Here is a 144179-nt window from a genome sequence, read left to right on the forward strand (position 1 = left end):
ATTGGGGTATCTTGGAGAATTTAGTACATTAGGGCTAGGTCCCTCTCGGATACAAAGTCAAAGCGGCCGGTCTTAGGAAAGAGGGTCCTAGATATAATACTCAAAAGGAGCCGCATTTCAACGGATAGCTGACTAGCGGACACCTCATCTAGTGGGGACTGGGGTGGACTCCCTAATATGGCCGTAAGGGCCTCAGTCCTATCGGCCGGGTGTGTGGGAAATACCCCTACTTGGGGAAGATGAAGGATTTGTGCAATGAAATCCTCTGAAATGAATAAAGGGACACCCGCTACGGTTCCCTGTATCCCCCCATGACCCCTAACACTGTCCCGTAAAACTCCCTAACTAGCCCTAGGTATGTAGGGAGATCTAGGGAGCAAAACAACTCTAATCCTTGGGCCCTCAACCTATGCCCTATAGTGAAGCCTTCCCGGGAGAGATAATCGAAGTTGACATATCTCCCGGTGGAGACCGCCTTTCCGGCGCACGGACGCGAGGGAACCGGCCTCGGCGGGGAACGAACCGGAGGTTGTGGCCTCACAGGATCATTCCGAGCCTTGGACCGTCGCTCGACGCCGCTCGCGGATTGGGGCCTCTTTCGGCTCGGGACAACTACCTTACGAGGCATAGTAGACCTAGAGAGGGGGAAAAACCCTAATGGTCGGAAGAAGCTCGACGGAAAAACCCTAATGGAGGTCGGAGACGAGGTCGGAGACGGCTCTAGGGTTTGTGAACAGTGGAGGCAGTGAATAGAAGTGTCGATTAAACGCTTCGATTAGGGTTAAAACATCGTATTCCCGACCGCGAGTCGACTCGACCTCGAGTCGACTCCAAAATATGCGCGAGTCGACTCCCCATATGTTGCCATCGACCTCGAGTTGACTCCCATCTGTGTGCGAGTCGACTCCCCCTCATGAGCCGACTCTGAAACGTATCCGAGTCGACTCGAACTCTGGCACGCACCTAAAAATCATGCTATTTTCGTGCCAAACAAGGGATAATCACTAAGTTTATGATCTGATTTGATAATCATCGATGAGAGACTCTATATTTAACACAACCTAATCATCAAAATCAATGAACTAGAAGAGAACATCACTAGGATGGATCAATCACTCCTAATCCTCTCCTAAGCACACTAAATCTCTCTTCACTCAAGGGTTTTGTAAAGATGTCAGCTAGTTGATCATCAGTGCAAATAAATTGAAGTGTAACATCACCATTCATTACATGATCTCTTATGAAGTGATGTCTTATTTCAATATGTTTGGTTCTTGAGTGCTGAATTAGATTCTTAGTTAAGTTAATAGCACTCGTATTGTCACAATTAATGGGAATTTTATCTTGTTTAATTCCATAATCTTCCAGTTGTTGTTTGATCCACATGATTTGAGCACAACAACTTCCGGCAGCAATATATTCAGCTTCAGCAGTAGATAATGCAACCGAGTTTTATTTCTTGCTAAACCATGAGATTAAATTTTCTCCTAAGAATTGACATGACCCGCTGGTACTTCTTCTATCAAGTTTACAACCAGCAAAGTCTGAATCTGTGTATCCTATTAAGTTCAGGCTAGATTCTTTAGAATACCATAAACCTATATTTTTTGTTCCTGTTAGGTATTTAAAGATTCTCTTGACTGCAATTAAATGAGATTCCTTAGGATTAGACTGATATCTAGCACACATGCATACACTAAACATGATATCAGGTCTACTTGCAGTGAGATACAATAAAGATCCTATCATACCTCTATACATCTTTTGATCTACAGATTTACCTGATTCATCTTGGTCTAGTTTGCATGATGAGCTCATGGGTGTGCTGATTGACTTGTTTCCCTCCATATCAAACTTCTTAAGCATCTCCTTGATGTATTTAGCTTGATTGATGAAGATCCCTTCTTCAGATTGTTTGATTTGAAGCCCAAGGAAATAGTTCAGCTCTCCCATCATGCTCATTTCAAACTCACTCTGCATCAAGTCAGCAAATTCTTCGCAGAGGCGATTGTTAGTAGCCCCAAAAATAATATCATCAACATAAATCTGCACTACTAACATTTCTTTGTTTTTCTTCTTTAAAAACAGTATTGTATCTACATTTTCCCTAGAGAACTCATGATCTAGTAGAAATTTGCTAAGTCTTTCATACCATGCTCTAGGTGCTTGTTTCAAACCATAAAGTGCTTTGTTCAATTTATACACATGATTAGGGTATTGATGATTTTCAAAACCAGGAGGTTGTTCTGCATACACCTCCTCATTAATATACCCATTCAAAAATTCACTTTTTACATCCATTTGAAATAGTTTGAAATTCTTAGAGCATGCAAATGCTAGTAACAATCTAATAGCCTCAAGTCTAGCTACAGGAGTACAGGTTTCATCAAAGTCTATACCTTCTTCTTGATTATAGCCCTTTGCTACTAGTCTAGCCTTGTTTCTAATTACAATTCCATTTTCATCAAGTTTATTTTTATATATCCATTTGGTACCTATAATTGAATATTCAGAGGGTCGTTCAACTAGGTTCCAAACCTTGTTTCTAGTAAATTGGTTTAGTTCTTCTTGCATTGCATTTATCCAATTTACATCTTTTTCAGCTTCTTCTATGTGTTTAGGTTCAAAATGTGAGACAAATGCTAGATGATTATTTAAGTTTCTAAGAGATGCTCTAGTCCTAACAGGTTGAGATGGGTCATCTAGAATTAATTCCTTAGGATGTCCATGAGCATACCTCCAAGCCTTAGTCAGCCCATGATCCACAATAGCCTCTTGGCTTGATGATGCATTTCCAATTAATTTTTGTTCATCTTCTTGTAATGTCATCTCATCAATCTTTTCTTCAAGAATTTCAGCATCATCATCAAGATCAACTCTCTTGCTAGAAGAGATATCACTAGAATCATCAAAAACAACATGTATAGATTCTTCAATAACAAGGGTTCTTTTATTAAAAACTCTATAGGCTTTACTAGTTGTAGAATACCCCAAAAATATACCCTCATCAGATTTAGAATCAAATTTACCTAGGTTATCCTTCTCATTATTATGAACAAAATACCTACATCCAAAAACATGAAAATAGTTTACTTTGGGCTTTCTATTTTTCCAAAGTTCATAAGGTGTTTTCTTTATAATGGGTCTCAATAAAACTCTATTTAATATGTGACATGAGGTATTAATGGCTTCTCCCCAAAAGTACTTAGGGAGGTTACTTTCACATAGCATGGTTCTAGCCATTTCCTCTAGGGTTCTATTTTCCTTTCTACTACTCCATTTTGTTGTGGTGTCCTAGGTGCAGAAAAATTATGAGTTATTTCCTTTTTACTACAAAATTCATCAAATAGATGATTTTCAAATTCCGTTCCATGGTCACTTCTAATAGCTATGACTGAAGTATCTCTAGCATTAGTTACTTCCTTATGAAATTTCTTAAATACTGAAAATGCTTGATCTTTATGAGCTAAGAACATGACCCAAGTATATCTAGAAAAATCATCTACAATAACAAGACCATATTTATTTCCACCTAGACTTGTGGTTCTAGTTGGTCCGAATAGATCCATGTGTAGTAGTTCTAGAGGTCTAGAGGTAGAGACACAATTTATGGATTTAAAGGAGTTCCTTGATTGTTTGCCATATTGACAAGCTTCACATATTTTATTCTTCTCAAACTTTAGTTTTGGCAGACCTATCACGGAATCTCTTTTAACTAGTTTTGATATTGTGTCCATACTTGCATGACCTAACTTACGGTGCCATAACCAACTAGCATCATTATCCTTAGTTTCATTAACAACTAAACATGGGTTATGTTTGGCAAGATCCTCAAGGTCTACTACATACACATTTCCACGTCTTATTTCTTTAAAAACTAAACTATTGTCATTTGAGTTGGTTATGATGCATAAAGATGGTTTGAACAAAACATCAAAATCTCTATCACACAATTGACTAATGCTAAGTAGATTATGCTTAAGACCATCAACATATCGAACATTATCAATAAAGGTTGAAGGGGTGATTTGTACTTTACCTATATCAATGATGTTACCTTGGTTATTGTCTTCAAATGTCACAGCACCTCCCTTCTTAGGCTCAAGGGTGAAGAATTGGTCTTTGTCACCCGTCATGTGTCTTGAGCAGCCACTATCCAAGTACCAACAATTTTTGTCGACCTTGGCTGCAAGACACTCCTACACAAGCAAATCATACAATTTTAGGTACCCAAGTTTTCTTGGGTCCTTCATGGTTAGTAATGTTGGTTCCTTTTGGAACCTAAACCCTTTTAATTTTTCTTTTAGTTTTTCCTTTTCTATAATCACACACATTTGCTTTATGTCCTAATGTTCCACAGCAAAAACATGTTAATTTCTTAGTTTTGCTTTCCCCTGCTTTAACAAAGAAATTACTAAGGAGCTTTTGCTTATTTTTAGGTTTATACCCTAAACCAGCTCTATTGAACACAGCTCGTTAACTATTAAGTATCATTTCTAATTTTTCTGAACTATATGTAAATTTTTCTACAAAAGGCTTGTACTTTTCAAGTTCTAGTGCTAATTTTTGTTTTTCTGTTTTTAGTCCATTTAGGTCTTTTGTGAGACTCTCTTTTAAGATTTGTTTATTGTTTTTAAGTTCTAATATTTCTTTGGTCAGCCTTTCGTTATCTTTAATTAAGATATTAGTCTTTTGAATTAAAATTTGGTTGCTTGTCTTAAGTTCTGAATTTTCTTTAATGATAACATCTTTATCCTTAACTAATGTATCATACTTACGGAGGTGAGTTTGGTTAGTTAGTTTCAGTTCTTTGTTTTTAAGGTTTATTGTCTTATACTCGTCCATTAATTCATTGAAAGCATCATACAATTCATCGAAGGTAAAGTCTAAATGTGTTTCGGAAGTTACCTCATAGTCATTAGCCATAAAACATAGGTTGGCCTTTTCTTCTCGTTCCTCATCCGATGATGATGATGATGTATCGGAGTCCGATAGGGTGGAGACGAGGACTTTCTTCTTCTTGTACTTGCTCCCCTTCTTCAGCAAAGGACACTCAGCTATGAAATGCCCCGGCTTCTTACACTCATAACATCCGATCCCCTCATTTTCTCTTTCCTTACCTTTATCCTTGTGATAGGAACTTGAGGGGCCTTTCCTTTGATGAGAGGACTTCTTCCGGTTGATGAATCTACGGAATTTTCTTACAAGGAGAGCCTCATCATCATCTCCCTCATTGTCTTCCTCTTCACTGCTACTGCTGCAAGACAAATATTTGTTAGTAGAAACAGATTTTAGTGCTATTACCTTTTTCTTGTGAGAGGACTCTTCTTCATTGTGTTGTTTCATCGTTAGCTCATGCGTCATGAGGGATCCAAGTAGCTCCTCGAGTGGCAGCTTGTTTAAGTCCTTGGCTTCTTGGATTGCCGTCACCTTGGCTTCCCATGACCTTGGTAGACAACGAAGAATCTTCCTGACAAGCTCACTGTTAGTATAATTTTTGCCAAGGCTTTTTAGGCCATTGACAATGTCAGTAAATCTAGTGAACATGCAAGTGATTGTTTCATTAGAATCCATCTTAAATAGTTCATACTTATGAACTAATATATTTATTTTAGATTCTTTTACTTGATTTGTGCCCTCGTGGGTCACTTCAAGTCTATCCCAAATCTCTTTTGCAGAAATGCAAGTAGAGACTCTATTGAATTCATTTCTATCTAATGCACAATAAAGCACATTCATTGCTTTGGCATTTAGTTGTGCCTTCCTTATGTCATTGTCATCCCAATCCTTTTCAAGTTTGGGTACAGTGACACCCTCTACATAAATGGATGGGATGTATGGTCCATTTAGTATGGTGGTCCACATCTCATAGTCTTGGGCTTGGATAAATATTCTCATCCTAGCCTTCCAATATGAGTAGTCGGATCCATTAAAGAATGGAGGTCTATGGGTGGACTGGCCCTCAATGTGAGAAGATCCAAATGGGGTTGTCATTTTGATCTTTTACTCCTTGGGTAAAAGAGTTCCGGCTCTGATACCACTTGTTGCCCAGATAGACAACCCAAGAGGGGGGGTGAATTGGGTTTTAAAATAATTATTGCAATTAAAAGGTTTGTGGATAACTAATTAATACTTTTTGCAAGTTGATTAATTAGATGCTATGTGCAGTGAATGAAATGAAGGTAAGAGACAACAAAGCAATCACAAACACAAGGAATTTATAGTGGTTCGGAGCTAACCCTTGCTCCTACGTCCACTCCCCAAGCCTCACTTAGGAATTCACTATAACCCCTCGGATTACAGCCGGTTGTTTTACAAGCTCACAACCTAACTTGTTGTTTTACGAGATCACAACGAACTCGGTCGGTTTTTCCAGGCTCACCGACTAGAACCACCCGATTGTTTTCTCGGGATCACAATCAAACCCTTATATGTTGGTTTCAACCTAGGCTCACCAACAAACCTTTACACCCTTGATTCAATCTCCTGATTGAATCAAGTAAGGAACAAACGGTTTGAACAAAGACAAACAGAAAAATAAAGCTTCTAAACAAGCAGATATACAACAATATAAATAAGAGAGAAGTTAAGAGCCCTCAAACAAATTTATGAAGATGTAAGGGAGGGCTTCTGGAACTCGGGGTCTCCTCTTGAATGTCTTGAAGACTTGAAGACTGAAGGAGACTTCTTTAATGCTGGGAAGAGTTGGTTGAATGGAGTTAATGGCCCTCTTCCTTCTTTTTCTTTGAAATCCTTTGGTAGATGAAGATTTCTTGTTTTCTTTGAATGGAATGTCGCTTCTCTACCTTGCTACAGTTCTCTGTGGCTATTTAAGCCATTCCCCACGAAAACTAGCCGTTAGACACAATATTCTAGCCGTTCTGCACATTCTGCACATCCTGACAATGTTTCCGTTGGGATCGGAGTCGACTCGCGCGATCTGGAGTCGACTCGGCTGCAGCAGGAGTCGACTCATGCTTTTCTGGAGTCGGCTCGGCAACTGTTCCGGATTTGAATTAAAGTGCTCTTCTCGACTGGGAGTCGACTCGACTTAACCCAGAGTCGACTCCCCAAAGTCTGGAGCTGACCTGGCACTTTTGGAGTCGACTCATTCCAAGGAATCCATAGATGTATTCTTCAACTTTGCTCACTCGAGTCGACTCGAAAATTCTAGGAGTCGACTCGGCGCTCAGAGTCCGAACTCTCGATCTTCTGTCTTTTGACTCGTGCCGTCCTGGAGTCGACTCGAACTGTTTCGGAGTCGACTCGGCTCTCAGTATCCGAAAAACAATCTTCTATCTTTTTGGGGTAGCGCTGCCTTGGAGTCGACTCGAACTGTCTTGGAGTCGACTCGCCTCTCAGAGACGAAAATACTGTCTTCTGTCTTTTTGGGGTAGCGCTGCCTTGGAGTCGACTCGGACTTTGCAGGAGTCGACTCGGCTCTCAGTGTCCGAAAGTTGCTCTCTGACTTTTGCCTTGTATCACACTGGGAGTCGACTCTCGCTTCCTTTGGAGTCGACCTGCCAACCATCGGAGTCGACTCGAGTTCCTCAGGAGTCGACTCGGTTCTCAGGGTCCAAAATAACTTCTCTGTCTTTCTGTCTGTAACTCCCTGAAGTCGACTCGTACTTCCCTGGAGTCGACTCGGCAGTATCGGAGTCGACTCGCGCTCTTCAGGAGTCGACTCATTGACAGGTTTTGAGTTGGATCTTTCTGTTCGTCTGTCTGTTCTCAGTCGGAGTCGACTCGTAATGTACAGGAGTCGACTCGAGCCTGTGCCAGTGCTTCTGATACGCTTGGAGTCGACTCGTAATCTTCCGGAGTCGACTCGAGTCTCAGACTTTGGTTCAAATTGACTTCTTAACTTATCCAAAATGTCTTGAACCAAATCTAGAGACACTTAACCATAAATTTACAGGAATTTCACTGAAACACTAGATTGAATTCATTAGTAAACATAAGATATACTCAAATGCTTTGAGCTCATCAAAATCAAATAGGGTTATAATCAATCACTCCACACAGTGTCGCCAAATTAGAGCGGCTGACATAGTCCCTAAGGGACTCTTTCTCCTTTTACTTGATGTCAAGCAACTCGGTTGAGCCATGGGCCTTTGGCTGGAGATGAAGTGTGCCGCAAAAAGGCGGGCAAGCTATTCGAAAGAGTGAACAAATTTGGGTCGAAGCTCTGAGAACTAGAACCGAGCCACCTTGCAGAGAGTTGCAGGGAAGACTTTTCAAAAGCACGACATTGGTGGCCCCATGCAGCTTCATAAGAGCTTTGAAGCTCTCCAGGTGATCTAGAGGATCCGAGATGCCATCGTATCTCTCTATACCTAAGGCATCTTGAACTGAGGTGGGATCGATTTCTCCATGATTTGTCTGGTGAATGGGGGCTCCAAAGAGAAGTTGAGGTTATTGTTCATCCTCGGAGCCTGTCCCCTAAGGGCCTAAGTCTATCGGCCCATCTCCTCGATTCTTCTATCAAGGTCAGCATCCCGCTGGGGCGGAGGTGAGTGGCTTGTAGCGGAGTCCTTGCTAGAATGGGAGTTTGGAGTGCACTGTTTTCCATCTTGACCAGGAGTGCTCCGCCGAGTGTGTCAACTTTGGTGAGACCGCTCCGAGTCTCGGCCTCGAGAGCGGTGGATGACCAAGCACATGCGGTGGACAAGTTTCGGTCGTGTCGCTACCTGCTGCAGGCCCTAGACTGCTGCGGCCAATGCCTGCACCTATTGAATGAGCAAGTTGAACTGCTCATTACCTATAGACATGGTGGGCTGCTCCAGCGGAGTGGGTTCCAGGCTCCGCAACGACCCTCGGGAGGTGAGAGCACGGTATTACAAAGCATGCGATGCGTCACGGGCTCCTCGTGACCTCATGTTGGTAATTTCTTCCTTCAATCGGTATTGACGTAATTGGGCTGCTGGACCTTCTTTTTACCGCCAATTAGTTGCCTTAGAATCCGGACCGAGGTTGGAGCTCAACTCGAAATGACCTTAGGGTCGGTCGAAACCAAGCTAGATAAAGTGGCCGAGGTGTGCTGGAGGTGGTCTCCCCCGGATTGGGCTGTAAGAACTCCGCTTGCTGGAGAATTTCTAGTGAGAGGCCCTTTGATGCCTAAGTCAAAATAGAGAAGCAATAGTATGGAAGGAAAAAGTATCGTATTGTGTTGTGTTATTCTTGCATGTCATACTTGAGGTCCCCCATACTACTCTTTATATAGGAGAGTTAGTTTTGTCATTACCTGGGTCAGCGTGCCCCAGTGGTCAAGTGGCGGCCAGTAGTATGGCCTCGGCGTGAGCGGCGTACAATACTGACCATGCGCCGAATGCAAAACTGTTACAACAGTCGGTCGCTGTCACAACGGCCAATTGCTAGAACTGTCAGTCTCTGTCGACATGTATCGATCGGCTCCTTGGTCGGAGGTAAAGTTGCTCACCTCGGTCAGTTGGCTCCTCGGCTAGGACCGAAGTCGCCTACCTCGGTTTGTACCGAGGTTGTGGAGGTTGGTCTGATTCGAAGTCGAGGTGTCTAATATTGTTTTTATCATTTTTATTTTTTAAGATGCTTTAATATTGCTTAATAAACTAATGTAAGAAAATTTAATTGAACAAATAATGACAAGTTTTTACTCGAGACAGGTTTGCTAACTTGCACGATGAAGACAACTCCTACAGTCAAACTTAAATTGCAGCAGCCAAGTTTGCAGTGAGAGTATGTAATTGATACGTTTTATTTGGATATATGTAATAGAGGATGTTTGTAATTATTGTTGTAACAGCAGAAAGTTTAGTTATTGTTCAGTGGTTCGGAAAGAAATTACCATCCTTTCCTCGCTGTTTTGTCAAACGCCTATGAGGCAAAAGTGTAACCCATGTTTTGCATACCCAAAACAAATGATCAAAGATCTTCATCAAGGCAGGCCCCTAGACCATTTTGCCGCGTCCAGGTAAATTGGCAGACTTCTTCCTCTCTTCTTCATTAAGGACCAACCTGAATACCTGGGAAGAAAAAGGATTGCCAAATAGTTGATCGGAGTCTGTGGACTGGCTGAATCGGTGGAACAAATTGGTTAATTAGAGCTCCAGGATGGTTGATCAAAGCACTAGAATGGTCGATCGAAGCACCGAGGGTGTTGGTTGAAACGCCGAAGTGGTCAATTGAAGTGCCAAGATGGGTCTCAAAGTGATCGAGTGGCTGATCACAATGTCAGAATGACCAATGGGAGCATGGAAAGTCGGGCAAGATAACTTGGTTCAGGAGAGTGAAGAAGGAGCTGTAAATTGGAATGGGATCATGAGTACAGGTTCATTTCATGAGATGCTACATCTTGTCCTGCAATCGTTTTTGGCTGCGAGTCAAAATGTTGCATCCGAGCCTACTCTCTAACTCAGGTTGCTGAATCTCAATGAGGCGGCTGCATGTGGATCGGCAGATGAGTTGAGATACAACCAAAACGAATCAAAACCCACAGCAATGCAAGTCTGGCAAAATCATGTGAAAAGGCTTTGGATCATACCTTGAACTGAAACATGCTAGAAAAGCCCAATGGTTTCACAACATGTGAGAAAGCAACAAAGGGATCCCTTTGTGGCATGAGTACAAGAATCAGGAGTACACGAATTTCTAATAGCTACTAGAAACTCCGTATCACACAGCTAAAGAAACGAAGTCCTTTCGTCACAAGCATGCAAGATATTAGCTCTATTTTTACTCCATAAATGATATTATTTTCTAACAAACGATTGGTGCATAATTGCTGATTTATCTTCTCTTTCGTTTCTGTAAATTTGAAATAAACTTATGAGAAAGCATGAATGGTGTAAACATAACAGAAATGGAAACAATATAGCGTTTTCATTTAACTATTGTACTTTTTGCTGATATATATTAGTGAAACTACAATAACGACAGTAATAGGTACAGGGAGTAGACAAGCGATTTGAGGAGTTTACCATCCTTGATTCAAAAATATGTATAAAGGGAGCACTAAATATGTTTTTATAAATAAAAGTAGCGAAAAAACATATATATGATTGACACTGCCGATGCAAAATTGCTTTATAAGGCACTTTCATTTCTTGCTGATTGCAGCAATCAATATCGCCATCATTCTATGACTACTTAGAAACTTAATGTGTTGATTACATAGGTAATATCAATCCTTCGTTGGCTTTGGAGGGCATGACTTGTGCAGATGGACTGGCCTGACCATTTGGAGCTCAGAGACCTTATGCTGTTTGATTATTGCAGTACAATCAAAATCTGCCTCATGAACCTGAGATCGTAGAGATTAGAAATGTTCATAAACAAATTGAGGCATGTTCTCTGCAATGAAAATAGTTCAATGGGCAGAACATTCAGCATTCCTGATACCACACATAAGATCCAATGAAGAGCAAGGAGGCTAAAATTTTTCAAAGATAAAGAATCAACTACCTCCAGGTTCATATTGATAGTATTTAGAGCACATGGAATGCATACATCTGTTTTAAGAGAAATAAGCGTTTGATGTCTGATGAAATTTTTGGAATTCATTAATGCATGCATAAATTGATAAAGAAACCTGTTTTTTGTGCATGCGTGTGTGCGCACTTTATCTTCTGGTACATCCAACTTCCCATTTCTTCAATCTCTTTCAAACCCTAGAGAGAATCGAGAAGGGTAGATCTGCTAAAGAGGGGAATGATCATACCGAACCTTGGGAGCCTTTGTGAACCTCAAACTTTCATTTAAACACAACCAAGGAATGCTGAATGACTATGCTTAGAAATATTTTCAATGGTGATGTAGACGCACTTCTGATTTGACTACATGTATATTTAGAGTACTTTCACCGGATAGTTTGAGTGTGTGCAAACAGGAGAAAATGTATCTTTATCATCTCTCATATCAATCTAACATTAGATAAAACTGGAAGTGTTTTACAATGCTAGGATGACCAGTCACACAAATGACACAGGAGACTTCTGTAGTTACATATAGCAGAGCAAATGGTTACAAAGTAACATAAAATATGTTAGCTTGCAGACATAATCCGAGTAGTCGGGTACTTACCATAGTTTTGGTGCTTCTTTGAGAAGTCATAAATGGCTTTCACAACTGCACCATATTTCATGGATCTCAATGATCCCATATGTCTGAAAAGTAGCAAAAGAAACTTCAGTTCAGTAGATTAAAATGCGAAAAAAAAACTAAAAGGATAATAAAAGAAACAGGACACAAGCATTAACCCCCCAACATTCATTCCACAAATATGTGCTCATCCATGTGGTCGTGCACAACACCAATTCCTCAAGAAGTAGACTATTTTTTATATTAACTTTAGAATTATATTATACTCTAATATATACGGAAACAGACAACAATATGGAACCATACTGGGATCTTTAATATTGAATGATAAAACTAGTTAGTTAATAGGAAAATGAATATCAGAATGGCAGCATGAGCTTTACTTCGTGAATATTTCCCATGATTAATAATCAATGTCACTTGATTTTGCCTCAAAAGCACATAAACATAGCATAGAATTGCATCTTTCTACTGGTGCAAGAAATGAAGATATCATATGCAAACATCAGCATCAATCAGAAAACTCATAGCATTCACATCAATGCATATCCAGACATGCTTAGGTTGATGTATATACCCTAATCTTCATACAATACAGTATGCCGCCACAATGACTTTGTCAAAGACCAGCCATGAGTTCATGAAGCTTATGTCAATCCTTGAACCAATATCATGCAAAGTCAGAAGAAGCTTTGCAGAGGTTTGGGCAATCTAAATTTGTAAGAAAAGCCCAGAAAATTGGTTACATCAAGTGGGTACACATAAATCTATTCTAATACTAAACCCGAACTCCCAACTGTTCCACCTTTCCCAAGGCTCTGGTTGTGTGGTTGTCCATCTCCCATCTTGGTCATAGAATCACCCAAGTTCAGGTCCATAAGCAGTGACAATCACCCTATGAAGACTCACTTTAACTGCGGCTCCGGTGGGTTCCCTTAACCAAGCCACTACATATGAGTCCCCGGCTTATTCATCAACAGGCACGTAGTCATAGATCACATTGGCTCATTCTTCAACAGGCATGCAATCAGAGATCAGATTCTCCTCCTACTGCTTGGGAGCTTATAGAAGGGTAGATGCCTTTGGGGTCCTTTCCAGTCAAGAATTGAGGCCTCAAAATCACTAGCCAATATGCTTTTCTCTCATGCCTTTCTTCATTCATGGTTCGATATTCTAGTGTCCTAGGCGTAGAGGAATCACATCAATCCATCCCGTACTTAGTGGACTATCATAGCTATTTTCATCTTAAATAAGTATAACCTCACTTATTTGAATTCCTAATTCAAGGGAGAGAAGAAATGCACAACCCAAAAATCAGAGTAATGAAATTACATGAATAAGTGATCACATGTCACACTCCGGTACATATGCATGTATGTGTTACATACATAATTTGGTATGTTTATTATATTGAAACTCCTAAACTTACATGGAAAACAAATTCAAATTATTAGATAAAACGGATTTTTGCAACATATAGAACCTGCCGGTCGTTAGATTGGGACTCAAAAATAATTGAGTAATATACGCAATCTAGTGATTACAAAATTGGATATCTATTTCCCCCTTGTTTTAGCTAGACCCATGCCCATGCATCTACATACAAAGAATATCAATTGATCTATAAGGGACAATTTCTGAAACATAATGTCAGATCTTAGATACCTGGACGAGAGTGGGTACGAGTAGATTTTAGTACAAGAGCAAGGAGGCAAAGCTCTTTAAAAAGTTTAAAAGCATGGAACCACCTATATAAATTATTATAAACATCTATATTTATATTACAATGAAAACTCCCATAAGGTTTCTCCCCTAAACTTAAAAATTGATTCTGAAAGTTTCCCTTTGTTTAGTAAACAAGTCTCTTGGTTGCATCTGCATTTTAGGGAGGCAAGTATCATTTACAAGTACAGCAGTCGAAGGTATGCATAAATGTACCACTCAGGAAGTAGGGTAAAAAAAGACTCTAAAATCAGATAGGATCACATCAATATTTCATATTTCTCTCCACTGGATCACATGCTCAATATATTATAGATTTCTACAAATATAGTTATTTCATTGAGCAAAAATATATGAACCATGACTTCAAAAATATAAAACAACATTAGTACAATGGTCATCAGACTAAGAATGACTTCGAAAAATTGCAGTGCATGCTTGTGAGTGACTAGAAGTTAGAAGCATTTGGAAATTTCAGATTATAAGGTTTAGATTACCTAAATGAAATAAAGGACATCAACATTCAACATATATTCATTTCTAACCCAAAATTTCCTTGGTCAAGAATTTGCCACCAACTCCTTGGATAGAAGTCACTGATCCAGAATGATCACCAAACTCGATGTGGAACACTTTAGCCACTATGAGTATTCAAGAGGATCACTAGACTCGAAGTGGAATACTTTGACTACTACGAGCCGGGTTGGACAGGGTTCGGAAGTGAGATCCGCCACATCAGGAAGCTAAATCGCAATCCAAACTTCAGAAGGCCATAATTTGGTCATACGATACCCAATTGAGATGATCTTCTTTTTTTTTTTAAATTGAGTATCTTTTCGAAATTTACAACTTTGAGCCAACCTCCTAGGAGATTGAATCGGGCCGAAATTTTATCGTTTAGGCTCCAAAACGGATTGGTCAAACCAAAATTTTCTTTTCAAGTAAGGTTTTGACCGAGCGTAGCTCTTTATCCGAGAAGAATCAGATAGAGTTGATGTAGAAGTCGAGATCTACCTCCTAAAAAAATTTCGCTTTTTTTTGAATATTTTTATTAATTATATTTATTTTAGGATATCTAGTCCTATTCGAACTAGGAGAGAAATCCAACCCAAATTGTAAAACGAAGGACCCCATTAGTATTATAAATAGGAGCTATGTACCTTAATTTAAGAAGTGGAAGAATCAATGGCAAAAAAAAAAGAAGTTAAATCCCTACTTTCGAGATTCCTCCTTTTTCTAGTTTTCTTTTGAGAGATCCGAGTTGACCAGATTAAAAAAAAAAAAAAATCTTCTTTCTCTTCGATTGAATCAAGTTGGTATCAGAGCTATGCTCTTACCTAGTGAAATTCCAACTTGATCTGATCAGATCAAGTAGGTATCAGAGCATCGGTCCTCTACATCTATGGAGGCTTTAATGCATGGTCCAAATGCGCGAGTAGTACAAGTAGTCAGGAAAAGGGCTATTCGTGCTTGAAGTAAATTGAAAGACAAAAGCAAATATGATTGCTACTTCTACCTCGACGAATGATGAGATGATGGAACGTCTCACACAACTAGAGGAGAAAATAGCCTAACTCACTGAGATCATGTCTCGATTGGCAATGCCTTCAACACAAGCACTAACTCTATCTTCAAGCAAAACCAAGTGGTTTAGCCGCGAGACAGGGAAGCAAGCATTTCTCCATCTTCAGTTCTGATTTAGCAGGAGCTAAGTTTTCTAAACAAGGAGAGCTCTAATTCATAAGGATCACCAAACTCGATGTGGACTAATTTGACCACTATGAAAATTCAGAAGCATCCCCAAAACTGATGTAGAATACTTGGCCACTACGAGTATTCTGGAGGATCGCCAGACTCGATGTGGAACACTTTGGCCTTTACAAGTATTCAGAAGGATCATCAGACTCAATGTAGAACACTTTAATCACTACGAGCAGGGCTGGATAGAATTAAGGAGCGAGATCTACCACATCGGAAAGTCGAGTCGCAGACCAAATTTAAAAGCGCATATTTGGTTGTACAATGCCCGATTGAGATCTTTTTTTTTAAATTGGATATCTTTTCGAGATCTACAACTTTAGGCTAGAAGGTTGAATCGGGCCGAAATTCCATCGTTTAGTCTCCGAAGCAGACTGATCAAATCGAAAGTTTTATTTTCGGATAAGACTTTGGCCGGACGTAGCTCTATTCGAGAAGAATTAGGCGGAGCGATAGAAAGTAGAGTTGATGTAGAAGTCGAGATCTTCCTTCTCAAAAATTTTAGTTTTTTTCTAGAATACTTTTATTAATCATATTTATTTTAGAATATCTAGTCCTATTCGAACTAGAAGAGGAATCCAACCAAAATTGTAAAAGGGAAGACCTTACTAGTATTATAAATAGAAGCTATGTACCTCAGTTTAAGAGGTGGAAGGATCAATGAAACAAAAGAAAACTTAAAGCCCTACTTTCGAGATTCCTCCATCTTCTTCTAGTTTTTTTTCGAGAGATTCGAGTTGAATGAGTTGAAAGAAATCTTCCTTCTCCCCGTCAGATCAGTCACAATTAATACATGCTAGTACAACATTCTTAAACTTTGATGCATCATATTTGATCCATAAATCAATATATATATAGATTGGCAAAGGCTTGTTATTTTATGCTAATATTCCTGGCGTCTAGCTCATGCAATGCACATTGGAAGAAGAATGAATGGCTGGCCCACCATCTAATTTTTGTTTGTTCTCCCTTAAGCCTTAAGACTAACTACATTTATTGAAAAAGCTCATAATTTGCTTGATGAATTTATCCTTCCTCCTTTAAAGGCAGAGAACTAAAACAAATGGGGTGTAATTCTGAAAGAAGAGAATGCACATAAAATGATATATAGATGGGCAGAAAACAGACTCACAGGCTCAGGGACCGAGGTCAGAGGCTTATGGCCGACTTGGTGATAATAGAAGAGAACATAATCCCATTAGTTTCAGTCCTTCAACATCTTGTTCATCATTTCCACACATGTCTGTGCGCACAAATGTACATACAGAGAAGATCATTTATCTTGTTCTGTAGCTTAAGGAGTTTGACTCTCATAAACAGATTTGTGGAATCCTATACCTGTGCTCACACATTATTGCTTAATAATTTTCTTTCACAAATAACACTGAAGGTAGAGTGGATGAAATCACAGCCATGGGCAAAAGAGTTCTATAACTCTTAGAAAGTCAAAAGCTTTTAAGAAAGGAACTGAAGGCAACATTGTTCTTGGTGGAAGCATCTACAAAGAATCCCATCAAATTTAAATTTTAACAGTATGGCACCTTATAGATATTCCATGCCATGACCTAATACCTTGCTGCAGATGTCACACATGCAACATCAGGCCAATGATTTTCAGTAATAGAGAAAAAGAAAGTTTTTGCTGGGTGAGCAGCAACCAAACAAAGTCTGGACACAACAAGATTGCAACCATTTTTCCTAGGTAATATAGGTTTACACGAGTGCAAAAGTATTGCTATGCACAAGAAGGTGATTGACTAATTTCATGTCTCTACGCATGTGATAAATGGAAAGTGGAACAACATACAAGAGGACAATTTGGATGTAATTTTCTATGAGAATCCTAATTCCTGTCGGTAGCCAACAGAAGCGATATATTGTAAGGAGCAAGCTTACCCCAAACTAAAATAGGGGTACTAATAAACTTCACCACAACTGTAATACTACTATTTGTTGAAAGCTGGAAGAGGCATGCATAATGCCTCACCTCATGCAATAGTTCTCCTCTAGAACAAATTCCAAATCCCAAAGTCAATCAAAATTTCACAGTCTTCACTAACATTAATTGTTCAATTAGTTGCCATCAGTGGAAAAAAGAGTTTGTCAAAGGCTGCATCAGCAAGCCATATACCTTCCAAAAACTTAACTATTCTATTCCATTTGCCAAACAAGTTTCTCTACATAAAAAAATCCCCTCCTCCACATAAGAAACTTACCAAATATAAAGATGTGCACACATAAGACAGAGAGAGAGAGAGAGAGAGAGAGAGAGAGAGTTAATCCAAAATTTACAGACTTTGGAAGTTTGAGGTATCATATGTTCATTATAGGAGATAGGTTATGAGGTCAGGTCAATTTTAAGTTTTAACAGCTATTAATTATTCTGGTCCTAGGTTCCTGAATTAGAAGCATATGATATCATACTAGACTGCCTCAATGGTAGCATAAGCTACTCTAATCGTTGGTTCCAATGACTTAAAAACTAAAGCAGGTTTGATTAGCATTTCACAAATATGCACTGACGAATCAGTAAATTAAAGCAGAGTATATCAAGCCCTTAAGACCATAACCAACAATAGATGAGTCAAAGCAGCCAACACCATTGGACTTTGATTTAATAAAATGCAGCCAATAAAAAATATTAGAGACCAAAAAAGAAATGATTTTTTGAAAGAGAAAAAGAAGTGAGGACAAAATTTTAGAAACCTTATATAGTTGTCAAAACTAGAGCAACAAAAAACATGCTTGGAGAACAAAACTTGTTTTACTTTTGGAGCAAAAAATTGAAAGTCAACTAAGAGTTATATATTGATTCGTTATTCAATATACAACCAGAACAGATATTACTTGGCATAATCTGGATAAAAATAAGTAATAAGTGGCAGAAGATATAAATGTTGGACTTATATATTAAAATAGAAAAATAAATAACCATAAACATAACCATCATGCCTTATCCCCACCAGCTGGTGTTAGCTTTATTGATTCATAATTACCTAATTCCTGTATGACAAGTGAATTCTGAAATGACAGAAAGTGAACTGGTTCACAGTGCAGTTTGGTAATAATGGGAAAAGAAGAAAGAAGAAAGAATTATTACAAAAAAGAATATTTAATTAATTCACAAATATAAAACTCTCTCATTGTCTTTCTCTTCTTTTATTCATTTCTCGTACCTTGATAAGTTCAGGCCATGGTTTTGTCAAACGTTTCTCTAGATTGATATTAGACCTTTTCTTGGTAAAAATTTTATACAACAATAAGAAACGTTCTAAAATCATACCAAATAAATATAATAGAAAATCTGCATTCTACTTAGCAAACCTAATTCATTTTGAATGGCAGACTTACAATTATGATCTAGAAACCAAACCAAGTGAACCAACAAACAACTGAACTTTATACAACAATAAGAAATGCTCTAAAATTGTAACAAATAAATAACATAGAAAATGTTCATTTTACTAAGAAAACCTAATTGATTTTCAATGACAGGCTTACAATTATGATCTAGAAACCGAACCAAGTGAACCAACAAACAAGCTAACCATTTCAGTTGAGTCTACCTCTAGTGCTACTGCAAACTATTCAGTCATTTCTCTCAACTTCCATTCTTGTCCGCTGAGATTTTCCTTTCCCTTCTTAGATCCTTCAACACAAATTCAAGCACCTTACTCAGGCTCACTAACATCTTCATGATACATCCCTATGCCATCTCAATTTGATATCTATCACCTTATACTCCATCAGTGCAACTCCTGTGCCCCCTCTAACTAGAATAAGTATTCACTTCTCACTCTACAATTTCTAGTCTACCACATCCATCTTGATATCCTAATATCTGCAATGTCCATCTTCGTTGCTTAAACTTTCTTTTCAACATTTTGAACACAGTATTATCGATCTCCATCTTTTTTTCATGAAACTGCTAAAGCATGCAAATCATAAACTGAAATAGAATTCTGTTGAATAAATATGCAACTGAAATAGAATTCAATATCATGAGCATACTAATCACCAATCCAAAATATTGTCTACATCCTAAGTTCTTATCCAATATGGAATATGGGATGTAATTTAGTCTATGTTAGATGTCCTTCATTAATTCATTAAGCATTTATAGTGCAATAGGCCACCAATTGCATGGTTCGCTAAATTCGCCCAACTAGAATTAGCTGAATCATGGCTTATATAAGAAAGATGCATGAATTAAACATTTAAAGAATATTTAACATAAAAATTTCAAAAATCTTCCCTTGTTCTAGCTAATTTTATTTCTATAAGTTTAAAAAAAACTGAAATATTTGCGCTGGCATACAAAAAAGTAGATGGTAAAAGCAAACCAAAACAGTGGAAACTCAATTTATGGGGACCTAGCCAACATAGAGAAACACCCAAATTTTAATTAAAAAGAAAAAATCTACTAAAATATCATGCATTACATCTATTTGGACTCAAAATCACAATAAACACCCAGGTTACTGAACACAGAAGCTGAGTTATAGGAATATATATATAACAAGAAAAAGAATCAGTCCTCTCACATACTTATGATGTCAATTGACTTATGGTCCAAATTGTTCTGACCTGGACTACAGGTTCCATGTAGTTCTATAACACTGGTAACACTAAAGATGGTCACAATAATGGTTCATTTGCCCCTAAAAAGGGGATGTTCTATAGAAGATGACAGACCTCTATATTATCAACATACTACTAAGAAAGATATGGGTACCATGTTAAAGTAGGCTATCCCATGTCATTAGATAATCTTTGATCCTCTACCTAATATATGCATTACATAACATATGCTTTACTAAAAACTAACAATGAGAAAATATATGCTAGCTATAAAACAGTAAGATAATAAAAAATTGGCACAGAAAACTATTACTACTATTACCCTCATTATTCTTTTGGAGTACAGAGAAGGGAACATGGAATTTTTTCCATTCATGAATCATGACAATGAAACTTACACAATCTCTGTGTACCGTATCCTCCATGCAGGAAATCCTAAATGGCATCTAGCAGGCCCATAGACAAGAAGGAGATCAGGATCTGGTCCACCATGACCTAACCAGGAAGAATTTAAAATACATCATGGAGTGCAGCTATAATAAACACCTAAGCTACATACGAGAGACAAACAAGAAATGAAGAGAACCACAACATAAGTTTAGTATGACTTGCATGTAAGGGAAGAAAAAGAACAAACCTACTGCTTTTAGAGCATTCGTCACATCAGTTTCTGTGAAGACCGGCTCCATCTTATTGTAGCCTACAGAATCACCTTCCAGATACTGCAAACATAGAAAGCTAGCTGCTTTAGCAACCGCTCCTTTACCATCAGAGAAAGAAAGAAGCTCTACTGTCATTCTTTCTTGATGAACTGAAGCCACAGCATTTCCATCGGCAACCTAAATATTGCAGTAAATTATCTTAGAATTCAACATCATCCACAAGGATAATTTAGCATCAAATGATAAGTAGTCTTTTCCTAAAGTCAAGGATTCTGCATAGAATACATAATGAAACTAGAAATTACAGTTCATCTCACAGATCATGTTCTTACACTTGGATTTTCTGAGCTCTTTAGATCAGTTTCCACTGACTTCTTCAGCACTCCTAAACCATCAAAAACAATGACAATAAATCACCTGTTTTAAGATCACTTAAACTATAAGAGAAAAAATAGTGGGAGGACATATATAATGCATCAGTAATGCACAATATGACAAAATCTTCAATGTGAACCAACCTGCATATTTCTATCTCTATTTTGCAGAATTCATAGAACATTGTAATCAACAATAAGTGAATGATATACAATCCAAATCATTCACTAAACCTTGAAGAGTATATGACATTTGTTGAAAAGGAATGAGTGTACATGCTTACCTTCCATGTCATAAAGAGTTACATACTTCACACCAATAGATGACAACCAGCTCAAAAGTTGCTTGATCTTTGTAGTGTTTTTAGCTTCTTCACTTTCTACCACAATTGCCAGGTACCGAAGCTTGTCTAATTGGAGATTTTGATACTTCTGTAGTAATCCACTTGAAATCATATAGTAAAGTAGTTGTTTAATCAGATAAGACCCAAGATGCACGATGCTAACTGGAAGATGGAGTAAACACCAGAAAAATCCCAGAGTAAACCTCAAAATTTTGGATGACTGGACCCTCTGCATATTCCAAGAACCATAAAAAGAGCCAACTTCAAACATATGCTTTTTAAAGGAGGGAAGAAAATATGAACCATGTCAACATTTAACCTTATTTGTCCAAAAATTCCACAGAGAAAGGAAAGCAAGGAAAGACTGGCAAAAAAACAAGAACAACCGTGTGGAAATTACACTTTTTTCTTAAGGGGATGCCAAGAAGTGATCATTTAACTCAACATATTCCCAAAAAAAAAGGCAGTGATTATTGCAAACTATATATTCTCAAACCAATTGCATAATAATCAATAAGACAATCTCCCATAACAACCAGGCACACAACCTTGTAAGAAAACAAAACATATGAATCAAATAATTTATCAAGGATTGGTTTGTTTTCCTATTAACCAAGCTATTCAAACAAAATCCTTTCCTACCACTCCTATGCAAAATTCGCATCAGGGTGCCACTTCCACTTCTTATTTTTAAAAGAAGAAAACTTTGTCAATCATCAAACAGTTTTCAAGACAAATACTCCAACTAATGATCAACCAAATCCAGTAATCTTTGACAATCGAACAAATTAAAGAACTTGGCAAAGCATGAGCTTCAAAACTACTCAGGAACACATCATTAGTTCTCACAAGCCATTCCAAGAACACATTGTTGGCAGTACAAGTGCAAGCACATAACTTTTAAAAAGCGAACCACTTACTTGTAGAGGGGGGATTAAGACCCTTGCAATTTCATCGGATAAATCCATAAATCTGCAATGAGAAAACAAGAGCAACCAACCGATCAATGCAATTAAGCTCGGGTCTTTGAATACAAGAATGGAAATATTAAGTTAATCGGTACTTCAAAAGACGAAAAAGATGAAAAGAAAAGAACATCTGGCGTCGTTTGTGCCAATCGGTCTCCATAATTCCACAGGGTTACAAAAGAAAGTTCTCAACAGTCTTAAAAGAGATTTCGGCGGTGAGGAGTAGAAGCGAGCGTGTTTGAAGTGATAGCGTTTGTTCGCTGGGAGATTAAGAGGAGCATGAGCGGCGTGAAGGAAGGGCCACTTACCGGTGGATCCTTGACCGCGGAGCCGCCGGCCTCGGGCCGGCCCCCTCCCGAGATCGCCCTCCTCCCTTCCCGGGAGAAGAAAGGAGAAGAAGAGAGAAGGGAAAAAAAAGGAAGCTTCGAGAAGAAGAAGGAGAAGAGAGGAAGAAAAGGAAGAAGAGAGAAGAAGCTTTGGAAAAAGAAGAGAAGAAAAAAGAAAAAGGAAGGAAAAGAAAATAAAAAAGAAGAAAACAAAAAGAAAAAGGAAAAAAAGAAAAAAAAGAAAAATACATAAATAAATAGTAAATAAATAAATAAGGAATTAAGATAATAAATAAATATAAATAAAATAAAATAATAATTAGCCCTGTAACTGGCCTTGGGCCGAGCCAATTCATTCCTAAATTAACTGTTTACATCACTGGGCCTGAATGAAAGAACTCTGTAATTGGGACTAAATCAGAAATTAAATTAGGCCTGAACTCGAAGTCGAAATTGGATCAGACCTGAACCAGAAATTGAATCAGACCTGAACCGAAAATTGGGTCAGATCTGAACCAGAAATTAAATTAGACTTGAACCAGAAGTTGAATCAGATCTGAATCAAAAATTGAATCAAACCCGAACCAAAAGCTGAATCAGACCTGAACTAGAGGTTGAATCAGGCTTGAACCAGAAGTTGGAATAGACCTAAACCAGGGGTTGAACAGGTATGAATCAGGAATTGAATTAGACCTGAACCAGAAGTTGAATCAGACCTGAACAAGAAATAAAATTAGGCTATGGGCTTGAAAATGAAAATGAATCCTATGGATGGGCTATAAATGATTTCAATTAAGAAAAGAATGTAAATAAATAGAAATTGAATATGCAAGTAACAAATAATTTGATGATATTACTAGGTATTGGAGAATTGTCATCTGAACCTAGGACTTTGCAAGCAAATTGAGGTAAGTGACCTTGACACAATCTTATTATTTTCAAGTATATGAAATTAATTAAATATAAAATTGTATATTACTACTATGTTTCTTAAAATTAGGATTAAGCATGTGTAGCAAGTATTGCATGATTTTGGATAAAAAACATTAATCTTGATTACTATATATTGTGTACACATGATTTATGATGATATAGAAAGATGCATGGAAAAATAAAGTTTGCAACATAATCATGAATTTTTGCATATTATGATGCCATTATTCAATTTTTAATGTACTTATGAAGTAAGTTTTATGAAAAATATGATATGCTTTAAGAACTCTCAGATTACTATGTAAGACCCTCGCTAGTAGGTAACAATAATTTGGCATATGACCCCTGCCAGTAGGTAAGAGTAACTCGGCATATGACCCCCACCAATGGGTAAGAATAACTCGACATACGATCCCCGCCGATAGGTAAAAGTAACTTCGTATAAACCCTGCCAATAAAGAATAATAGTTGTGAAAGGCCTTGCCGTGGCAATAAAAACGGCCATAGCTGTACTATCATATGAGGATACAAATTTCAAAGCATAAATAATGGCAAGAATTTTAAAAGATGCATATCCATATTTATGAACTTGCATGATTGGGCATCCACTATTTTATGACTGATTTGAATATATGCTATATGAAATGCTTACTATGTTATAAGTGTTAACTTCTTAAATTAATGCATTGGCATGAAGTACATTATATTTGATCTGGTAAGATTGTGCATGGTTACTTATTGAGCCGTATAGCTCACACCACTTTATCCATTTTTTTTACAGATAAATAGATTTGCTAGGAGCAAGGAGCTTGAGATAGTCCACGGTTTGGAAAAATTGAATATACAATGTTAAAAATTTTAGAAGCTTTCAACTTTTCCCTTTTGATGAATCATGTTATGACATTTGTGAATAAAATTGTTCATTTTGTTAAAAAAATTTAAGTGGCTTTGTGTTATTGTATACATAAGGTTGCAATAGCACGGCCGTGTCATGATCTGGATTCAGGGCATGACAAGAATTACTTAAAAATGTACGATAAATTGCAATGATCAAGCTTCCTTACTACTGCTGTGCTCGTGGGTCGAAGAACAACATCAATTATCCCTAAGCAAAATTATTGGAGGACTTCAGAACTTTTCAAACTTACTAACAACCTCTACGGCCATGTAGTTGAAAGTCGCCCTTTATGTTGTGCACCTTAAGCCATTTTTCTTTGAAGCTTTGATTTCTTGGAAGAAGAAAAAATCTAGTATATAAGGCCCATCTTGTCACATCAACTTTAAATCAACTACTAGCCTGCACATAAGAAATTTTCTAGCTCTAAAAGGTAAACATATTAAATCTCATACACTAAAAGATAAATATTGCAACTCTCTCACAACACTTTTTTTTAAATAATCCATAAAACTAAAGGACCATTTTTATGTAAAAAAGGATATAATAAAGGAAGAACTTTGGCGGCAATGAGAGGGACTTAAATTGTGATGGCGAGAACTCCGACGAACAACAAAGAGAGAGAAAGGTTGTCTCTGGTGAAGAAGGGAGTCGAGAGAATAGTTTTAATTCCAGATGGAGGAGTGAAAAAGAGGGATCGAGAGATATTAGAAAATTTCTTAAAGGATGTAAAGATATTAGTTTCCAACAAATCCGTTAATCAGTTACCCACTTCGGGGTAAAAAAATAATTTCATAATTTTATTTAATTTTTAATTTAAATAAATATGATTTTGGCCTATCGCGTCAGCTGAATCTCTATATCAAAGGTATCCATTATAGCATAATATTTTGTGATGGCATGCACACAAGTATCAATTTGGAAGGGTATCCATACAAATTCCAATATTTATGAGCGTATTTATTCAAAAATTTAAATTTTTTTTTTACATGTATACCTTTCTATATGTATGAAATTATATGAATATTCTAGCAAAATTGTTATTTGTATGTATATCCTTATTAGCATTTCTTTTTGTATTTTTGCTCATTAAGAGTATTTCAGTTATTTCAATTGTAAACTGCTAACTTTTTAATGACATTAGATGGCATGGAAACATATGCAAAAGAAAAAAAATAAGGATATAATACAAAATAAATATTTAATGAGCGTATGCGTATAAATATTAATTTTGAAAAAATATTCACTTAAATTTTAATATTTAGAAGGATATGTATGCAAAACAATCCTATATATTGAAACATATTGTTGACACGTCAATTTCAGTGCATTAAGAAAGAAGCAACGAGGTACAAAACGTCATGTTTTGATCATTTTTGATGTGGTGACAAATATTCCAGCTTGTGACCTGAAATTTTGTTGTTTAAGAGGTTTTCTTCACCTGGGCAGGTGATTTATGGAATTTTGGATGCATATCCCAGAATCAGATGTTCTAAGTTTTTATTGTTGACTAGCCACCTGCAAAATCTTCAACCACTGGTCTCAGTTTCTGACCTCTGTTATGTAACTGATATAAGACCTGCGAAATTGAAATGTACTACATTAATTTTAACAGCAATTCTGGTTGACCTACATCTACAACTAGTTTCTTCATTTTCTGTCAAATGCTATTTTACATTCTTTTAGCTTCCAACCTTATGTGGTAAAATTCTTTCGGTCTAGCATGCTCCCACACAAGTGGCTATCTGATATGGTGCCAATGTTTGATGTAAATGATATGGCACAATATGATATGTAAAAGATTGCTTCAAATTCGTCAACCCTTCACACCAGCTCATTCTCTGATATAAATTTCTTGTTCTCCACTTTCTATTTTTATAATGTATCATGTGAGACTTTGGATCAATTATGTTTTTTTAAAAAAAAAAAAATTGGGCATTTCATATTGTTTACACATGAGTACAGCAAGACCAGTCAAAAGAAAGAAGGTTCAAACTTTGCCGAAAGAGCGATTAACTTTAAACGTTCCAAACTTTTTCTGTATGCAAGATAAGGCGATGGCGATTTTTGTGCTCCTCGATCCAGGAGAGGCGGAGTAGGATGCAAGCGGCGTTCTTGCGTGCAGCAGGGATGCGGCTCTTGAGGGCGTGGTCAATGGGGGCGGATGGCACCTGCGGGGGCGAAGAAAAAGGCATTTGGCGCCATGCTCTTGAAGTTGTTCTTCATGTTGTGCCTGGCGAGGAGGAGGAGGAGGAGGAGGAGGAGCAGCATGTCAGCATGGCGCTGGGACTTGACGAGGGCAAAGGGGGATTTGAGGTTCAAGATCAGGCCATGGATAACCTTGATGGAATAGTTGGTGGTGTGGTGCATGAGACAAGAAGGTGAGGAGATTGTCACTTGGCAACCGGTTCTCAATAAAATACCATAAATGCCCCAAATTATTGGATTGTCAGGCTAATCTTTTACTTATATGTATATATATAATATAAAAAAGTACTATAGCCATAACCATATATTTAACGTGTTTTCTTTTAACAGATTAGGTAGGCTAATCCTACCTTTTTACCTTACCTCCACCCAATTCTTTGATTCTAACTGGAATTGAACCCCACCCTCTCACCCATATAGCAAGGGTTGATACTGTCTGAGTAAGCGATGGTTACTCAATTGCTAGTAGTGACGATAAATGGCGATGCCAAAGCTTAAAATATTGTGGAGATCTTATGGAGATTAAAGTATTACTATATTGGAGAAGAGATAAGAATGGTCGAAAAATAATCTAAATATGTGTGTGTGTGAGAGAGAGAGATAAGCTCACTAGAAGCTGCTGTGGTGGTATGACAAATCGTGGCCTTATTGAACAAAGAGGAGGGATGAAAGAGAGAGAATGAGAGAGAGAGAGGATGAACAGAAGAGGGGAAGCTGACGAGGTGGCTGGAGCTTCAATTGTTTCGATGACCAAGAAGAAGAAGAGGAAGAGAGTAAAGATCAAGCTTGGGGGGGATGTTCATGGGAGAGCCAAATGTAGAGAGGGCCAAGAGATTGTGGTGGGTTGGGGGCAACTCTATCCTGCCATCCTGCCCTACTTCAGTAAACTGTTGGATCTTAGATCCAATAAGCCATTAAATTAACTTATATAAAATGACAGTATTGAAATTATAAAATATTTCTTTTTGATTATATTTGTGACTTTTGTATTGAGAAACTCTTTTAAAAAATATATTATTTATCCCATGAACTCCTCATATGCTCTCTTTCTCCTTTTCCATTCAAAATTCAAATTGCAACTCTTCATAAAACTCCCAAGCAAATTGAACCCTATCTTTTTTTCGTAATTCAACTCATAGATTGAACTTTCTAATTATACTTTATCACTTAATTTATCTTCTTTCCTTGATAAGAATTGCATGTGCCAGACTGCTAGTAACTAGGAGCTATGTCATAATAGAAAATAACACGTAATAGCCAAAAATAACTTCATTGTTGTGACAAATTGCATTTCGAAAAAATCTATTTTATCAAAAAACAGTAAACAATACAAATAAGTATGGTTATTTGCATTATCATGGACCTTAATAATATTAGATAATTCATTAAAACAATCATTATATTCTATTCTGTTATTATATTATGAAAAATGCTTTGAGATGCCCTTAAAGTGCCATTGAGAAATTCATTGAGCCCCCAATTGGTAACTTTACAATTAATCAACTTGTGTTTGGCAATTGATGAGTTATACTCATTCCTTCTTACGAGGCATCATTATTTATACACACACACACATATATAGTATGTATGTATGTATGTACCTACTAAATAGATATGAGAGAGAAAGTTTACTCTCTCTAAAATTCACAAAATTTGAGACCCTCCTTCCCTAATCCCACCACGAAATAAAGTATATATTTTCTAGAGCTCTGCCTAACTAGAAGTTAATTATAAATTACACTTATCCAGAACTCTTTTTGATTAGAACTAAACTTCTATAATCAAAAAGATTTCATAAATTTAAAATAAAATTTAATATATATTATTATTAAAATAAAAAAATATTTTTTATATAAAAATATTTATCTTTGCACCTGCATTCCTATACATCTATTAAATGGATAGGAGATAGAAAGCTTACCCTCTTAAAAATTGAGAAAAAATTCTAGAAAAATCAAGCATGCCACATCATGGATCTGAAATTGGCAGGACTCTTCTTCCATAATCTCATGAAAAAATATACCTTTTTAAAATTCTATCGAAATAAAAATTTTCTAATTTATCTTTTTTATTTAGAAGTTTTATTTATTCAAAACTCTTTTTAATTTGAACTATGCTTCTATAATCTAAACGATTCATGCATTAAAAATTATAAATTAATATATACTATTTGTGACATAAAAATATTTGTATATAAAGTTTTTTATTCTTGCATGCATATCACAAAATGGATGGAAAGAAAGTTCTATCAATTTCAAAATTTAAGAACAAATTTAAAAATAATAGAATATTAAGTATGGCATGTTAAGTAAAAAAATAAAGCTTTACGATAAGTAAATACATTATTTTATAATAAAAATATTTTCTATATGAAATATTTTTATAAAAAAAAAATTGCCGTAAGGTTTGAAAACCCTTGTAACGCCGGATGGCCCTGCTATTTTGAATGCTGGTGCCTGTATGTCAATGCCATTCCCGCGACCGCCCCCTCCGCGACGAGGACTCCCGGCGCCGCGAGCGCTCCAGCCCCGACGGGGACTCCCGATGCCGCGAGCGCGACCGGCAGAAGGAGTTCGAGGCCGTCAAGGCCGTCCACGTGGGTACCGCCACCTCTAAGAAGCGCGCGGTCGAGTTCAACAAGAGGAAGCGCCGGTTCTCATCCTTCTCGTCCAGGATCAGCATCACACCCAAAGATACCTTAGGTCAGGAAAAGCCACCTCTACTAAGTCAACCATGAAAAGGTCGCACTTAATAAAATATTAAGTTAAAAACAATCAACCTGGCAGACAGTAGGGATATAAGAACTTCCAAAAGGTAATTTAGTTTCACAACAGCTGTGATCCACTTAAAGGAATTATAATTTGAACTTCATATTGATCAAATTGAAAAAATACTTCTCTGACTGCTTCCTTTTCCTGGTACCATTCCTTTTATAATTCACCATGTATAAAGCAGATGGAGAGTAGAGATTCTGCCTCTTAATGCATATTTCCATATAAAATGTTGATCTCTTCAATCAATTGCACTCTACCTTCCCATACACTCATTTTCTTTTCTGCATTTAAATGTTCCTAAGTGCCAGCTTACACTTGTTTGCAACCAAAACCATCTATAACTTCAATTTGCCATCCTGCTTGTACCAACTCATACTTTCGAGAGCATACTTTATAAAAGGAAAACAAAAGGAAGAAGATATGGTAACAAATATGAGTGCCGATATGCAGCATTTCTGTCACAAAAGGTTAACAACGTGGTGCTTGCATTCCACAGTACATAGCAATATATACCCTACATGTGCATGGTACTAGTTCATCGTTGTGACATATACAGGACACAAGCATGAACAAGGTGCAAAACTTCGTCAATTTTCTTAAAAAAAATACAGACACCTACGAACCCAGACATTGTCACCCCAGAAGAACACCAGCTAAAACCTAAAGTGATTGAATTAAATTTGAGATACAGATTTGTTTTCAATTATAGGTAAGCCTGAGCTACATTCACCTCCAGCCCTGTGTATAAATGTTAACATGATCACCATATAACAGAACTGCTAAAATTCTCAGATGTTTTGCATATCTGATCTGAGTATATGCTGGCAAAAGTTCTTTGGGGGTTTATTGCATGTCCTTATCATCACGGGCATCAGCATCCTCGGCCCTCCTCTGGTTTCCAGTCCCTTGGCCAGATGGAAAATGAAGGCCCATCTGTTCCTTTACAAACTGAGCATATGCAGACCTTGCCACAACTGATGGCGCATTAAACTGCCACGGATTCGAGTACTTTTTAGAAGATGAGATAGCTGGAGTTTGACCCATCCATACAGCGGGATTACTTATTTTCAAGTCTCTATGGACTTGTGGCTCACATTGAGATAGGGGGGGCTTGGTGTCACTGACATTCATGCCTTTATCAGCCTTCTGATTTTTTTCTCCATCTGCTTTTGAGACAGGCATGCCAAATGGAGCCTGTGGCTGCCAGAATGCTGCTTGATTTAAGTCGTGGACATCGAATGGTGTAAGCGAATGACCATGAGAATTACTCTTCTTCTCCACCTCCTCCTTAACAATAACTGGAGGATCAATCTCCAGAACAGCAGAAGCTTTTCTTGCTTTTATGACTTCTGGGTGCTTATCTTTATCCTGATATGTATTCAAATGCAACAAGTCAACCACATCGACTTTGGGAGTTGAAGAACGACCTGAGGAGATGGCAGTCATAGGAAAAGCCTTCTCTGGAGGCACAGCTGGAATGTAATTGGGTGGAAGCAGATCATCCCAATTCTCCAATAACTCTTTGTAGACTTTACGAAGAGTTACCTCTGTGAGCCCCATCACTTTGCAGATCTCCGCCTGAGTCTTGCGTTTGTCTTCTAGCTGACATGCCAGGTAGATAGCAGCAGCAGAGATGCTGATTGGGTTCCGACGCGTACAAAAACATTTATTGACAACGACTTCTCCGATATGAGCAGCGAGTTCCTAAGAAGATTATATGCAATTTTAATAGATTATTATCACAAATTTAATGAATCTATTATCATACTTGTTAAGGAATAAGGAATACCTGAGCACATTTATTAAGCTGGAGGAGTATGCAAAACCTAGGCATGTGAACTGATATTGAATTGCTGTTAATGGGTTGGCTTAGTTTCAGGGCTTCACCAAGGATTTTGATGTACTTCCCAATCTCCTTCTGAGGAAGGTTGCTTGCAGTAGAGATTTCCTGGCAAAACAGCACACACAGTATTTCAAAAGTTGATATCAGTTGTTTATTACAGTGATGCTTAATTTAAAACAGATACCTTATCAAGGCAAAACATGTTAGTAAAAAAACTTTTTTCATGCTTAAAGTTGAATTCCATCTAGTTAATGCATGAGTTTCATCTTATTATCTGTCCAAGGAAACCAATAACCTGTTAGGTCATTGATAGAATGGTGAAACTGGAAAGATAACATCAAAGTCTGGTTTTGTTAATGGGAAGTGAAAAGGTAGCATGGCCAGCAGAGAACATATGACAATATTGTATTTAAAGAATAAAGCTGACAATACCATATTCAAAGAATGAAGATTTGGAAGAGTACAATTTTTGAAAGGTAGAGGCAGAGAATCATACCTGTACAGCCAGACACAAGTACTTGACTCTAGAAGTGGGATGGGTCAGGTCAACAGGTCCACACCCAACAAGTTTGAAGCATTCTATTGGGACCATTATATTATGTGCAACATTGCTCTAGCGCATTTCTTATTTTTGAGAAAATACAAAAGAACATTGGTGGACATTGTGACATATACTACCTCAGTTTATCTATGAATGTCTGAGGGCCAACAACACTGACTGTTAGGCATATCATGAACATGGTTTTATGCATGAAGACTAGTGTTAGCTACATATGCAGTAAAACCTAATCAGTTTGGGAGTCTTCTAGTACATGTGAACTTTCCATCTTAAATTTTGTAAACAGGTTCCCAGGAGCAATTACAAGTGTCTTTTTGTGAGTACAGGTAAAATAATCAGGAATACTGCTTTGTGGATCTTGGACTTGAATTTGGCATTGAATTGAGAAAAAAGATATTCTGAAGGCTACTATGTATGATATACTAAATTCCTAAACTACACAAATGGAGGATCAGCAAAGTCTTTAATCTATATGAGGAGATCATTGCAGATACAATGAAAGTGAAGTTGCAAATAAGTCAGTAAGCTAGGAAAAGTTCTACTAATGTTCTTGGGTTTTAGGCTTATAGCTAGGCCACTTGTTACGAACTATGTACAAAATGATGGCATTTATTTCTTTGATAACCGCTCTCCAGGCATTAGTAACTCAACCATCATTTATAGATTAAAAAATGGTGCAGGAAAGCCTCCACATTATGTGAGAATAAAGTTTTGCATGAATGATCAGTAAAGAAATCTACATAAAGAAGCATGAGTTCTGTTTTGTATGTTCTGCAATATCCAAACCTTAATTTAGTCAACATGGGGGGACAATTGCATGACTCCTCGAAAGGCTCACCTCTGCGAATACACTCTCCTTTTGTCACTGCACCTAATTCTTCCCATATTGGAAGAGACACCCGGTCAAAATCTTTTCCGAAAAGAAAATTTTCGACTTGACCGGTCCAATGATGGAATTTCAGTCCTTTTCAACCCACTCAGGGGTTAGTGCTACATCATAGATATCAAAAAGTTATCCCATTTTTTTTTAAAAAAGATCATCTCAATCGAGTATCGTATGACTGCATTATGGTCTCCAAAAATTTGGCTCGCGATTTGTCTTTCTGGTATGGCAGATCTCGCTCCTGAACCCTATCCAGCCCTACCCATAGGGGCCAAAGTCCACATCAAATTTGATGATCTTCCTGGATTAGGCTTTCCATATTTAGAAGATTCAACTCCTGCTAAATCACTTGGCTTTGCTCAAAGATGGTTTCTGATCTTGATCTTTGTTGCCATAGTAGATCCTTGTCTCCAAACATGGGAGATAACTTCTCTACAAGAGTTCCTGATGATTGTGTTGAAGGCATTGCCAATCGAGATACGATCTCGATGAGTTAGGTAATCTTCTCCTCTAGTTATGGGAGATGTCTCTTCATCTCATCATCCATCAAGATAGAACTAGCATTCATATTTGCCTTTGTCCTTTAATATACTTCAAGCACAATATCCCTTCTTCTATCTACTTGTATTGTTCAAGAATCTGAACCATAATAAGGCTCCCATATATGTAAAGGATTGAAGCTCCGAAACCAACTTGATCCATTTGGGGAGAATGAAGAGTTTCCTCAACCTGCTCAACTCGAATCTCTCAAAATTATATAGAAAAAACTGAAAGAATTAACAAAAGTAGCATTTACATTCTCTTTTATTTCATCGATGATCTATTGATGATTCAATGGATGAATCCAAACTAAGGTATATAGCCTCTCTTTATAATAGTAGTAGTAAGATCCTACCTAGCACAATGCAGGTTGAATTTCTCTCCTAGTTCGAATAAAACCAGTTTTTCAAGAACAAAAATGACTAGTAGAAATAATATACAAAAATAATAAAATCCTCCATTTATCTCTTGGAGCGTCTCGGACGATTTTCGTCTCCTAGGAGGCCCCATCCCAAGCTTTTTCAAGGTGAACTTCGATGATAGTTTCTAATAATGAAAAGAGAGGAAGGGTTGGGTTTGTGATTAAAGATGCTGATTCCAGATTGGTTGCAGTTAGAGATAGTCGGCTTTATGACACCTCTGTTCCTGGAGCTGAGCTCAGAGCCGCTTGGGAGGGTATTACCTACACACGACTTACCTTAAGGGCAAAACGGGTTCACCTGGAAGGAATTTGGCGACTATGATTAGGTGGGTCTAAGGCCATGCTTGGGCTGGCGACAAGCACTCGCTGTTGCAGGACATCCTTAACCTGTTGAGGGACTGTATGGCCTCTTAGGTTACCCTGGTTTATCGTGAGGCAAATGGGGCTACTGATTGGGTTGCACGTATGTTGCGCAACACTCTGGTGCCTGGATTTGTAATAGCTGAGTCTTCACCACCCCCTCTTCGCTACCTTCTTCTTTCTAACTTTCTTAGATGTAATCATACTAGGACAGTATGATATATCTGGCTTACCAAATAAAAAAGAAGAAGAGATTGAGATCTTGAGAATAGATGACATGACTGAAAGGGTTAGAATTTTTTTGTCATAGCACATCAGTTCATCATCAACTTGTAAATCTTAATCTTCTCCATAAGATCTTCAAGTATTGCTTTGCTCCTACACAAGCTCCCTCAATTCCACAACTATGTCAAAGCAGAATTTGTTTCCTCTAATACCCATCTAGTGCATCCCACAAGAAGGAACTCTAAAATAAAATCAGAACTGGTTTTGTTCACCATTTTTTGATGAGAACGGTGATAAAATAAAACTAGAGAATGGAAAAAATAGGAAGAAGAGCTGGCAAAGGAGAGAGAAAGAGTGATTTAGGGAGAGAAGTTGAGAGAGGATATAATGAAGCTCAAATAAAAAGTTTCTCCTCAAATTTAGTTTTATGATAACTAGCCTCTCCTCTCTATAGGATACAGTAAACAACATACAAGAAAGGAATCCTACAAAGTTTCAACAAGACAAAATAAAAAGAGTATAATGCAATTCTGAAGGACCTCTCAAATCTAAGGGCAAAAAGGATCACGAACTACTTTTAAAATCATCTAAAAGTAATGAATCCAGAACTTAAAAAAGAATCTAGATGCAATCCACAGTTAGTCCCATCAAAATCTTCCAACTTTCTAACTAGTATTGAATAGTGCTCATGTGAAGCCTAAAAAGACTGCATTATAGCCACTTGCATTAGTAATGGTGTTAAAATAAGTCCCTTCATGTCTTTTAAAGCAAAAGAGAGAATTCATAAAATTGACGTGTTTGATAGTTTTGCTTAACCATGTTTCTAGAGTGACCATGAATGAAAGGGTACCTATCAGGAGCGAAGAAACTAGATTTTTGTAGTGTAATTTCATTTTTCCATCCTGTTTTGTTAAGACTAATTTTCATCAAACATAAATAGATACTGGTCAAGTATGTCATGACCATGGCATAGGCCACCAATGACAGTTCCACATTGGGGTAAAACTATAACACCAGGCCAACCTCCCAACCAAGTTTTACTTGGTTTAGGTGAGAAAAGTGGAAGAGGGGGTCACGTACCAAGTTCTACATGGTTTAGGCAATAAAAATAATAATAATAATAATAATAATAATAAAAGAGTTCCACTTCATTTTAAAGAAATAAGAAAAAAAAATATGTTGTCTCTCTCTCAAGGGATTCAACACAATCACCTTTTTTCCACTCTCGAGAGAACCTCTTATTGATCCTGATTTGTTGTAAGTTTCTACAACAAATTTCTTCCTTCTCTCCATATAATTTTAACATTTGAATAATTTTCTATAAACATGAGTCATCATTTTTAAGGTATAAAACAATTTCTGCAATAATTAAATTCAGAAAAACAAAAATATATTTTAATTTCTGTAATATAATATTTCTAAAAATTATTTTCTGGTTTAATATTTTTTTGAATATTAAACAGTTTGAAATTTAAACTTCCATCAAATAAGTTCTGCAATATTTATTTCTAGCAAAGCAAAATCTGTTTTCAATTTCTGCAAATAAATTTTCTCAATATCACATATTGCATTTTAAATTTTAGCATATTAGATTTATGTATATTTAAAATTTTTATTTAAATTCTGGGAAATTAATAATTCTTTAAATTAATTTCTGGGAAGTAAATAGCAGTAATCTAAACTTCTTGTAATCAAATTTATCCATTTTATATTTTAAGAACTTAATTTCTGTAAAATAAAATTATGTTTTAAATTGCTGTAAAATATTTTTCTGGATATCTATGCATTACTTTCATATTCTGACTGTTAAATTTGTATATTAAAATATATGATTAAATTCTACAAACTAAAAATTATCCAATTCAAGATGTACAATAAATTACAACTACAAATTCAGATTATTAATTTGCTGTATAATATGTTTCAAGGACTCATTTCTATAACATATTAATTTGAAAATTATGAAAATAATAAAGTAATTAAATTAGCATATTTTAGGATATACTATTTTCAATAAATAATATATAGAATTAGTTTTTAGGTCCATGCAGATTTAGGAACATGTTAGGTCGTGTAATTATTAGGTTTTGTTTAGATCCAAGGGAATCACAGACTTAGAATTTTATTTTAAAAATTATCACGGTCGTATTTGATAAAAATACAATTTTTGAAATATTAATGTCTGTAGAAACTTTTCAGAATTAGTAAGAATTGTTTACTAAGTGTGCTTGCAAGATAAATAATGATTCACCTTTCCTAGATTTTTCATTTATTTACTCTAAATAAATATTGATATCAAATAAATTATAAACTGATTAATATGCAAGTCATGAATAAATGAAAAATAATTTTGTCAATCAAAATTATTGTTTTTATTACCAAATATTATGCACAATTGTTTAAAAATATTTTATTGAATATGCATACTTGTTTAGAATTTGACATATATATGATATATGAATAGCTTGACATGTTTTAATATTTGACTCTTAACTCGACTATGTTTTGGACCCCACCATAGGGGTTACATTAGTACTTTAGCTACTCCCAAACTCTTTATTCTGGCCCTGCCACAGGATATAAATGTGGCACTCTGCCCAGTCCATAGGGTATAGTATTCTAGCTCGCTCCGTAGGATATACATGCAGCATTCTAGCCTATCAATTGCATATAATTGCATTATTCTTGCCCACTCCATAGGTATAAGTCCAGTATTTCAGCCCACTCTGCAGGGTATAAGTGTGGTTCTTTGACATGATCATAGAGTACAAGTGTGTTCATAGTCTAATAGGCTATTGAGTTGAAATATAATATTTTATATTGTTCTTATGAAAATAAAAATGAATACCTGAGCAATTTTGGATATTCTTGACTTGCCTTTTAAAAATATGATGATTTTGCTTATATGCTTGGTATCAGCATGAAAATTTATCTAATTTATTACTTGAATTATCTAGTTAAGGTATTCATTACTTAGTGAGCTACTGAGCTCATTTTCTAGTCTTTTCTTTATTTACGGATCAAGAAAACTAGTTACTGATAGGATACCATTATGGGAGTGTAACTAGATGCTAGCATAGAATATTCCGCGTAGCCTAGAATTAATATTTGTTTTATTAGTATAGATATTGGAAGTATTTTCTTATAGGTTTCTTTCATTGATTTAATAATTGGAGAACAACTGACATTAGACTCTTGTGAACAAAATTTTGAAGTTTCTTTTAAGTGCTGGACATGTTAATTATTGAATTTAGAATTTTCTCCGATTTTATACCACAACCTTATTTATTCTATTATGATATCATGTTGGATGCCTTGCATGCTTGTGAGGCAATGCCTTATGAGTATGCATCGATTGCTATATCTCAGACTCAAGATTTCGGAGTAGCAAAAACCTCCACCAATCTCATCTTAGTTTAGCAAAACATATAAAATTCATTCCATAGCTAGGAATTGCTCTATAGAATGGTCAGACTTGAAAGTCAAAAATAAAACTACCAAATTATCCAATTCCATTTGAAAACACAGTTCTATATGTTAAGTCAATGGTCCAAACTTAAGTCTAATACAAATTCAAGCCATTCAAGAAAACTCAAATTCCCTTGAGCTTAGCTACACCCATAGTGGGTTGCATTCAATTAACCTTTTGTTTTGCAATTCATGCTTCAAATACAAAAAGTTCCTAACATCAACCCCTCCCATGTTCCCTTTTTCATCTAATTTCTTTTCAAGCCTAGAGAATTTTGAAAGCTAGCCATGTGGAAGGAATAGAAACAATAATGAACTGAGTAGGTCTTCTTACATGCTAGTAAACAATCTATATACCTTGGCAAGCCCTTCTCCTACCTAAGTTGCCTCAGTAAGGAGTTCAGCAACAATTTTCAAAATGGTTGGCATCTGATCAACAATAGGTCACAGATAGTGCTTCACAACATGCTTCATGTTGATGCGAAAGGCTAACAATATGATGATATTTATAAGACTTTTTAAAAATGTCAATGAAGCAGAACTATTGCCAACATACCCCAAAGTACCACCATTAATCAGCAATTTGGAGGAACTTGAATTGATGTTGATAATATACATAATGGCAAGCAATATTAATTCAACAAGATATCCCACAACTACAGCAAGATTTTAAATGTGCATTTAAGTGTGACTTCTAAAAGTCTAGTTCCAAACAAGACACAATATTTAGATCTGCTACAACCTTGAATCCTTCTTAGATAATGAAACCAAAGTGTTAGGAGCATATCCCAAAAATCAAGAATTAAATCAGACGTAGAATAAAGAATATCAATGTTTCAAATTGACATAAACATAGAAAGTTTAGTTTGTTTTACCTCATTGCTTAGGCTTCTTACTGGTCAGATAGCTATCCTCCGTTGAAAGCTAGGAGTCTAAGCTTAATATTTACTTCATACATTTTCTTAATGTCTCACTACTACTTTCAATAAAGGATGAGAATAAAAATGCTCGTGGATACGAGTATAGATGCCAAAAAGAAGAGCTATCCATAGCCTGATCCACCACAATATAATGAACCAACAAATGCTCACATTCTTGATAGGATTAGACGACAAGCAACGAGGTTCTGCTACTGACGTCCTGGGCGCCGTAGGGTGGCCGCCCGCCGGGGGAGGGGGGGGGGGGGGGAGGGGAGGACATGGTCGATCACGAAAATGTTTAGAACTTACTTCACGACCATATGTAATTCCATAAATTATAAATGTTATCTCAATCAATCAAAAAATGACATGAAAAATCGAAAAAAGACTTTATTATAGAACAAAGGAAGCAATCAATATGCAAAGAAAAGAAGAAGAAAAGCTACGAAAGAAAGAGAAATGATTGCGACCTGGAGGGTTCTGGGCTCCTGGGCCTCACGGATGGCCTGGACGAGAGCGGCAGTGGCGAGGGCCTCGACGCTGCGGTTGCGGAGGCACGTGGCGGAGGAGCAGTCTCGGAAGAGCTGGAAAGCGTGGTCGGCGATGTCGTGGTCAAGCTTCAGGAGGGACGCCACGTCCAGGATCTGGAGGTAAGCGCGGAGGTGGTCGACGGAGACGAGCGGGCCACAAGAAGGGTCGCCGGAAGAGGAGGAGGAGGAGCAATCCAGGGCACGCTCGAGCTCGGCGAGGTGTCCGGCGAAGGACGAGGTGGAGCGGGCGAAGATGGGGGCGGGCTCGAGGGACCAGGTGGAGAAGGCGGTGATGAAGCCAGTGGGGTGGAATGGATCGTCGTCTTCGGAGGCTTCTCTTCTCCTCCTCCTCTATTAATATGTTCTTCTTGTTTCGTGGTCGAAAGAGAAGGGACGAGGTCGGGGGTGACGAGAGCGAGGGGGTTGTCGAGGGCGCGGAGGAGAAAGAGGGGGTGGGAGTGGACCTGGCGCTCCTCCACCACGCGCCCGCACGAGCAGCACTCTGTCACCCACCGCCCCGCCGCCGTGGCGGCGCACCGCCCCTGCGTCCCCGGGCAGTACGGGCACCGCACCATCCCCATCCCCACCCACCCTCCTCCCTCCACCGAGGTTCTTTTCCAGTTTCATACTTCAATACTTGTGGGCCATGTTGTTGGCCCGCTTCTCTTTCAGCCTCACATGCTCTGCACGTGTCTTAATAGACCGAAAAATTAGCAAGTAGCAGAATTTGATCAAAGACAAGAAAAGAGAAAAGGCTCAGATTTACTGCTAATGCTGACTGATGAATAATTACTGTGTACCGCTTCAAAAGGGAAGATATTTAGGGGATGCATCTTAGGCAGGTTGGTTTGTGTCAAGGGGTAACTTATAATTAATCAATTTATTATTAAATTGCCCAAACTTAATATGACTCAACCCAACAAATTAGCAAGTACTAGGTTGAATGCAGTTTGGGTCTAGTTGACTCGACTGGAAGAGGTTGGACTAAGTTTGGTCGTGTCAGCTCGTTTTGAGAAAGAAATCAGGAACATTTGAGCTAGAGAAGGGCGAGGTTACTCGAGTCTTTAAGCTAATTCAGTCCGGGTACAATTTGATTGATATTTATCAATCCAAATCCTATCTGAATGAGCAATATAATAGCCCGACCTGATCCCAAGTATATAGAAAACTATGATAACTGGTGTGTTGTTTCTTGTTGGAATGCTATAAATTATTCAAGAGGAATATTTGATTACTTTCTAAAGTTGATTAAAAGGGGAATTTATCTAAAGTTTGTTCATTCCAAGGCAAATTAGCAAACTGATGCGGACACTTCTTCATGCATCCACAAATTTCACAAACATGCATTACCACTATCCATAGTTTATAATTAGTAAATTTATGTAATATTTGTTGTCTCTACACATGTTGCTATCCAGCTATGTGATTCCCAAGAAAAAAACTTTAATTTCCCATCATAAATTTATTTTGACGACATAGCAATAATTTTTTTTACATGAACACCCACTTTCAATTTAAATCAAGCAATTTCCTGGAAAATTTATATAATAATGGGAATGTTGCTGACTTCATTACAATGTCATTGTACACAATGGTATATTAAAAATCATCATCAATAACCTCCCCAACTTCTTGAAAGCATTAGTCTATCAACGCCAACTAGTGTAGCTGATAGAGTCTTTGGGAGTTGGTACCAAAGACCTGGGTTCTCTCGTCATAAGCTACTTATAGGAGAATAAGAAAAAACAGTATGATATGACTGTTGAAGTAGAACACATCACTCATCATTATCTATAATAAGATGCTACAAAGATTCAAATCCAACAGTAACGTTCAGAGTTTGTAGATCTGATCTTTATCCAATCTAACCCCAAGTTCAAAAGAAACCAAGGACTCCCTCGGTTCTATTTTGTGCATGCAACTTATATCAAATTTTAATCATTTCAAATAGAAGTAATAGAGTTTCCATGATATTACAGAAATAAAACTTCACCAATGTTGTGACCTTCACGAAGTGGAGAATGAATAAGAGCTTCATTAGGAATGCAGAAAAGTTTGCACGCCTCAGAGAAATTGATTGAATGCCACCTGGGACTTCACTTGAGTGTTCTTTCTAGAGATTCCATGGGCAAGAGATTTCCTGTTGGAGGCTCCGTCAGACAAGATAGATAGTACAGTAATCTTTTGGACCATTTGGAGAGCTGGGTTTATCATGAAAAAACCAGTCATTAGAAGTTAAAGCATAAAATTCGTCAAACAGTTCACCATAAGTAAACTTCAATCATGAACATACTTGGTAATGTTTGTGTTCAAATACAGTTTACATTCAAGGAGTTGACTACCTATACATAATTTGAGCAAAAAAAAAAAACAGCAACTCTCACAATTTCAAATGTTTGTATGAAATTCAAGATTTCAGGAAATGCGAAGCACATTCACTTTAGGACACCTGCTATCCTGCTTGTTCATAAATAGAAATGCCTTACACAATGTTCAAAATGAATAGCACTATCGGCATTGCCATTGTCATGGTTTTGAAGCACTTAACTACTTTGTAGTATATACTTCAGCTAGATAACATAATGACCGTGTATGTGTGTATACATATATGCATATACATATACATATATACATACATACATAAACACACACACACACACACACACACACATATATATATAATGACTATTCTAGTGACAATATATTGCACCTTGATGGCTGTTTCTTGGTCTTGTAAGTGTTTACATAATGAAACAGAAATTCTTTTATACTAACATCTTCTTAATTATGAAGAAATATTAATAATAAAAAAAATGGGAATAGTAAGTTTGTTCAATCTCATTATTATTTGTCCATACTTGTCTGTTTTTATCAATTTCCATTATAACTACTAACAAAAAAGCCATTACAACATAGTAATCATATATAGCTTTCTAAATTTCTGACCTGAATAACAATCCATTAAAACATTTGAAGATGATTTCACGCTCATGTTTCATTATAGCTATGACAGATATATTAAAATCTTGGTGCAAAGAGTAGGTAAAATTATATAGTAAACGTGCCAAGCAACTGCTCGCATCAGGGATTGAGCCAGTGTCAGTGGGTATCAGCTAATTGCTGGCACAGTACGTGCTAGCTGTTCAGTGGCATCTGACATGTTCTGTGCGATGCCAAAATACAAGAAAGCGAAGCAAATAAAAGAAAAAGGCTCAATACTTGCTTCAACCTGTGCTAAACTAGAACGGCTTGATATAAGCCTGCCAGCACAAGTTGATATCATATGATATGCGTGTATAGCAGCACACTTACGTTCCCTGTGCCAACACATATTGGCAGAAACAGCATGGTCAGCACTTGAATCCTTGGTGTTTTCAGTAGATGAGAAACATATGAAAAGGTCGTGCATCATCATCACACATACCCACATGGGTTCTACACCAAAAATTAGATAAGGGCATGGATAAGGATGTTTCAGATGTTCACATAACTTCTTATCACCTACAGAAGCATGTACATCTAACATTCCTTATGTACGGAACCTTTACCACAACCATTAAACCTTATTCCCAACTATATGGATTGGCTTTACAAATCCTAATGCACCAAGCATTTGATGTTGTCCTAGAATTAATGAATATCGAATTTGGATTTTTTTTTCTTTGGAACTGATTGCCAACCTAATATCAACTTTCCACCTCTTTCATCCATGCTTGGAATCAACATCAGCGATTTTTACATCGCCGCTGGCTATAACCCTCATAATATCTAATGTTGACATCAAAAGTTTGGAAGATGCTTCAAAAAATTTAAAGTGCCCAAAGCTCAGGAAACATGATTTTTGACGCGACTGATGGACTGATTAATGGTAGCTAGAAACCTCATAGTGTTTTTTTGGATAGTCAAACCTCACAGAGTTTAATGGCCATGGCATGAGGCGTATAATTTTAGTAAGTGAAAGAAGCCACAACCCACACTCGTTATAAGGAAGGTAACAATCTACCAATGCTTTCAATAATTGGTATCATGAGATTCTAAAACAGGAGCATTCCATAAAAGCATCTTTATATGCATACTCGAAGTCTTTTTCCTTCTTTATATCGTGATAAATTAGGGTTTGTGAAAACTTTACTTTAGGAATTGATAGTTTTGGGTTTGAGGTCTACTAAAAACTCACAAATATTTATAGCATGTTGCATGCCTATTTAATGATACAATTGGTTTATCTCATTTCATTAAACTCACACCTTTTATTTCCCTCAATTTCGCTTTTCTTTTCTCCCCCCGGGAGGTTGCGGGGAGGGGGGAGGGAGGGAAGATTTGGGAAACAATACTATTGTGGGAAGGGTGGGAACAATGTGATGGATGCATCTCCATAGAGGAAGGGTAAGGGGAAGGAGAGGACGAACCCTGAGAAGTATGTGAGTAACAAATTGGACTATTTTACATAAATATAAGTAACGTCATCAATTAAAAACTGAGAAAATTCCAATATCTTCAAGGTTGATGAATAGCTACTTTGAGAGAAATAATTTTCTTGGACAATGGAGTCAATATATTCTTACCATAAATGGATATTTAAGTAGAAAATTCATGGTGAAGACCTTTAGGATGTAACAATAAGGGGAATAGAGAGTAACTTTGTGATATAAAAAGATCAGGAAGCACATCCCATGCTGTTGGGTACTGCACAAGAAAATGTCATGATTTTTGTTACAACTTTTTGTTCCTCTCAATACATACTTTTTAATCTTTACTGACACTAACGTTTTGGTACATATTGGAAGATAAACATGCAAATACACATCAGGAAAGAAAATGCTAAATGGTGGTTGACGCAAGTTCTTGATGTTCAATCATCATTGTCAATTATGCATTGTTAGATCATATTACTAAATAAGCACATTATATTTGTTGCAGATCTTTAGGATACAAGTGTATTTAGCCAATATTCTATACTCGTATAGGAGGAATTCCTACATAGCATCACGGCCCTCAAGTGCATCTCCAACATCTGTTCTTGTAAGCATGTATTGCACATGCACATTCTTTCACAGTGAAATTTAATAAAAAAATCAAGTCTAGTTAGGTCAAGAAAAAGGAGTAATATGTATTTAACAATATTGTGATGTAAATAAGCATATCTTTGTGAATGATATGATGCCTCATTGAACTAACTTATTACCGTAAGTATGAATTAACAACAGTATTGATGGTTTTATTTAATTTATATGTCAAACTTGCTAAATTTTAGTCCATGTGTCCATTATAAGATGTATCAATCATAAGTTATCTTGTAGATTCGTAACTTATATTGCACAACGATGCATTTTGACACCTATGTCTGCCAATGCCATCCATTTTGGCTTCAATCGGTCATATATAAAAACCTCTAAAATATTCAACTTTTGGCTGCATGATATTAATGGTCTTAATTTTAGACTATGTATGTGCATGTGCATACATAATGTATAAGCATATGTATGCATACATGTATATGTATATTGTATATGTACATGTTTATGTATGTGTATATCGCTCTCACAGAAGATCTGGGCTCAAGCTCAAGTTCTACTGGCTGGTTTCCAGCTTGCCCACTGCCCCATCCCCCACCCCCCTCTCTCTGCACATGCATGCTTGCTATCATGCCCAAGTTGGCTCTGAAATCCTTATACAGTCTCAGGTCTCTACAAATCTAGCAATTGTTGCATGCTATGTGTAATATATCTGAATTATAATTAATAGAACATCACTCTACAAGGGAAAGCCAAGAGTATGGGAATGTTCTTCTCCATGTAGCTTCAAAGTCCATTAATATTCTCAAAAGGGATGGACTAATGTTCATTATGATGTCTAATTAGTTTGTCCCTTCAATCAGTCCCCTTTGGGTATTAAATTCATCTATCACATACAGAACCATCTATATATTAAACATTGCTATAAAAAAACTGTACTTACTTCTGTACCACAGTATTCTCTAGCCAACCACGAAATGAGATCCAAGTACTTTTCAGGTTTGCCGGGTGTCATCAATTAACTATGACCTACCGGCAGAATAAATAGTAATAGCAATTGATTGTATTTACATTCATGCCCAAACAATGGTTAAGCTTTTTCCACAAAAATTAATACCGGTCTGATCAAATTCGCTGGACCACTACCGAACTTCGTATCGATGCCACACTAGCATAGTATCGGTACAGTACAGTACGAAAGTTTTTTGGCGTACCGATATCCTCGGTACGCCACCCATACCGGTACCGGTACCGGTACCAAACCGGTACGGTATGTCCGGTACCATCCGGTTCGGTATGGTATAGCATTCTATGGGTCTGATGATTGTTCACAACTATTGTAATGAAGATAAGATTTATGCTACATAAGTCAATATTCACTTTCAGCTAATATAAATAAATCATTTTCTACCATTTGACTCCTATTTATAAGTCATATATACTAAATATATAAATCTTCAGAACGAAAGAATTTTTACAAATGACTACTAGGTACAACACTGGTGATAACAAGTTAATAAGAGACTATGATATGTTCAAGAAGGTGAAAAAAAAAAGCATGGCTCAGCTAAAGAGTTAATCAATTGAGAGCGACTCATGCTGGGCCTATTTTTTTCATTACCATATCATAAATCTTATTTATTTTGCTTGGATCAACCTTGAAGAAGCTATAAGCATCAGATTTCTTCACAATGGTACCCTTGTATATTTCACTCATCAACACCTCCTGAATTTTAAGATAGTGACAGGGCAGTAACCCGCACTGACAGCATAACCTTTGCTCCTGAGAACCAAGAAAATAAACAAGTCAATCATATATTTGAAGTTAAAATCTAAATGCCCACTAAACTTCAATGAAATGAGAGACTGATATGAGTAATGCATAATTGTTTGAAAAACCAGTAAATAATTCATATTTGCAGCTACATGTAAGACAATCTGCTCAAATTGATTGACCACACATATAACACAGGTTTGATTGAAAACTGAATTTCAGAATTAACTATGAGTAAACAGTTCTGTTCAAATCAGAAAATCATCATGCTTAGATTTCAGAAGTAGCATGTTTACAATCAAAAATTCTTGGTAAACTAATAGTCTGCTGTCATGATGATCTTCCATCCCTGATAGTTTACTTAAAACAATGACATCAAGCAACAGGCTGCAGATCTGCACTATCAGCCTTGGAAACTAAATATTTCCAGCACAAGAATATTTTTGACATCCATAACTTCAAAAATTAAATAGTAAAAGCTGTCTAGAACAAACAAACAAGGTATTTCTTACAGTTTCACTTAGCAAGTCTGCACCAGGAAGTCCAGTGACATCCCACGCATCAAATGATTTTGAAGGGACCTGCATCGTAGCCACAGAAGATGGATCCTTCCTATCAAGCTCCAACCCTGATCCACCATTCACTTCATTGATGTTTTGTGGACTTCCATCGGATAACCCGTCTTCTTTGTTTGAGAGTTCATTTGCTCTAAGTGTTTTACCACTACTAGAAACTTGGCTATCTGACTTTGTTTTATTTATGCTGGCTTCCAATTCTCTTAACTTCTTCTGCTCAATGTATGCTTTTGCTTCTGCCATGGTACGACATCCCGCAGCACGACATTCCTGAAATTTGGATACAAAGGTCAGTACTTAACATGAGATCTAAATTCAGATAACATACATATATACATACATATGTACATACTTATGTACATATATAAATACATACATATACATACATACATACATATATCGAGTTTTAAGAAGGATTTGACAACTAAATGCGATAGATATGCTGAATGTCACTATTTAGTGGAGGCTATGAAAAGCTAAAATCAAGAGACTCTTTTGACTTTTGAGGAACAGCTGTTATCTCTCCTGTTGACATCATTAGAGGAAAGGAATTTTGGTGGTGTCAGTGGACTTCAGTTGCTCCTAAGTTTGACAAGCTCCTTTGATATCTTAAAATTAGTTGTTTTGCTTGATGAATTGATGATTGTATTCTGCTTCTCTTTCATTTTGTTTCTCTTGGAAATGAAAAATTGATGGGGCTTCACAACTTTCTCACATACATATATGTATACACACTAATGAAAATTTAACTTGATTCATCAAAAGCCGAAGATGAACAAACTGCAGTAAGTATCAAGACCAGCTTTATGTTCTGGTTATCTGGCATTTTGTGGAGGCCAGTTGCAATACAGCAAATTAGTGATAGTTCAAAGAATGGATAAAGTAAAGTAACAAGTCAAGTTGAGGGCAATTTAATCCTGTGAAGCTGGTAAATATTGGCAATTAGATCGCATGCAATAAGAATCTGAAAATTTGAGACCAATCAGTTGTTTAGATTCTGTGAAACTTGAGCAATTATACAAGTGTATGCACAATCACTAAAACAAAGCAACAGCTGAACATTCATGTCCTCCAAAGTATACACTTACAAGTTACAATCAACCCATACAATATAAACAAGTGTTACCTCAGAAAACATCAGCCAATTCAATAAGTAAATATTGTAAACTTTCTATGGAATTTGATCTAAAATTTCAGTAGCTGGAACATGTCACAGTAAAAAGGTTCACTAGAAAAAAAAGTAAAAGGACATGAGTCAATTTATTAGAATACAGACCCTCTTTGCATCTGAATTTAAAGCACTAAACAGGCAAAAAGAAATTTGCAAATTATATATTTCTTTTCCACTAAAAAGGGCATCCCCATGCATGAGGCTCCTAGCACTTCAGGCTTTGAGGAGGGTTAGATCTATGCATCCTAACCACAATGTATGGAGATGCTGTTTATGTATTTTGAACCCATGACACGCAACCTTACTATTGTGCCATAACCCGCAATATAAGTATTCCTTTTCCACTACAATTCATAAATCCGTACTGGGTATAGAATGAATGGAAAGAGCAATGAAAAGTATAAGTAGTTCTTTAAGCAGATAGGAAGAGTTTTATAACATAGTAAACATCATACCTGAAGCTCTTGAATTCTTCTTCGAAGTTTACGCTCTTCAATGACACTCTGGACTAAGGCATCATGTTCTTCTGGAGACTGATAATGCATGAAAACCTTATACCGCTCATACACTTCTCTATCCTCAACAGGGAGTTCCTTCTCCAATGGAATAGTATGAAGTAAGTTTCTTTCCAATATGAAATCCTTTCTTCGTTTCCTCTCATCAAGCCTATCAGAAGGGAAAAGAATATAACATTCTAGTAAGTAGCAAACGAAAATTTGCTCATGTTAGTATGAAAGATGTAGCATAACTATATTTTTGCTGTAACTTGACAAGCAAGTCTCTTGAATATTTTGCATTGTGGAACACTATCAATAGGTATCAGTGGCAGCAGGTTTTATCTGCATCTCTATTTAATTTTGCATTGAAACTACACCAAGTGTGGAAATGAAATCTAATAACATGTATGTTACTGAGAAATGACATACACCACAATTAACGTTATATGATCCCAAAAAAAACATGTGCTGATATTAAATTAGCAACTTTTGGAACTCGAAGACCATAAATTTATTGCATTTGCTGTTTTGATAATATAACATTATACAGAATATATCATTGAAATATAATGCACACAGCTGAATCTAGTTAATCAATTAAATTTTCTGTAAGAGACTATTTTGGCAGGGGTTTCTCAGATCACTGGATCTTGTATGAATAGAAGAAATCACTATTGGTACAATAGCGCTGCCTTCACCTTCTAGTTCTAAAGCTGAAAGTTCTGTGTCTCCTCAATATAGGATTGTTCAAGGATCCATGGTGATAGTAGTGCATTTTGTCTTGTGCAAGAAGACATTCTGCATAGCTGTCAAAAGGATTTCATGCAAAAGAGGGATACACCGTCTAATTGTTAAACAACAAAATAACAAATGAAATTCCAAAATCCAAAGTTTCCAAGCATTTTGTTTTATGTACGTATAATTTCTGACTTCACATGCTTTACGGTGAAAATACAAAACACATTTTAGTCCTGGTGAATAATTTGACTTCGCGCACACACATATATGTTGCTGGATAAAAAAGATTTTCTTGCCAAATGATATAAATTTTATGCATGATGATTAAAATAATAGCCTAACAAGAACCTTGAGCAATAAATATGTAGCATTCGCAGCTTCAGTTCATGATGAATTTCAGTGTCATTTGGCATGAATTTCATATCAGCCAGTGCCTTTTCTGCGTCATCATCATATTCAGGATCAAATTCCTGTCTTTTGGGATTGTAGCCACTCAACTCACTCAAAGAAAGCCCATCATCTCCAGGATATTTAGGCTTTTCTACGCCAAAACTTGTATCCCCATGAGTGCCTGCCAACAGAATTGTTACACCAATAATTAGGAAGATCCTCATTCTTCAACAAGTCATATATTGGCCAAATATGGGAAATAACAGAAATCCACTGTCTGCAAAATTTACAAATGTACAACTTAATTTATCAAGAGGGAAACAATCGCCTGTTTGAAATCTAAAGGACCAAAAAAGCTGAAGAAACCAAAAAATTAAGTTTTAGAAAGTACTCCAAATAATATCTTCAAAAAATAAGTAGGTTACAATAATAATTAAAATAAGGAAGGAGATATGTTAATACAGACCATGCTTCTATAGAATGAGAAAAAGTTTTGTATTGACAGCAAGAATAGAATTCTCCTGTCACCAAAAAAGTCTTAAGATTCTAACTCAGTTAAGGAAAAAAAGCCCCATGTAAAGATGCCAATACAAAGCCCTCATTGAACTTCATGAAAAGAAATTTTAACACTGCAGTCATTGATTGGGTTAAGGTAAAAAAATGAAAAGGAAGACTCAATTCCATACCAACAAGTACATTCTGCCAACACCAAAAGTCACAATATAGACTACCAGTAAATTCATAGCTTTACAATTAAATTTGTTCAGTTGCATTTTAAAACTGGATCTAATGGAAGGTTATTTCATTCTCTAGCTTTATCTATAAGTACTAGCAATTACCCCAACTTACAACCAACGTGAGATTAAACACATGCCCGCACGAATCCTCACATACTTCCCCCTATTTAAACCCCGGCATCTTTGTCAAGATAAAGGTCCAAATCCGGTCAAATCCAACCGCAAATACTATGATCAACCCATGATCAGTTCAAAAATTGCTCATCCTGCACTATCCACTAGTCCACACGGGCTAGGTCTGCTATGATACCATTTAGCAAGGAGAGCTCTATTGAAGATGTTCAAATCAATTATATCAAGGTTGCCTTCATTTTTGTTTTGACTATAAATGACCTTGCAAGACTTGAGAATGCGCTCATATTGGCACAACCCATCCAGAGAAATGCCTTCCTCATCTGATCAATTTTCAATCTTGCCCACGAAGGTAGAGTGAAAATAAAAAGCAAGTGGGGATGGCTGATAATACGGAATTAAGCAATGTTAACCTTCCTTCCATATATAGAGTTAATCCTTCCATCCTACTAACTTCTTCTCCACCTTTCTGATCAAAGGAATCCAGTTAGCTTGGGTAAACGATTTGCCTTCAGAGGAAGACCAAGTGTTCGATAGAGATATTCACATTTGTACCACAGAAGATACTTCCTTTGTTCAGATCCCTGTCTACATAGATCATTGCATTTTTGTAATACGAAGACCTGAGAATAATTCAAAGGACCAGAGGAGCATCTTTAAATTGAGCAAGTAAAGCAAGGAAGCCTGGCAAATGAGCAACATGTCATCAGCATAATTGACACAATTAGACCCCCTTCAAGGTTTAAAGACCAAGTCCTCTGATCAGATTGTTCCTCGCAGCTACCTTAAGCATCCGGTTCATCACATCACCTAGAAGAATAAAAAGAAAACGTGATAAAGGGCCTCCTTGGAGAATTCCCTTGCAGCAGCTAATCCAATTACTGAGTGTATAGTTAAGAATAGGGGCCACTTTGGAGATCGAGAGGATCGGGGAGACCCAACTGAACCATTTTGTGGGAAGCCACAAAGAGCAAGGATCTTGCAGATAAACCCACCCTCCTCTTTATCAAAGGCTTTCTCGAAATCAGCCTTAAACAGTCCTCTATCAACATGATTCTTCCAGTAGTGGTTGAAGATATGTTTCCATGTTTTAGGGTTTTATATAAGGAAGATAGGTCATTTCACATATACTATTACCACACACTCACTTCATGTCACAAATGTGTAGGTGCATATAATTTGTTTACTAAGACTGACCTGAATGGTTTAGAACCGACATATTGTCGATCATAATTTAGAGAGCATAACAAATTTTAAATATTCTAAAGACTGTGATACTAAATGAACAATTTTTAAGTAGCATGACAAGATTTGTCATGAAACTCCCTCAAATCAATCAAAATTTGGCTAAAGATAAAAAAAGAAGAAGAAAAGAATCAGATTCTACATATAATTCATGAATCAATCATGAAATTCTTCAATAATGATTAGTAACAGTGAAGAAAATTGGAACCATTTAAATAGATTTTGCCGGCCCCATAATTACTAAGGGTTTATTTTTGTCTGTTTATGAATTTGTTTTTATATTAATTAAACTCCCCTCCTTGCTCCGTCACTCTCTTCACAGCTATTGTTAGAACACCCTAGCTTGCATCTATAAAAAATGGACCCGTTCCTCGTTCCCTTTTCCTTATCCCATCTCTTATCTAAGATGGCATTCTCCTGCAAAGCCATCAAAGTGCCTAGCTTCATCCCAACTCAACGAAGAAGTGAAAGAGGGATGTGGAAATCCAGATGTCGAATTAGACAATATTACTTGCACCAAGTGCCACAATGATCATCAGGAGGGTCCAGTAAGGCAAGTGCCACATGGTTTCAATGAACCAAGAACAAGAGAAGACTAGGGCAGCCCAAAGAAAGGGAATTGCCAAGGCAAGGGCGGACATGGAGGTGGAGGTGGGTTCAATTTGCAGTAACTGCAGTGGCTATTGTGGCTAGCACTAGAAGTAATAAAATTCAGTGAGGTGGCTGTGGATATCAAAAAAAAGAAAAAGGAATATGGCTTCAATGAACCAAGAACAAGAGAAGACTGGGGCAGCCCAAAGAAAAGGAATTGCCAAGGCAAGGGCAGACATGAAAGTGGAGGTGGGTTCAATTTGCAGTAACCGCGGTGGCTATTGTGGTTATCACTAAAAGTAATAAAATTCTAACTGTATATGTTTAAAAATGAATCATTAAATGCTAACATACGATTAATTTTTGTTCCTACTACTATTGGATAATAGAAATTATAGGTTTGGATTTAGTCAGATTTGGAACCAAGGAAGGAAAGTAATAAAATAAAAACTTTCTGGAAAGAAGAGCTACAAACATTTCTGAGACCAACTAGTTCTTGCTAGTCTCACATTGTGAAGTATTTTATTTTCATGTAGGACAATCAATGCCCTCTATAGAACCAAGAGACATCACTTATTGATTATAGCTCTTAATCCCTATTCTATAGAAAAATCCTTGTGTTGAAGAGGCACTCACACCTCTTGACAAGCTAAAGAGTAACAAACAAATAGGAAAAAGGAAGCAAAATCTTGAAACTCAGATTGTCACCTAGCTAACAAGAAATAAAATCTCAGAAACCTATTAACTATCAAATGTATCAATGAAGAGATCCTTGGGTTTGAGTTGTGATATCCAATGCTAAAAATCTTTGGGAGCATTTCATCTCCTTGGTTTCTCCCTTTTAGCATTAAGTTGATGAATATTCATCTTAAAAAAAGTACACAAATACACAATGCTGTACGGATTGGCTTCTCTTGCTACTTAGAGTTGAAGGTGATCCCATGGCCATGCATCACCTTGGCCATGCCAACACAACAAAGGAATTTTTTTTTCTTTGGCTTGTTAAGGAGGATATGTTTTTTCGCCAATTGTTTGTGGCAAATAAGTATATTAAGCAAGAGTTATTGGCTTGGGTGTAGTGGCTTCACATGGAAATTATAGAAGTTTTCACTATGGTTTGGAAACTAACCTGGCTCTGATATCATTTGTAATATCCAAGACTACATCTCTAAAAACTAGCTAGAAGGTATTATTTGGATTTCTTAGCTCTGTATAAGTACCCAAGATCACCCCATCACATAACCGATGTGGGACTAGAGACATGACTACACGGATCCTTTTGATGTCACTTCAGTATCATTCGTTCCTTAGTAGTTGACTAGTCTTATGCTCTCTTGCTTGCTTTAATTTTCTCCATGTAATCACGTTAAAGCCTCCTTCTCCACTTCATTGAGATTAACCAGTGTAATATGGATGAGCTAGGTGATTGGATTTTGTTAATTAGTTTCGAAAAGGCTATGGAGGAAGATTTAGAGGGGAGAAGGGATCATCAATTTGGATGGAATATGAAAATATATGTGCCTTTGTTGGACATATGATAGCCAAATTTGGGCATTACCTCAATGTAACCTTGTTGACATAGCATTATACATACAATAATTATATCCGATATTCCCCAAAATCATTAGATTTAGCTCTATAGAGACTAAGAAGCTAGAGGGTGCACAAGAGAGTATCTCAAAGTAACTTCAAATGGAGAAACACCTAAATAGAGAAGGAATGAGAATCAGAGGTGGGGCAGCTACATAGGAGGAGAAAAGCTAGTGGTTGGTTTGTTTAAGGGACGAGGTTATAGTGGAGAAAGATAAGTAGAGGTGGAGATTAGGCAATGGAAGAGAAAGTGATAGGTGAGGAAATCATGAGAGATAAAATATAGAGATTAGGTCCAAAGTGTTTTTGATGGGAGTGAGATATGATGCAAAAAGGACCTTAAGTCTTGTTTTTTCCCATGATGAAAGAAAACATTAGGGAAGCCCAGGTCGATTGATAATCTACTAAGTACTAGAGTTAAAGTTTGCTATGAATCTATCCTACTCTAATGAAGATATTTTTTCCACTAGGCAGCAAAACTAAACCATGTTTGATAAAAACAAAGAAATGTGAGAATTTAGTCATCAAAGAACAGGTTTATTCAAGGAGCATTTGAAGGATGGTTTTACTCTTACTATAGTTGATGAAGAATGGGTCCACATAGTTGCAACCAACATATTTGGATCTTTTTGGACAAGTTCTTCTATTGTACAATTTGTGGACAAGATGGGTCTAACTCTACAGCCCATAGCAATACATATATCCTAAACCCAAACCCATCTAACAATGTGTTGACCCAAACTAGGCATGAGGATCCATGTAGGCATGTGTTTAGTCCCTTGTTGGTTGTGCACAGGGGTAATCTTGGGTACTTATATAGGGCCAAGAAACTGATGGTGTGCGTGCAGAGGGCTAAGCATGAATTTCAGAAAATTTTTATGCGGAAAGAACGGGTTAAACATTTTAACCCAAAACATGCTTGATATTTTAGATATTTTAACTCTGATACCAGTCGAAGACAGTCTTCAACTGCACATCGCATGTGGCACGGGCTCAGTCCCAATACATAGGGTGACACCCGCGTGTGCCTATCAAAGCACTCATCATATGAGCCCCCGGGTGGAGAGCCACGCTTCGTCACACGATCACGCGTGAGAGTTCCCGGGAATCGGATAGTCTCCACTAATCCTTTGCTTTGACACCAAATATCACAAAGCCCTCAGATCTCGAGGATTGTGTAATTCAAATAAATATGCATAAATCACAACTTCTTGTGATTTGAAGATTGAGATCATATCTCAACCATAAAAGAGATCAGATCTCTTACCTTTAGAAGGGGGTTCCTTCAAGGATGATTCGCAGCCGCACAAGCGTCCGGCCTCGATGACTCGTCCACGCGAAGCTCCGGAATGATCAGCTTCCCGGGGAGTGCTAGCTCGCAGGGAGGCAGAAGGTTGGCTGAAAGGGAGAAGGAAGAAGATGGACCTTCACAGCTTAAGAACTCCTTCTTGGGCTTTCACCTTCAGAACTACTCTCTCCTCTCACTCTCTTTCTCTGGTGCTCTTCATGTGTTAAGAAGAAGGAAGAGGGGTGGCCTATTTATAGGCCAAGAAGAAGGTGAGGTGTCCCTATGAGGTGTCCTGTGAGGTGTCCTGCCAGGACACATGTCACACATGCAAGGAAGAGAGATGTCCTGCTCCGCCACGTGTCACGCATGCAAAGGGGTGAGGTGGCCTGGAGGGCGATGTCATGGATGACCTCATGAGGCAGATGAGGTCATGGATGACATCAGGAGGAGTGTGAGGTGTCCAGGCCCGCCACATGTCACACATGCAAGCAAAAGAGGTGTCCTGCTCCGCCACGTGTCACGCATGCAAGCAAAAGAGGTGTCCTGCTCCGCCACATGTCACGCATGCAAAGGGGTGAGGTGGCCGAGATGTGGGTCCCACCTAGGCAGGACATGGGTCCCACATACAGTATGTGGGTCCCACCTAGGCAGGACGTGGGTCCCACATACAGTATGTGGGTCCCACATAGGGAAGGAAGTCCTAGTCATACTAGGATCATAATTGATTTTAATCCAATTTGACTCAAGCCAAATCTGATTTGGTTGAGCAAATTAGACATTTTCACCAAACCAATTTTGGTGTCAATTACGGTTTTACCAATTTCAAATCATATTTGAATTTGGTCAAGCCCAATCTCTATTACTCAATCAAATTGAGTCTAATCAGTGATCTAATCACTAATTAACTTCTCCAAGCAACAATTGCTTAGGGCAATCAGTCAATCACATTAACTATTTTACCTCTAGACGATTCTCAATCGTCAATCAGCCATTTGATCAATCCTGAAACTTCTAAGCGTGTGACCTCACAGGTTCGAACCTAAGCCAGTAGTACAAGAACACTTCCTGCACTAATCGAAGTAACCATCTAGCAATGGGACCCGACGACCGGATAGGCCGAATAGATGCAAAGCAACATTCTAGAACCTATGGACTATGGTTACTGCATAATTCATCCTCTTGACCAGAAAATGCCCAGGGTGGGTTCAGAGTCTGTCTACCCTGAAACGATCCATCCGGAAATATGTTTCAATTCAATAAGTCAAGTGATAGTGATTTGACTTTCCCTGGCTAGGGTACTACTTAATTGAAAACACAAGGCATTCACCCTTATTTCTAAGGGAGGTCAATCCCATCTTGATCTGCAACTGACTACCACAAGTACTTGACTGGACCCAGAAACCTTTCGTCGCTGGATTAGAAATCCAGGTAGTCCGGCACCAAAGTACAGTGAGTTGCTTGCAAGCCACCGGTTGCAATCTCAGGTCTAAAGGATACATATACCCATATCCACTCGGAACAACTCTTGACAAGAGAGAGTCCGTCAATTGGTCACGTTCAGTGAACGTACACTACCATTCACCTGTATACCATACTAGTATCTCTATACTCTTTGGTTTGGAAGACAACGAACAAATATGATACACAATGACCTACGCCCGATAATACTATCGTCCTATTAATAGTATATCATACGGTCATGAACATTTAAGGACCTGTGTGACAAAATCATATTTTATTACACAAAGCAGTCCTAAGGACTTCATCACATCGGAGTTTGTGAAGATGTTCTGGTGATGAATAAATACCATGTTCTTATTTATAATTGATTCAAATACATTTACAATTAACAATTGATTGGATTTAGGACATAATTCCCAACAGAAACCTCAATAATACTTTCTATCTATCCTTTTTGGTTAAGGTCCTAGGTTGTTATCAATGGTATCAAAGAAAACTTGGTCCACTACCCATGTGGACTAAAAGCACTGTAGTATGGGCCCTTCTTCTATCGACCAAGAGCCGTACTTGTGTTTGAGATGAGATTGCATTTGAGATTGGATCCTTAGCCTAGTAAGGATACCAAGACTTAAACGGAGGGAGTATGTAAAGATTCGTGTGGGTATGCGTTTAATCCCACACGCTTGTGCACCGGAAAAATATTGTATACAGGGCTAAGGAACCCAAAATAATACCTTCTAGCTAGTCTTGGGGTGTCACTATGTTAAAGAGCATGTTGGCTTTTAGTGGATTTAGGTGACATTATTAAAGAGTGGAGACAATGACAAGCTAGGATAAAAACTAACAATGGTCCTGCAGATTAGGTAACACTTGGAAGAAACAACTAGCTTGAGGAAGGAGTAAGAACGGCTTTTTGAGCTTTACAATGAAATCTACAAGGCTTAAAAGGACCAAGGTTGTTAGTCATTTTAGTGGTTCCTTGAAGGGGACTCAAAAAGGTATTAAGTACCTGCACGAGATTTGGGACTTCAATATAAGATTCTAAGAGTTACCATATTACCGCAAATAGATTGTAACATAAAAGAATGAGTAAAAATGGTCACATTGGTAGAAGAAACTTTAGAGCTTGGAAGTAGCAAACAGGAAGAGCATTTAAATTGGCAAATAAAGGATGTTACATTGATGGGAAGGAGGACTTTGCAACTAAAGAAGATAAAGAAGGTTTTATAGGGAGTGGTCAAGAAACTAGTAAATGGGTTATATAATGTGTACAAGAAACAAGATTGAAGATCAAAACCATCATGAAGATAGATTAGGGGTTGGGGTTAATAATTATCGGCCTTCAAGGACTCATGCAACTAGGATACTAGGTAATCATAAGAAACGTTAAACGAAATGAATTTCAACATAAAAGATCAGGATGATTTCTATATAAATTTTTGTTTTTTTTAATTTAGAAAATGGACTTAGAAAATATACTTCTAAGCAATGTCCGCCGTACCGGTACCGGTCGGCGTACTGGTGGCCGGCCGGACCGGTACGGTACCGATCCGATCCGGTACGTACCGGCCGGTACCGATACCGTATCGGCACGGTACGGCGAGCCAGAAATTTGGATTTCTTTTTTTTTTAAATGTTGTCTTTGTTGGATCTTAAATTAAGTGAAGATTAATGTTTTTTTATTGCTTTTTTCATGATTTTTGATGTTTCTATGTTTAAATTTAGGGTTGAAATTTGAAACATAGATGATGCATGTTATTTGCTCCTCCCGTTCCAAATAATAAAATGATACATATAAAATATCTTTAAATTAAGATATAATTATTTACATACATTTAAAGCACTCTCGGATATCTAAAATCGGGACAAGTGCCGATGGCTCTCGTAGATATCCGGATCATAAGTATAGTCAGGAGAAGGCAAATCAACCCAATCAGAAGGAACACGCGCTAGGTTATAAGAACTGTCGGATCTCTTCCTCACGCTCTGGCTCTGAGAGATGTCCTCTGATTGTGTAGGAGCCCATCCAAATATGGCAGAAGCAAAATTCGATGCACCATATCCATATTCGTCTGGCTAAGGCTGTGGATAATAGAATCTGTATTCGTATACGAGCTCATCTGCAGCCGTATCCTATCTTCCTGAACGACCTCGAAAGCCCGTCTTCTATATCCAATGATATCCTCATGGAATCTATCAGGTGGTCGACCATGGTCCGTATTCTGCGTAGCACCCGTAAATTGGGACTCACAGGTGAAATAAAGACCACCCTCCGACTGTGTCTCATAAGTACCATACTGTCCTCCGCTCCCTCCATGGCTAGAAGATCCGTCACCACCAGAACCTTCATCGCTGTTGGTCCAAGTCTCCTCCTCGACACTCTCCATTGGGATTCTTTGTTTTCCTTTCCTGGCCCTCTCTGTCTGGCTATGTCGCCCTTCTCTACCGAGCATCTCTCGATCAGCTCTCTCGGTGGGTGTCTCGTACCAATCATGTGGTGACTGGCTCCCCTGTGCCTGTGGTTGATCAGCTCTGGGAGTGCGTGGAATATTGTGCTCAGTCCATTGCTCTGGATCGACCCTAGCCTCAGCGGCTATGAAGCTAGCTGGTCGTGGAGGCGATCCTGACTCGTCAAGCTCAGGCTCCTGCTGCTGGCCTACAAACCAGCCGAGTAGTGGATCATCGTCATCATCGGTGAAGGTTCCGTAAATCGGATCTGCATACTTGAGCTTCGCTTCCTTCTGAATGCACTTTAGCCTCAACCGCAGATTGTAGTGCACATAAACAAGGTCGTTGAGGCGCTTTTGTGTCAAACGGTTTCTTTGTTTGCTGTGGATAAGGGCGAAGGTGGATCAATTGCGCTCACAGCCACTAGAGGAGACTGTTTGGGAGAGGATCCGGATAGCTATCCGCTTTAAATTTCTCGCGGACCCGCCAAAATGCACCCACCATTCAGCTGCAAAAATATTTATGAAAATTACTTATATGATAGTTCCATATTAGTAACTAAGTAACACCAGATGAATGTCTTCTTGATGTGTCACGTACCTAGATTCATATTGTGTTCGCTGACGACAGCCGCTCGTTGGTCAAAACTGTAACTGCCCTTTCTAAATAATTTGCTCTGTAAAAAAGAAGCATGTTCTACCATGTTAATAATTGAAGATGCCAGTATACTTACACATGCTGGTAATTACTAAATCATAATTACCTCTTCAAGACATAGGGCCGTTTTTTCTAGATCATGCTCCATCTTATAAATCACATTACACAAAGCATCCAGAAGTATTTCATCTATACCAATTCCATCTATGCTATACTGAAACCGAGGGTTTAGGTAGTATGCTGCACATATACGAGACTATCTTAGCATAATTATATAAGTACATCCATCACTATAATTGTCACTATAATTATATCTTAGCTTACATGCTAGATGCAATTCCTTACCCATTTGCGCTTTCCACCGTCGCTCAATGATGTTGATGTACAACCGGCCATGCGCTGGATCTGCCTCCATAATCTGTTCCTTTGCCTTGACCATCATGTGATACAAAAACCCCATCTGGGGGTAGATCTCGCTATCTACGGCCCGCAGCACTTCATATAATAGTTTGATAGCTTTGACTATTGTAGTAGCCCGCTGCCAGAATGACTGTCTCGTCATCAAGTCTTCTATCTTGCTCCCTTCAGTACCGGCATAAGAATATCTACTATCATGCCACTTAGGATTGACAAACATCTGACGTAGGGCTCCTCTCTTCTCAAGAAAGCTTTCAAGTACGATGAAATTGGTAGCAAACCGTGTGACTCCTGATCTCAGAATCTCTCTCCCTGCATACTTTCTCATCAGTGAAAGGATCCAGTTATGGTTATAAATATACCTAGTGATGCGTTGGGCTGTCTCCACCATTTGCTGCACCCTACAAATCTTTCCAATGTCCATTAGCATGAGATCGATACAATGTGCAGCACATGGGATCCAGAAAATATGTGGTCGTCGCTCCATCAAGATCTGCCCGGCAGCCTTATTGCGGCCCATTATCAGTGACGACCCACGACATTCTCCTCTCCTACCAGATCAATCACATCCTCCATAAGTTTCAGCATGTATGCGGTGTTGTGCACATAAACCGAAGCATCAACTGACTTGTGGAAGGTCTTCGCATCATAATATGTCAGAAAGTTGATGATGCTCCGCCTGGTCGGACCAGTCCAACCATCGCACATGATGGTTAGTCCATATATGGGCCACTTGCTCTTGTAGAAGTCAATCTAATTCTCCAGCTCCTCCTTATTGTTGTCAAGAAGCTCACCGTAGATGTCCTTCGGAACTGGAGGAACTACACCGGGACCGGCAGCTTGTATAGCGATAATGGCAGACTTGTAGTACGTATTGTCTGTCACATTCGCTAGGATGTGGCTGAAGTGAAACCAGGATCCAATAGCTCGCCACATAGTTTTCTTCTTATCCTTCATCCACATTGTGTCTACTGACTGCTGCCTTGAATCTCTGCTAGGGAGAGCATGCGAATCTATATCATGAATTATCGCTCCTTGTGGAATTTCTCTAGATGACTTCTTTTCGCTACCAAAATTACCCAGCATAGATGCAATCCGGCCACGTTCTTTGCCGACGTCCTTCCTGACTGAAGTTGTCCTCAAGAACTTTAGATCTTGTCTAGTGCTCCCAGAACCGCCGCCCGACTCGTACACAGAGAGCCTAAATCGAACCCTATGTCTGGCTACCTCCTTCTGCTGCCACTGATCATCCAGGCTTGCCTGCATGGCCGTCTGAATATCTGCCTCCTCCTCATCTAGATCCTCAACCTCCTCTGGCTCTCTAGAGTGATAGAAAAGTGGCTCTGCCGCTCGGCAATCGACCTCCGCCCTCTTCTTGGAAACCCTCTCCTTCGCTTCTTTGACCTCAGCGAGATTCTGCCTCATCAGCATACGAATCTCGCCAGGATAATTCGGGCACGTAGCAACCTCACCGGAATTTTCGGCTAAGTGTTGCTTCAACCTGGTACCCCTCCTCTCTTGAAAATCTTGTTGCAAAAGTTGCATTGAAACTGGTGTCGTTGCCCCTCTCTTCCAAGTCTTCGCCCATAAGACTAGCCAATATCACGCTTTGCAGGGTTCGTTTTTCTTGATGGCTCCATTTCTATTATAAGTGTACAACATATCAAAAAATTAAGCTAATGGAGTAAATTTTTGCATTATTTAAGCAATTTATAAACTATTTTTTTTAAGCTACTTATTAACAAAATTAATGAAATAACATAGGACAAAAAAAATACACCTTAAATAGTCTCCGCTGGATTTTTTGGGAAGGACCTCCTCCTGAATTTGTGGGCTATCTCTCAAATCTTTCCTTCTCTGGTTATTCCTTAGAGGCTCACTGAATTTAAGAAGTCTGGAGTTTGAATGCTCTTGTTCGGCTTTTATAACCAAACGAGGAAGGCCGAGGCGCAGAATCCTGCTGTCTCGGCCATCAAGTTTCAAAAAAGTGGCTCTCAGCCACTTCTTTCATTTCAAAAGCAACATAAGTGGCCTCTCGGCCACTTCTTTTTTTTTGAAAAGAGACAGAAGTGGCCTCTCGGCCACCTCTTTTTTTTTGAAATGACAGAAGTGGCCTCTCGGCCACTTAAAAAAGCCACAGCTTCTTTTTTTTTAAAAGAAGTGGCCAGTCGGGCCACTTCTTTCTGAAACCATGCGCGGTGCGTGGTTTCTGAAACCACAGTGCATGGTTGTTAAAAAAAAATTGCGAACGGTACGAGGCCGGTACCAAGCGGTACCGGTCGGTATCGACCGGTACGGAGCACGTACCGGTCGGTTCTGCTAAAAAAGTAATCCAGTACTGGATTCCACGCGGATCCGGTATCGGTCTAGGGCCGGACCGGTATGTACCGGGAGGTACAAGCCGGTACGGCAGACCATACTTCTAAGTAAGGACCTGATATATAAAACTTTCTTGCGGAAATATTAGCTTATATGTTGACCTAAGTGGAGTGGTCGCTTTAGTCTGTGAAGAGAGTTTAGTGTTACTACTTTCTTTCGAGATAAGGGAGTACTCCATATAGAATCTAGAAGAATTGTTAAGGAATTAAAGCATCTCTCCTCATACATTATTTCACTTTAATCAATTTTAGAGAAATTATTTATGATGAGGTTGATAAAAATCTACATAATTAGATATATTTTACAAAAAAAGGTAAAAATTCAAAGGATAAAATTAGTAAAAGGAAAGAGCATCTTTAGGTCCATTTAGATCATTAGAGCTCCAGCTTTCATCCAACAGCGCATATTGTTCACAAATTTGAAAAGTCTAGTAATGTAAGTTTTCTTAGTTCTAATGAAGTTTAGAAAGCCTCTAGGAGCCATATCAGTGTAGCAATCCTACATGGAACAAGGTTCGCAATACCGGTTTTGGTATTATGGTACGCTCAACCGGCCCAAATCGAGCGGTACAGGGCGTACCGTACCATATCAGTTCGGTACCGGTATCCAGTATGGATAGCGTACCGACACTTGATATGCCAAAAAGATTCTGTACCATACTGTACCACTACTATGCTAGTGCGGGGCCCAGTACCGAGACGGTGAATCTTGTTGGTACCTATACTAGTATTATGTTGCCACAGTGTCGATACAAGTCAGTTCAACATTTTGACACTCATACACCCCTCATACCAAGTACTGGTTTGATACAAATACAATATGCCTGGAATAGGGCAATACACACTGGTTCGGCGAAAGTTGAGTGGACACTCAATACTATAGAAGTGGCATAGTGCAAGCTCTTCTAGCCATTAGGGTTTCTTTCTCATGTTTTAAGTGACAGTTAGGATTTGTTTAATTTAAAGGTCATGATTTAGTAACGTTATGATTTTAAGTACATAAAAAAGGTTGTTTATCTCTTTAATGATGACTCGTTTGATAGGTGATTTTCATTGTAAGAAAACAAAGAAGCAAGACTCGGCTATCTCATGTCCTCTTTTCTTATTCTCTCTAATCCTATTATTTTCTTTCATTATTCTCTCTCTTTGCCATTCTTCTACTTTCTAACTATTATTCTTTCTTCTCTATTGTTTATTTTCTGAGATTGATAACAAGCATGAACCTGATATATTTAACCTGGTTATTAACTATGTTTTTGCAATATTTTTTTTTATCCTGCAGGGATCAGGCCCTGCAATCGCTGTGATCACCCTCACTAGCTATCCAGGGACGTCCCTTCCTTCTTTTCGCTCCTCTTCTCCAGCCAATCTTGTCATCCAACAGGAAGTTCTCATGCATGCCCTTAGCCTTTGTTCAATCTTAAATTTCACTAGAGTCTCTGGAAATATGTGAATAATCACCAAACTCTGTGCACACAACACACAAATTTCAAATAATAAATACCTTGAAAGTCCTCCATAAGGAGGCTAGAGCCTCCATAGAAAGCTCATAATTTCCCTCTTTCCCCCCAATCCTGCAACTAATTCCAATCTTTCCAAATTAGCGCTAGTAGATAGCAAACCTTAAAATCATTCTTAAAACCTTTTTCATTTCACAAGCCTAACCCAAACCTCTTTCATCTTGTCGGTATCAAAACCAAGAGGAACCTACTTTATTCTTCCTTTCTTTTCCTTGATATCCTTCCTTCAGCATTGTTTCAACTTCAAATACTGAACTTGATATTAGCGACTTTTTGATGTCTTTACTCAAAATTGTAAGCCATAAACACTCAACTAGCATCTGTCTTTTCGAACATCATGCCACAAGAGACCACTCCAAAGGCAATTGCAAATTCTAGGAGCTAAAAAAAATTAGCAGATGCAGGTTTTGTCATTGATCAACCAGGTAATAAAAAGTTTCCTGTCCATGCAGCAGAAGCAAATAACATGAGAACATTCTTTAGGTACATATCCAAGTCACAAAAAGAAGATTGGCAGCCCTAGTTTTCATCTAATGGCATAAATTGTTGACATATTTGAAGACTTTGACAATCCAAGTTACTATATAGTTTTAGAAATGTCTAGACACTAGACAGTTTTCAGGAGTCTAAGTCACTACAGTGCTACTGTAGCAGGTTCTATTCACAGTACAATTGCTGGCATGATAGCATGTTAGCATTCATGATGAGACATGACTTACAGCAGGCTTTGATTGTTTTGGCATGACCTCCCGCATCTGATTTTTGCTTGCTTCTTTCTTCATGTTTTAACTAGTGGTGAAGAATTACTTTCTTCAAGAGTTGATGCTGTAAGAAAGGATTAAAATGCAGACATACCAACCTCATACTAGCCAGTATGCTGACCTTAAGCATGCAGAAGTGGGGTCAAATAAACTCTGTGGTCAACTAAATGGTCTAAACCAGGCGCGAACAGTAAGTAGTGGGCCAAATTGGGGCAATTTGGAGGCAGATTGGACCCAAATCAGCCCCAGATCAACCAAAACCAAGTAGGATCTCCTGGGATGACCTTTTACTTCCCTTTTTAGCATGTGCTCACCAGCTCAGGGTGGGAACGAGCTAATGAACAAATCATGATCTATCTAGACCTATTTGTTGTGCGGTTCAAGCAAATATCATCGAGATTTTGGGCTATGACAATGTTCCGGGTAGGTAAGTTACTTCTCTATCCTTTCTTATAATTTTCAAAAAAATGAAAATAAATTAGTGTTAAATTGGACAAAACTATGTTTCTTTATGCCGTCGATGGATTTAGTGGTTTTTGATCACCTTATCATGCTTTAGAGCATGAATCTGGCATCAAAATAAAGTTTGTTTTGGGTTGAATCCCAAAACCTACGTCAGCAAATTATATAAATCCAAACTAACCCTCACAATTGTATTCTTCATTTGTTACTAATCAAAAAATGCTAGTTGTAGACTTTCATCTCGAGCCTTGGTAGTCTTTAGTATCATCCATCAATTCAGTGATGGTGAATAAACTAAAATTGGATTTTAATAGTTGACTTTAACACATATAAATGTATTAATTCTAAGTCATGTAATGTTATGCCGCAAGTATGCAATACCAAAGCAAGTGCACATTGAAAACCATGGCCATGTCGCTTAAGTCAATAATCATTATATTTCTTACAAAAACAAAATTAACACAATATAGCATAAGAAAATATAAAAAAAATCAAGGCCAAAATAAGAGATACCAAGGGCATGCTGACCATGTTGGTGGGACACCTTAATTGCAAGTTGAAGGCTCAACAAAGGTTAACACCATAAATGGTAGCATTCTGTGCCAAAACCTTATTTTAGTCCTCTTCACTTTTTATCCATGTCTTTATTAGTTTTTCTTCCAAAATAATAAAATATAGTGTATTTTTCTTTTAAATTGAATTGAACTTGAACCTAGACCCAACTTAATCTACCTGAAACATGAACATATGCATGCATGCATGCATATATTTTAGATAATCGTCGGGCTGCGAAATTGTTTTATAAGTAGTTATGTCAAATGTTATATTACAAAAAGAAGAGAATACTGTGATTTCTTAATGTTGCCATCACGAAATCAATTTTGACCATTGCTCAGGAAATGATCAGTATGACTTGTTCTATTCTAGACATTTCTTGAATGTGCAAAACTACTGTGCTTTCATTTTATAGTTGATTTCCAAGGTTTCAGATCTTGCAGAATAGCTTTGTATGGCTCACTGGCTGATATGGTATGTACAATGCTAATACAAGGTACCAATATTTATTGAAACAAAAGAAGCTCTGAGAACACAGCTTTTGAGCTTCAAGCCCAAGGTACTGAGCAGTCATTGTACTGAAACATAAGAAGGTGTGGAAACACACCTTTTGAGCCTTGATGCTAGGTAGGTGGTCAATTCAGGATTACATGCATGTTCAAGACTGTTATAGTCAGTGCATGCCAGTTCACTCATTGAACCATCTTGAACGATGTTGGATACTAGTCCTCGATTGGTATGGAATGTATGGGTCAATATGGGCTAATATAGCGGAAAATTGAAATCTTAGTTGATCCACTTGTGCATATCAGAACAATTTCAAGTAGCTTGCGTTTGCTACTTTGTAACTTGTAAATATTTTTTGGTTAATTTGTGAGTCAGGACCTGCATCCTTCTTTCGTGATCCATGGTTACTGCCAAAAAGAAAATATTATGATTTTTCATGAAATTTGGTAGATTGTTGATCTAGAATTAGGCTTACAATTTACAACTGGACTAGCTCCAACCAGGTCAAGCATGACTTAGACCCGACCCGGTTTCCTCTACGTCATCTTTTTGGGTCTGGATCCAATCAGTTGGCTATCTGCATGGGGTTGGTTCAGGTCAGGTCCATGGAAAATTTTCTAGAACCATCAAGTCATTTAGGCTAGGTCAGGTGGCCATTATTTAATATTTTTTAATGTTAATCTCAATAAAATAACACACTTAAATTCAAATTTTATACCAGCTGAAAAATATAATCTTTTAATCAGTAAACATCATTCACCATTAGGACCCATTAAAATGCAAAATAACAGCCCTTATGATGGCCATTATGGTATTCCCATATAAACCCAATAAAGGACTGAAATGAAATGGGTAACGACAGCTACAATTTCCTTCACAGGAGTAAATAATGGTTTTGGAGGGGTCTGTTATTTTAGGATATTAATATATATATATATATATATATATATATATATATATATATAAACAGAAACAGCCCTTATAACGGCCACAATGATATTCCCATATAAACCCAGTAAAGGGCTGAAATGAGTAACAACAGATACAATTTTCTTTTGCAGGAGGCTGCATGTACACCTTCTCATGAAGATCACCGTGGTGGAAGGCATATTTTGAATGTCTAACTGATAGAGTGGCCAACCGCTGCAACGGCAATAATGGTTCTTACACTAGTCATCTTAGCCACAGGCAAAAAAGTCTCCTCATACTCTATGCCATACTCTTCCTAATGGGTTTGGAGGGGTCTGTTATTTTATGATATTAATATATAAATGGACAAGTTTGGAAGTATCACATTACAAGGGCATAGGTGTCATGTATGGCATGGTACATACAGTGGTGCCTACATATAAACTCATGGTTTGTTGATATGCCTCAATATGGCATGCGATACATACTGCAGTATAAAACATACTCTACCTGGTATGTCAGTTTCATAAACCTTGAATATGAAATTATATTTGATATACTTTAATATGTGTATATATTAATTAATCTTAAAAGAGATTTATCTGCTAATCTGGAAAACTGATTGAAATGCATAAAAACACTACATCTAGTCATGATTCCACAGATTCTGTATCTGCTTGAGATTTGGCATAAAAAAACCAAAATCATGTGTGAACTAAAAACAAACTCTCCAACTCCAAATCAAACAAATACAGATCACTAAACTGGTATTAAATTAAGACATAAATTCTGCAAACAAGAAGTTCATTCTGAAAAATGCCACACCAAGCTAAAGTGTCAATATTTGGTATCCTATTGGGCAAGAAAAGTCTCTAAATATAAACTAATCATAAAAATTTCAAAAGTTAAAATATCAGAAAAATATGCTAGAAAATAAACCAAAAGTTTGCCAAAATCAACAGCTCCAACTAAACAACACAGAATTTATTTAATTAAGTGACAAAAAACAGCATTGATTACAATAATTAGTTAATCATAACAAAATGAGATAATCAAACCCTACTTCTTGGTGCAAAGAGGCGCAAAAGCAACAGAATAACAACAATTGCATTTTAAGATTCCAAAATGATCAACAAAACTAAGCAGAAGCTTTAGAGTACAGTGATATGGGGGAAATTAGACCTCTAATAAACAGGAAGGCATCTCTTGTATATAATACTAACATAACTAATACTAGACATTTGCTGAAAGAAAAACTTAGGCAAGTCAAACTCATCCACTACGTGATGAAAGTGTAGAGCAGCATGCTGCAGTGTGTCCTGCAGGTTGGTGGGCAAACCTTCAACTGGTCCGTCAACCAAGATAGTGAGAGGTTTGAAGATGGATTATGTTATAGACTGGCCATTAGGCCATCCAAGACTCACGCAGTAGTTACATACATATGCAGGAAAACAAAAAAGCTTTTACAGTTTAAACCGAAATCAAAATGGGTAGGCTGCAGATAGATAGAAAGCTTATACATAAATTCTGTATAGAAGGAAAGTTGTTTCTGGTAACAACTAATCCATGAAATCAGGACAACAACTTTCTAAAAACAAAGGAAAAAGGCATCGACACAGTTGTAATGTGGATGATGTCAATTTTTTTAGCTCAAGGGAAGGCAATTAGTCTGCTGATTGGGTTGCCCGTTTAAGAAGAGATACTGATTGTTGTAAGCGTAAAGCTTATATATTCCAGGTATGCCCTGTATTCATGCTTCTCAAGTATGATTTGGCCATTACCATATAGTATTGCATCAATGTATTCCTTCATTATCAAAATAATATAAAGAACTGAAAATTTGAGATTGGTGAGCTGTGAGCATATATCCTAAAAAACTTATGACATGAAATAAATAACAATTAATGTTGGCCAGAAATTTCTAGCATGTATGATACCTTCAGCTGATGTCGAACTTTCCACTCTAGTTCCACCAGAATCATTCTTAAACTTTAACATATTAGAAGCCCTCGTATTTGCAGCTGTGGAAGATATATTTGTACAGTCTCCACCTGTCCAAACAGCATGATTGTTTATGGATTTACAATATCTTGTACTAAAATACAATCACATAGAGAAATTTGAGAGAAGTGCTAATGCTACCGGCAGTTGAGCTTGAGTATTGTTCAGCTGGAGCTTCTCTACTTGGAATTTCAATCCTATCAACTCAGAGGATCAAAACTCTCGGTGAAAAAATATAATAGTCAAAGGAAAGAAGGTTATTGATCGGCGACATACTTGATCCCTGAAGACGAGAATAAAGATTCCTCTTTTGGACTAGCACTCTGTGGCACCAAAATCCCTGTCACGAATAAACAGTGCATAACAGGAGAGTACAGTATTCCTAGTTAACTAGTCAACAGCTAATTATAGTATGTGAACAAATTGAAGAGAAAAAAAAGTGAAAAGTTGACGTAGTGTTGATAGCAGGTTCTAACAAGGAGAAACTATGATATGAATCCTTTGTCAACTCCTTGTTTTTATTTTTTCCTCCATCCTTGTTCAAGTCCTTCATAGGCATGAATAGTGACAAAGGATCCCAAAACCAGCCTTAGATCTATGAATAGGATTGTCAGTTTCACATTACATGGAAGCATCATGTACACATGGAAATAAATAGCATATAATCATTAATCCGGCCAAACCGGACAACAAGAATCAGGAAGCATGAATGAAAAGTACTCCTAAAATTCTTGCACATGCAGCTTCTTGAAAGTAACTGAAAGCTATGCATGTGCGGAAATGAGTTCCTGTTCCTGAATGTGTTTATTGGTGTACTTGACAATTTTTGAACCCAAAAGACCAAATGGAGTACTGTCATGGTAGCATGTACAGACACACAATGGTGCGAGATTGTATATATTCTTCTCATGTATACCATATTATTTATATTCAAGACTGCATAACTGAATCAAGTCTGCTCGATACATGAAGTTATCTTCAAAATATAATTTTTGTACTGGAAAAGTGAAATAAATTGCATTAAATACTGATGACGACATTCCTTCTTTTAGAAATTAGTCAAGTGACAAGGTAGTGCCACTACTTCCAAACCATACAAACAACAAGCTTGACATGCAACAAAAAAAAGGTCAACTTTATCACATTTAACAAGTAGTTCAGCAAGGAGACGCTACTCTAAACATCGACAGTCTTCACTATTAAAATAGCTCAATTACAAAAAATTGTTACTGGTGTGAAGTGAAAAAGAGGGAAGAGTCTTTGGTATAATTGTGCCATAGTCAAGGTGAAATATTTAAATTAAAGTATGAGAAATTACTTTTTCACAGCGAAGAAAGCATCAATATCAAATTTAGTCACATGCATAAATATCATGATCTACTAGCAATATTCTTTGAAGATTCATGATACCGTGTGCACAGATAGACACACACACACACACATACATAGGAATATATATACCATAGAATTCACGAAATAATTGAAAAATTCACAAATTATCCAACTTCGGAAAGTCTAATGAATTATTCTGCAAATTACTCATCCATACAAAAATATATCAATAATTCATTAAACTTAAAGTTAATTTGTGAATTGTTGACTAGTTGATTGCTTTATAGTGTGAGTAGAAGTGGTTTGGCTGTTCTGCATAGGCTCGTGCTCTAAAACAACATAACATGCAGCCATGCCATGGGATGGGATTCAGGAAGAGGTGTTCTGCTGACTTTGGGATTACACCAATAATAAAATATTATTTTTCCCAAAAAGGAGACCAGAAATCATTCCTATTCCATTCTCCTTTCTTCCTTTTCCTTCCATTATTTTTCTTCTACCCATCTCATCTTCCCATATACTGATCTTGGTCTGCTTCTTTGGTATTTGATATCTATTATTTTGCTCTCTCCATATATATAAAAATATAGTCATGAATAGTTTTTATTATTTTTTAAAAGATCCTGAAGTTCTGCTGAGTTCGCTGGATTTTTTCCAAATTCTGAAATCTAAAATTCTCAACCTTGCCAAATTAACCCTAAATATTGAACTCATGACTATTAAGGAAGGCCATAACATCCCGAACCACCCAGTTCAGGGTGTATCGAACCATGCCGCCCTCAAATTAAGATGGTACACCTGTTTGGTTCGAGACAAAGCCCTAACCGAACAATATAGCAACGGACCGAGTTGAATCGTCTGATTCGGATCAATTTAGGGTTTTTGACCCTCTCTCCCTCTTTAATTATTGAGAGGGAGAAGGAGAAGGCCTCCCATGCCTTCTCTAACTTCCCTGTTATATATATTTTTTTCAACTCAAAAAAATCAAAGAAAGAGGCCAGATTTTGTAGATTTCAGCCCAAATCGACGCCAAAAACAGGTAAATGGCCTTCTCCCCTTCCGTCTCCTCTCTTTTTTTCTTTTCATGTTGAAATCGATAAGAAAATAGAAAAATGAGGGAAGATCTTGCCATCATTTCGGACTTTAGCATGATTTCATGATATGCTATAGATCTATGAATGATCTATGCAATGCAGTTAAACTCATAATTTTTCGTTACGTCTATGAATTTTTTAATTTAAAAATATTATCAAAATAAAATATTAAAAAAATCTTGTAAAACTAGTAGCGTGTTTAGGGGTACGCAAGCCATTCTATATCTAAATTTAGTAGCAATATATTTAAGTTTGAGTATGATCATGCACAATAGCACATAGAGACCTAGGCTCAAGTTAAAATAAATTTGAAAAAGATAAGTGGTCCAGAAGTAAAATTAATTTAACAAATAAATTTGAAAAAAAATAAGTTTGTTCATATCCATGGGCTAAGAAAAATAAAAATAGCATCCCTAGTAAGGCGCTACCCTGATACGAAGTAAAATTAATTTTTTGATTATTTTGTCTAAATATTATATTTTTAATTAAAAATAATCAGAAATATATAAATAATACAACCAATTATGAAAACTTAGTATTATGTATGGATAATCCAGAAGTATTTTCTAAAGTAGAAAACTGATTTTTTGCATTACAATAAAAATTACTATTTTTAAATAATTAATTAAATAATGATCAATTGAGATAAAAATATATGTAGCACCCTTGGTAAGGTTATACATTATTTTGAATCAAAATATAGTTTCTAGATATTCCGTAATTAACTATCATTTATTATATAAAAGTTAGTTAAAAATATTTAGTGAAGCCTAAAAAATATTAACATTTGTATTATATATAGACAATGCAGAAGTATCCATTAGACTAATTTGGTTATTTTTTTATTACAATGTAATTTCACTAATTTTATATAATTAATTAAGTAATTATGAATTGATGTAAAAATATTTGACATATGTTTGGTAAACTTGCAGGAATGGATGCATGAAGGAGGAGCATGACATTGATTGAGTTCATAGGGTCATGAAACCAAATCGGCATCACTGAATGTGCAAGTGGTGTGATAAAGAGTTCAAGGTGGAGGGTTTACCAGATTGAAACAACATCTAACTAATAGTTATTCTAACGTGTCTGCTTGCCAGAATGCCTACAAGAGATCCGCAAAAAAATAAAGCACTTCACCGATTTTAAGGTAGCCAAGCAAAGAAATATTGAGAAGAGATGGTGGTCAAACGCCAAGCAACAAAGCCATAGTCATACTGCTCCAGGGATCCAAAGGACTATGAGGCATCCATCCTGGATGACGAGGAGGCGTAGATTCAGGATACCATCTAAGAGTGCCGAAATGACTAGCGGTAGAAGGAGATAGCCAGGCACAAAGCTCAGCTTAGGCCCTCACAGTACAAGTCAAGCCCTAGTTTTGAGTCCACCAGGGCAGATCCAAGCTACAGGAGGATCTCATCAATCAGGAAGGTTGTCACAACAACGATGACGGTTGTATAGCCTCTATGTTTGGAGCCTTTGGCGGTAAGAAAACAAAGAAGTCCAAAGAGATTCTAGCAGGAGCTGCCATTCATGATGTAGATCTGCGTGCCTTTTTCCATCAAAGATTCCAAGCAGCAAAGGATTGACGTCATGCTGGTGAAAAATATAAAAAAGGACATGTGGAGAGTTATTGCATCCTGCTTCCACTTCAGCCACATTCCTACAAATGCAGCAAACAACACATTTTATCAATCTACTATTGCCTCCATTCAAAGAGCCAGTTAGTGTGCAGATCCTCTTGAGCTGAAAGATTTATATGGTAAGCTACTAGAAAATAAGTTGTTAGAGAAGTGGGTAGCACCCCACCAGAGCAAGTAGGACACCTATGGCTTAACTCTGATATGTGATGGTAGGACGGGACCTAGTAGGTGAAGTATTATTAATTTTCTGATATATTGTGACAAAAATATTTTGTCACAAATCAATTGATGCTTCGGATTAGGTGCACGATGCCCATTATGTCCTCAGATTGATGAATGAGATTATAGACCAGATACAGGGGCAGAATCTCATGCAAGTGGTCACGGATAATAGGCCACAGTATAAGGCCATAGGGGAGATTCTAATGGCAGGTGGTCCCATATTTTATGTACCCTATGTGCTACACAGTACATAGATCTGATGTTGATGAACATCAAAAAGATTCGTGGAGTGAAGCAGGTTGTCAATACAGCCCAATCCATTACTAAATTTATTTACAACGATATATCGGTGCTATCTTTGACAAGGAAGCATACAGGGGGTGAGATATTGAGGCCAGCAAGCACTTGTTTTGCCACCAATTACATTGCACTTCATAGCCTTATCGAGAAGAAAGTAAGCCCGCATCAGATGTTTGTCAATGTTGTGTGGTGAAAGAATAGATATGCCCCTGCAGGCACTGAAGGGAGGCATGTCAAGGGCATAGTCACAAGCCAACAGTTTTGCCAGCAAGCCGAGAGAATTGTGAAGGCTATTATACCTTTGTATCGAGTGCAAAGGGCTGTGGACAGCGAGAGATACCCTAGATGGGCTTCCTTAATCACATGATGATGGTTATCAAGGCTCAAATTGGCAGGTAGACCTAAAGCATGCCTAGGAATATATTGAAGTCATTGAGCATAGGTATTAGGTAGTATTATCAGAGGGGTCGGAAGTTGCATCTAGCAGGTAATGTTTATTCATATAGTTTCATCATATTCCTGTATGATCTTATACTAAATCAACTACAAAATGTATTAACAGCCTACTACTTGAACCAGAAGTTTTAACACAGCATCCCAAGAATAGATATGGATGAGAAACTTCTGGTTGCCCTATGCATTGTCATATATAAGATGGAGCCTACTCTGGAAGTTGCTGCCTAGTATCTGGAAGAGATAAATTAACTTGAGTAGTGTACAGGATCATTACTTTGTCAACTCATGTAAATCATTGACAATGTCAAATTGGCATCACATTCTATATATTTTTTCAATAGAAAAATGTTTAAGGAGGGCTCCCAAGGCTTCAGCGACAGGCTAGCTATGATAAGCAAAGGAAGCATGAATCTAAGTATTTTGAGACACCGATTATAACTACTCTAATGTTTTATAATTATTAGTATCTGATATGCAATTTTTTTGAATGCATTTGCAACCGAATGGTGGTTTACTTCGAGCAATCATCTAGGAACCTTTAAAGGCTAGCGATCGGGATCCATTGGCAGATGGCCTCCTCCAGTGACTGTGAGTGCAACTGGTATACCTTTGCCTTTATGCATAGCAAACAAAGATACCATCTCATGCAAAAGTGCCTCATAATAATATGAAGGTTGGGGAGAGTCGACCATTGCAAGGCTCCATGTCCGAGACATTCTTCTAGAGATTTGATAGAGTTGCTTAAGAAGAGGCCACCATGATACCCAATCTACTCAAGATAGAGGGTGCAAACGATCCACCCAGTAGAGCCAGGCAAAGAGAGACATCCAAGAAAAAAAGGCAGCTCTTCAAGCCAGCATGAAAGGAAAAAGAAAGGAAGTTGTAGTTCCGTTAGAGAATCGAGGAGTCTGTTCGCTCATATTCAAAGATCCAAGAGCCCTCGGATAATCGATTGCCCAGATCGTCCTATGATCCAGCAATGATGACAGTTCGAGCGATGATGCATCTAGAGGCCAGGAAGGTAGCAATGGACATGGCACGATAGTACTCACAACCCCAGGGCCGTCTTTGATTCACCGATGGGTCCTAATTCACTCATGCTAAATAGAATAGAGACCACGGTGCACAACTTGGTAGAGCCCACAAGAAAACCATTGCATACAGAAGACGGGCCCCTCGAGGTCATTCAATATATAATGATGTTGTTGTAGATAATATTGCACATGTAGTAGGGTCTCTAGACATATCTAGATCTGAGTCATACACTGGATCCTATTACACACGACCAAGCTATGACCCACATAGATATAGTTGATCTGAGGCATCGTATTTGAGTGGATACTATCTTTCATAGCTTCTAGTAACTTACGGGTTGGATTTCACTATCACAATCTTCGGATGGCCAGCCAAGTATCAGACAGAAGAATAGTGTCAAGATAACTATCCAGCAGGCAGGCAAGAATATGCAGCAATTCTATAATCTTGGAGTAGTATCTCAGGTTCAAACTACGATCGTGATCGTTATGTCTACGAGAGACATCTACACTCTACAAAATTTTAGATCCAATACATATTCTGCACTTTCAATACATTAAATCGACTCCATTTTTTGTATTGTATGTATATTCACTTATAAATGCTTTAATTGTATTTCAATTTCATTTCATAACCAAAAAGGCATCAAAACAATGTCAAATTTCAAATTAAACAATCATAAACATTAAAATCATAAATGGAAACAAAAAAATTGAGAAAACAAAAAAAATAAAAAAAACAAAAAAAATAAAGAAAATGATGTCCAGTCAGATGACTGGTACATCGGCCCATACCGTGTGTCGGTATGATACAAAATCAGTACCATACCATATCAGTGACCAACTGGTACAGCATTCAATACCAGTTCAGCGAACCTTGCATATAAGAAAATATTTATAAATGGATGTATAAGCTTCTACCTATGCACTTGAGCATCAGTGAACTTGCAAAACTATGCCTATTAACCAAATCTTCTAGTCCTGTATCACATGTCTCTTTTCTACAACAACACTATACAATTAGTATAGAAACAATGATTATTGTCTTTGATTAGTTATTATAAAGAAGAAGATGCTCATTTTGTAGGATAATTAATTTCAAAATTGCAGAATTTTGATTCTTAGCATCCAACACTGAATACTCTAAAATTTGGAGAAATAATGAGTGATTCCATGCTTTTACTGAATGAGAATTCCACAGTGACATCCAAAATTAAGTTGGTATATTTTCTGTTCATTTTACCAAGAAAGTGGTTCATAAAGAACATAGGACTCATCAAAATATCTGTTCAAATATTTAGGTGTAAAGAAAATAGTAACTGTGAAAGGAAAATATTGCAGTGAAAGTAACAACTTGTACAAACATAAGGAAAGCAATAGTATCACAAAAAGCAGCATGAAGCTTTCTTTCCCTCACCTTGCACATTGTCCATTGCAAGAAGATCAGTTTTTGCTGTCCCATTGACATGAGACATGTCCTGTTGTTTGCACATCAACAAGCACAAGGGAACGTGATTAAATACTAGACAGCATGAAAGTTAATAAAGAATACCGACATAGTGAGAAAATGTAATACCGGCAGAGGAAAGCAGGGTGAGTTCATGTATGCTGTTGTATAGTGATCGATACATTGTGTCTTATTCTTGGTAGCAACATGCTCAGCAATTTCTTCCCAGCTTCCCAATCCATACATATCAATACCCTAAGGAAACAAAAAGGAAAACATCAGCCTTAGAATTGTAAGTTATCTTGACAAAAGTAAGCCAGATTCCTTCATATATATGCTAATGCCGTCATCTTCAGCACTTTATATTAGAAGTGACAGAAATTTCAGGAATACCTCTAGAAGCAATATTTCCTCATCTGCATTCCAATCTGAACATAGTAGGGGAAATGATTTGCTGTCCTGTTGAAAAAGAAGTGTGCAATCAATATATATCCAATCTGTCATCGTCTCAATATAGCAGAAATATCAAAGAGAGAGAGAGAATGATACAGTTAACAAAAGAGAGAGAGAGAGAGAGCATCTTATATGTCATTTGCAGAGTACTTAATGATGCAATAGTTACAAGAATCGATGGTAAACTAGAACTCTCAATGAATATATAGGATGCAAAATTAATGAGACCAACTAAAATATAAAAAGTGCGTGCAGATCATAATGGACCAAGCTTCAGTTAACATTCATGGTAAAAAGACACCCAGAATTAGTTATATTCAGTCAATTCGCTCTAGCATACCAGACAATCAAAGAGAATAAGAATGTCACTCTAATAACCAGTGACAACCGAGCAAACAGAGATATGTCTCTAGAGAATTATGTGCTTGCCATAATGGATTTATAATGTCATTGACTGTCTTATGTATTTATTTATACCCATTTATTACCAAAAAATGTCAATATATGTAATCCAAACTGAACACAGAACTCAGTGCAAAATGAAAACATAACTGTGACCTAAGCCTCCAAAAAGATTCTTTTCCTAGTTAAAACCCAAGCAGCTGATAGCCTAACTTTGTGCAAGACATCAACATGCCAAGAACTTAACCTTATTTTCTTTGTGAATGTAATGACCAACCATGCATCCATGAGAAATTCTTGAAATTGAAAAAGCCTTGGGAATCAAGAATTACTACAGGGTCTACTTAACATCAGAATCACACATTTATGTCTTAAATATCAATGACCCAGCATAGTGCTAGAAATTTATCAAGAAAGCCAAAGAGGAACACACTGCAAGTTGCAGAAGACGGTAAAATATCACACTTTTATTTTAATAGTACAGGCTAAACATCACATTTAACAACATTTATTTAACATTTCTAAGCAACAAGACATCAACTCAGAGATAGTGAATCAGCAATAATCATTACAAAGAAGACAGAGTTGCACCAACCATAACCCTGTAAGGGTGATCGCTTTTATGTGGACTGACTTCAGCACCCACAGAAAAGCATTCCACACATAGATCAAAATCAGCACATATCGCGCACTTTATGCGAATCATCCCGGAAATGTCCTTGTTGCAGTAATTGCAATGATACTTCCTTTCTTTAGTTCCTGATATAAGCTCAAAAGAAAAAAAGAAAAAAAACAACTACCATAAGACAGGATTTAAATGGCAAAAGATCCATATTTGTGCTTATGATTATGTAGTATAACAAAGTATTGAATAAATTACTCACGAAACTATACCACAAGATCTCAAACATTAAAAATTATTAGTACAATAAAGAAAAAAGCTCAAATGTCAGAAACTTTAGAATTTTGCTGTTCTAGCAAGAAAACATGGAAAACTTCAAGAATAACCAAAAGAGTTCTTTCATAAAGTTTAAGGTTAATATGCTTTGTATGTCATATAACTGCAATGCCTTTGGAGTCAAAAGATATTTCTATTTTCAGAAATCAAGTCCTAATTATGATTGTTCTTTTGAGAACCAGAGGCCATTTTCTTTAACAAAGTTCAATTCTCAAATTCCCGCATTCATGTTCATTAGGGCATTCATATACTAGAAGCTATTTTGTGCAACATGTAGCTCAGCTGCACAGAGGAAACAGACCTGCGTCTAAGGTTTTAGCATCTTCTTTGACTGGCACAGCTCTTCGCTTCTTTGATCTACGAAAGAACAACAAAATGGAGTTTACTAGACAGGCAAAAATGTATGTGAAAAAGAAATTAAAATTATACATGTGAATACAAGTTGAAGAATGAATGTAATAATGACAAGGTGCAGCATTTTATACAAGTAGTGAGTATATATGAGCCATTATGACTAAAAAAGCATGTGAAAAGGAAATTAAATTTAGTCTATCTTAACTTCGTAGCAGTTTTTGGAACCGGAAACAAATAAAGGGGAAAAAAGAAAATAAAAAGACTAGATTATAAAATAACCATAGAGAGAATGGTAGAAATGTTTACAGCATTTTCTCTATTATTCCCATAATTACTTGAAAAAAGTAACCGATTTTTTCCATAACCATAGAGAGAATGGTAGAAATGTTTACAGCATTTACATAAGCTTTTTATGAAAGGTATGGAACCTTGTGTAAATTTTCCTTTCCTGATTTTTTCCATCAATTTTTTGAGAAGAAATCTTACTCCACTGTTAACCTTAATGGCATAATAATGGTACAGAAATTATGCCATCAATTATTTTATTTTGTCATTTTCATCTCTAGCATAAGTCATAAGTTTACTTCAGCAATTCCAGAGCAATGCTGTCAGCCTCCTGTATCTCCTTTATTTCTTTAAATTAACACTTAACAGTACCATTGTGCTTCCTCTTTACTCAACCAGTCTTTACAAAATCATTTAAAAGATCCATAAATAAGACCAATTGAACTTAGATCGTATATGTTTAAATCTGAGTTTAATAACCCATCTGGTTTTAAATGCCAATTCCTTTCAATCCTTGTTGAAGTCACTATTTTTTTGCTATCTTAAAATAGCACATCCATTATTATTTCCACTACCAATTTGCATAGAATGTCAACTACCCCCACATTCCTAAAGTTCTCCTCATTTGACAAATTCTAAAAAAGTCTTCATAATTTTTTCAGTAATCTTTAGTCATTCACAGATACCCTAGCATGAACCTTGCTTAACAAGAAGGATATATTCAGATCGTTACTTTTCCTTATGCTCAATCTTTTGCTTCTTTATATCTATATATTGCTATTTTCAAGCTTAGAATGTAAAACCTATGGAAATACCGCATATTTTACCTAACTAAATTTTTTCCTCCTTGTTGAACTTCTTATTTTTCTCAAATTAGTTTAGTCTATAATCAGATGCCAAATGTTAAAGCATAACATCATTTTTTTATTTCTCACTCATTGACTCATGGACCTTTACAGAATAACAAATTTCCTTGTACATGAATATTTTACCTTTGAAACTCCAAGATCCAAGGGCACAGCGGGTCCGTTTGCCCCTAGTTTATTGTTCTGTCTTTGAAACACATTAATCATTCCTCTTATAGGATTCATCACCTTCTGCATGGATTATAATTAATCCTCTCACTACTCTTCACACTCTTTCTACATATGTTCATAACCATTCACCAAAGTTGAGTGACTAGTTAGATCTCCATATAATGAATATTCCCATGACACCCAAAATTTGTCAGATCTCCATCCTTCTTATCATAATATGCACATAGTAACAATAACTTAGACACACTGCGAATCCTGGATCCACAGCTCCATCTCCACCCCACTTCCAAATTCTGTTTTCGATTTACTTTCTAAAATCCATCTCAACTCATCCACAGGCACCTATCAAACCAACAATCCCCTTCCCTCATACATAATCAATCGCATGTCGATATCTTTCCAACTAAAATAACCCACAATTCATCAAACGCAATGCCTGCCAAATCCCACTGAACATCCTGAAGCTTTTCCGAAAGATCCAACAAAAGAAATAGAAAATAAAGCAAATAATTCCAAGAATTCCACCCGGAATGTCCCAAAAATCATCAAAATGGAACGTTAAAACCTAAGAAAGATCGGAAGAGAAGAAATTAAAGGTAAAAGAGGAGAGAATGGGACGAACTCCTCACCTCTGCCTCGAATCTTTGCCTGCGGAATTGGTTTCTCCGCGAGAGCGCCCCATTGTAGCTCGGGATCAGAATGGCCCTCCGAAACCCTATTCTCACGAAGAAAAAGCCCAGGACACTCAAATCTCCGGAGATGCCCGCCAATGTGCGCTCGCCGGTTCCCAGTCCTCACAAGTGCGTCCACCTTCAATGTAGCGAGGCTTGCGTGTTTTTGGAAAGGCCCCCGGTGGAATCTCGCTCACTTTGCTCCGCAGGAACACATAGAGTACATCGTCGGACACCCACTGGCAGGCCATGCAGGGATTGCGTGTTAATCAGTTAAGTTCGGTGCACGTTAGTTCAGATGGTCTTGAAGAACATTTGGTGTTCGGGTTGCGTCTTGGCGCCTAGTGAAATGCCACTCACTGCTACTGTGGGAAACACTGGAATTTTAAGAAGAAAAAATTTCCGCAATGAGTCGTGCTTGCATGCCACATGTCACGTAACAAAAGTCGCAGATGTGCAAGTGCTGTGGTGTGATCTTTACACTCTCTCGCAACTGGCATTATAAAAATTGATGGAGTGTTATAAATGGACATTGAGATGCGTGTTTAGTAGATGATGCAATGAAAGTTGTGAGTGGTAGCACGGGAACATGATCTGGTTTCAGCTCGAGAATAAGAAAAAGAATACTAGAAGATAGAGGGTTCAGCTCGAAAGTTGTTAGGCACCCAAGTCTCGTAAATCACTTGAAAGTGGAGAAATTAGGAGAGAGAGAGAGAGAGAGAGATCTCACTCTGCTCCCACTTTGTTACTTAACAATATACTCATTTATTATTAGTAATAAATAATATTAATTAATTAATATAAATTTTGCATCAATATTACAAAAATATATGATTAAAATCATTTATTGCAATAAAATAATAAATAATATTACGATTTGCTACTAGTAATAATATTATTTTTTATTTATATTATTTAGATTGAAATTATTAGTAATTTAATACTGTTAGTAGTTAACAAGGTTGATATTATCTAAAATAATAGCTAATAATAATATGATTTATTTTTATTATTAATATTACTATTATTTATTATTTTAATACTAAAAAAATATGATTTTAATAATGCATTTTATTTCATCATATTGAAGAATATTAATAATTTGTTGTTTATATTTAATAATATTAAAAATTTTAATATTACTATTATTTATTTTATTATTAATAACTAAGAGTAGTAAATTTGTTGTTTATTTTTATGATATTATTTATTATTAAATATTCAAGCAATACATAGGTATATTTAAATTTAAAATAAAATATATTTTGTAAATATTAAGTAAATAATTTATGATAAAATAATATTATCTTAAAGTCTAGAACTACAATATTTAGCATTACCTTCCCAAACAAACCAAACAACAAGATTCTACTTTCAGCAAAAATTACTTTTCAAAAGGTCACATTTCAAAAATTGATTATTTTCCACTTCAGCCACTTTCTTTCATCCAAACACCCCTTCTTATAAACTTGTATAGGCAAAAATACTGCCTACCTTATTTTATCTCAAACTAAGCACAGCTTATTACTTCTTCACTTCTTTGGTATGATTAAGTTCTATTTCAAATTTTATTATAATCTTATGCCTAAACTAAATGGGACTAAGGAGTTTCATTTCTTAACATCAAATATTGGAACAAGTCAACTTACACTCACTAGTTTTCATGATGCAGGCAATTTCACTAGATATGCAATTTAAGCCTATTAAATACGAGAACAAAGGGTACCTATGTTTAGCATATGATGCAAGAAATTTTATTGATATAGTATGAGAAAATGAACTACTTCAACACAAATCTCAAAAACTTCTTTTAGTTTGAGCATTATCTTTCTTAATCAGAATACATTATTTATTCTAAAGAATAGGAATAATTTATTTTTGGTTGAAATTTATCATTCCTAACTAGAATAAATGCATGGCTAATATTATTTTTAAGTAAACAAGGTATGAATAGAAACGAGCCATGTTTGAAAAATACCATACCAACTTTCCTTTAAATTAGTCACTTCAAAAATATTTGTACTTGAATAACTTTGTCTCTTATTCTTGTTTTTACGAAAATGTTAATATTTGGTAGGGATAGTGCCTTATCTACCCTATTGCGTGAAGTAAATGAGGCTCTGGTTTTCATCCATCCAGCCTTATACCTCTCAACTATGATATTTTTAATCTCTCCTTCACTTATATGGAGGCAATATGAATGGCCTATTGGGTATATGGAAAAAAAATTAATTTAACAAGTTAACATATTGATGTTAGGTGGTACTTTTGAAAGCGCAATTGATGTCCTTTTGCTCAATTCCTAAGGAAGGAGAGAGTTGCTTGCACTAGCATGTTAGAGAGGGATCTCAAGTTAGTGAAATGCTAATAAGCAACCAATAGCAAAGTCCAAAGATTATAAAATACGGTATCAAAAGATTTGTGTTAGAGTCACAAATGTGAGGCAACACAAGTTACAAACCAATGTTTATTTGTTATAGTGCTACATACCTCTGCAATTCTCTTGTACCCCTAGCATATTGAGCTACAAACCTAGTTGTAATGAAGATAAAGGGTTGTCGTTCAGGTCTGCTAGTAGCAAAAATAAAGAGCATTGATATCATAAGACGGAATATGATGAACGGTGGACTTTGAGATTCATGTTCGACATATGAATTAATATTATTAGTTTGTGTTAAGTTTTATTTGGTCGAGATGGAATAAGAAACAAAACTTCTATCATAGTTTAAACTACCTAATAATATGAAATTTGTTTTTAAAGCATGTAAAACATAATAGGGGATCAAAATTCCTAGTTATTTGATAATAAAATAAAAATATATAAGATAACTTCAAGAGTATGTTACTATCTATCTACTTGGAATACTTTGTAGAATTTGAAGCTGGGCAACTATTTATTGTAAGATTGTCGTGCTCCGAATTCAGAACATAACAGACGCTGCATACCTGTAGGACAGACCATACAAGCACGCAAGGCTACAAATCAAATCTCAAAACAATAATAATAATAATTTTTCGATCCTCGAAAACTAATTTAATCAAGATCTAAAATAATTCATTCTTATAATCAAATGTTCCCATAAGTCAAAATATGCTAACTAATTATTATTTAATCAAATCAAATAAAATATTCTAACTAAACTAATTTAACTAGTCTAAACCATAACTCTAATAATTACGAATATCTTCAGAAGATCTAGTGCACTCCCTCAAGTCCTGAGCAATCATGATTCAAGATCTGAAAAATAGATAAAAAAAGAACAATGAACTACACTAGCCCAATAAGCAACATAACACCATAAAGTGGGGTCAAGCATACTAAATAAATAATTAAAGAGCATGATATTGATTGAGAATAAATCAAATTTTAAATGAATAACATATATATCTCTTTTAAAATTTATTATTATTATTTACAAACTGATACTAGAGACCCAATATCAGGCTATGGCCACATAACCTAGTGGCATGGGTCAAATACAGAATATATAAAGTGTCACATACCACTATTCTAATCACCAGTAGCTCGGTGTTGAAACCAGATTATCAGATTATAAGTCGATAGGGCCAACGAATAATCTCTATTGGTGAGGCCAGATCATAACTGTATTGAGAATGAATACATACATATAAAACAAATTTCATAATTTACCGAGTCATATTTTTTAAATTCATAACATAACATATAACATATTTTAAAGATTAACTATTATAACAATAACATGCCCGAGCCATTTGACCAAGTATAAAAAATATATATCATATTTAATAAACTAATTATTATTTTACTAAAATTTAGAAAACATACTTTGAAGAATTAGGTTACTTACCTCATCTTGCATCAAAATTCCATTTTAATTAGATTAGTCAGGTTCGTCTACTTAATATTATTAATATATAATTAATTTATCATTCTCTTAGTAATCAAGCAAAGTTACAAATTAAAATACTATTGAGGAATACGACCTCATGCCCAAATTAGGGTGAAGAAAAGGCAAGGTCAATCAAGGGCGGTCCATGAGTTGGTCTAAACAAGGTGAACTAAACCGATCAATGTGAGATGAGCTATGATTTAAGTGGCTCAATAAAGATCAAGGGTAACCAAATTCTAAAGGGTACTTAACAAGGTTGAAGTACAAAGTCAGTATGCTACTCGAGTACTGAGCGGTTCTAGCTTCCACCTAGAGGTCAACTTGGATTTGAGCAAAGGTAGTTAGGGATTTGAACTAAGATCCTTGGGTTTGTCTTAGAGAGAAAAAGAGGAAGAAGAGAAAGAGAGTCTCAATCTAAGTCTCGGTCTAATCTTGATCAAGGGCACGGTCCGGGTGGTCTCGGTCAACCATTAGGAGAAAGGTCTAGATCTAGTCGGATTGTGGGCATGATCTAAAGAGATAAGATCACAACAAGAGGATTTTTTATATATATAATAATAGATAAGGAAAAATAGGGAGAGATAGAGAGAAATTAGAAGAAGAAGATGGTGAAACAAAGAGAAGTAGGAAGAGAGGAAAGAGGAGAGAAGAGGCTGGGGGGTGGTTGATGTTCCGGTGGTGGCGTGGCCTGAGGCATGGTGGCATAGCCAGCGGCACAGTGGCATGGCCTACGACGTAGTGGTGCAACCAGCGGTAAGGCGCCATGGTGGTTCGGCCGCACATAAAAAAAATAAAGGAAGAGAAAAAAGAGCAGAGCCCCTAACTACCTTAGGTGGTAGTTCCCTCGATCAAGGAGGATGCAAGAGGAGGCGAGGCACTCATTGGGGTGTGGCAGAGGCAGGGGATCTCACGACGATAACGACTTTCGACAAGAAAGGTGGATCTCAGAATAGAGGAAGCAGGGAAACTAAAAATTTAGAGAGAAAAAAAAGAATTTGGGGGCGATGGATCTCGATTATGGTAGCATATCGGTCGTCAGGGGTGAGGAAGAAGAAGGGAGGGAGCTTAGTGGTGATTCGTCGCAGGGGGATGAGGGAGATTTAAAAGAAGAATTTCAGAAATGATAAGCTTGATGTCATTGCACCCGCCCGCGATCTTAGCTGCGGTTGTGGACAGCCCAATGGCCGACGACCATTCAAACGGCCTCAAGTGCCACAGTTACCGTGGCCTTATCCATCTGATGGAGGCATGGAGCACAAGATTGTGTGATCACGTCCTCTGTTCCAACCTCTTCCTTCTTTTTTTTTTTAATTTTAGATTGAAGTTAGTTGGGCCTACCGACTTTCGTCCAACATGGATTATTTTGGGCTGGTTATCATAAAGATTTTAGGCATTATTTGACAAATAGTAAGTATCGTGTTGTTGCTTCAGATTACTATGCGCAAACTAGTAGGAATTATAACCACACCCTATAAATGATAATATTTACAAAAGCTAGCAAGCACCAAATTATAACATTTCTATGAATTCTTGAAATTGTTGTCCAAGAACTGATTTGTATCTGGTAAGGAAAGCTGGCAAAACTATGATTGAGATTGATTTTTTCACATGCTTCTCATGTCTTTTGTTTTTAAAAGCATCTTAGAAAGCAAAAGAAAGAGTTGATTTGGATACGGTGCATAGAAACTTTTAGGGTTATCACTGAAAAATAATTAAACAAAGAAGCGAAAGTAAAATGCATGCAAATCATCAAGCTTCTCGCTACAGCCTTCTTTCCTTCTTCTTTGTTGTACTACAATCTTCCATCTAAGTCTTCCGTGACACATAAACTGAGAGAATGAATTGGTTTGATGAGTTCCATTAAATTATAACAAATTATTCAACTGATAAAAGCCACACATACTCCCTTTGACGACCATGATTACATAAAGAAACTTATTTCTTATATAGATGAGCACAAAACTTGCCGTAAAAAAATTCTTTTAACATGCTCTTTAAGTTTGGGGGGACCAACTATATTGGAAATCTCTTCTAGTTTCCATATTTATCACTAAGATCTAGAATTTGAAGTGGTAATTGCCTTTCTTAATCGCTTCTAGTTTCACAAACAATGATGGTATTGTATTATTAGATTGCAATATTCCCCCTTAAAAAATATAGAATATTATTGTTGATCATAGAATTTCCTTCAATAAGACTTGCTTAATAATACGTTATACTCTTAATATGGCATGCAAGGTTGCATGCACCTTAGTTTAATTCAATATCTTTAGCAATATTTTTCCCAAATACATTTCCTCTTTATTTTCTTATTTTCTTATTATACTATATCATTTTTTTAATAATATAGATAAGATAAATGACTATTACTTCTGTAAGTAAACTAGAAAAAATAATAAAACAACTTGATTGTCAACAAATAAGAGAAAAGCTTAACTACAATCTTGGTAGTTAATAAATAGATAAATCAACTAAGGACCAGACTCTAATAAAAAAAACTTTCCTAAAATCTTGCTACAAATAAATTTGAAAATTTGAAAATTTTTACTGTAAATAAATAGAAAATCATAATCTCAACTCCAAACAAGCAGGAAAAAGAAAATTAAAAAATCTGATTGTAAATAAATGAATTTAAAATGCTGTCTTCATTTTTCTAGCCTCAAAAGAGTTGCCAGTTCATGACAAATCCAGTGATGGGCAGAAATATTAGAAAATAACTGCCGTCTTTACTTGCAACGTAGTGGCTTGTAGAGTCGTAAATTGCTAGATGGAGATATCGCTGTAAAAACCTTTCGGTGACGCTACAACTCGATAGCGTTACCGCTGAGCGAAACGAAGGCCGAGAGCTCGCTGCTAATCGCCACTCCCCATGGCGGCCTCGTCTTTATCCTCTGTGACGTTTTCCCTCCTCCCTCTCTGCAACCTCTCCGCCTCGCCCAAATCCAAACCCTCACTCTCCTTCTCGCTCCAATCTCCGAAGCCTTTGGCCTCCATCCGCTCCCGCGCGTCTCCCTCCGTGGTCTCCGCGGCACCGGAGGCCCTAGAATCGCCCCCCGGAACCCCAGATGGATCGGAGATCCCCACGGGATTCGAGGTATTCGGGTGATGACCTTTCTCTCGGCTTTCCCTTTGATAAAGACTAAAAAGAGTGTTAATTTATCGTTTGTTTGGTTTTAAATGGTTTGGAGGTCGAGGAGAAATCCGAGGGTTCTGGGCCTTCGCCTCTCGCTGTTGGAAATGATGCCGAGAAGGTATTTGTATCTAGTTTTTCCTTTAGATGCACGAAATGAAGTCATTCCGCTTCTTGGTCTTTTTGCTTTGCTGTTAGGTTTATGGCTTAGAGAATGTTCCATTTTACCTTCTTTTTTAAAATGTTAAAATTCTTTATGTTTTAGTTTGTCCATGAAATTGAGATATTTGATTGGTAAATTTTTGTGCTTGGAACATAGCAAATGGTCTATTTGAATTTTAAACTAGTGCATTACATGAAATATGAGGTTTCTACATGGCAATTGGGGGTTAATATTGTTGGAAATTGGAGTTTGAGAACTATGAAATTAGATTAGCCATCTGCTGTGTTTTTGATTTGTGACTTGTAGAATAGGTTGTCTGTGGCTCAGGAGTATTTCAGATTTCATATGAGCGCTTTTGAGAATTAAGCATATTAGTTTAGCATCTGGACTGAATGGGATGAGTTTATATGTTTCATGACATCTCAAGTAAAATTCTCCTTCAGAATCCATTTGACATGCTCGGATTGGTTAATACATGTCAGCCTATCACCTGGTATATTTGCTTTCTTTTCTTTCCCCACTTTCTTGTGGTAGATTATACTATCATGTTGTTGACCATCCTCTTTCGAATTTTATATGATCAGTTACAGTGGAAAATTTTGAATTAAACAATTGTGTGAGAAGCATGCAGGGGGGTTTACTTAATTTCATGGGCAAGCCACCTCATTAGAGGAAGCTGAAAGATTAAAAACTTGGATTGCCATTATTATTCTTCAATTCAAATTACGAGTATACCTTATTTATTATAATAATGCAGATCCATGAGATGCATTATGCTTGGGTTGGCTGTTGACACTAGCAACTTCAAAATATCTCTTGATATTAAATTTTACTTCAAAGTTTAGATGGATTAGTCAGAAGATATGTAGAGTTGGCTGCTTACGTCGAAAGGGGCTCCAAGAATAGATGACTAGATGTTTATGTAAACATTGGTGGCTTTTGGAGAGAAAATAGAGATGCATTTTCTTTTCCTTCCTTGAGAGGTTGGAATGCATTGTCCTATCTACTAAACAACATCAATTTTGAGGCATGGATCAATGACATATATTAATTTGCTATTGATCATAAACTGTTGATTTACTGATTATAGTTTGACAATTTGGAGTTAATCGAGCTATTAAAATTTCGAGATGGCTGAGGTAATAGAATTCTTTGCAAAGTACAAGACTGTTACAGTTTTTCTTTTTCTTTTTTCTCAAAATGGGACTTTATCTATACAAATTGAGAATGGTGTTTCTGAGAACAGTTAATTTTTGAAAACTTGGATCATGCCCCTTTTACAATTAAATACTTTTCTTAAAATAATGTAGCTAGAAAGAGATTATGGTAAATATTCTGCATAGTTGATTTTGTCTGGCAAGAACTTTGGTATGTTGATGAGTCTCCTGGTATATAGCTAAATATTTAGAAAACTTGATTTGGGTCATAGCTTGCTTGGAAAATCTTGCATTGGAGTTGAAAGATTCTGGGTCACTCCACTGGTCACTTCTGATGTTTGATTACTTGTGGAATCCTTTTGAAACATGGATCACATTTTGTTCGGAAAGCTTGATTGCTAGTTGATCCTTTGGAATGAGATGAATAACCTCATTCTCATTTGGTAAATTTAGGCAGAGGTTATTGTCCACCACAGAAGTTTATTCAACTTTTAAGCTGATCTAAAGCTATCTTAATCAACTTGACTGCTTTCCTTTCCTTTTGTCTCATTCATTGATGCTGTTGTCTTTTGTTTCTATTTTTGCCTTTGTCTAAGTTTCTTTGCACCTGTACTACCTCAACGTGGAGAGACTTGAGTATTTTTTAAAAAACAAAAATAATAAGAAATTTTATCTGAAATTTGGTGAAAGGGGAAGTGTAAATATTAGAATATTGTCCTTTATTGGACCCTAGTGAGGCAATAAGGAAGAGGAGGGTCTAAAACAAATACAGAATAAAAAGTGTAAATTAGCTTGAAGTATTAACTGGATACTTTAGATTATGGAAAATTCTGAAATGCCAACATTTTTTGATGCTGGTATACAAAGTCCGCCGAACTGGTATTGGAACCTGTACTGGTTGATGAATGGGTTGGTATGGTACTGGTTTGGTACCGTACCGACGCAAAATACGCTTGGGCATGTTGGTTCCGTGCCGACACACCATTTTTTTTGGAGTTTTTCAAGTTGATTTTATTGGTAATCAATCTTTTTAAACTTTTTCAATGATTTTAAATCTAATTTGATGTTTTTTGAGTTTTTTGATATTTTTTTGATTTTTTTTATCTTTTTATTGTTTTTGATGTTTCTATGATCCAGTTTAGCCTAAATGATGCATCTTATTATTTTAAAATGATACAAAACATAAAATGATTAGTGAGATATTGCATATTACAAGAAGCAAAAATAAAATATCCTCGAATCAAGTAGTGAGGTGAAAAATATAAAATATTATAATCAATTACATATATTTATAGTACAGCATACATACCGATATCTAAAATCTCCTCAAGTAGCATTGCCTCTTATAGATATCCGGATCATTAGGATAGTCTGGAGGCACATCAGCCCACTCCTCTAACCAGGCAACATTGTAGTCTTGTATGTTTATTCCATAAGGAACGCATTTCGAAGACCACCCCGCGGTTGTGTTTCATAAACAGTGGTCTCTGTCCTCCACTCCTTTTCTGGCCAGCAGATTCATAACCACCAGAATTGCTGCTCCTGGTCTCTGAATCTGAGTGAACTAATTCCTCCTCGACTCTCTTCATTGGGGCTGCAGGTGCCTTTTATTTTTCTTTTTTCATGTGCTGGGCAGGTGCTTTTTTATTCTTTGTGCCACTCGCGGCCTGCTTACCCTTCGTGTCCCTTTCTGCCTGGCTATGTTGGTTCGCACCGAGTTCGAACGGAACCGGCCAGTTCCGAATGGTTATGGCCAATTCGGTTCGATTCGAGCCTTTTTCGGTTGGTTCCGGTCTGTTCGGATTCAGTTCCAGCCGGTTTGGGTCCGGAACCAAATCCAATAGGCGATCCGACCTAGTGTTGAACCGGATGGTTCGATCCGATTCAGCCTACCTTGCTTGTATACAACATGATATGGCACGATATTCCATGGGAACTCAAAAGAAAGAGTCCTAAATTGTTTTATTTCTAAACAATAGTACTCTAAAGTGGTCACCTATTTTTGCTAAAGTATCAGACCTTTTTCTTCATTTTATTTAGTGCTATTATTTCATTAATGCAAGTTTCCTTCAAAATAAAAAAATGTCATCCACTGGTTATTCAGCACTTTTTTAAATTCTTAGACATTTTTATTGTTGTATATTGCGCTGTATAGAACCATCCCCATGCTGGGCTTGTGGGAGGTTGAAAATTTGGAAACTTGTAAACACCTCAAGTTATACCATTAGCTAGCTTGCCCATGCACTTTTCTCGGAGATATATGACCCCCCTATGCCCAAGGCATCTATTCATGGTCAAAGTGTTTCTTTTAAAAAATTCTCATATATCTTATGTGCCAAACCCTGATCATGCTTTGTGATAAGCAAGCCTATATATACTTATTGGATATTCTCTCCAAGATTGTCAATAAACATTTGCCTTTGTTTTTGCTAGTGGGGTTAATCTTTTAGTTGCATTTGAGTCTTTAGTGCTTGACCATTACAAGATTCCATGTAGAGGACATATTTTTTAGTTGTACAGCCACTTGTATATATGATTGCAATGGATTGCAATGTGGACAACATCCTATTTTGGCATGACCTTTAATTATAACTTTTTAATGATAGAAATGCTGAACCAAACCTTACAAAAATGACCAATGCATGATGATCTAAACCTGAGTACATGGTCTCAGTGAGCCACTTGAATAAGACAGTTAGCGGCTGTATAAACCTACTTTCTGATGCACAGTGGATTTAGATCAAATTCTACGCTTAGTTTCTTTAGCTGCATGGTCCAGGTTACACTGTGCAACTATCAATCAACAAAAAATTACTTCTATCAGCGTCACAGTGTATCTGATGTGGCTGTATGGTAGATGGTTTGGAGGCCCTTTAAGAGGTTTTACTAGGGCTCCAGAAAATTTCTCGGTGCTGTCCAAGAATTCCAGTGAGCTAATCAATAAACTAGCAACCATAGTTATAAAAATCAGAAAACCTACGAACTGAACACCAGGATAGTCCGGTTTTCATACAGGACCAGAAATGCAGTTGAACCTCATGAGAACCCATGAGCCAGCCTGTTTTCTCCGAAAACTGGTGACCAGGCAGGTGGATAGTAGGTAAACTGGTCAGCAGAACTTTTGGGAGAGACATATGAGTTAGGATTCAAACACATAACCTTTGGTTGATTCACAAAACTCTCAACCACTAGGCCAACCTTTGTTTCTTGATAAATTATCAAGTAATATAAATCATATCTATCATTTGGAAAATATCATTTATTCACTATTTTAATAATCAGTTCTTTCCAATAAAAGAAGAGGATAAATAAATCTTTGATGAAAATTAAAGAAAAATTGTGTACTTCGTTTTCTGCATTTGAATATTTTTAAAACTTTTCTATTTAAAAAATATAAAGAAATTTGTGCATTTTCCTACATTATACAAAACTTGAATAACATATCTTAAAAATTAATTGTATCATATTTTTTTCTATTTTGTTGCAATAAAAGAGTAGTGTAGAGGTTTTAAAGAGTGGTATTTAATGTAAAAAATGAACCAAAAAATAAAATATCTATATAATAGTTATACTTGTTTTTATCTTATATCTAATTATTTTTAATATTTATTTTTTTAGTATTTTCAAATCATAAGCTAGTTCGATCGATTGACATGGTGGTTGGATCAATAACTTGGTGACTCGAGCCCGCCAGGTTGGTCATGGTCCAGTTTGTACAAATATGTTAGCAAGCAATCAAATGAATATAGATATGTAAAATAATAAGACAGAGTGAAGAGGAAGGGCAAGAAATAAAGTAGAGGGAGGGGAGAGGGGGAAGAGCTCACCAAAATTCTTGGGAGAAGAAGAAAATAATATTCTTTTCCAAACAACAAAAACTGATCACATTGACTCGAAGGACCCTATTTATGATAAAGAAACCCTAACCTAAACTTAAATCTGAAAGATACACTCCATAAGCACCCAGTTGCTATTCATGGGTACTATAGTATGAAGAGTAGTGTGAGTGGTACTGCCACAACATCTTGACTTATTTAATTATATATGAAGTCTTCAGATCTTTTAACTCAGCTATAGACTACAAAAACCAATAAAGGCTTAAATATGATCATAAATTACAGAAAAAGAAAACTAGATAGACTATGCTTGATTTTGATGATCTGCGACCCCTAGATGCATCAGTACATACTTTTTCTTGGGCCTTTTGAGAAAATGAAAACTGCATTATGAAAGAAACTTTGAAATCTGCATCAAATGCTAGCATCCAAATTATTGTGATCATGTGCACCACTTGTTTGACACATGGGATCCCTACACAAGGAGGTTGGACCTGCTTGCGCCTCTTTTGTTTCCATCTTAAAAGAAGGCAGGGCAAAGATTTATTTGTTTATTATAGATTGGGGAATAATACATAAAGATTAATTAAGATGCAATTTTCTCACAGGGAGAGAAAGATGGACTTTCATTCCTACTGTTACCATATAGTTCCTTTAATCTCCATTTTTCTATGCAATTTTTAAGGACAACTGACAGTCCTGCTTTTCCTTGAAGTCCATCTATGAAAGGTAGCTGCTGCAGAAGATAGAGTCCACCTATAAGAGGCATTGGAATTTGAATATTTATTTAAAATCTAAAATAGGTGAAACATCCAACACTATGCGTGGCAGGACCCAGACTCCATATTCTTATATATAGTATATATAGATATGTTTTTGCTGCAATTTTCCAGGATGAGTGGCACTCCCACTGTTCTGGGGAGTCGAGCAATGGAAGGGAGTCTGGCTTCAAAAGAGAGTCTACCTGCAAATGGCTTTAGCATTTTAATGTTTCTTTAAAATTTAAATTTGTGACAGCACTCGACTCCATGCATGACCAGACTCAAACCCTTTGCTTTATATATTGTAGTGGAATTATCCACAAATTTTATCTTTTCCCCTTTCCTTTCACATAAGAAAACAAGAAAAATGGTTTGTAGGTGTAAGATTCATAGCTAATGATCTTTCAAATTGTAAGCTTTCTACCATCACTAGCTTCTTATCCAGCCCTCTTCTTTATCTTCTTTACTTGAAGCATAAGTGACTACATTTTCTTCTAAAGTTGTATGTCTCTTATTAATATCTGCAGCTTAAAGAAGCCTCCTTGGTGACTAAATTGATTTTTCTTTTTCTGTTTTTTTGCAAATAGACATCGATCATGCATATAATTTCAGCTTGGTATTTTACCTTAAAGAACTTATCTACTCCAGGAATCTTGCTAAGTCTCAGAATGATCTGTAGCGCCTAGGAGAAGACAGTGTCAATATGTAATAGCAGTCTTTTGTGGTCCGATACCTAAGCCTCATAGCACCAATGGCTGAGCTTCCCATTGTTTTCCTTGAGCTTAAACACATCCTGCAATTATTCATCAAGGAATCTTTCCTTAGCTAAGCCATGCTTTTCATTATCGCTAAATGTGACTATATCATTTCCCTCTTTCTGCTTGCCAGAATACAGTGTCTCCATTCAGATTCTTCTATTTGTCAAACATCTTTGAATGCAGTTATTCTGGTGGTGGTTCACCTGTTCTGCTTAGAAGGCCTATTACCCAGCTTTGTTCATCCCCACACAAAAATTCCAGTGTTTCTCAACAGAACATAGTAATAAGGAATGGTTGAGAATCTGGTGGGAACTTTACATTCCAATAATCTAAGGAAAGCAAAACCATATTGAATTTGTCTGATGTACCAACAATTGGAAATATCAGTGTCTTTCATTTTGATTTCGCTGGAAGTGGGGACAGTGAAGGATCATTTCATTATGGTAATTATTGGAGAGGGTTGAGGACTTGTGTGCTATGATTCTATAGTTTTTGAGGCAGAAGCATGAAATAGGAGCTATTAGTAAGGGGGCAATCTGGTCCTTCTATATGCTTCCAAATATCATGACTTATCAAAAGTAATTAATATCTCTGATCACTTTTATGCGGAAAGAGGCATTGAAGAATGCCTATGCAAGGACTTTATGCATAGATTAAAAGAGGATGGTTCATTGATGTGAGGGACAAAATGGGGAGAATTATTCATCACCGCATTACTGAAAAAGTCTAATGGATCACCTAGGAACTGATATGCATGCTGCATGCCTGTCAAATGACCAAAACTGCACGATCTTGACAATTTATGGTTCAGAGGACGAAACTGTACCGTTTGGAGATGCTCTAGAGTTTGCCAAGTTGATAGCTAATCACAAATTGCATATTATACGAGCTGACCATAGATATCTGTTATACCAGTTTCAGTTAGCTAATGTTTTTTCTGGAAGCTATAAGATCTAATTAATGGCTGGGGGATCACAGAGCATGTCAGGTTCAGGACCATATGACTACTTTGTGGTAAGCAGAAATTATAATTTGAATTTGTAGGCAGTACAAATTGTATGGCTTTTTGGATTGTCAGCCTTAATTATGTCTTGCTTGGGTGATTTACAATCGTACGAATTCTATGCCCTTTCCCCCCTTATCTTTTCCCAGCTGCCTCTTGTATCTTTCTACCTTGTAGAGCGTACATTGTAGTGACTATTTACGAAAATAATTATTATTTTACCTATGTATTTATCTCTTTAGCAAGTCATTTGAATGGACAAATTCTGATCCATTTAGTTGGTTTTTTTCCTGTGATTCCAGTAGTTTAGATCTTTTAGTTCACCACCATGCCCAATACTGTTCCCATTGATGACCAGCTGCTAGCATAAATAATGAGTATGTTGTTGATTCAATGATTCCTTGTGTAATGCATGGTAAAGTAAATAACACAAAAGTTGCATCATTATTTTAGAATAATGCTGGTTTCAGTTTGTGATATCCATGAATTTCTTATATCTGTTTACACTTTGCTAGGTTCTATTAATGGTCTACCATTTAAACATATTCACTGGAAAATATGGTTTGCTTGTGTCATAATTTGTTTAAAAAAGGACTCTCTCTCTCTCTCTCCCTCTGCGCGCGCGTGAGCTTGCATGTGGTGCGTGTGTTCGCATGCACACGCTCATGCTTTGTACACATTTTACACGTTTAAGGAGGGATTCAGAGTTGGCAATTTTCAAGTTTCAGAAACACAAGTGCACATATTTGTGCCTTAAATGCTTTCTGGTATTCAGTCTTCAGCATTAACTGACATGCTTTTACCGTCAGATGGCACCAAAACAGAAAATAAGAATCAAGCTACGGTCCTATTGGGTACGCCTGATTGAGGACTCATGCAAGCAGATCCTGGAAGCTGCTCAAACCACCAATGCCAAGACTATGGGTCCTGTCCCTCTACCCACCAAGCGACGCGTCTATTGTGTTCTCAAGTCGCCGCATGTGCATAAGGATGCACGGTTCCATTTCGAGATCCGGACCCACCAGCGGCTGATTGATATCTTGTATCCTACTGCCCAAACAATAGACTCACTGATGCAGCTTGACCTTCCAGCAGGTGTCGATGTGGAGGTCAAGCTTTGATATCAGTTGAATTTGTATTATACATTTGCCTTCTTTTTCTTGTATGCTTTCAGTAATGATTTTAATTTGAATTGTATGTAAAATCTACAAGGAGAATGTGAAAAAATTTTCATACTTGGGGGACTATCACTCTATTCTCACTAAAGATGACAAGTTACAATGCAAAGCATAGCATTTACTTGGATAGTTGGGGTTGAGATGTACCTGATTCTCAATTTTGGTTAATGGGGAATTCTGTCTGCTTAATGGATCTTTGGATGCCACCTTCTTGAGTCTCAAGTTGGTATTTCAACTGTTGCATAGCTAAGAATACGTGCGTTAATCCTGTTACGTGATCCAAGCCCTTTTGTGCATCGTGGCTTTTTGTTCAGGGACCCTCAGTTTTTGAAACTATTGTCCTATGCTTATTTTTGATTGTACTATGATTAGAAAGTTGCACTAGGAGTTAATGTTAATTATGACTTTCTTTGAGATTATTGAACAATGGATCAAACAGAAATGTGTGTAGCAAGAACCTTGAGGGTCTGTTTTGAAAATTCAGTAGGATTATGCTGGATTTTCCATAGGGTAATGGATTACCCAGTGATTTAAGTAAGGTGCATATCGACCTAATTTCTCTTTTTTTCAAATCCCATGAGAAGAAAAAAAAAACTACCATAGATTTGGTTTTTTTTTTTTTAAATTCTGCAGTTCACTAGGTCATAGATGGGATTTAGGTCAAAATTAGGACGAGTCTTTAGAGAAAAAAAAAAGATTTGAGAAAGCTAATAAACCACTTTTTTATAAAAAAATTTGGACCGTTTCTACTGAATTTTTCAAACAGGTTTTGAATGTTTCAATACTTCCGATGAAAGTTAAGGCTCAGAATGTTGGATGAACCATGAGATGGGCGCATGAACAACAAAGATCTATAGAGTAGAGGTACCATAGATGATAGACGTGGGGGAGAAGCAATTTAGAAACATTAGTACACTTTTGGTTCCTGCGGATTTGCCTGACCTTAGCCATACTTTTTTTTCCCCCGGGCGGCGGGATAACTCTTTAACCATGCATTAAGCATTCCTGTGTTGTTGTTTATATATTTTTCTATTAGATTAAAGACTTCTTATTATATTCTTATCTATTCTTGGGTTATTGTCTACCCTGGGTTATCCTTCGCTCTTTCTTCGACCTAAAGTTTAGAAAACGATCCGAGTCAAAACACTTTGACAAGACCCCATGCCGCAAATCCTCCGCTCGAGTCAACATATTCCGACGATTAATTATATGACGACGGCGTCACTCTAAACGTCACCACTCTAATCCCCCCGGATCCTCTACAAGCAAAGACCCTGCGGCCACCGTTTATGGCCACACAATATCTCCCAATCTGTGGGTCCCAAGCTGTGCACCAAATTTCGCCGCAGGGAATCCCGGCTCCCAAAAATTCTATCTTTTCTAGCTCTCAAGTGTCTCTTGGCAAAAGGCAAGGGACAAATAAGGCACGAAATACACTAATAAATTTGCCCGTGTGGGCTGCTTCTCAATGGGCTCTGGCGTCCCTCCCCAGATGGGCCACATAGCCTTCATCCCTACCATCCCATCTTGATCCAATGCGTAGCCGTCCTTTGTCTCGTCACCATGTTCACACTTTTGTCGACATGCGTTCCAAATCCTGTTTCCAGTTTGAACGAACGAATGCACCAAAACGCAAAGCGGTACATCAACTCTGACCATATACTCCCTCCACCGTGCCCCTCCTGAAGACCAGCCATTCCCCATGGAATATATTTCCAAATAAAAAATAATTTAATAGGCAAACACATAAACAATAAGCATCTACTCTTCTCTCATTTTCCCTGCACCTTCTTTTCCATTGCCTCTTACCCTCCCTCTATTCTCAATCCATTATGTACATGTAACCACGCCTCCCTCACCCATCTAATCCCAATCCAGAGAGCATCTCTTTGCCCTTCTTCATCACAGTTTTTGGTGTGAGAAGGAATCATGGCCACCTGCGTCGAGAATTGCCGAGCTAAAGCTCCCTTCTGCAAGTATGTAATCGACATCTCCCAGCCTGATATCGCCGATTGTTCTGACTGCAACATGCCTGCCAACGACTCCAGCGATGCCGCCGGCGACGACGTTTGGGCCAAGATCCAAGAAGAAGCTCGGTCAGACGTCGAGGATGAACCAGTCCTCCAGAATTACTATTTTGATCTCATCCTCAACCACAATTCCCTTGAGTCTGCTCTCGCAGCGCATCTTGCAAGCAAACTAAGTCTTCCAAATCTCATGCCGAGCAACAGTCTCCAAGAATTGCTCTTGAGCATCTTATCCAAGGATCCGGAGATCGGCCGGTCGGTGAGGGCCGATCTTTGGGCGGCGAGGGACCGCGATCCGGCGTGCGCGAAGATGGTACACTGCTTTCTTTACTACAAAGGGTTCCTGGCGTTGCAGGCCCACCGGGTGGCGCACCGGCTGTGGGCGGAGGGGCGGGCGGCGGCGGCGCTCCTGCTGCAGAGCCGGACGTCGGAGGTGTTCGCCGTCGACATCCACCCGGGGGCGAGGATTGGATCGGGTGTGATGCTGGACCATGCGACTGGGGTGGTGATCGGCGAGACGGCGGTGGTCGGCGACGACGTGTCGATCCTCCACGGCGTGACGCTGGGCGGCACCGGGAAGGAGAGAGGCGACCGGCATCCGAAGATCGGTGACGGGGTCTTGGTGGGTGCAGGGGCGCAGATACTGGGGAACGTGGAGGTCGGGGAGGGGGCGAAGATCGGGGCGGGGTCGGTGGTGCTGCGGGCGGTGCCGCCGAGGACGACGGCGGTGGGGAACCCGGCGAGGCTTCTCGGTGGAAAAGAGAACCTGGTCCGTCTCGGAAGGAGGGCCTCTTTGACTATGGACCACACCTCGTGGTCGGATCACGTGATCTGAGAGGCAGGTCCGTACACAACTGATATACTCTGCTTAAAATAGAAACAATTAAAGTTATGTAGCTATTCGTGATGATGATGTCTTCGACTCATAGTCCGTTTGTTTGTTAAAGATCCTTCCCATTTTTGTCGCTTGGAACTTTTGCATTGGAATCCTGTGCAGTGGACTATTAATGGCATTTCCTTGGGGGATATTACTTCTATGAGGACGCATTTTATTTAGTCCCTATCAGCTTTACAATAAATAAAATTTAAATACTTATATAAAATTAAAAAAATTAAATAATATTTTTTGGTTTTTTTTTTTTTTGGGACCACGTCTTGTGACAGCTTTAGACCAAGGTGTTCTTGAGGTGCATCATGGAAGAACGAGTAGTGAGAGTATAAAATTTATGGGAGTATGGACCCAATTCCTAGAGGATTAGAAAAAAAGACTTCTCAATTTTTTTTTCTTTTTCTATCCAACCATAAACCGGCTATGCAACTCCATATGCTCTCCTTGCTTCTCTCCCTCTCCATGCCCCCCTTCAATCTTAGTCCATCCTTACAAAAATTTTTAAACAAGCTCCAAATGAGATTTATTCTTAGCTTCCTTGGACTCTTGGATAATTGGAATAATTTATGGTAAGTATAATGTTCATGGCTTGTCAAAAGGTCTTTCAAGAAGTAGTTTTATTATTATTTTAAAAAAAAAGATGAAGTGCTTCCACAAAAACAAATAATGAGCTCGCTATGCTTTTTTATTTTTATTGATTGATTTTTTATTTGATTAGTTGGGCAAATTGAATATGGTAAAGCTAGGTTATAGGGTTCAAGATCAAATATTCTGATTGGAACTTGTGGGGTTTTGTCTGATATATCTCATGGCTATAGAAGATTCAAATGTTGTTGGGGCATTCATCATCATGCAAGGGGTGACGTGATTTTGACTTTTATTTCCAAATGAGAAGATAACTCTTGTATGAAATTTTGTAATGCTGATGGGCTCGTCGGTATGCCTTTAGAGGATGGTTTGGTTTCATTGGAGATAATGAAGCATTAATATCAAATATGACATTTTCCTTCTCTTCTTAGGTTAGTTGATTTTTTTTCTTTTTAATAATTTCATGAGTTGGGTAATTGGATATAGGGACAGTGGGGTCCAACCATACTTGACTATAGAACCCAAGAAGTTGTCTTTTATATGCCAAGGGTATAGATGACAGTCCAATTTTTATGGGAGGTGATGGAAAAAATATTGGATAATTTGACCTCGGATTCGACTATAATGAAAAAAATATTGGACATCTCGACCTCGGATTAGACTATGATAGAAGAAATATTCGACATCTTGACCTCGAATTAGACCGATCTCCTTTTTATACCGAGGTGAACAACTTCGGTAAAAGCCGTGGAGCCAATCTGCACGTGCTAATAAAGACCGGCAGTTATGGCAACATTGCTACCGAGGGAGTTATATAAAGAGGTAGCCCGAGGGTTCTTAGGTAAGCTCATTCAGAGATTGCTTTGCTAAAAATTCTTCCTTCCATATTGTTGTCTCTTTATTCTGACTTAGGCATCGGAAGGTCCCTTGCCGGAAACTTTTGGCAAGCAGACTTTTACAGAACATTCCTAGAGAATAGCAGTTCTTCCACACCTCGGCCAACCCATACAGTTTAGTTCTCACCGATCTTAGAGCCATTCAACTTGAGCTCCAACCTCAGTTCGAAATTCTGCAGCATCAGATTGGTGCTAGAGAAAGAGTCCCTAGCTATACTAATACCAAATGAAGGGAGAAGTCGTCAATATGAGGTCATGGAAGACTCATGGTGCATCCCATGCCTCACAATGCCATGCTCCGGCTTCACAAGGATCATTAGAAAGCCTAGAACAAGCTTCGCCGATACAACCCATTGCGCTTGTGAATACTGAGCAGTTCAATCTGCTCGTACAACAAGTTCATGCCTTGATTATGTCAGTTCTGGGTTTGTAGCAAATGGCGACACGGCTGAACCTGTTCTACTCAGCCACCACCCTCAGCAACCAACACGCCACATGCTCCAGATTAACCACCACTTTCAATGCCAATGCCCAGAGCGATCTCACCAGAGTCGGCATACTCGATAAGAAATCCTAGTCGAGATGGAAAATGGTATACTCGAAGCCCCCATTCCGACAAGGATTCTGCTCTTGGTCTTTCGTCACCTCGCCATATGGAGCTCCTGCCTCAACGGGACGCCGACTTTCATAGAAAAATCGAGGAGATGGGATGTCAGATCTAGGCCTTTAGAGAATAAGCTTTGAGGGCAAATAATGACCTCAACTTCTCCATGGAACCTCCATTTTCTCGGCATATTATGAAGGAATCAATCCTACTTCTGTTCAAGATGCCTCAAGTGAAGCCGTATGACGGCACCTTGGATCCTTTGGATCATTTGGAGAACTTCAAAGCTCTCATGATACTGCATGAAACCACCGACGCTGTGCTTTTAAGGCTTTTTCTGCAACGCTTTGCAAAGTGGCTAGATTTTGGTTCTCACAGCTTCTGTCTGGATCTACCCATTCTTTTGAGTAGCTCGGACGTCTTTCCACAGTATACTTCATCTCTAGCTGAAGACAACCCCATGGTTCTGACGTGCTGCTCAATATCAAGCACAAGGAGAGAGAGTCCCTCAGAGGCTATGTCACCCACTTCAATGCAGCAACTTTAGAAGTCTGTGACCTAAATCAGTCGGTTGCAATGTCAACAATGAGGGCGCCTTATAACCGTCTCATTTCCACTTCTTCTTAGAGAAGCGCTTTTCCGTTGACTTTTCCAAAATATTGGCACAAGAAGAAAAATATGCCAATACGGAAGAAGTCATGGCCTCCTATCATGACTCCGCTGAGGGAAGACCTCTCAGAGGAGGCAAAATAGGATGCGAAGAGCGAGGCGCATCAAGGAGTACTTCACCTCGAGATGAAAAGAGCTCAGGACGACCCAAGAGCCTTCCTCGAAAGTTTGAAAGGTACACTCCATCACTACACCGAGGACTCAGATTCTCATGAAAATCAATGGTCGAGGTTACCTATGCCCTCTGCATCGAATGAAGGCCCCAACAAGTAGGAGAGATAAGAAGAAGTATTACCATTTTCACTAAGACCACGGCCATGATACCGAGAAGTGTATCCAACTCAAGAATGAGATCGAGTTACTTATCCGAAATGGATGGCTGGACCGGTATGTGCATGCCCGACATGATCGAGAAGGGCCTGCCTTAGCCTCTAACTATTCCTAGAGCCGATTGATAATCGTTTGACAACAGTGGTTATCAATATAATTGTTGGCAGTCCCGCCGAGGTTTGAAGCACTTTGGACAACCGAGCTTCCCAAAAGACTGAAGCTGCTTCAAAGAGACAGTGCATGGGGGATGTTATCTCTTTATCTGACGCCAACCTGAGAGGAGTTCAGACTCCTCATGATAATAATATGGTTATTTCTCTTACAATTGCTAACTATGATGTAAAGAGAATTCTTATTGATAATGAAAGTTTGGCCGACGTATTATGTTATAATGCTTTCCAATGAGTGAAGCTACCTACTAAGCAACTACGAAAAGTCAACACACCTCTAGTCAGCTTATTGGGAGATTCTATCATCGTAGAAGGCATGAGTTATCTGCTAGTCACCATAGAACAAGAGCCTCGAAGCAACACATTGAGGCTAGACTTTCTGGTGGTTCGAGTCCCCTCAGCCTACAATGCAATTTTGGGCCAACTTAATCTCAATGCCTTTCAAGTTGTGGTATCTAGCTACCATTTGCTCGTACGATTCTCTACAAGAGGCTGAGTCGGAGAAATCCAAGGTGACCAAATGTTAGCTCGCCAATGCTATATGGCCACCCTCAAAGGGAAGAAATCGATAGAAATCTTATTGATTGAAGGGCTGGACACAAAAGATGAACTCAAGAAGTAGCGAGAAGAATTGACCGAAGAATTAGTGTAGGTCCCCTTAAGGAAAGATGAGCCTAGCCAAACTATGCAGATCGGCTTGAAACTAGATAAATAAAATCGGGCCAAAGTGGTCAACTTTCTCCACATCAACACTGATGTTTTTGCCTAGTCGCCACTGACCTGCCAGGTATAAGCTCTGAGGTAATGGTTCACAAACTCAATGTGGACCCAGCTCACTGACATATGTGATAGAAGAAGAGGAACTTCACCATAAAAAGGCAACAAGTCATAGACCAAAAAGTTAACAAACTGTTGGAGGTCGGCTTTGTTCGTGAGGTGAGCTATCCTAACTGGCTAGCCAATATTGTACTTGTCAAGAAAGTTAATGAAAAATGAAGAGTTTGCATTGATTATACCGGCCTGAATAAGGCTTGCCCTAAAGACAGCTTTTCATTCTCGAGGATTGATTAGCTCGTAGATACGACTTCAGCACATCAGCTACTGACCTTCATAGATGCATTCTTCGGCTATAACCAAATTCAAATGGCTCTCAAAGATGAGAGAAAGATAGCCTTCCTTACTGATGAGGGCCTTTACTGCTCCAAGGTAATGCCTTTTGGCTTGAAAAATATAGGGGCAACTTATCAATGGCTCATCAACAAAATCTTCAAAAAACAGATTAGCCAAAATATGGAGGTATATGTAGATGACATGCTTGTAAAAAGACGAGCAATAAAGCTACATAACCGACAGGGAGGAAGCTTTCGCAACCCTTAGAAAGTTCCAAATGAAACTCAATCTAACGAATTACGCTTTTGGAGTCGCCTTAGAAAAAGTTCTAGAATTTATGATGACGCAACGAGGCATCGAGGCAAATCTAGAGAAAATTCGATAGTGTTGGAAATGCAGCCACCAAAGACTATCAAAAAAGTTCAACATCTGGCTAGTCAAATCGCCACCCTTGAAAGATTTGTCTCCAGATGGGTGGAGCACTGCCTCCTATTTTTCAAGGCTCTGATGTATCCAAAGGATTTTCAGTGGACTGAGAAGCGTCAAGTGGCTTTTGACCAACTGAAGGAGTATCTTAGTTCATCGCCTCTCCTTACAAAACCACATATTGGAGAAATATTTTATTTATATTTAGCTATTTCTCCTTTCACTGTGATCTCAGTTTTGGTACGAAAAAAAGAAAGATGTTAGAAACCGATCTAACACAAGTCAGATTCTACGAGATGCCAAGACAAGGTATTCCAAGTTGGAAAAGACCATCCATACCCTTATCATCTCAGCTCGAAAGCTCGAGTCTTGTTTTCAAGTCCATTCAATCACAATCCTAATCGACTATCCAATAAAGCAGATTCTATAGAAGCCTGAAAATGCAGGTTGGTTGGCGAAGTGAGTGGTTGAGCTCGGAGAGTTTGACCTTGAGTATCAGCCTCGGCCATCAATCAAAGCACATGTGTTGGTGGACTTTCTGCTAGAATGTACCATTCTTGATGAAGATCCTACAGAGCTCCTCAAGAGAAAGAAGACTTCTGAGCGGCTATGGATCGTACACGTGGATGGGGTCATCAGGCCAGGGACAGTGGGGCTAGACTCATACTTACTAGCCCAGATGGAGTGATCATAGCGTACACACTATAATTCAAATTTCCAGCCTCAAATAATGAAGCTAAATATGAAGTGCTCATCATTGGACTTAAGCTTTCTAAGGAGCTCGGTGTTCAGCAATTGGAGATCTTCAGCGACTCACAGTTGATTGCAACTAAGTACGAGGAGAGTTTGAATCTCGGAGGCCTTCGATAATCAAATATCTATAAAAGGTAAAGGACATCATCTTGGCCTTTCATAACTTTGACATACAACAGATTTCTCGAATGGAAAATGAAAGGGTTGACCTGCTAACAAAATTGGTCACCTTGGAGACAGCCAACCTAACTAAAGCCACATACCTCAAAGTTCTGGAGACGCCAAGCATCGGTGAGCCTGAGGTCATGATGAACATCACTATTGACTCGAGCTGGATGGATCCCCTCATCGACTTTTTGAAAGATAGAAATTTATCTACAGATTGGGTAGGAGCCCACCAAATAAAGCATCAAGCCTCCCATTATATTTTTTTTTTATGACAAGCTATATTGGAGATCATTTTCACTGTCGCTCCTCAAATGCCTCCATCCGATTGAGGAAAATTATGCACTTCGAGAAGTAAACGAAGGAATATATAGTAATTACCTTGGGGCATATCTTTGACCTACAAGATCCTACGACAAGGATATTACCGGCTGATTTTATAGAAGGATGTGGCCGACTTCGTCAAGAAATAAGGTCGATGTCAATGCCATGCAAGCATCCAACAATGACCCATGGTGCCATTAACACCGATCAACGCCCTTTGGCCATTTGCACAATGGGGAATCGATATTTTCAGACCTTTTCTAGTGGCAACTGAGTAACGCAAGTTTTCCATTGTGGCTATAGATTACTTCATGTAATAGATGGAAGCCAAACTAGTAGCTCAAATTACCGAGGTAAAGACTCAAGATTTTGTCTGAAAGGCCATAATTTGCAAGTTCGGATTTTCTTGGGTAATCATCATAGATAATGGTCATCAATTCAACAATGCCTGATTCAAAGAATTCCGCGCTGAGCTTGGAATCAATGATCAGTTCACTTTAGTAGTGCACCCCCAGGCTAATAGAGAAGCCGAGGTGACCGACCAGACAATTCTACAGAGACTGAAGGCAAGATTGGACCGAGCAAAAGGACTATAGGCCGAAGAGCTATATAATATTGTGGGCATATCAGACAACATACCAAATTTCTATCAGAGAGATGCTCTAACCTTGCTTTCCGAATAGAGTTGGCGATTCCACTGGAGATTGGGCTTTCATCACTTTGGGTAGAAAACTTCGACGACCACACAAACTTAGATTAGCTCTATGCTAACCAACCTTGATCTACTAGAAGAAATCATAGAACAAGCTCAAATCTATATGGTGACATACCAACAGAGAGCAGCTCGGTATTACAATTCAAGGGTCAAGGATAAACTTTGCCAACCTGGCGACCTCGTCTTATGAAAGACTGAAGCATCACAACTAGAAGAACTCGGAAAGTTAAGCTCAAATTGGGAAGGTCTCTACTAGGTGGCTAAAGTAATATGACTTGGAACTCCGAGAAGGAGTCACAAATAACCATGCAGAGTATGAAGCTCTCATCGTTAGACTCAAGATGCTTAAAGAGTTGGGGTACGAGGGCAATTGATGTTCATAAGGACTCCTAATTTGTAATTAAACTATTTATGGAGGTTTAAATGCCAAAGTCAACCTTAGCTCTATATTTTCTTAGGAAACTTAACTCGTTGATGATTTAGATGATATGATGAAATTTTAAGAAAAAAAATAATTTTTGGATATTAAGCTTTGAGAAAAATTTTCGGAACTTATTGGAGTAGACCGTAACCATTATATATTGGAGCAGACCGTAGCGATGATACAGCAGTTGTTGTTAACCGTTTGTGATCCACAAGTGGAGGTCATCCTCGTAGAAGCTAATGCAAATGACTCCTCTCCAATCACCCAATTTCTGGAAGTCCCTTTGTCCAATCGAAGCCTAAACAATGTGACCAAGGTGCAAGGGGCTGTTTGGAGGCATGGCGACCTAAGAGACCTCCTAGTCACGGAGATGAATTTGATAGTAAAACTATGGCCCTTCAAGACCTAGATCATGGACTTGATTAGCAATATTCAGAGAGTGTCTACATTTATAGCAATGGTGATGCATTACTTTGCCAAATGGGTGGGGTTGAAGGTAATTAAAAAATCAAAACAAAATAAAATAATCATGTTCTTAGAAGAGAATATAATATTATTATCTCTAGGGTAGGCTGGGTTAAACCAGTCCTATCCCATTTCCAAACTTGCTTAAGATTCAAATAGAGATGGAAATGGGCTCGGGTTGGCTCAAAACCCATCAGGCTGGGTCAACTTCGGACCGGGCTTCGGGCTAGGTCTGAAAGAGTTCAGATCGGATTTGGACTTAAATGTAAAGCTCATTTATTTTTCGAAACAAGCTCGGGCTGGACCACTGACATATTCGAGACCAGCCCGAGCCTGAATAAGGTCCGAAATGGAGTCCAAATTCATGTTCAAATTAATTTGTTTTTTGCATGTTATTTATTTAAAGAGAAATGGGTTCGGGCCGAATCTATGTTGGCCCGAAACGGTAATTCAGACCGCTCTATTGGGTTCGGGCCGGGCCCGAATTTAGGCTCGGATGGGGCATGGGCCTAGATTATTCAAAAATGTTGGAACCTAATTTCGGCTCAAATCCAAAAAAAAAAGAAAAAAGGATCGGGTTTGGGTAGCGGCATAACTTGGCCCGGACCGGCCCACTTCCCGCCCTAGGTGCAAATCGTACGCAGATCTTTCTCCTTCCTCCGTCTCAACCAAAGGCCCTCCAGATTCCAGCATGAAATATCTCACCTTTCGCCGCTTCTCCACCTCCTTCGATCATGCCAATAGAAACCGTAGCTCCAATCCAGCGATGAACCCTAGCTTCCTCTCAATCCCCCACCGGACCATCCCTGAGCCGCGGGGCCAGGACCACGACTTCGTCGCCGTCGCCCACAGCCACCTCGTCCACGGCGAGTGGCCCAAGATCGCTGCCCTCGCCACCGGTCTCACCCCCTTCCGGAACAACCACATCCTCCTCCGAATCCAGCGCGATCCCGTCCTCTCCCTCGAATTCTACGACTGGGCCGCCCTCCACCACCCCAGCTCCCAAAATCTAGACACTCACTCCATAATCCTCCACATCCTCACCAAGGCCAAGAGATTCAAGTCCGCCGAGTCGATTCTCCGAAAATTTCTCATCCCCAGAACCCAAAATTCCAGTGAGGAGCTCTTCGATGCCATCCTCTACTCGTACCGCCTCTGTGATTCGACGCCGGGCGTCTTCGATTCGATCTTCAAAGCCTACGCCCACCTGAAGAAGTTCAGAAACGCCACCGACACGTTTTGCCGGATGAGGGACTACGGATTCCTTCCAAAGATCCGATCTTGCAATGCTTTCATGAGCTCGCTGCTCGATTTGGGCCGGTGCGACATCGTTTTGGCCTTCTATCGGGATATGCGGCGGTGCCGGATGTCGCCGAATGTCTATACTCTGAACATGGTCATGTGTGCTCTCGGTAACTCGGGGAAGTTGGAGAAGGCTTTGGAGTTGTTTGGGAAAATGGAGACTTTGGGTTTTACTCCCACTGTTTCTTCTTTCAATACGTTGATCGCCGCACACTGTAAGAATGGGCTTATGGGTGCTTCTGTGAAGCTCAAGAATGGCATGGGCAAGAAGGGTTTAGAACCGAATGTGGTCACCTACAATACACTCATTCATGGGTTCTGTAAGGAAGGGAATTTGCAGGAGGCCAACAAAGTTTTCAACGAGATGAAAGCCGCCAATGTGAGTCCAAACACTGTGACTTACAATTCTTTGATCAATGGTTATAGTCAGATTAACAACAGCGAGATGGGTATGAGGCTTTATGAGGAGATGTTAAAAAGTAGGGTGGAGGTTGATATAATAACATACAATGCTCTAATTCTGGGTCTCTGTAATGAAGGGAAGACAAAGAAGGCTGCATACTTGGTGAAGGAGCTTGACAAAGAGAACCTTGTTCCAAATGCATCAACTTTTTTTGCTCTTATATCTGGGCAGTGCAAGAGGCAGAATTCGGAGAGGGCATTTCAGATTTATAAGGCCATGAAAAAGAGTGGTTGTCATCCGAATTATGATACATTCAAGCTGTTGATATCTACCTTTTGCAAGAACAAAGACTTTGAAGGGGCAATTGAAGTGCTGATGGAAATGTTGGAGAGATGGATGGCTCCTGAAAAGGATTTATTGGCTGAACTTTTGGAGGGGCTTCGTGTATCGGGAAAGAGCCACTTGGCCACTAGGTTGCTATTGGGGACTGCTGAGGGAAGGCTTATTCCGAAGGCATATTTTGATGGTTTACTTAGTTCCAGTCAATTTGAGGCTGGAAGCTAATGAACATAGATGAGTAATGTGGAAGAAGAAAGAGAACAGAGGATGGGTAGACTGTTGCTCAGGGCTGACAAAACATCAAGTTTAGCATTGTATGCTTGGAGAAATTAGAAGAGCTAAACATGGATATGTTTTTGTGGATGGGGTTTTGACAATTGCCTCCACATCTTTATACCTTTGTTGGAGGAATTTAATGTGTCTCATACAGTGACTAGGCAGCATTATTTGCCTCAATTTTGCATAGACAGCATGTGAGAAAGTAATTCTTATTAAAAGTTGTTGGACTTTGTGGAATTTGCTTGAGGGATTATGTTCTCGGCATCATTTGGTATGGAGAGCAGCCAATATCCTAGTCCTGTGTTCCTACTATCTATATTTTTGCTGAGAGCACCTCTGCTGATCCTGTTGGATGACATGTCTATTCCTGTGAACTCTGTAGGGTATTTGAGTTTGATCTGCTGCTAGACATAGAGCAGCAGTTTAACTGCATGATTTCACTGAAGGTAGCATCTTCTTTCCTTCTTGTTTTTATTTATACTATTAAAGATATCTATATATTTCTATGTTTTCTCAATATTAGACACTTTGCAGAAGAAGTTAAAAAGGAGTATATAAATGGTTAACTTTTCATGAAGCATTGGCAAGAACCTTTATTGTCATTTACAATAATAAGTATACTATCTTCATGATAATTAGCATTGTGGAAGCAGTAAGTCTTCATAAATCTAATTTGGCAGGCTTAAATTGTAGATGCGATTGATAATCTGCCACTTATATTTCTAGTCAAGCATTACTCTTGAAGCCAGATGTTCAGATCTGAGAAAGAGGTAACTAGAAAGGAGACAAGATGAATGAAAGTGAAGGAGTTGTGGCATGTAGAAGAGGAAAGTAGCGTGTGAGAAATATGAATTCAACTTCAATCCTCTATGACTATATGAATGGTACAATGTGTCTAATTTAAGTTAATCTGTACTTCTTTCTGTCATTTTTCTTTTTGGCTGTTAAGGCTATTGATTCAGACCCCTGGTGTTTCTTTTACTCCTTTTGATTATTTGTAATTCTTTTCAACAGAATCATATAGATATTTAGAAGAAATGTCTTTTGCAAGCATTTTCTTGATATGATTGTCATAACTTATAGAGTTTATCTGCAAGTACTTCCTCTATATGCTCAATCTATATCAGCTTCTCTCTGATCTCTATAATTGGCTGTAGATTTAAACGATGTATAATTTTGTTCATAAGCAAGATTTTAGAGTAAAGGGCAGCCCAACGCACGAGACTCCTATCATTGCAGGGTCTACGGAGAGTTAGATGTACTATACTTCTCCCTATATGCGGAGAGGTTGTTTCCATGTTTCCAACCCATGACCTTTAGGTCACAATAGAGCAACCTTATTGTTGTTCCAAAGCTCACGCTCTAAGCAGATTTTAGAGTAATTATTGAAAATCTTAAGAACTAGTTGTACTCAAAACAAACTTATCTTGATCCAAGAAACTTGATATTGATAATTTTTTCATGCACATGTTCGAGGTACACCAATGTAGTTTTGGAAGTTTGCTATTGCAATATGGTTTGGACTTTCCGTAGTGTAATGGTTGATCTTGCAATTGAAAGTGCATATGCTTCCTAAGAAATTTCCTGTGTAAAATATACCTATTTCTTGCCACCTATAAGGATGCGATTGTGTTATTAGACATAACAAACATTAGACATAACAACCATTGATGAAGTTATGTTTGAACAAGTTACAATGGTCTAGGAACAAAAATCATGTGGGGCAGGCACCATAATACATCATATGGGGCAGGACTCTTTTTTTGCCATGTTTTCTCTTACTCCCATTTTAAAGAGAACCTAGAAGTCAAATAAAAATAGAACTTCTCCTTCTAACGGAATCCGTTAATTCCATAAGAAAATAGAAAAATTTTCACGTGCCAATAAAGATCGTGCGCGAAGAAAGTTCGTCGCATTCTCTTTCTTCCTCATCAAGTGATATATACTCATTGATTTTCTGATACATACCGTAAGCTTCATTGATACATTCATAGTAGCAACGCAATACATACCTTCAGGTAAATTGATACATAGTTTACAGAATATGATGTTCACTAGTACATAGTATATGGCTAGTTGATACACACCTAGCAATATAGTCATCCAATATTCCAATACATATGTCTAGGTAAATCGATACACAGTCCAGAATATGATTCTCACAGTATACACTACATGACTAAGTGATACACACTTGTCGGCATCCTGATACATACCTTAAGCTTTTCTGATGCACACCCAGCAGGAACCCAATATATACCTTCAAGTAAATTGATACATAGTTTTCGAAATACTGTATTCATGAGTACACACTGCACAATTAGACGATGCACACTTAGCAAAATAGTTATCAAATATTTCAATATGTACCTTGAGGTAAATCGACACAATTTCTAAAAGAAAGAGAGAGAGACTCGGGAGGAGAAAGAAGCCCTCACGGATGGGAGAGGGCTTGATGAAGAAGAGGATAGAAGAAGAGGCTTGACGAGGAAGAAAGATGTTGCGGATGGTTTTTCTTCGCAGATGGTCTCTCTTGGCATGTGCAATTTTTTTTTCTTTTTTATTTTTTTTCTTTAAGTTAGGTGACTGACGGACTTCGTTGGTGGGATTCCTTTTATCCCTATTTGACTTTTGGGTTTCCTCTTTAAGATAGATGCAAGAGGAAACATATAAAAAAGGGAGCCCTATCCTATATTTCTTTCTATGATGCCTGCCCTATATGATTTTCGTTCATAGTCTAGAGAACCATTTTACTTTTATACGAGGAAGATCAACCACTATCACCACTTTCATGCCTTGATATATAATTGAAAGTCTCAAAGGAATTTATTTAGAGGAGGCATACGTAAGGTTCCATGCCAATTGGTTCTATGAGATTTAAGGATGAAAAGTTATGATAAGGTCTATGTTGAGACTGTCAGACACTACAATGTGCATTCACATGTTTGTGAAGTAATTATATAGTGGTAATTCTTGTGGCCCTGCACTGGATGTGGGGGATGACCCTTAACAACTTCCAAGAGTCATAGCTGTTGATAAGCCTAATATCTTATAGGAAGCATGATACATGCTAATTTTAGAGGATCTCTTGTTAAGTGGTGAGAACTCAATGTACGAAAATCTTAAGAGTTATGATTGCAAATCTTGGAGAACACAGGCTTGGCCCCACCAAACCCCAGAAGCCAAAAACTTGTAAAGAGCCATTCTGAAAAAAGTGATCCACAGTTGTATGGATCTGAAATTTATTTGAACCGAGAAATAGCAAGAAAATATTTCTTGTTTTTCTTTGATTCTTATAGTCCAGGACCAGGTGCACATTCTGCAGACCAAAATTGATCCACCAACATATAAAGAGGAGAAAAAATAAAAAAAAAAGTATCTGGACTTATTTTTTGCAGATAAAAATCTAAATTTCAACATCAAGACAATCTTTAAACCCTAAAATACCCCACCTACTCTTTTTAAACTTAGACTTGCAGCTATAGGCCTTTCCTTATTTTCTAATATAGAAATTATACTTGAGACCTATATTCAAGAGGAGCGGAAACAAGAGGGATAGGCCAACTAGGTAGTTTCATCTGTCTCTTCATTGGCCTATGAGATAGCCACCGAAATCATCTCACACCCATGTAAAAGAAGGGGACCACTGGTTATAGCTGGCATAGCAATGGATAGTAGTAGCGGTTGGCCCATTTGTAAAAGCCCATGTAATGTTGGTTAGGGTTGTAATTGATCTGAGCTTGATTGAATATTGGTTTGATCAATATCGGCTGGAAATTAATTTCAAACTTGAAGCTTGAGATGTTGAGATCAAGCTTGGCTCATTTATTTTTTGTCTAGTTATAATTTATGTGCAAATTCACATGGTTACTTTAAATTTTTTAGATATAGGATAGATTATAAAATTTTTAGCATGGATTGGTCATAAATATGCCTCCCTCATGAAATTCTTCAAGATATTTGATATATCATGTTCTTAATCTAGATAAGCCTTTTTTTCTTTAGCTATGACCAACAAATGACTATGAATTTGGATTTTGGAGGATGTTGGACTCTAGTTATGCATAGAATCACGGGAATCCCAACTAAAGGAGTCCCGCTTAGACTCCCTTCTTAGAGTCTAGCAATGTTAGAATCTTTCTATATATGATTTTGTGGTTTGCGCCTCCAAAGGAGAATTTTAATTAGAGTTGTAATGGAAATACAAAAGTTGGGAAAGGTAACTGCTTTTATATAATGTTAGGGTCAGGATTAAGACTGAGCCTAATTGATCCTTATTTTCAACCAAGCTGAGCATGAGCCTCTTTTGACTTGATAAACTTAAATCAAGTTGGAACTAATTTGAGCTTGCCTCGAGCTTGACTGAAGTTAGTCCTAAGCCAGTTTCAAGCTAGCTTTTCAAGCTTGACCCAAGCCCAGTTCCAGCTTGAATTAAAGCTAGGGCCTAGAAGACCCTCAAGCATACCTCAATGTCAGTAGTAGGTGGGGATCTTGGGGCCAGCTAAATTCAGGGATGACTTAGGGATAATGGGTTTTTCCTGCTATTGCAAGCTGCAAAAGCTCACACATATCCCCGTAATCCATGGGGGAAGAGTTGACATTTTGAAAACAACCATTCCTTCCTTTTTGTGTGGATAACAACTTGTGGAATTGATGTATCCCAAAATTCGGCCAAAAGTTATCTTTGTGGTGGATCTTCTCAATTTACTTATCTTCTACCATGATAGTAGTTATGCTACTTCTCTAGGCCTTTTTTGGAGTCTGGTTTCTTCTTTCTCTTTCTATTAATTCCCTGTTTTTTTATTAAAAAAACATGTTGTTATGACCCTCTTGTCTAATATAAATCCTTCTCCCATCTTGTCATTGGATAGGGGAAGAATAAAGATGAGAATATATTAGGAAAAATCTTCATTATTCTTCTTTTGTCCAACTATCTCCATCCTTCATGAACCACCAGCATACCTGCTGCATACGGTCTAACGCAAGCCATGCCTTCTTGTGCTTGTTGTTGTCGCCTTCATTGCTCCAAAGTCTTTTAGGCCTAGTTTGGAAATGGGTCAGGGTGGTTTTATCCCCACCTAGTCCTAGGATAACACCCAAGTAGGCTTTTTTTTTTCGGTTTTTTAATCCAGCCTAGGTTTCCATCCCCAACAGTTCAATCAACTTAAGGACGAGGGGGATGGCTTTTGTTCCCCCCAAGAGAGGGAGAGGGGGGGGGGGGGGGGGGGGGGGTTCAAGGACTTTGAAAAAACCTTGTTTCGAGAGAGATGGAGAGGGGTGATGGACAGTAATTTCTCTAATGACTGATACTGCCCTTGTTCATCTCTCACCCTCTCTCCCTCCCGTCCTTTTCTCCTCTTTACTCTAGCCGCAACCACCCTGATCTATGATCCATCCAGCCTATTCGCTTTGATCTGTAGTTGATTGTGCCTTCACTCCACTACTGCTCCTCTCAGCGCTATGAGGTCTATTTAATCCGGCCCTTGGAGGCTTCTTCCTCGCCTTCTCCTCATCTGCCATTGTTGAAGGTAAATGGCCATGGATCCCCACCCTATCTGAGTGCTCTTGAGCCATAGACTGCATATTGAAGGCCAGGAAGTCAATGGACAAGGGAATCTAAGCTTCTAGGTTTACAATTTTTGATCCATTTTTCCTTGTTTTTGCAGGTGAGAGGTCAGGGGTAGCGACTACTTGTCTGGTTGCATCAAAGGACATCAGCTTGTGGTTTCCTTCTCTACTTGTGCTTCAAACTTGTTCAGGTGAGCAGAGAACAGCAGAGTCAAGCCCTTGTTCTTGCATGGTTTTTTTTTTTTTTTTGAGGTTTATAATTCTTTTAGATGTGTTGAACAGCAATCTTGTACTTGCACGTTGGGAGATTGATTTGCATTAGTGAAATCATTTGTTACTGATGGTCTCCAACTCCTCTTTCTGATTTCACATTTTGCTTGTATTTCTCCTTATGCCTATTATTGTTCCTGGAGTAGAGGACCATTACTGTTGCTCCTCTTTCTCCTAGGCTATGAGATGGTTCTATATGCACTCCTCTTGGCCATGGCTGTGTTTCTTGTCTCCTTATTTTTCTGTTGGTTCATCTAGGTAAGGTGGTGGTCTTATGGCTTGTAATTTATCATCATTGTACTTTTTCTCAGATTCTGTGCTTTTCAGACAGGATTTGTGGACATGTATTTAGCTATTTGACTAGCTATGTATGTATTGGCCATGTATTTTACTACTTGACTTCCTATTTGGATGCATGGACTATATATGATGGTTGTGATGTTTAGTAACCATTTGCATGTTGGCTCAGCGTAATTCTTCTTATGTTGGTTGACTGTTTATCTGAATAGTAGGTATCATCGACTCACCACTCTGGAGGTTTTGTTTGGAGGGAGCATGACATAGTGCCGAGTTCTCTATCTGTTTTGTTGTTTTCGGATTTTGTTGGCTGCATCCACACCCGTAGGGTGTGAGCCGCCGTTGCACCAAAAAAAAAAGGTATCATGAAATAAATAGGCTTTGTTTTGGTATGCCGGTAAGTGACTTTGATCAGCAATGATGATTGTGTTAGGTCTCACCGGACAAGTTTGGAGGTACACATGCATGATCAGCTGCTGATCTTTATCTATGATCCATATGTGCATGCATGAATTGGTATATATGATGTTATATATAAATATGCAGCCCAAGAATGGTACCCCAACTAGTTTGTGATTAAGGCTTAGTTAAGAATGGTATCGCATTGCATCTGGGGACAATGTCCTCCAATGAAAAGCCAAGGAGATTAGATCCTTGGAAAATGGCCACCCTAACCCTTTGGCATTTCTACGTGGGGTATGGCCTCCCAGTTCACAAAGAATTCCATCGTCTGCTGCCCCATTATGGATATGCATGGGCTTTGGCTTGGAATTACATATCTATTAATCCGTTTTGCGAGCGGTTCACCTTAAGTAGGTTTGGATTTGACATAAATGGATTTGTGACATAAGTCAACTTGTCTACATCTGTTTGTTAAATGGGTTGGGTTCAGGTTTAGACCTTTGACCCGTTTAACTCATTTTGATCTATTTAATAATTGAGTCGGGTTATAACCCGACTCATTTAACTTGTTAAAAATATGTTTAAAACTTGTTTAACTTGTTTTTGATATGTTTAATCCAACTCGCTTAATCTATTTATTTTGTTTAAATTTATTTAATTCATTAAAAATTCATCTAACTTAACTTGACTTATTTAATAAATGGGTTATATGGGTCAGGTCGGGTTATCTGTTTGATAAACAGGTTAGATTCAGATCTGAAATTTTGACATGTTTAATAAACAAGTTGGGTTCGGGTTGCTGAATTTTTGACCCGATTCACAACAAGTTCGATCTGTATCCGATCTGACCTGATCCGACCTGATTGCCACCCCTATCTACATGTCATCTAACGATTTCCACATGAGGACCTATATATCTAAATCGATTTGGCATCATTGGTTGCCCTATTGTTTCAGGTTGAAAACATATTGAATACTGATATATCCATATTTTTCTATCAATATGAATATGGATAAGAAAATTAAACGGCTACCAAAATTAGTATCTATATTTGTTTAGACAGATATGAATATAAATCGGATATTAAGTAGATCCATGTTTGTCATAATACGGGTACAAGCCGGATATTAGTCACATCCATATTTTTCTATCCAAATATAGACATACATGGAATATTATTTGAATATAAAATAGATTTTAGTGGAATTCAATGATGAAAACTCATATTAATTATACAATCATAAAGGATAGGAGCATAATTTACTATGCAAGTTACATGAAACACAGGGATAATTAGTATACTTGCATGGAGGCCATTTTGGTCAAGGGTCCAAGTTAGTAGTTCAACTTGGTTTAAATTAAAATACTAAAAAATTAAAATTATTTTAAATATTTTTTTGCATCAAATACCATCATTACTCTTTAATTAAAGCATAAATAAGAAATAATCATGACATATTTTTAGAGAGTCTGTAAAAAGAAAATATATACAAATGTACTAATATGTCAGTTATTAGTATTTCTAAATATTTTTTGCAATAGAGTTTTGAAATATCATAAAGATATTTTTTAATTTTTATTAAAAAAAGATTTATTTTTAATAAAAATAATGATTAAAATATGAAATATCATAATATGCATGAAATGATTATTTAATGATCTGAATACTTTGAGTAAATAAAATAAACTAGCTATATGAGGTAGAAGCTATGATGTAGCTTGGAGGTTATGTGCTTGTCTAGGTCACTGGATATCCGGATCCGAAAGGTCTTAAAAATGCAAATACCGATTTGGACTTGGCCTAATTTATAAATAAATATCCAAATTTAGATCTGGATCTAATCGGATAATATAAACTAAATCCAAATCCAATCTAAATTGGATATTGAAATGGATGTAATCGACAATCCATTGTCACCCCTACTACTGATGGTAGACTTGTATCTTTTTACGTCATTAACACCATGCTTTAATTATATTCTTTGTTTTATGAACCCTTGTTTCGATTACAATTTATATGATCTACATGCATGACTTTCATTCTTTTAATTTTCTTTTATTCATATTCAGTAATGCTGCTGTTGTTCGCTATGTCGGCAATGTTGGTTGTGATAGTGATCAACCAGATGACGCCCATCATATGATGGATAATGGAAGGGGATGAATATTTGGGTATCAGAACGGAAGTGTATGTGTGCATGGGCATCTACCGATTTCCATGTGATGACCATGTATCTTAGCCTAGTGGGCAATATTGTGGTATCATGGTGTGATGCGCCATTTGTATTCATATCTTGCCTTCTACCCATAATCATTTTTGGCTTTTCCATTATACAAAAGCCTCTTGGCTATCTGTGTCATTATATACAAAGGTTGGTGTGTCGATGGTCTACGAAATCATATTATTAGCTGCTACCTGAAGTGCAAGAATGAAGGGAGCTAAATCGAACATCAAATGTTCAAGGAGAGGTAAATATCAATACAATTTACAATGCTTCTATCGCAATTCAGAACTTTATCTAAAAAATCTAATTTGAACGTGTTATTTGGATTTCTTGATTCTCTATACATATTCAAGATCTATCCAACATATAGTCAGAATGGGACTAAACAGATGCTTGTACAAATCCTCGCATCTTTGGTCCAAAATAGTAGTTAGCACATATTTTATGTAAGCCATATTGAAGATTAGGAATTGTATGCTAACATTACAATTGCATTTGATTGTAAAACTTAGGAGGACATATTGTTACAAAATGTCCATGAAAGCATTTCTCTGTCGTACTATATATATTTTGATCACTTTCAACAGCAGCATACATCTTGCTGGGAATGGTGACAGGTGAAATCAATATGGCACCAGAAGGCTTCGGATTGCTCTCACAATTTTAATAGGTTGTCTGGGTGCAGGCAAGCCACACTTTACGTTCTGATGCATAGAAATGTAACAGATGTCATCAACTTCTCCATGGAATGCAATTAATTCAGACTTACTTTGGTTATCGCTGCAGGAACTTCAATGTAAATTCCTCTGAAGGTTGAATTGGGTGGAAATCAGATGAATGGTTTGCCCTACAATTGAGTGGATTACTCTCGAGAGTTCACAACTGATTGCAAGTAGCACCCCAATTTTTTTTTAAAAAAAAGGGATTGCCGATAGAACTGGTTAGGTTGAAAATGGATATCGTTCTTCTGAGGAGGTTAAAAAGGATACTGGATGTGGAGGTAAGTCCTGGGAGCCACTTCATCTGTCAAGTCTTAAAAGGATTTCTAGGATGCCATAGCGAAGGAACCAAGGACTGGACCACCCTTCCGTTCGCTTAACCAGTCCCTGCCACCCGCGCAAGTCCCGCTTCCCGGGCATGGTAGTACTGCCATCTACAAATAAATGGGATTTTGCTTAAATGGGTTCATAGATCAAGGAAGAACAGAATCCTGGACCCAAGCACGGCAATTTAGGTGCCGTTTTGCAATCACTTTTATTTTTCTTATCATCAAAAATAGAAAAAAATATTTTTTATTTTATTTCTAAGTTTTAAATATATAAATATATATTTGATATGGTTAATTATTTTTAGGACAAATAATGATAGCGGCTGAGGTGTGATAGGACAGTGATACGCTGGCAATGGCCATCGTAGTGTGAACACTGTTGTGGTGGTAGCCATAATAGGGGAGGTGGTAGGAATAGCAACAACAATAGTTATAATAGAGGGGGTGTCAACAATGGTAGTGGTGTGATAGAGGAGATGATTATAGCAATAGTGATGGTAATAGTAGAGATGATGGTGGTTGTGGTGGCGGCGATAACCACGATCATGGAGGCCTTATATGGCGATGGTAAGATTGTATTTGGCATCGTCGTCATTTAATAAAAATAGAAACAAGAATTTTGTTTCAATCTTTTTAGATTTCTATCAACAAAAACATTTAGTACTTATTATTTTTTTAAATAACAAAACTAAGAAAATGTATTTAGTAAATAGGGCTAATGCTAGAGGCAGTGGATGAAGAGGCACTTGAGAATGCGATTGGCCTTAGCAAAGTTGGTGGCTCAAAGAAGGCATGGATTAGTGCACGGGGAGAGAGGAGGATAAGAGAGGGAGTGGAGGATGTGGGTGAAGAAGGTCTTAGTGCAAGTGTCGGAAAGCCGGCTACTATTAAGGACAAGGAGGCCCACAATAATAGAAGGGGTATTGTAGGAGGTAAGGTCGGCGATGAGAATGTCAAAGGCATCGAAAGAAATTGGGAACGAAGCTAAATAGACAAAAAGTCGAAAGGAGCTAAGTTGCCGCGAGTAGTTGGGATAGTTGGGACGTATGTGGAAGGAAGCCTAAAAGATCACTTCTAAAAATAGCACAAGTAAAAATTTTTTACGTCCACTCATTCCAAAAATAATAAAAGTTGTTTTTTTAAAAAATATAAACAGAATAACTAAACAATTTTGGCATCAGATTCATCGTCTTTGTTTTAAAAATGAAAAAAAAAACAAATAGGCCCTAAAAGACATAAGTTTCTTTTTTTATGAAAATAGTGTAAATAAAAATTTCTTACTTTTATTTTTTTCCAGAAATAATAAAAATAATTTTTAAAAATAAAAAATAAAAATAATAGCATCAAATTTTTTAATCCTAAATTCTATGATTTATTTTGTAAATAAAAAATAAGAAACAAATCCAATGCTGAACAGATCTTTACACTTTCTCTCAAAATTGACTGAATCATACAATCATGAGCGGAAAACACCACTCAATTCAGGAGGGCATGTTCGACTATATATATAAGAAATGTACCTAGTCAAAATATATGGTTTTAAGCCCTAAAAATTTAAAGGTGATTGATAAGAATAAAAGGTTCCTAGATGATGGATAGAATCAGATGGCGTTTCCAAGAATTTGGAAAAAATCCCTCCCCCCTCACAAGAACCTAGAGCCAGCAAGAGCAGCCCAAAAATGAAAGGAAGAGGCTCAGTATCCGCTGATTTTAGTAGTACGAGTTGCCCATTGTTCACCGAAGTCATCAGAATCAGAGTCTGGTTCACAGAATAAAATTCCTTTCGTACATTCATATGTAATTCTTCTATTCCTCGTGTTTGGCCCTCCATTAATAAATTTTGGAATCCAATATGGATTATGACCTGAATCAAATCAATACATTTCTTATGTATCCATAGATACTATATTGGATTTGAATCAGATTTCGAGCATTGAGGAGATCCATCTGGAGCGAGACTTGAATAAAATTTAGTTCATTTTTGCGTATCTAAACTGTCTCCAGCTTTTCCAAAACATTGCTTATCCCATGCTTGCATGTTCCCCTTGATCACTTATAGAACCCCAAACACCCAACTGCATTTTCTAACTAAAATAGAAAATGACTATCGAAACTGAATTGTACATCCAGAATATGAAAAAAAAAAAAAAAAAACCCCTGCAATCCAACACATTAACAGTTTTCATTGGTGTGAAAAATTTGGCCATTTCATATCATAGGACAAACTTCGAAACATCCAAAACCATCTGCCATTCATGATTCTTATCTAGGGAAAAATTGTATTACCAGTCTAAAACTACATGAAATAGTTTACTGCAACAATATATTGCAACAATAAACAATAATCAAGGGCAAAATCTGTTGAAATGTGTTCCGGATGAATAAAGAATCTCCAATCTACCTTATAGCACCGCTTGCTACGGATAAGACCTTGCACACACCTGCCGAAGTTGTGAAAGGCACATCCTTGTAACAGGCTACTCGCTCTGCATCTGTATGCAGATCAGCTTGCACCTTTTCCCAGACCTTGCTCTTCGCATTTAGCACACCATCTGCCTCGCCCGAGTAACCAGGAAAGCTTACTCGCTCTCCCACCGCAGCAGACTCCGGTGGATCAACCAATTCAACCTGAAATTCCATGAATAAAAGGTGTAATGGCGCATTTCCTCACAAGTTATCCAAAGAAATTAACTGTCCGTTTCATGCCTTCTGAGATTCCAGAGCAACTATAGCTGTTCCCCTGGTGTTTTCAGGAAATCTATTTACGTCAGGTTAGCAAATCTGGCAAGCACGATACTTCAAATTGCATGCCATATCTCCACCAGATTTACATCAAATATGGAAATTTGACGCATGCCTCTAGGATATGTGTCCTATACTTCTAAGTGTACTATACTTCAGAATTTCGAAAAGGACTTTGGATACTTCAAGAATACACCTAAGGTACTTCCCTGGAACATCTAGTGATGAGAAGATGGGCTTTCTTTTCTTTTATTTCTCACAAATATTGATCTTTTAATCATTAATGGTTTTAGTTTTTTGCATGAGGATATTAATGGATGGAGTATGGGTTGTGGCCTATTGATTAGAATGATGATTAAACTATGCAACATGTGGATGTTAATACCATTGTTATGGACTATTAGTTTGATGATCTACCATATTTACCTACCGAAAGGAAAAAGGATGAGCCACCATAATTTATAGCAAGTTTTTGAAAACTGGATCAAGGTAGCTGGTTTAACCAGGCTGAACACTAAATAGTTCAAGCCTCCAGTCTGAATATACCCAGTAAACTGGACTCATCTGAAGACTTATATCTAACAACCCCGTAGAGAGGGGGGAAAACGGTTAAACTGGCAAGCTGCTTGAACCATTCCAAGTTCATGCAAAGTGGGTAGCCTTTTATACATAACAAAAATTGGTCCAGCAATTCGCTATTATAGTTTGTTTTGACTCAATTCGAGGGATTTCCCTCATGAAGCACCATGACTCAACAACCTCATCTTCTTCATGGCATGAACAACGAAAGAAAAGATGGTTGGAGCAAGGCAAATGGCAGCTGGCAGCACCAGGTCCCTCTTGATCCCCATCCCTCTATCGTAGCCCCCTAGGCAGCCGGAGCCCGGCAGCATGATGATGCAAAAGCACTCTCATTTACAGATACTCTCAACCCCTTCTAGGTCCCTCTCTCCCCCACTAAACTCAGCTCCCTCAGCAGCCAAAGCTCAGCAAGGGCATCCTCCCTCTCTCCCTTTTCCAGTCCCTCTCTTCCTCTCTTGCTCTCAACCTTTTCAGCAGCCAAAGCCTAGCAACAGCACCCTCTCTCTCCCCTCCTAGTCCATCTCTAATCTCAACCCCCTTTGATAGCTGAAGACCAAGAACAAGCCAGCAGAGCGACGCCCTCTCTCTCTCTCTCTCAAACACAAACACACACACACAGTCTCTCTGTCTAACTAGCTCACAATCTTTATTCTCTCACTCCCGTTCCATTTCTCTTCTCTTCTCTCGGTCCCTCCGGATTTTGTTTTCTAGGAAACAATTCAACAATTTCCGAAGAAAAGGTCGCCCTACTACTGATTTATATATAACAGCTTAGAAGAAAAGCAAATTTATTATACTGACAAGTTTTGAATTTTTCCTAATTTGTATATTATGTATAATTTAATCTAATATTTATATAAATAATTAATAATTAACAAGATCTAAAAAAATCATAATTTCAAAGTTCTGGTGGACCATATGGTTGAATAGGTGACCTATGACTGAATCCTTCTGATTCGATCAATAGTTATGTAGGGGCATAAACAAGCCAGACTTGAGTGAGCCAAGGCCATCATGGGCTCAATCAAAAATCTAAATGGTTAAGATTGGCTCAAGCTCAAGTCAAGGTAGGTCAAGCCAACTCATCCATATTGCGTACTCATCCATATTGTATAGAATCTGCTTTCAAATGACTAACAGATAATCAAAGATATTGAAAACATCTATACAATTTTGATGCCTAATTCTCTTAATTACATTAACATGGTTAATATATGAGGCAGTGTATTGAAATAGTCGAAAGGAGCACATACCCAATTGCCTTTCCATAAACCAAGATTTGACTCATGCAAGTTATCAGATGAAAGAATTGAAAACTAAAAGGTGAATAACATCTTACCTTACTGTGATCTTCACTTGATGCAGCCAAGACCATTGCATGTGATTTAATACCCCGCATGGTAGCTGGTTTCAGATTACAAAGAACACAAACTTTCCGATTCTGCCCATTAAGTAATTAGAATGAATAAAAAGGTATAACACATGTAAAAATGAATTGGAGGACAAACCAGAATTTCTCATCTGAAAGAAATATAATATATTGGTGGACAAACCTGCATTTCTTCAAGAGGGATGTATTTGACAAGACCGCTAACAACTGTTCTAGTTGAGTCCTCACCCACATCAATTTCTTCCACATAAAGAGAATCAGCATCTGGATGCTTCTCAACTTTCTTGATCAGACCCACGCGAATGTCAAGTTTGGATATAGAAATTTCTGTTTCAGAAGCCTTTGACTTGGAACTACGAGCAGGCTTACTCTGTTGTTCCTTTGCAATCCCTTTTGTACCAACTACATATAAAGCTTAGCAATCTTCTATATTTTTTGAACAAAATATGTAAATAAGATGGATTCAATCAGCACAAATTAAGGATGAGTTGGCAGCAAAATTTACTTGCCTTTGAGATGGTCCATAGTAGTCGTGTGCAATGTTTTTACATACATGCAAATCTGTAACTGATTCAGTCTTGATAGCTAAAGTTTTCCACCTAGGGTTTCTTAACCACTCTAGAATCCACTCCCACAACCACCATTTCATCAAAGTATATATATATATATATATATATATATATATATATCACGTTTATTTTTGGTTATAAAATACCTCAGGACAAGGTTCGTCATACAGGTCGGTACCATACTATACCAGTATGCAGTCTCGTACCGTACCAACACTCAGTACGCCTCGTCATCTTGCATCATACCCCATAACGACACTATAATAGGGTGGTACTGGTATGAGGTCCAGTACCGAGACGGTGGATCTTGCCTCAGGGTAAGAAAAAAGCAAGAAATAAATCTGCCCCATGGCATCCTGCTAAGGTTTAGGAACCAACACATCAAACAAATCAGGTCTAATGGGTAAATTATGAGGCATACTACTTATTGGGGCAAAGCCATTACATTGATCTATTTTACATTTTACTTGCAAATTTTAGCTTGCCAAGGACAGAAACTTCTGCACTCCTGGATAACAGCTTGGTCTTGATCCCCCAGACCGTGGTCTTGCTGTAGCCATCAACCAATTCGAAAATCAGTTGTTTTGACTACTTAACCCTGTTTGCTCAGAAAAACCTAGATGTTGAGACATTTGCCACTGCCTTGGCCAAGAAAGTGATCCCACTTCTCAAATGAAAGAACTGGCCAATATTTGGAACCTAATGTAGTATTTGTAAATCCATCAATTATCATGCACTTATTTGAGATGCAAAACAAAAATAATAATCTTTTATTATTTTGTGACATCCAGTGTAATTTTATACATATACTTCCTAGATGCTTCTATATCATAAAATTTATCAGAGCTCCACATCCCTGTTCTTGCACTTACTCCAGTTCCTAGTTTTATGAGCTGGATTATTTAGCAAAGAGAAAAGTTTCAATAGTTCAGCAAAAGACACAAGATATACACTCTTACGATCAAGTCTATCCAACCTTAAATCAGCATATAAGATATTGGTCTTATAGCTTCCATTCTATAAGTTATTTACGCCAAAATCATAACAATATACCAAAGAAAAATCTTATTTCATCTATTTGGGGCGTTGGCTTTGTAAATCCTTGGTCACTTTTTCATGTTGAAGTGATAGTCCCCTTTTAAGATATTTTCTCCAAATTCAACTGAGAAACCCTATCACAAATTTAAGACTTGTTCTTTTCCAGCAAACACAAAATATGAAGACTCTTAGTATACCATCACAGAAATATTTCTAACGTTTGACCTCCATTGGTACAATGCATGAGCTTAACCCTAAGTTACTCATTTCAAACTCCTTGTTTTCAGTTACTACACACTAATCTCAGAATTCCTGTTGCTGTAAGTCATTTTATGAGTCAAATCCATCCTTATTATCATCACGCCACACAAGATTGTCGCTTAATTTTATCCAATAAAACTTGCCCTCATGTACAGAAAGCACTTGGTGACCCCTCAAGAATCCAAAGGTACCTTTCTACTAAATCCATTATGCTCTAATTCTGGGAAAGGCATCTTTACCAACTTCATAGAAAAGAACATGGAAGATAAAATTGATAGCTCTGCAGTCCACGATGTCCCATGGTCATTCATTCCACTTAAGGCCTCAATCTTAATCTTGCATTATTCAGGCAATGAATAAAAGCTCCTCACCAACAATTTCCTTAAAAGGATGAGAATTAGAAATATAAAAATTTTTACCTGTTATTTTTGTTCTTTTGAGCTGCTCAGCAATTTTTTTCTCATCAGCCTCTGCTTTTACTTTTCTATCAGCTTGACTGCCAGCAAATTTCACTCTAAAGAATTCCACATCTTCATCTTTCTGTAAGAATGTGCATCGTTGCCGATTGTGAACAATTAATTGAACTGATGTACAAAATTAATAAGGACAGAAATGGAATGACATCTGAACAACAAATTATACATACGAGTTCCTTAAATAGTGGCCCAGGTTTCCCTATTTTGTGACCAGAAGGTAGGAAATCCCAAGGTTTTTTTGCCTTCTCAGTTTCTCCTTTCTCATCACAAAATGAAAGATGTGTTTCTGGTGCTATATTAAGCTGCCTTAGTACCTTTCATGCCAGCAGAAAACACAGTTCAGCTCACACTATAGTACCTCAAAATATACAAGATTTAACTGCATAAAAGGTGCTTGTAAAAGGGGCAAAGTCACTTACTTCAACAGAAAAGGAAGGCATAAAAGGTTCCAATAAAGATGCGAGAAGGTACACAAGTCCAACTGAAGTTTTCATCACAATTGCACATGAAGATGGATCTTCTTTGTAAAGCTTCCAAAATTGGCTTTCCTACATTGCATAATCCAAAGAAAAGTAGCAGGTTCGCAATGAAAATAAGTAGCACCTACGAAAAAGAAAGAGCAGGAAATGATACAAAACCTACTTGTAAATATGCATTTCCCTCACTGGATATGTTCATTGCAGTTTTTAAACCTTGTTTCAACTTAACCTGTCATATAACACATACCATGTTTTGTGATCAGATTGGTCAACAAGGAATAATTCAGAGCACCCAAACTGATGCAATTTGAAGGTTTCAACATCATGAAATAGCATCATCATGTTGAATATAAATAGACTCAGAGACCTTTTCCATAGCCTCAAGATACTGGTCAACCAATTTACCAACTTTCTCCGCTAAAGACTTAGTTAATTGATGTGATTCTGCATCAGGAGCATCAGGAATGACAGAATCATATCCTGCTCCTGCAAAAGAGGACAATCAAGTAGTAAGTATTGCATTTTATGAAGCTATAGAATTTCACTTCCCATGCATGACGAAATGACGACCAGCATGCAAAATATAACACCATATAAGCAATTTATAAGCAAGCTCATTGATTTCTGCAATTAAAAAAATGTACTATTATCAGTAATTCATAGCAAGGTTAAATCCATTAATAGAGATGTATACACTGTGTTGACACAAGATTTCCAGAATAATAATTTGGACTTTGTCTTGATAGAAATGTTAACTAAGATGTCTCACACAAAAAGAGTGATGATTACACTCGACTCAACATGATTTGGAACTCCACAATGTAGAGAAACTAAAGTACTGGATAGAAAGATTACCTTGTGTCAACTAAATGGGAAAAAAAATACTTGCAAGCATACTGATTAACAATGGTTAGTTAGGAAGATGCATCATCCAAAATTATCAACATTAAAAATATCCTCGACAATGAAGGTTGAAAGAAGCTGAGGTAAGTTTCATTTTAATAAATAGCTAACTTAATTTCCCAATAAGTTTTGCTTGAGTCCAAAATATTAAATGCTGCCAAATTGTCAATAAAGATTCCTAAATGAAAATTGCAATTACTACCAGATTATATGTGTACCATCGAATAGATCATTAATAGCATGTTTCGATTTTATATTTCAAAATATTATAGCACATTATGCCTGTGAGTGGACAACTGTAAACAAGCTTTCCACTTTAAAAGTATGTGAAAATATTAACCATTGAACAGAAATGATTGGGTTCAAAGGAGGCAATGACTCCTAGGTACCAGGTTAAGTGATAATTCACAAGAAATAAAAATTAAATTTCTTCAGTTATAGATAGTAGACATGCTTAAACATGGCACAATTCTCATAGACAGGAGTACTGAAAAGACAAGGTTAGCACTTAATCAGTCATGTTTATGAGTGATGTATTTTGCCTGGGTTGGTAGTCGACCCCTATAGGCAGTAATTTCAGGCAAGTTAAATCTGCTTCTTTCGGGTTGTTTTTGTTACTCAGAAATGCTTTCAGTGAAATGGTACCCAAGTTTTTCGAGTACCAGGCTGGGTCCCATCATTAGCAGAGTCCATCTCTACGTTGGTTGAAACCACACGATGGCATTACCTAGAAGGTGAACTGGTGAAGGATATTGCTGCCTCAACAATGCAACAGAACGTTTTCCATATAATCACCTAATTACTCCCATGATATTGTATACATCATCTTAAGGTGAAACTAAGAGCCCAAAAATTTCTCTAGGTATAATCCATAGAATTATGGGCTTAGGAGACATCATATTCAATGAAAATGACCAAAATGCACTTGCACAGCAGTGAAGTAAGAAATTGAAGGAAGCATATATTAGTGCAAAGAGATATAAATGCCCCAACTATGCTCTTCTGGAGGAAAGAGAGCAAGCAAGAAACAATGCATGAGAGAGAGAAAAAAAAGTTCAAGTCATTTCTTCAGTTGTACAACGGTTAAGTGTAATTTATGTGGCATAACTGAATGGTTATCTTAGAACTTGCAACGATTTAATGGCTAACAAGCTGAAACCTGACATACTCCACAGGCACAAGAAAAATATAAGTTTAAATTGAACATACATATTTCAGGTTTTCTAAATATTTATATAAAAAATTAAAAGAAATCACTTTTTAAGATGATTAAATATACATGTTCTTAATAAAATTTTAAAATTAGCTCAAAGATACAAGAAAGTTAACATTTTTGCAAAGTTGTTCTAATACATGCATCCTTAACCAAGCTCTAGAAACAATAAAACCTACTTCAAACATCACTAAAGGAAATCACTTGTTAAGAGATGAAATATACATGTTCTCAATCAATATTTTAAAATCAGTTCAAGGATACAAGAAACTTGACATTTCTGCAAAGTTGTTCTAATACATGCAGATTTAATCATGCTCTAGAAACAATAAAAGCCTACTTCAAGCATCATTATAGCCAGTCCAACTTATTGTCAGAAAAACCAACTCTGCAGTGATCCCTGAACACTGGAAATAAAGAATTTGATAAGTATTTTTAAGAGTTTGACATGAGTCAACTTGCAGATACGTATCCAACACAGATTCTGAGGTGGACACAGGAGTCCATGCACACAGACTATAAACTGTGGTTTCACATTGTCGATTAAGCCAATATAAAATAATACCAGCAAATATATGATGGAAACTTAAGGTGTTACCGTGCCCCCGAAGCACTTTTCTGAATACTAGTTGTAATGCACATGCAGATGCATGAGTTGCCAAAGATTCTATATTTGGAATATTTAATTAAAATCTAAAGTTTAAACAGATATAAAAATAATTGATTCATAATTATCCTTTTTATTCTTATGCATTATATCTCACTTCCGCTTCTTGGTTCATATTTTCTTTCACCTGTTAGTTCTGAAGTCAGTAATAGTGGGTCTTTTCCTCGATACCGTTTCCACCCCTTTCTTATTTCTTATTCTCAAAGGTAAGCAGTGTTAGAATCCCTTCTTCAATAGAAGTCTAGCATGTTTTAGAACCTTTAAGAAAGAAAGTTAATTAGAGTTATTATTATCCTCAAAGTCCAATGATATCGGAATCTTTTCTTTTAGAAGTCTAGCATGTTTTAAACTTTCAAAGAGATCTAATAGCACTGTTATACAAATATTTTAAATTTGAATGGAGTAATCTGATTAGATTTTTTGGAATTAAAATAACTGAATTTAAAAATATTAAAAAAATATTCACAATTAACTATTTCTTCTTATGCATTATATCTTGCTTTTGCCTCTTGATTCATATTTTCCAACCTGTTAGTTCAATAGTAAGAGTAGGTCCTTTCCTGCATATTTTCTCCATTCTTACTTCTTATTCTCAAATTTAAGCAATGTTAGAATCCCTTCTTTTATAGAAGTCTTGCATGTTTTAAACCTTTTTTCAGTTAGAAGCATGTTATAAACATTTTAAGAAAGAAGTTTAATTAGAGTTATTATTATTCTCAAAGTCCAACAATATCATAATCTACTTTTTCTGTAGGAGTCTGGCAAGTTTTGAACTTTTCAAGAAAGAGATATAGTTAGAGTTATTATACAAATATTTTAAATTTTAAATTTTAAATGGAGTAATGTTATTAGGATTACTTTTTCAAATTAAAATATTGGGAAAATAACTCATTTCTATATAGCTTAAGGATAAGATCTTGTACTTTGGCTATGTTAGTGATATGCAACTACACTCATATTGCTTACCCCTATCTAGCATCTTGGTTAAGCCCGATTATAGATAGAAATGACCATGAGGACTGCAACTGAAGGTTGAGGCCAAAGAAATCAGTTTGTTATCAGGTTTGTTAACAAAAAAGGAAAAGGAATCAAACTAAAGTTAAATCCATGCCACACCCTATAAGCAAAACTGAATCCACCTCCCACCCTGCTAGTCAACCTTAATCTACTTAGTTCTCCTTTTAACAAATATTCCCTGCATACTTGACAACCAGATTCCCATGATAAATAGTTAATGAGAACAGGCCCAAATGTGACCCGCATCAGAAATGATGGGCCAATAAATGATCCAATTAGAATTTGCATGCACGAGTAGATAGCTACGTATAGTGCAATTACACAAATTTCACGTATGCCAACATTCGCAGTTCAAGTTCTCATTCTGCATGTCAATCTGCATATGCAATTATTAGATTTTAGATAAAAATTATCAATATAAGGATTCTTAGCATATATAATGGGTACAAAAGGCTATGACAATTGGTCCCTATTATGTCAAACTACTTGAAATCCTATGACGATGAAACAATAGAGCAAACATAAATATTTTAGTTATTCAATTGATAGCTCCACTTTTATAAGGTTGCTTGTGCCAAAATCAAAGATCTTGGAGAAAATTGATAATAAACAACTTTGAGTTAGCGTAGAGTCATTATGTATATGATAATCACAAGCATTCATGTTGGTCAATGTCAATCGTGCCATGCCAGGCTGGTGTTGACACTAGGCACTCATATGTCATGACATGTGATACACAAAAACTCAACACCCACCAGCCCATCTCAGTGCATATAACTCATACTGATTCACCACAGGTCAATATAGTTTAGTACCTCCTGGTAACAACACCAAAAAGAAAAAAGAAAGACAAAATATTTTTTGAGAATGCCACATCACCTTTGAGGCACCATATGCCACCACTGGGCCTCCACAATCCCCATCATGCACTTGAACCCTTAAATTATGGATTCCAACCCAACTGGATCTAATAAAATCTGAACTTGATCAATTTATTGGATTAAGATCTGGATTTTGCTTAAAGCTGGACCAAGTCCAACTGTTTATGCACCTAACCACCTTCCTAAACATACACACATACTTGCCACCTTGCAAATAAGTGCAAGCAATGAAGACTTTAGACAAGATGGTAAGTTCAAATTCATCTCCTTCCTAACAATTAATGTCACAAACCAGACAATATATTACACATGCACAATTAGGCTTCATGATCAATATTTAATATTTTAATTTGGATCATATTTCCGCAATCTTAGGCTTAAATAAGTGAAGTACTTAATATTCTCTTAGTGATGTCAACCAAAACAGGTCAAACCCAGAAAAGCATTATTTTACTATAAGATCATACCATGTAAAAAGTTATCAACATGATGGAAAATGTTCTGATTATAATACCATATAGTGAAATGATATAATTCCAAAAGTAATAAAGAAAAAATCGCCAGACACAAGGTATTGCTATAAATAGGTCATTACGTTATTACATTATTAGAAAAATATGACCCAAGAAAATGCTGTAAAGAATTCACTAACTCATATTCTTTGGCCATACAGATTTATTGCCCAACTGCATCTTTATTTCAGCCTCTAATAAGCTGTTCTCCGGTGGTTGCAAAAGTGGCATCGAGCATCTTCTTAAGGTTTTCAAATACTTCTAAAGTTTTTAAGAATAATGTTAAAGGCCTTTATGATGCATAGAAAATTTACCCAGTCCAACTTGGCAATCTAACCTTGTTAGCTTGGTTGGTAGGACCTACATATCAGCTAGAACACTATCCATGATAAGTTTGAGTTAGCAAGTGATAGTCAAATCCAAGCATGTTGGCATTGCATAAAGAATATAGCTTTTATGGTATAATGTACTACACAAATATAATAATTATAAGCTCCTGTTGACACACAATGATCATGAGGAAAAAGTGGTTTGTAAGAGAAGTCAAAACATTAAGGCATTAAGCTTTATGCTTATGCTTATGTGGAACTACCACTCATACTTATTAGATGATTTTGCACATGTCAAAGCAAATACTCAATACTCTGTATTTTCAACAATGGTGTAAGTGGATTCAGTGCCTTGAATTTGAGTGAAACAAATTAGATTTAAGCCCAGACCTAACCCAATATCTAAAAGTGGCTTCTAGGAGAGGCCAAAAAGACTTGCTTTAAGCCTATGTTTACCAGAAGCAACTAGTCATATCTGTAGTAATCACCAGTCTGCCCATTGCAAAGCAAACTCTTAATTCTCTGAATGACCTGAGTGGGTTAAACGACCTGAATTCAAACAGGAACCTATAAGATTTATAAGCTCAAACCAAACACCTATACTTAGATACTTAGATCTCTGCAACAGGTGTGTGGTCGAAGGTGACATGATGGAATTCAAGCAATCACACTGCCCAGAAAGAATAAGCAGGATTTTATGACAGAAGCTTAAGGTAAAACTTCACACATGAAGCATATACATCACTGTGTCACACCCACCCCCCAACCTTTTTTCTGTTTCCCTCTTGCAGACCCCTTTCATTTCTTTCAGAAGCAATAGTAGTGAAGTGATGAGACTTTACGCACTCAAATGAAACAGAAGACAGATTTCAGGTCTTCCAAGAGCAAATCTTGGTTGACCTTGCAAAGCATTAGGCTATGTAACAATAATTTTAAGCTTTAGATGCAGTCAAAAGAAAGGTAGTTCTCATTCACAATAAATCAAGTAGTTATGAAAGTTCTTGGAATAATCAGAAATTAGCCAGCCAGACAAATCAACTTTTTTGTTTCATATAATGTTTCTGAACATACTAAACTTGATCATGTATTTTTGCAAACAATAGCAATACAGATTGCAATTTAACTGCAAAAGTTCACCCATTAAAATAAATGAGACCATCATTAGGTCATACCATGTTGCTTATACAAGCATCAAGTCATGATGTTGAGAAACAAAGAAAGGCTGTTGTGCATAGTGGCTCCAGGCATGTTATGAATATATAATTTTGCATAGCGTAAAACAGACAAATATCTGTAACCACCATGGCAAATCAGAACATGCATCAGCACTTAATATCATTTTTACAAAAATTGTTAACAGATTTGATGTTTGAGCAAAATGGTGATATCGTCTAAGATGCTTTTATGACCAAATTTTAGATACATTGTACTCAATGTCCTAAGATACTATAGGCATATTGATTTAACATGTCAGCTAACCAACCTGGAGGTTTGGCAATGAAACTCAATACACGATTAATAAAATTGCCCAAATTATTTAGCAACTCGCTGTTTAGCTTAGCCTGCAAGTCTGCCCACATAAATAAAGTGTCTGATGCCTGAAACACAAAAGTTAGATAATAGGAATTAGATCTCAAGTACAGAGACAATGGGAAAAATGAACAGTTCTGAATAATCGTAAGACTAAACTCACCTCAGGCCTATTAGTTAACAAGTAGTATCTCCATACTTCCACAGGAATCTTCGTATCCTTTGCATCATTACCAAAAACTCCAGTTCCTTTGCTTTTGGAAAACTTTCCTGCAAGACCAAGGAAGGAACATGTATGCTGGTTAAAATCTCACATGCCACATATCCAGCTGTCACAGTACTGACATATCAAAAGTCATTGAAAATGCACAAAAAATTGTAGCATTATGTTACAGCTCTCATCCTTGACAAAGAAAAAGCAGGAGGCATCATTTTAAGAAAATTTATTATCAGAGCGTAAAAAAACAAGGATAACCAAATTACAATGTACAGATATGAAAAGAAATATGGAACGTCAGTGTGCAATCTGGACTGGAGATAATTTAGACAAAATTTATGAATGTTGACATTATGCATCACATTGTTCTCCTAAGATACAATAAATAAAAGAACTAAATGTTTTGGGGAATTGAGCAAACTACAACAATGGAGCATTTCTCATTCATAATACCAAATTTGGATCCATTTCATAGTTATCAACATACGAGCAGCTGTCAAACTGATGTCAGCCCTCTTTTTTCTTCAGGCATGGGACCAGATCATATCACAATACGAAATTGGGAAAAGATTGGATGATTATGGTTATGGTATTTATCATTCGTTATACCAACTTGGACAATTATACATCAGGATGGACTTGTCGGAACTGTGTATGCTTGCGGCATGCATGTGTGACTATGATAAATAATCTCCTTGATTAACAAGGAAAATTTTTGAGGTATTGACGAGTATTTGTGTGCAATCTGGTGTCGGAATCCAGGTTTTTGATGCAGAAGACTGGATTGAGGTGTACGTATTTAAGTATAAGTGTGTGTGTGCCCAACTGTGCATAGTCAATATAGATGATGATTTTAGATCAGCAAGTCCTCAGCCTATAATCTGATGCATTGTTGATGGTCTATATTGCAACAGCCTTTTATTGAAAAGATAATAAACCTTTCACAGTATTAGATGGCAGAATATTCAGCTGTTTTTAGGAGTCCTTTATTTGATGTACAGGGTCACTGGTCTTCTAGTACAACTGAGGACAGTATAAGAAGGATTGCCTCTAATTATTCTATAAGTAGCAAAAAGTAAGACAGAGCCCAACCCTTGAGCATCAGAAAGGTGAAGAAGATGGGAATTTTGTGAAACAGACCACTTTAGTCCCCTTTTTGCAAGCTTGAGCCACTATTTTCCTTTCCTTCTGTTTTGGCAAGAATAATCAAATTTCAAAACTTTCAAACACTTTTGGCCCTTGCTCCATGAAAATAATCCAGCCATTGAATATTTAAAGTATGTGGATTCAGCACCCAACAAATATGTGCATTCATTTACAATAAATGTGATTGTTCCCTACAGAAAATCTGCATTCACTATAAAAAGAATATATGAACTCAACTCCACTTAAATACAACTTGAGTGCATCTACTAGGGCCAGGAGCAAAAGCATCCTAAAATTTCAAAACGGGGCAACTCCTGAAAAAATGTATGAGTGATCCAAATATACAAAAAGAAAAACATAAATTGAGCCACTTTTTGCAAAATTCATATAGATTGATTGAAATCACCTCAAGTCGTTTGATCATGCAAACTGCTGGTTTCAATAAAGTTTGATGAAAAAGGAATTACAATTCTGTAATTTATGAAGTTATAGATTGTAGAAAAAGGATAGACAACTATTTTTTTCTGAGAAGAGGGATAACTGTAAGACTAAGTTATCAGAAAAAGTTTAATAGCACAAGTTTAAAGACATATATGAAATTCAGCCCATGGAAGAAAGATTAAAGAGGATCATTTTGACTTTTAGTTACCAACAAGGAGATACTTGAAAGTAATTCTCTGGAGCAACGTGACTAGGAAAAAGATATAAATACAACTCTTACCATAAGATTGCTAAAGGAATGAAATGGACTTGCATGACATGTTCAGAATTGATTGGGATGATGGAGGACCTCTATGATGATCATAATGAGGTAGTGTTTTTCTGAAGGAATTACCTTTAAGAACACAGGGATTTGGAGGAAAAAGAACAAAAAGTTCTTTTTTAAGAGATTTGTTCTGTGCATTTAAATGATACCGAGCCAGACTTCAGGAAGGAGAAAGTTAGGCAGTAATTTCAGTTGATGAGAAGGAAGAACTTCAACTTATAGTTTCCAATTCCCTTATATCCACATTGTCAAGAACAATATTGAGATTATTAGTATGTTGGGACTTCTATGATGATTCCTCACTTCATTCAAGACAAGAAAAGCATGGAGAGTAGAACGATTAAGGCAAATTACTACTCCTTATTCAGGGTACAAGATTGTCCAGAGAGTATATATCCCTTCACACTGAGTGCACATGAAGCAACTAGTCTCTTCATCCATCATAGCAGAGTGCAACAATTTTTTTTCAATATTTTACATGGATTTTTAATTGATTACAGGTTCGTTCAAGCTATGTGAGGGCCAGATCCAAGGGTGTTCTGCACCTTGGACTTGGAAATCACCTTGATAATGTCAGTTGAGGTGAAATGATTGCTATCAACAACCGGAAGTAAAGTTGTTCGTCTTTTACTTTGGATGTGGATGAACTATCAAGTGCTCATTGAACGGAAAAGGGAATTGTCAGAAGAGACTTGGGAATTTGTAAGTCAGTTAGCAGATATTGGAGTACCAAGTGTTCAATTAGTGGAGAAGGGATTTTTCAGAAGACAGTCAGGAGTGCATATATCAGTTAGTAGATATTTAGGCTCCTACATGCCTATGGTGGTAAGCAACCAACCAAAAATTCTTCTTTTCTTTGGTAAGGGACCACATATTGATCCCAGGAAAAAGAATAATAGGCTTTGCAACATTCAATAACACGGTTAGGACTTAGGAGTATGTTTCCCTTGTTTGGGAACAACTATACATAAACCAAAGCAAATAGCTACTTAAAAATACCTGATTCGTAATTTAAATATTCTGTGACACTTATAGTCTTCATCATCGTCCACTTTTCACCAGTTCCAAGAAGTGTAGAAGGAAACATAACCTAGAATTAACACTTTAAGATTCAGTAAAAAGAAATATATACTAATAGTAATGAAATATAAATTACTAGCTAGAATTAATTATTGACATGTGTCCATTATGTTGGAAAGCATGTATGTTACGAAAAAAAAGCTACAGACAGAACATAATGACATTTTTTGGTAAAAAAGACATTAATGGCATTTACTCAATATTGTTGATGTTAACTTATTTCAAGTCACATATCACTTTTGGTGTTAAGTCAAGAAAGTGCAAGTTTATACAGAAGAGTAAGTCGCATAGTTTCAGTTAATTGTGCAAAAAAATGCACAAAAAGAAGAATTGATCCAGTACTAAATTAGGACCAAGATGGGGAGTGATTCTGTGTGTGTTTTATATATTATCGTTATTATAATTTGAAAGTTAAAAAAACCATTTTGAATTTAATGCTTTATGATCTACCTCAGGAATAGAGCAAGCTAGCTAACTAAACTATTTGGATGTTTAAGAAGTAGTGAAGAGTAGATATTAGATAAGAAATTTAATATTCATAATGGTTGAAGAAAATTTGATAAAAAGTGAGGATGTACCAGAGATACAATAAAAGGTTGTTTATGAATGAAAGATGCACTATTCCGAAATCTACTGGTGCATTCATGTTACACCACAAATATCTACCTTGTCGTGTGCACGACATGGAAGAATTTAATATACACATGCACTTAATATACATGAGTTTATGAGATCCAGCTGACAGAATACAGAGCCCTTAGACCAACTGCTTAGGGCACTTTTCTTACAATATGCGATTTTAGGAATGATTGTTCTAGCAATTTGAATTATTAAAAAAAAGTTCTAGTAATTTGAATTATTAAAAAAATATGAAATTGTATCCAATTAGACAGACATTCTTAAACCATAACCTACTATCTGAAGGAGAGAGACATGATTTCGAATATTGCAGATAAAGTGAATATCCAATAAGCAATATGGTGAACTGTCAAAAATGTCTTTCTTTAAGTCCACTACAAGAATGTAAAATGCAATTACTGATCACAAGAGAAAGAATGGAAAAAAAAGGACGACTTAAAAACTATTCTTACTGTGTGAAATGGCACATTATCCTTGCCCATGAACTGATACAACTCCACATTTTCAGGATTCTTCCACCACTTCTCCCAGTCCGTGGTGTAGCATGCCGTAATTGAGATATATCCAATCGGGGCGTCAAACCAGACATAGAATACCTGGACAACAATATCACCAACAATAATTGATCACTCATACTTCAATATAAAAATCGACTCCAGTATTATTCTAGCATAATTTCTGAATGAATCAGATGAATATCTACACCCCTGATAGAAACATCTTCTCAAAATGTTCAACATGGTCATCTTATTTTGTCTCACCTTATCTTTGTACTCCTCGTGTGGAACAGGAACACCCCATTTAAGATCCCTTGTGATGCAGCGAGGTTTCAATCCCTCCTTCAGCCATGCATGTGTTGCTTGGATAGCATTTTGGCTCCAAGATCCGGCCACTGACATATTGTTGATATATTCTTCTAGTTTATCCCTTAGCAGAGGGAGCTCTAGAAACAAGTGGTCTGTATTACGAATGCGGGGAGTAGTTTGACATACCTATAAGGAGAATAAGCTTGGGTAAGGAATGGTGTAGATATTTTTGAACAAAAATTTAACACTTCTAAGACACAAAATCTAGTAAAAGATACAATTTTTAAGACTCAAAGGAAAGAAATGCAATAAGAATCTTAACAGATGAAATTTACCTTGCACTTAGGATCTTTCAGTTCGGTTGGATTTAACAATTTCCCACATTTTTCACACTGGTCTCCTCGTGCAGACTCATAATTACAATCCAACGTAGGGCATGTACCTTCCACAAGGCGATCAGCTAAGAAGCGTTCGCATGAATCACAGTAAAGCTACATTTTAATCAAAGCTAGAGGGAATCAGTACCTAAAAAACAAGAAAAAAGACAGATGCAGGCAACGCATGAATAGAAAGAATTCTCAATGCTCATGCTGAAGCTATCACCATACTTGCTGCATGGTGTTTTCAGAAAGCCAGCTATTCTCCATCAATTTGTGAAATATTGATTGGCAAACGTCAGTCTGCTGTGGTGTGGATGTACGTCCAAACTTGTCGAAGCTTATGTCAAACCATTTATAAATGTCCCTGTGAATTGCATGGTATCTGCATAGGCAGGAACAGCATTTTCAAGAGTAGCAAAAGTGCAAGATTAGACTTAAATAAATATGGTGAACTTTCTTTATATTTCATTTTCTCTTACTTCTTTTCATTTCAAAAGCAAAATCTAACAGTTTTTTTTTATTAGATGCAACTGAAAATTAAGGAAACAATATAACATATTTCAACAATACAAGTTCATGGCATTGAGTAAGTATATACATATACTGATATACGTGAACTTTGTTCAACAAAAAATAATGAAAAAGATTACATTTTTATAAGCCAACAACCAAGTGGCATGGTGGTTGGCATCCCGCCCCACTTTGGCAGTAGTTCAAGTTTTAATCGTGCTATTGTTCTTCAAGATTCAAAGAAGGGCAATTTACTCAAACACAAAGATGGCATAGCATGCAGGTTAATTGTGCAAGCACGAGCATGGCATTGCAGGTTGCGGATGCAGATCAGGAATGGATAGTGGCGAGCAGGCTCGGGTAAATTTTAATGAAGCATAATTCTGCATATTGGGCAAGTTCAGCAGGCTAAACATGGAGTCTTCATATGTAAACTCGGTCCCCTGTTTTAAATCAAAATCTGCATATTAAATTGCATAAATATCATATATGCTTTGCCATATAGAACAAATAAAGAATGAATACAACATAAGCATTACAATAGCAAATAGGCATTTCCACCAGAGACCAAAAACCCGACATGTCTGCAGTAAGAAACATGGAAACCTAGTACGATTTTAATTAGTCATTATTCTTATCCATTGTTACTGAGTGAACATTGAACATAGACTAGAAAGCATGGTATGAAGTCATCTGATAGCTATCATATCTTCCAAAATTGAGCAGTTTCTAATAAGAAACTATGTAAATTGTCAAACAATTCTAAACCGATCGAATGTATCTTTTGACTCTTTTTTTAACATTTTACCTATTGTTGTTTGCATCATCAATAGAAAAGAATTGATTATACAGAGGAAATGTAACACTTGGGGGAAAAAGGCCAAGCTATATAAAGTAAGCACGTTAATTAGTATCCTACTTATATTATTGTGTCAGTTTCAAAAACAGTACCGGATACAATATAAATAGCATGAAACCAGTGGAACATTAGTATGATGCTTGATATACAAATGCGCATTTGGCGATGACACTTCACACATGTTTCAAGGAATTTGATATGTCATTGACAATTTATGGCAATAGCAACATATTAGTACAATGATGCATTATCCTACTATTTGCACAAGTTCCTTTCTCTTGATAAGAACTCCTTTCATATTGCTGGACAAGTCAATTATAGAACAATCAAGATGAAAATCAGAGCATCAAACACATCTTTAAATTTTAAAGTAACTAGGCAAGCAGAACTTGCAATTAATTTCATTTAAAGGCCTTCATTATGTTTGGCACATTAGCATGATATTATAAGAACTATCAATTTAGTAAAACTTGCATTATAACATTGTATGGTACATATTATTTGTTAAGTTCCAATAAAACCTTTACCAAAAAAACAAATAAAATGAGAAACAGAAACCACAATTCTACGCAATATTTGATAAAGGTCAATATAGTTGAGGCCGGCACTTAAAGAATAGATTCTTCTTCAAGGGAAATAGCAGCAGAAAGCAACAGGCCAGGTTTTGTTAGTATTGTCAGTCGATTTGTTTGGGCTAGTCCAAGTGGCAAGTTTCAAGGTGCATATAAATAGGGTCGGAGTGAAATAAAGGCCGTCTTGGGGCCTTAGGTTGTCTTGCAAGAGAACAGCCCAAGCTCAGCCAACATGCAGCCTAAGCTTCAACCATATTCTAATCAGTTATGCTTGAGTTGGCAAAACTAAGAAACTTAGGCAAAACAAGCCTATTTTCAGCATACAAATAATCCAATCACTGATTGCTAAAATACTTTTCTATATCTATTTGCTAAAAAAATGTTCCATGAGTTCTATTATTTTTATATTTTTGGAATGCAAGTTTAATCAAACTTCCTCCTTGTTATGGTACAACCTGAACAAATGCATTGATTATTTTTTCACCAGAATTCATATGTGGGCCAAGCAAAACCAGGCTATAAAGCTCAGAAGGTCCCAGCAAAAGCATTTTCTTTTTTCAAGCCAAGCTCAGCCTGATCCAACTGCTTCCTAGCCAAACTTGTCTTAAATGAAAGCAGGGTCACGTAAGAGTCATCGCCTAGCCCTGCAGAATGCACGACCCTACTAGAATATCATACATGAACTGAGCTGTGTATAAATATGGATTGCAGTACTCCGGAGCTAAGATGTCTAGATTCATTTTCAAAGAAGACAGTTTGAGTGGACTAAGCAAGTTCGAACCAAATATAGGTGTTCCTTCACATAGCAATGGTTTCAAGTGCTGGTGTAACCAGTGTTACCGAACATGGGGTTTGAGGTTTTTGCCGTGTCCCCATGGGGACACGGCACGACACCCCGGATATGTTGTGATATGCTGGGGACACGCCTCCTGGGCTCCCATGCCTCACCCAAAATCCTAACCCATGGACTCCAAAATCAGATGAAAGACCATCTGCACCCAATCTTGCTGTGACAGAAGCCAAGATGGGTTTCTTAACAAAAGAAAAAATAAAAGAAGAAAGATAAGGTTCTGGATCTCATCTCTTAAACCCGATTAACCTACAAAAGAAAGGAATAAGGAGAGAGGATAGGCAAGAATGGAACAGTGTACCTTCCTTATTACCTCAAAGCATCAAGCACTTCCTTTCTTCTCTAGTCTCTTTGTTTTGACTTTACCCCTTCATTTTCTTCTCAGCTTGACAGGTGAAGACAAGAAAGGGAAATAGAAGCTGAACCAGGACTCATGCCTTGCAAAGGGTTTAAACTTTTTCCTTTGTGATGTCAAACTAATAGGAGGCCCAAAGAAATGCCTAGAAGCTAGTGTTTTAAAGAACCCACCATGCCAAACACGTGGCACTTTTATACCACTAAACTGTATTATTCTCTTCCATTTTCATTTTTTATAAGGTACCAAAACCTTTCTAAAGATTTGAGGAAGATTGGGATATTATTAAACCAAAATACCTATTTTACATCCAAGTTCACTTATTAAGTCATTTTTTATTTATTTTTATTCTTATTTATTTATTTATTAGCTGTGTCCCCATATTCCCTTTTTTTAGAATTGCTGTCTCTGATTCTTCAGGACACCTGGACACTTGACATTCATGTCTCATGTCTAGGTAGCATTGGGACTTACCAGACCAACATGTACTGTGCAAAAACAGCTAGCCGAGTTCTTTGTTTCACTATGAAATTTGATCACTTGAACTCCATAAAGTTTTGTTTAATATCTTCAAGCTAGTTTCCTCGAGTTTCAGATTTATATTTCAAACAATTTACCTGGTTTATTCATCATTCAATGAATTTGGATTATTTAATACTCTGCCCCCTTGATCAACCACCAAATTAGTATCTCTATCATTGATCTATTGGGTTGTTTTTATTTGACTTTGTAAGCTTAGGACATTAGGCTTCTTTCATTTCCTGTTATGATTTTTCCAATAACATTGTTACATAACTATAGAGATCTTTTGAACCTAAATGCTAAATTTTATAATAGTAGCCATTTTAAAACTATATGATTTCCTACAAACTTTAAGGTCTTATCAACAATCTCGGTATTTTTTTAGGAAAAAGAAGAACAATCTTTATTAGTCAATCCACATGAAGTTTGATCAAAATTATCAAATTTGAGACTCCCCGTGAAGCTTAAAGTGTCCATGTCAGATCACATAGAAGGTTCTAATCACAAAGTATGGACTAAAAGTACCCAAAATGTCGTTTGTGAAAAGAGTTCGCTGAAAAACCATTCCATGACCCTCCACTAGTTGACCAATTAATCTAGACACCCTCCACTAAATTGCACCCTAAAATAAGGTTTAGTTAAGAACATGAATAAGTTAAACCACGTGGGTCTAATTATACCAGATGTAGCTAGGATAAGCGTTATATTTTGTTTGGGATAAAATGTTTCTAAGTGACAATTGCACATTTTTGGTTTTCTGTTTGGATGTTGATCGGGATAGCAAATGTTGCTTGGATGTTACTGGATGATAATTGGGGAATAGGTGCATATTTATGAAATTGGACAAGTTTGACCTTCCAATCTCTATTATTCAATATCATAACATTTTATAATACGACAATATGAATATAACGTTATACAACATACTATATAGTATAATATTATATATGATACAGTACATAATATTACAAAATATATGAATTACATAATGATATGATATATTTCTAATATATACAATAGTATATTCAATAGAATATGATATAATATCATAATAAATATTACATTTTATAATACTATATTGTAAAATACTTTCGTAGACAATATAACTTAACATAATATAATATAATATAGTGCAGCATATAATGTAACATATAAGATAATGTTATGATAGCATATATTATATATTGTTTAGGTAATAATATTAGTACAACATTATTATATCATCACATTATTAGTATTATATATCAAAGGGCTAAATCAGTCATTTCTCCTCATAATGGCATGGATGAGAGAGAGTTTAAACCAAGTTAACCCAGGTCTAAATTTATACGATGGTTTTCTTTTGATAGAAATTAAACTTGGTTTATATGGGATAGCAAAGGCATTGACTGAGCTGTCGGATATTACTTATCCTAACCCCAAAATCTGGCATTTGGCAAGATTTATCAGATAAACTAGGGAT

The 144179-nt window shown here is 37.2% G+C and overlaps 5 protein-coding genes and 2 pseudogenes across 14 annotated transcripts in view; 3 read left to right on the top strand and 4 right to left on the bottom strand.

Annotated features, from left to right (window-relative positions):
• Positions 1–10974: 10974 nt before the first annotated feature.
• LEW1 (Undecaprenyl pyrophosphate synthetase family protein) lies at positions 10975–22953 on the bottom strand. Of its 6 annotated transcripts, none has more exons than XM_088701147.2 (9): positions 22793–22953; positions 22437–22488; positions 21720–21745; positions 21457–21617; positions 21131–21183; positions 20774–20975; positions 20535–20631; positions 12058–12140; positions 10975–11278 (listed from the first exon to the last, which is right to left on the bottom strand). In XM_088701147.2, the coding sequence occupies exons 2-9, from the start codon at positions 22482–22484 to the stop codon at positions 11271–11273; spliced, it is 678 nt and encodes a 225-aa protein (XP_088557273.1). In that variant the 5' UTR covers positions 22485–22488; positions 22793–22953; the 3' UTR covers positions 10975–11270. The 6 variants fall into 6 exon arrangements, with proteins under 6 accessions (XP_088557273.1, XP_038983341.1, XP_088557274.1 ...); XM_039127413.3 differs by having other exon boundaries at positions 10975–11328; XM_088701148.2 differs by lacking the exon at positions 21720–21745 and having other exon boundaries at positions 10975–11328; positions 21457–21604.
• Positions 22954–30041: 7088 nt separating this feature from the next.
• LOC103714914 (plant-specific TFIIB-related protein 1-like) lies at positions 30042–39972 on the bottom strand (annotated as a pseudogene). The gene is made up of 3 exons (XR_016395894.1): positions 39310–39972; positions 31410–31568; positions 30042–31324 (listed from the first exon to the last, which is right to left on the bottom strand). The product of XR_016395894.1 is annotated as a plant-specific TFIIB-related protein 1-like (transcript).
• A 910-nt stretch (positions 39973–40882) lies between these two features.
• On the bottom strand, positions 40883–81045 carry LOC103714915 (transcriptional adapter ADA2-like). 2 transcript variants are annotated; one of them, XM_008802380.6, is made up of 14 exons: positions 80838–81045; positions 78834–78889; positions 78170–78333; positions 77113–77178; positions 76849–76974; positions 76690–76750; positions 69465–69528; positions 69330–69385; positions 69125–69238; positions 49488–49710; positions 48360–48570; positions 46671–47003; positions 46042–46167; positions 40883–41570 (listed from the first exon to the last, which is right to left on the bottom strand). In XM_008802380.6, exons 1-14 carry the CDS (start codon positions 80888–80890, stop codon positions 41466–41468), a joined length of 1758 nt encoding a protein of 585 aa, XP_008800602.1. In that variant the 5' UTR covers positions 80891–81045; the 3' UTR covers positions 40883–41465. The 2 variants fall into 2 exon arrangements, with proteins under 2 accessions (XP_008800602.1, XP_008800601.1); XM_008802379.4 differs by having other exon boundaries at positions 46006–46167; positions 80838–81044.
• Positions 81046–87529: 6484 nt separating this feature from the next.
• Positions 87530–96794, top strand: LOC103714916 (small ribosomal subunit protein uS10c). Its single transcript, XM_008802381.5, has 3 exons — positions 87530–87845; positions 87940–88002; positions 96369–96794. The coding sequence occupies exons 1-3, from the start codon at positions 87621–87623 to the stop codon at positions 96678–96680; spliced, it is 600 nt and encodes a 199-aa protein (XP_008800603.1). The 5' UTR covers positions 87530–87620; the 3' UTR covers positions 96681–96794.
• Positions 94657–96362, top strand: LOC148702884 (uncharacterized; annotated as a pseudogene).
• A 1455-nt stretch (positions 96795–98249) lies between the features above and the next one.
• LOC103714919 (Tetratricopeptide repeat (TPR)-like superfamily protein) lies at positions 98250–115534 on the top strand. The gene is made up of 3 exons (XM_039127417.3): positions 98250–99596; positions 107888–110061; positions 110296–115534. Exons 1-2 carry the CDS (start codon positions 98667–98669, stop codon positions 109559–109561), a joined length of 2604 nt encoding a protein of 867 aa, XP_038983345.3. The 5' UTR covers positions 98250–98666; the 3' UTR covers positions 109562–110061; positions 110296–115534.
• A 6077-nt stretch (positions 115535–121611) lies between these two features.
• The window catches only part of LOC103714920 (putative methionine--tRNA ligase), a 25148-nt gene continuing 2580 nt past the window's right edge, over positions 121612–144179 (bottom strand). The window contains exons 1-16 of one of the 3 annotated variants that reach the window (XM_088701151.2): positions 139700–143608; positions 139278–139431; positions 139005–139160; positions 138625–138855; positions 138316–138459; positions 137144–137234; positions 134179–134285; positions 133969–134083; positions 127331–127449; positions 127127–127192; positions 126904–127032; positions 126655–126798; positions 126428–126548; positions 124304–124542; positions 124090–124191; positions 121612–122054 (exon numbers count right to left, since the gene is read on the bottom strand). In XM_088701151.2, coding sequence (XP_088557277.2) covers positions 121824–122054; positions 124090–124191; positions 124304–124542; positions 126428–126548; positions 126655–126798; positions 126904–127032; positions 127127–127192; positions 127331–127449; positions 133969–134083; positions 134179–134285; positions 137144–137234; positions 138316–138459; positions 138625–138855; positions 139005–139160; positions 139278–139431; positions 139700–139740 — 2190 coding nt within the window. In that variant the 5' untranslated portion in view covers positions 139741–143608 and the 3' untranslated portion in view covers positions 121612–121823. Of the gene's footprint in view, positions 122055–124089; positions 124192–124303; positions 124543–126427; positions 126549–126654; positions 126799–126903; positions 127033–127126; positions 127193–127330; positions 127450–133968; positions 134084–134178; positions 134286–137143; positions 137235–138315; positions 138460–138624; positions 138856–139004; positions 139161–139277; positions 139432–139699; positions 143609–144179 lie in introns of those variants that run through there. The other 2 variants (XM_017844685.5, XM_039127424.3) reach the window with 2 other exon arrangements.

The sequence above is a fragment of the Phoenix dactylifera genome, chromosome 7, assembly GCF_051530095.1.
Source record: "Phoenix dactylifera cultivar Ajwa chromosome 7, Ajwa_hap1_PhDact_Kaust_v1.1, whole genome shotgun sequence".
In the NCBI taxonomy this organism is placed as follows: Eukaryota; Viridiplantae; Streptophyta; class Magnoliopsida; order Arecales; family Arecaceae; genus Phoenix; species Phoenix dactylifera.

Excerpts from the sequence above, each read along its gene's own strand:
- LEW1 (XM_039127411.3), bottom strand. The coding sequence starts at position 22,484 with ATGGATTTATCCGATGAAATTGCAAGGGTCTTAATCCCCCCTCTACAA. Across the intron at positions 21,184-21,456 it reads AACTCTTTATGACATGGAAG|GAGTGCTGAAGAAGTCAGTG; the intron begins GTAAGCATGTAC and ends TTGATGGTTTAG. Across the intron at positions 12,141-20,534 it reads ATACGGTACACAGAGATTGT|ACATATGGGATCATTGAGAT; the intron begins GTAAGTTTCATT and ends GCTACTTTTCAG.
- LOC103714915 (XM_008802379.4), bottom strand. The coding sequence starts at position 80,890 with ATGGGGCGCTCTCGCGGAGAAACCAATTCCGCAGGCAAAGATTCGAGG. Across the intron at positions 78,890-80,837 it reads GGCAAAGATTCGAGGCAGAG|ATCAAAGAAGCGAAGAGCTG; the intron begins GTGAGGAGTTCG and ends GTTCTTTCGTAG. Across the intron at positions 49,711-69,124 it reads AAGTTCGACATCAGCTGAAG|GCACTCATGGGGATACAAGT; the intron begins GTATCATACATG and ends TTCTGTTGGCAG.
- LOC103714916 (XM_008802381.5), top strand. The coding sequence starts at position 87,621 with ATGGCGGCCTCGTCTTTATCCTCTGTGACGTTTTCCCTCCTCCCTCTC. Across the intron at positions 87,846-87,939 it reads AGATCCCCACGGGATTCGAG|GTCGAGGAGAAATCCGAGGG; the intron begins GTATTCGGGTGA and ends AATGGTTTGGAG. Across the intron at positions 88,003-96,368 it reads TTGGAAATGATGCCGAGAAG|ATGGCACCAAAACAGAAAAT; the intron begins GTATTTGTATCT and ends TTTTACCGTCAG.
- LOC103714919 (XM_039127417.3), top strand. The coding sequence starts at position 98,667 with ATGGCCACCTGCGTCGAGAATTGCCGAGCTAAAGCTCCCTTCTGCAAG. Across the intron at positions 99,597-107,887 it reads CGTGGTCGGATCACGTGATC|CTTGGCCCGGACCGGCCCAC; the intron begins TGAGAGGCAGGT and ends GTAGCGGCATAA.